The sequence below is a fragment of the Cavia porcellus genome, unplaced genomic scaffold (genome assembly GCF_034190915.1).
Source record: "Cavia porcellus strain 051 isolate PalLab524CR breed Dunkin Hartley unplaced genomic scaffold, mCavPor4.1 scaffold_1, whole genome shotgun sequence".
Classification (NCBI taxonomy): domain Eukaryota; kingdom Metazoa; phylum Chordata; class Mammalia; order Rodentia; family Caviidae; genus Cavia; species Cavia porcellus.
The window spans coordinates 95,853,245-95,997,423 of record NW_026947484.1 but is presented as its reverse complement, the minus strand read 5'-3'; the positions used below and the strand labels follow the sequence as shown (position 1 = coordinate 95,997,423).

The 144,179-nt window shown below is 36.8% G+C and overlaps 5 protein-coding genes and 1 pseudogene across 5 annotated transcripts; 3 read left to right on the top strand and 3 right to left on the bottom strand.

The window, feature by feature from the left end:
- Positions 1-29,258: 29,258 nt before the first annotated feature.
- LOC134476596 (interferon alpha-21-like) lies at positions 29,259-124,586 on the bottom strand (annotated as a pseudogene).
- LOC100725261 (interferon alpha-4) lies at positions 38,785-40,713 on the bottom strand. Its single transcript, XM_063251938.1, has one exon. It carries the CDS (start codon positions 39,778-39,780, stop codon positions 39,094-39,096), a length of 687 nt encoding a protein of 228 aa, XP_063108008.1. The 5' UTR covers positions 39,781-40,713; the 3' UTR covers positions 38,785-39,093.
- LOC134476594 (interferon alpha-4-like) lies at positions 66,533-80,705 on the bottom strand. The gene has a single exon (XM_063251932.1). It carries the CDS (start codon positions 76,530-76,532, stop codon positions 75,969-75,971), a length of 564 nt encoding a protein of 187 aa, XP_063108002.1. The 5' UTR covers positions 76,533-80,705; the 3' UTR covers positions 66,533-75,968.
- Positions 103,622-104,185, top strand: LOC100722772 (interferon alpha-13-like). The gene has a single exon (XM_003478889.5). The coding sequence runs from the start codon at positions 103,622-103,624 to the stop codon at positions 104,183-104,185; it is 564 nt and encodes a 187-aa protein (XP_003478937.2).
- An 11,079-nt stretch (positions 124,587-135,665) lies between the features above and the next one.
- On the top strand, positions 135,666-136,229 carry LOC100734117 (interferon alpha-4-like). The gene has a single exon (XM_063246910.1). The coding sequence runs from the start codon at positions 135,666-135,668 to the stop codon at positions 136,227-136,229; it is 564 nt and encodes a 187-aa protein (XP_063102980.1).
- A 6,057-nt stretch (positions 136,230-142,286) lies between these two features.
- Positions 142,287-143,660, top strand: LOC100718817 (interferon alpha-17-like). The gene is made up of 2 exons (XM_003478931.3): positions 142,287-142,291; positions 142,983-143,660. The coding sequence occupies exons 1-2, from the start codon at positions 142,287-142,289 to the stop codon at positions 143,638-143,640; spliced, it is 663 nt and encodes a 220-aa protein (XP_003478979.3). The 3' UTR covers positions 143,641-143,660.
- The last annotated feature ends 519 nt before the right edge of the window (positions 143,661-144,179 follow it).

The window sequence follows — 144,179 nt, the reverse complement described above, 5'->3', positions numbered from 1 at the left end:
TTATTTCTGAGTTGTTAACAGTTCCTGTCTCATCTCCACCTTGACCTGTGCCTGAGGTGATTGCACTTCAACTCAGCTTCTGAGGTCATCATTGTCCAGAGCAAATGTGGGGCAAGTAAATCTTGCACATGATGTTTAAGAACATTAGCCTTAAGGAAAACAAACAAACAAAAAAAAAAACTGGTTTCAGAAATTTTAAGGTATCATGGAGACTTTTTTGATCAAGTTTTTTTTTTTTTTCTGGGCAGTATTTTATTGCTTTCTCAATTACTTTTATCTTAAGTTTACAACGAAATAACATATTAGCAGTGAAAACACGAAGGTCCTGAATCATTAATTTCAGGATTTGTCACTGAATCATTTTTCACTTCTGCTCTGAACATTCCTACAAAGCTATCACTGTGTTTGAGTGGACTGAAACAAGAGAAAATGATGGCAAATCTCACTCTGATAGAAAACAAAACAACAACAACAAAAAGAATTTAACTCCTCAGTTGAAAGACAGTGGATTTCCTTGTGTCCTGTTACTGACTTCCCACCTATTCCAGTGTCTTCTCTGGGTTAATTCTATCCATAAGCTGTGTTGCCCCCTCTTTTCCAGTCCATAACACTTCGTGTTACACTGATTTTCCTAGAAAGTTTAGGTCCCTTTATTATCTCTTGCCTTGTATATTTGATTTTGCTTTCTTGGATTTAAATTCCTCAAAGACAAGGGCCTGAAACTCTTACTTTTCAGGCATGTTTAATAAAGCACATCTACTAGCTGCTCAGCAGTTGTTAACATCAGTAGCTACAAAATCTAACTGAATGTGTGACTTCCATTTTGTCCTTGTGTCAAAAATACTTTATTTTCCAAGGTAAACATTTAAATAAAGAATACAAATAACTTAATTCATAACTTTATAAATTGTTTCCAACTCATGTCCTTCTAAATGCAGTGCATTTGTTGCCAGTCACTGAATGAAAATTCCTGAAGGCATTGTCCCGTCCCAAGGACACAGAATGGCAGATCTTCAATCTTGTAAGTAATCTGTAAGTCTGTTAATGATGGAAAAGGTCCTGATGAGTTCTGCCTGGACTACTGTCCAGGCACAAATGCTGTTCTCCTTGGCACTGAAGTACCTGCTGATCTTCCAGTAATAGCTCTTCAGACACAGAGTGGTCGTGGTGTCCCTCATGATCATGGTTTTGTCCTCCAGTCTTGCCTGCAGGATCATTAACTTCATATTATCTATCTGTTGGTGGAGTTCAAGAAGTAGGTTCTCCACAATGGTCTCATTCTACATAGTGGTGGGGATGTTTTTTTCTGAAAATACCCAAGATTTTCTTAAGCATCTCTTGGATGACAAGAGCAGCCTTCTCCTTCTGGAAATGCTGTGGTTGCTTGATCTCCTCTGGAAACTTGAAATAGATCCTGTCCTGGTGGCAATTTCCAGGCTTTCCTTTCACCTGCCTCAGAAGCTCCAGATAGACTAAACAGCTGATGCATTGTTGTGTGAGTTGAAGCAAGTTGTAACTTAAGGAAAGAGATGTGGTAAAAGCCAGCAAGAGAGTGACTTGGAGGATATACCTGCTGGTCATGATGAGAACCAGAAAGGTGTTGTCTGTTACCTGTATCATGGAGTAATGTCTCCAGTGTGAGTATCCTTCCTCCACGGGTGCAGTCTGTTTAAATGGGATGGTCTTCTCTGTTTCACAGGAATTTCCCACTTTCTGTTCTCCCTTTCAGTTTTCCTGAGTCATTTTTTACTATATTTGACCACTTTTGTAGCTCTGTTGCAGTAACAATCTGAGTACAGTTGCTATATATTGTTACATTTGTAACAATTTTTAAAACTTAAAATTTAAGCTTCTGTCTCATATAAGGTGTTGTTTGTTCGAGGATGTTGGTCCATTGCTCACTTGCAGTGCTTTACCTTCTTTCCATCTTTTTCCTTCCCCTCATCTGAACCCCTTTGATATTTCCAAGAGTTTCCCTTTTAGATTCATGTTATTTTGTCTTCATTTTATTTGTTTATTTATGTATGTTGTAGATTTCTCATTAAAGGAAATATGTGACAACATTTTAACCTCCTACTTGGTATAATATATGTGAGAAGAGATACAAATTGAAGATTTGTAAAGTTTACTTGTAGAGTTATATGGTAAAAGACAGAGAGAGAGGGAGACAGAGACAGAGACAGAGAGAAAGAGAGAAAGAGAGAGTCAGAGAGCGAGTGTCTGGGATTAAAGAATGGTCAACAAAGAACTTGAGAACCAAATAGCTCCCAAATGTCCAATAGATATTAACTGAGAATGCAGTCACAGAATTCCAGCAGACCATGGGTTGGTTTTTATGCATTGTGATGATACATTAGGTGGTTTGTTGATTGTAAAATTCTGAGAGTCCTTGGAATGCGAAATTGCTAAATCAACCAGCCAGTACTTTTTTTAGGCATTGAGAAGAAGCTGCTATGGATGGAATCAAATTTGAGCACCGCAGAAGTAATGGGCACAAGGAAAGATCATTTTAGGTCAGTGTTGGTGAAGCTATGGCACGCATGGTTTCTTTTTCTTTTAAGATAAAAGGTGTTAGGTTTATTCTAAAGTAAAACCTCAGTAGTCAGATTTAATTGCACTGTTAGTTCTTTGTGACAAATAAACGAGTTGTGCATTGTAGTTTGGGCCCTTGTCTGTAAAAAAAATTCACCATCACTGCTCTAGGGACTGAACAATTCATAAAAGAAGCTGCTCAGCATTTTCAAGTTTCACAAAAGCAAGAGAAAAAGGAAGTCTTAGAAAAGCCACTGTTACCACTTTATAGTTCTAAACATGTGAAAGACAGAAAAGTGTGAAATGTGATCTAATTCAAATTTAGTATTAGGTAAAAGAGTCTAAACTAATTTACATTCAAATCTGAAAATGTCTCAGGAATACATGTATACTACAGTACTGAAACATATTGTCACATAAAGATTTTTGAGATTCTAATAAATTATATAAAGTAATCTCAACTAGAATTCTATCACATCAAAAATGGAGTCACAGATGTGAGAAATTACCAGAAATGAAACAGAAAACTACATATTGGTAAATTCTACAGAGTCACAAGATAACCTGGCATTGGAGTAAATGCTTCAGCTCCAATAAAGTATTAGCAACTAGAATGAAACAATACATAAAATTATTATTATGTATTGACTAAGGTATATTTCAAGAGAGAGCAATCTATTTGATGTTAATGCCTTCATATGATGTTATATGGAGCTGATTATGAGGTAAAAAGACCAAACCTTAGAAAACATTACAGAATACTAAAAATAATGGTGAAGCAAAGGTGATCTTTTTTGGTCACAACTCTAATGTCAGAGGTATAATAGAAAATACTGATAAATATGAGTATGGCTGATAAATTAAATTTTAGTATGATGAAGATGTACACATCTCTAAGGTCAAAGACCAATCACAATGAGAGGGATGATTTTATTTCCTTTCAAATTGCTGTGAAAATTAATAATCATCCAATAAAAAAGTTCATACATAGAGCTCTCAGCTGGGGTGAGTCTGCTCCCCACCCAGAGGCTGTGTTAAGATCATTGCTCCTAGAGCTCAAGGACCCGCCCAGAACGCAGCCACACTAGACTCATTATGGGAGGTTTTGCAGCCTGAGTAGATTACCCCCACCAACCTTCTTCAATAAAGGGAGTGGAGAGCAGATGAAGTGAGTTTCTGGGCATTGGTCTTTGCCCAGGGAGGGCTTTAGCCCATCATCCAGAGTGGGTATGTGCCTTCCCAGCTACCTGGAACACTCAAGGTAGCACATGATGGCCTGAGCATCTGACTGGATCATGCTCAGCAACCTCCATTTAGTCCAGGAGCCTAGGACATATCAGACGATTTCTATCACATCCAGTGGAAGCCTTAGAAAAACACTTGAAACACAGAAATACAGGAAAATGACAAAACAAAAGACCAAAATGCAATCTCAACCCTCCAGCCCATCCCATGAAACCCTAGGAGCCATGTACATAGAAGAAAATGTATGCCATACACCTGAAATACCTGTAATAATAGCAACTGAAATAAAGGAGCAACTCCAGGAAGCTTTAAAGGAATTCAAATTAGAAACAATCTCCCAGGTAAAAGAAGAAATGATGAAAGAGATGGTAAACACATCTAAAGAAGACACAGTTAAAAAATTAGAGGAAGAAAACAAAAAGATAGAATCCCTGGATGAACAATTTAAGAAACAAACAGAATGCTGGAGGCAGATTCAAAGAGATATACAGGAAATCAAAAATTACATTGAAAGTTGTCAAAACCAACTCAATGAAAGGGAAGATAGAATTTCAGACCTCAAAGACAAGATTTCAGCTGGTGAACAGAAAAAGGAAAAATCTTTTTTAAAAAAACAAGGGATCACGAAATAACAATTCAACAGCTGCAAGATGATGAAAAGAAAAACAACATGCCATTAATAGGGATAAATGAAAATGAAAGAAACAGCACAAATGATATCAAAAGGCTATTCACAGAAGTCATAGCTGAAATTTCCAAACATGAGAATGGAAACTGACATTAGGATTAGTGAACCATGTAGAACTCCAAATAGCCATAACCAAAATAAAACTATACCCTGGCATATAATAATCACCATCCCAGAAATCCAACATAAGAATAGAATATTAAAACCTGTCAGAGAGAAAATACAGATCACCTAATAAGGAAAACCTATCAGAATTACAATAGACTTCTCAGCACAAACAGTGAAGTCAAGAAGAGTATGGAATGAAATATTTCAGTTCCTAAAGGAAAATGATTTTCAACCTACATTGATGTACTCTGATAAACTGTCCTTCAAAATGGAAGGAGACATAAGATGCTTCCATGACAAAGAACAGCCGAAGAACTTCATGATCACCAAGCCAACCCTGCAAAGAATACTGAAAGACAGTGTAGATACACTTAGGAAAAAAACCACTGAGCAAAGCAGACAAACAGAAAAGAAAGATAAAGGTGCAACAACAGAAAGATAACATGTCAGCAATAAATCAACCATTAATGTAACAGTTATAACCATTAATGTAAATGAACTCAATGCACCAATTAAATGCACCAATTAAAAGAAACAGACTGGAAGAATGGGTCAAGAAACGAAATCCAACCATATGCTGTCTACAAGAAACTCATCTAACCCAAAAGGATACTCACAGACTGAAAGTCAAGAGATGGAAAACAATATTTAATGGAACAGGAACCCCCCAAAAAAACGAGTATAGCCATTCTGTTTGCAGACAATGTGAACATCAAACCAAGAATGATCCAAAGAGATAAAGGAGGTCACTGCATACTAGTTAGGGGAAAACTTCAAGAGGAAGAGATAACAATCTTAAATATGTATGCACGAAATTTGGGAGCACCTAGCTATACAAAACAAATATTAACAAATGAAAAATCAAATAAGCAATAGTACAATTATAACGGGAGACCTTAACACACCATTGACACAAAGAGACAGAGCAACTAGAGAGAAGATCAGCCAAGAAATAACAGAACTGAATCACACCTGTGAACAAATGGACATAGTGGACGTATACAAAGTGTCCTACCCAACAACATCAGAATATACATTATTCTCAGCAGCACATGGAACACTGTCTAAAATAGACCATATATTAGCCCACAAAATATGCTAATGTAAATACAAAAGAAGAAATTATCCCATGCATGTTATCAGATCATAGCACCATGAAACTAGGAATTAATGACAAAAGAAACTGCAAAAACCACACAAACATGGAAATTGAATAATACATTCCCGAGGAATCAGTGGGTCACAGAGGAAATTAAAGAGGAAATTAAACAATATCTACAAGCAAAGAAAAATAGAAATACATCTTACTGGAACCTGTGGGACACAATGAAATCAGTCTTCAGAGGAAAATAAATTGTGGAGAATTTCCACATCAGGAAAACAGAATGAACACAGATAAACAACCTGATGCTACACCTCAAACATCTAGAAAACGAAGAGCAAGTCAAGCCCAAAGCCAAAAGAAGGGAGAAACTTTTGAAGATCAGAGCATAAATCAAGGCAATAGAGACTAAGAAAACAATCCAAAGGATCAGTGAATCAAAGAATTGGTTCTTTGACAGAATAAATAAAATTGATAAGCACCTAGCCAAACTTATTTTAAAAAGGACAGAAAAAACTCAATTCATGGAATAAGGAATGAAAAGCATGAAATCACTGTAGACCTTCTGGAAATACAGAAGATCATCAATACCTACTTTGAAAACCTTTACTGTCATAGATTTGATAACAGAAGAAATGGACATGCACTACCAAATCTGGATCTAAAAGATATAAAACTGCTGAATAACCCAGTTTTAATTAAAAAAATTGAAAATGTAATTAAATCCTTACCAACAAAGAAAACTCCAGTCTAGACTGATTAACTGTGGAATTTTACAAGAAATTTAAAAAGATTTAATGTTGACACTCCTCAAACTCTTCAATGATATTGAAAGAGAAATAATTGTCCCTAACTCATTCCTGGAGGCAAATATTACTTTAATCCCAAAACTTGAGAAAGACCCAACCAAAAAAGAGAAAGGTCAATCTCCCCAATGAATGGAGATGCAAAAATTGTCAATAAAGTTTTGGTAAACAATATAGCAAATGATCAAAAGATTATACACCATGACCAAGTGGGATTCATCCCAGGAATGTAGGAATTGGCTCTCCACATGCCGAAAACTAAAACTAGACCCATGCCTATCACCGTGTACTAAACTAAAGTCTAAATGAATCAAAGATCTCAATATTAGAAAAACTAAATCTATTGGAAGACAAAGTAGGTAGAAATTTAAAGACATATGGGTAGGCAGAGAATTCCTGAACAAACACTTCACAGAATCAATAACTGGGATCATGCCATATTTAAAAGTTTCTGCATGTCAAAAAAAAAATGTTCAACAGTCAAAAGAAAACCCGCAAATTGGGGAAAAATCTAGGTGATCTGTCCCTCAGACAAAGGACTTCTGTCTAGAACATATAAGAATTAAAAAAAAACACCAGATCCCTGAAATTCAAACACCGAATCCAAAAAAGGCCATCTGAGATGAATACACAGTTAGGTGAAGAAATACAAATGGCAAGTAAGTACATGAGAAAATGTTCAGCATCATTGGCCATTAGAGAAATACCAATAAAACCACACTGAGATTCAATCTCACTGCAGAAAGAATGGCCATGATCAAGAAAACTACCAACTACAAATTCTGGCGTGGCTGCGGGTCAAAAGGAAGTTTTCTGCACTGTTCGTGGGAGTGGAGACTGCTGTAACCACTGTGGAGATCAATCTGGAGATTTTTCAGAAAGCTGGCTTTCAAAGTCCCATTTGAGTTAGCTATTGCACTTCTGGGCATTTTCCAAAAAGAACTGAAAACATCATACCACAGTGATATAAGTGTATCCATGTTTATAGCAGCACAATTTGTAATAGCCAGATCTTGTAAACAACCTAAATTCTTATCAACTGAGTAATGGATAAAAAAGTGGTATTTTTATACAATGGAGTACTACTCAGCTATAAAGAATGATTACATTGGGATATTTATAATTAAATTATTACAAATCAATACCATAGTCGTAAGAGAAATAAATCAACTCACATGTGTAAATACTGTATAGTCTCTCTGGTGTAAGAAATAGTAAGAGTACATAAGATACAAAATACTCAGTAAATACAGTGAAAGGACAAGAATCTGCCTAAAGGGGAAAATTAATATCTCAGAGAAAGTGAGGAAAAAGAAAAAGGAAGGTAAAAAAATTCAAAAATTATATAAACACACTTGATAGTTAAGATCATTGTGTTACAAATTCTATAGTCTTGGAGGAAACGGTTAACATTCATTGGATTGGAACCATTGTGCATATTATTGTATGGTGATGTGAGGAACTCTTGTGGATCATCATGTAAAATAACAACCTTAGTTATGCTCCTACCACCTTGTTTTGGAGACTTATATTGTCAGCGTTTTGAGCCCTTTGCTATTGTTGTTATTTATTTGTCTTATTTGCTTTGTATTTTTCTCAGAATTTGTTTTGTTTTGTTTTTCCCTCTAATGCAGAAAGGATAGATATACATGTAGAGACTCATACATGTGTAGAACTTGTAAACAGTTTATGAGAACTTCTAAACAGTTTGTCTTTTTTGTTTCGTATTTTTCTAGGTATTTGTTTTGTTTTTCCCTCTAATGCAGAAAAGATAGGTGTACATGTAAAGGCTCATACATGTATGTAACTTCTAAATAGTTTATGAACTTCTATACAGTTTGATTATATAATGCACGATGAAATTAACAGCTACTATGTAGAAAACTATGGTATCCAGTGCTGATTTCGTACTGTCATGCTGTGAAATCCAGTAATACTATTATTCTTTGTTTAGAGTGATTTTAGTCTGTTTAGTATTGTTTATTTCAATACTATTGTTTATTTCAACATACAGGAGGAGATAGACAGCTATTTTGAAGAGAACTAGAGACATTATGGCAGCCATTGTTAATTTCCCTATTGTCTGGTTTTGAAGGCCTACAATGCCTTCATCAATCTGTTCTGATTAGTTTAATACTATTTTGATGTACATGAATTCATTGTGTGTGAATATATGGACAACTGTTTAGAAGAAAACAAGAGACAGTATGATAGCCAATGGCGATCTCTTGTCTTGGTTTGAAATTTGTGTTACTTACATTGTTTTCTTCTGATCTGCTTTGTTTTCTTTTGTTGTGCTTGGTTTTACCCTATTTAAAATAAAATGTCAGAAAATATACATCTTTCTCCTTGTGTTTTTGGTGCTGAAAATACGTATATTGAACAAATACAAATATATTGATTATATATTTTTAATGTTATTAAAATGTAACAATGTTAAAAAAATAAGCATTTACAGAATGTTTATCCATTGACATTATAATACACATTTTTCTCAGCTGCACATGGGACATTCTCTAAAATAGACAATATACAAGCCTATAGACATGCATAAATAAATGCAATTATCTCGTATATATTATCCTACCATAATGCAATAAAATTGAAAATTAATGAATGGCAACAGAAAGTCGAAAAACTTCATACCCTTATGGACAATCCATAGATGACAGATAAAATTAAAGAAAATAATATATGTGATCAAATGAAAATAAACAGAAAACACTGGATACTACAAAACATAATGAAAGCAGTCCTATGTGGGAAATGGAACAAGCAGAAATAATCTAATACTGCATCTGAACTTGTGGAAAATAAAGAGCAATTCAAGCCCAAAAAATCATAGAAAGGAGGAAATCATATAGATTTGTGCAGAAATTAATATAATTATGTAGATCTGTGTACTACCAATTTCAAGAATCTTTACTCTCACAGAATTGGAAATACAGAAGAAATGAGGAGATTCCTAGAAATGTATCATTTACTAAAACAATAAAGAAGATACAAAAATTTTGAAAAACCAATATCATTTAGGAATTTGAAAACAATTAAAAGCTAGCCGACAGAGAAAAGTCCAGCTTCTGATGGATTTAAAGCTAAAATCTCCAAAAAATTTATAGAAGATTTAATACTAGTACACCTCAAACTCATTAATGAAATTGAAAGGGAAGAAGTTCTCCCCTTTCTGGAGGCAGGTATTGCTCTGATCCCAAAACAAAAGGAAGACAAAACAAATCACAAAACAGAACAACAGGCCAACCTCTCTAATGAATTTAGATGCAAATATGCTGAGCAAAATAGCAAACGAATGCTTCTAATCATCAAAAAAGAGTATACATGTTGACCAAATGTGATTCATCCCAGAAATGCAGGGATGATTCAGCATATCCAAATCTATAAATGTATCATACCATATCAGTGGAGTCAAAGGAAAGATCATACGATCATATAAGTAGATGCAGAAAAAGATTTTGATAAAGTACAACATTCAGTCGTGATAAAATCCTAGAGAAAATCTGAATAGATGATCTCAACTTTACTCTGATAAAAGCCTTCTTTGATAAACTAACAGCCAACATCAAACTAAATGGACAAAAATATTCACCTTAAAATCAGGAATAATGTAAGGATGTCCACTATCATCATTCCTTTTCAATATGGTTGTGGAGACGTTAGCGATAACGATTGGAAAAGAGAGAGAGATAACAAGAATAAGGATAGGAAAGTCAGAAGTTAAATTATCACTCTTTGAAAGTGATATGATACTCTACATAGAAAACTACCTAAAACACCATCACATGACTATTAGATCTAATAAGTAAATTCATCAGTATAGCTGGAGGTAAAGTCAACATTCAAAACTCTATAGCATTGTTGTACACAAACAACAAAGTCACTGAGAGAAATTAGAGAAACAACACTTTTCACAATAGCATCCCAAAAATGAAATACTAAGGAATCAATTTAACAAAAGGTGTAATATATTATCTTTTGAAAATTATAGTATTCTGGAAAAGGAGCTTGAAGAAGATGTCAGAAAATGGAAAACTATCCCTTGCTTATTGATAGGAAGAACTAGCATTTTGTAAATGGCCATATTGCTAAAATTGGTATACAGATTTAATGCAGTCCTGATAAAAAATATCATTAACACGCCTCACAGATCTAGAGAAAATGTTCATAAAATTCATTTGGAAATAGATGAGACCTATAATAGGCTGAGGTTATAGATCAGTGGCATAGTGCCTGCCTGGCCATCACAAATTTTGAAGTTTGATTCCTGGTTATAAAAAAAAGCCACCCCCAATAAAATGGCAACTCAGGACACATGACAATCCCTGACTTGAAATTATACTAAAAATTTCTGTGATAGAATCAGTATGGTACTGGCAAATACAGTCTTGAGAATCAATGTAACTGATTAGGAGAGGCAGCTTAAACAACAAGGACACTCAGCTATATCTCTGACCTAGTGGCCAAAAGTTCTCTGGAAGAAACGTAGCCTCTTTAGCAAATGATGCTGGAAAAATCAGTATTCAACATGCCAGAGATTAGACTCATGTCTATTACCTTGCACCCAATTATAGTCAAGATGATTCCAAGATCTAATTAAAATAGAAACATAAACTCTACTAGATGATAATGTAGGCACAAGTCTTGAAGAAACAGTAGTAGTTCATGAGCAAAATGCAAAAAAGCATTATCAACTGGGATCTCATCTTATTAAAAACTTTGTACATTGGAGGAGAAAAAATTTTAGCTAACTGTCCCTCATTAAAAGAAGCTGTAGATGGAATATAAAAACTGAAAAATAATGAGGCCTCCCAAATTGAAGACCCAATCCAAAAACTGGCATCTGAGTTCAATACGCACTTCTAAAATGAAGAAATATGTGAAATATGTGAAAAAATGTTCAACATTACTGGCCATTGTAGAAATGCAAATTAAAAGAACACTGAGATTCCTTCTCACTCCAGAGGGAATGTCTGTCATGAAGAAATCAATTAAGAACACGTTTGGGGGCTATGGGGCCAAAGAATTCTTCTCCAGTGTTGGTGGGAATGTAGGCTGCTCAACCACAGTGGAAGTCAGTTTGGAGATTTATCAAAAAACTAGGATCAGAAGTTCCATTCAATTCAGATCTTCCTTTTTGGCATTTTCACAGAAGAATTGAAAGGATCATACCATTGCAATATGTATGTGTACCCATATATAAAAATGCATAACTTGTAATAGCTAAATCTTGGAAACAACCCAAATACCCATCTATTGTGGAGTAGATAAAAAAAGATTTGTTATTTCTATACAATGGATTATTACTATAAAAATGGGTAAAGTCGATGCTTTTATAGGTAAATGGATGCATTTTGAGACTATACTCATAAGTGAAACAAATAAGACTCCCGTGTGTAAACATCATATTGTTTCCCTAGTATAATAAAGTGAAAGAATAAATAAGATTCAAAATGTGCAATATGTGTTGTGAAACTGAAATGGAAAGAAACTTCTCAAAGACAAAGAGAAACTCAGATGGAGGAAATGAGGAAAGAAGGGAAAAGATTATATGTATATGTATATGTATATGTATATGTATATGTATATGTATATGTATATATACATGCATGCACACACACATATCCAGAGTAGATAATTATCCTATGAATCTGTTAGTTCATTAAAAATAATAGTGCTTTCATTGTTTGATCATTCTCACATGATTGTATCTTGTGTCATGTGTCATTAAAATGACAACATGCAATGTTTTAGCCATTGATAATCTGTTATTTTGTTTTGAAATAATGTATCATTATTCTTTTGTTTAAAAATTAACATATGTTGTTTTCTCTCTCTCTCTCTCTCTCTCTATATATATATATATATATATATATTCTTTTTGTCTTCATTTGTAAAGGTTACCTCAATTTGTAATCTCTTGTTAGATAAATTTGTTAATTTTTTCACTTGTCTGTCTTTTATTATAATACTGTTCCCTATGAGCCATATAACTGGTGTGGAAATGATACTTTTCCCCATTCTGTATAGAAAGCCAACCAGGACTCTTCCAGTCTGCACTCTCTCCCACCTTTGCAATGCCTCAGCACCACCTACTGTGTCACATCAGGACCCCTACTGTGAGATTCCCAAAGTGACACTCTCAGTTACAGGTGTCAGTTTGCCCTGGCCTGGATTTACTTTTCATTTTGGATACCAGGCAGTTCTCTGGCAAATCTGTGTTATTCTCACAATCACTGATAATGGTTGTAATGCAATTGTTTATTTAAAACCAGCTGGATGAAGGTATATTTAGAGAAATAGTAGAAAGTTTACTTCTGCATGTCTGTGGCAGTGTTTCCAGAAGAAACTGACATTTGAGTCAATGAACTGAAGGGAGATCAACATTTTGCAACACATCCAGTCATCTGCAGTCCCAGATAAAACAAGGAAGGCAAACAAAAGGCAATTTTATTCTCCCTGATGAAGCTCGGAGACATTTCCTCTATGTTAGTTAAAGATAGGTTTAACAGCCCCTGCATGCATGTTACTGCCATCGGAAAGCTTCGTTTTTGCAGGCAGCCAGTGCCCACTGGAAAAATCAGAAAAACACCCCTGTTTGCCTGCTGTCATCAGGGTGGTCCTAATGTAGACATGCAGGTTAGAAAAGAAACAGCCCCACCAACAAACCTCTTGGCCATTGGTGAAGGAAGCCTCAGTGTAGTTTCATGGGTTGGGCAAATCCCACCCTATACCCTGATACCCGCCTTTAGAGAAAGCCATGTGCCTGACCCATTCCCCTACACAGTGGAGAGGCAGCCAATGTGGCAATTTCCTGGGACCCCAGAACTGGCTTGTTGGGAGGAACTCAGGAAAATATGACAACAAAGGAATAAAAGCCAATCTCAGACATCCAATCTACACAAAAGTCTGGGAGGTGTAGACATGGAAGAAAATGAAAGTCACACACATGTTATCTCCCAGAGGATAGCAACTGAAGTAAAGAAACAACTTCATGAAACTATAAATTAGTCAGATCAGAAATAATATCTCAGGCAAATGAAATCACAATCAATGAAAGAACTGTTGAGTGTATTTTTAAAAAACTTAGATTATCAAAAGGAGCATAGGAAAATGATGGAAACCTTTAATGAACAATATAGGAAACAATTAAAATGTATGAAACTGATTCAAAGAGCTATGCAGGAAATTCAAAAGTCAATATCAAGATTCCGGGAAGATGCCAGAACAATAAGTAGCAGAGTAAACAGACTCTTTGAGAGGTACAGTCCAGGTGCTCAAATATAGTATTGTGGGGAAGACAAGAAGGAAAGAAAAGGGTACCCTGTCAAACTAATGTATTAGAAGCAATGATCCTGTGATTAACTGGAAGAAAAATGAAAAAAGAGTCACAGACCACAATGGAACAATGTATAATGGGATGTATTATGGTCACCACAGTTGATTTCCTGTTATCTTGTTTTGAAGAACTGTAATGCTTTTATTATTTTGTTCTGATTAGCTTTATTCTTTTTTTTTTAATTGTGTGACGGTATGGACAGCTATTTAGAAGAAAATGAGAGACATTATCGTAGCCATTGTTGATTTCCTGTTGTTTTGAAGTCTTGTATCATTTGCATATTCTGTTCTGATTTGCTTTATTTTGCTTCATTTTATTCTCCTTAAAATAAAAAAGAGATAGGTTAATAAACCTTTATTACTATAATTATTTCATTTTATACCACAGTTGGAAATGCAGAAGTGCAGAGTCCTTTGCTCTTTGGAGTCTAAGACCTGTCCTACAGGTCTCAAATTACAATGGGAATGAGTTTCTCTGGTTCTAAGACCTCCCATGCATCACAAGAGCTTCTGCTTGTAGATGGTCCCATGTCTTGTGAAATTTCTCAGCCACAATAGTCATGTGAACTAATTTACTTACTGTATTCTCTGCTCTTATCTCTACATTCTGTTATCTATTTTATTATTTAGGTCTCATTGTAGCACTTGAAACACATAGAACTGCATGAGAATCATCTTTATCACCTCTACTAATACATGTGTTTGTCATATCATCCATTTTTTCCCTGTGAGCTTCCAGTTTCTGAAGCAGTTTCTGGCTTTTTAAAGTGAAACAGCCCAAAGCAATGCTCTCTACGTTCTTAGAACTCACAATTAAACTGAGTTTTACTTCATCATCAGGGATTTCATCATGGACTGGGTAGTGCAAATATAGCGAAGAGAATGATGTAACAGATAAAAAGGAAACTAAATGTAAGCTGTTAAACCGACTTTGTCGAAGTGGTAATGATTTCTCTCTGTTCTGACAGCCTTGCAGAGGGGAATGCTGAGAGGATTGTATCCCATCTTCACAGGCCAGAGGGTTTTCCTAGTTGTCTGGAAGTTACTTAATGTTATTGTCCTGAAAACCTTGAACTCTATGCATATAGGAAGTGAAATCCCATGATGTAAGATATGCTTTTGCAGTCAGATGGTGTGTTTACAAAGTAGCAGTGGTTCTTTCTAGAATGTTGGATATTCCCGCATCCTGATTGGTGTAATAATGCAGTCAATGGCTATTTCTGCCTGTTCCTTGTGAAAAATCAAGCTAATACTAGAAAGTTCCTTGGCCAGTTCTCTGGGAATAGCCTCAGTTTTGCTGCTCACACAACTAGACTATTAGAAAATAATCTGTAATCGGATTCAATTATAAAGGCTAAAACATAAGAAGCCCTATAATTAAAGAAATTAGTCATCATCATCATTTGATATGAAATATGATAATCATTTTAAATCTTAAAACAAGAACATTGTCTACAATCTACTTCTCTTTTTTGTGTTCAGGTATCAAAAATAACATTGTAATCCTTCAATTCTAGTCTAGTAGGAAAATTCAAGGTCTAGAGAATTTTTCTGTCATTTTTTAACCATTCTGAAGGAAAAAAATTGAGCTTATTCCAACCATTATTTTTACTTATTGCTTATTTTTATAAAATGCAAATTATGCCAAATCTTTCATTTAACTGTTTCTTCCAATGATCTTCACACATCTATCCCTTCTTCCATTGTGAATTTCATCAAAATATTTTGCTTTTTTTGCTCATTTCTGAAGTGCTAGTCCCACATGCAAATTTCTCTTGATTGTACTTCCTGCTCTGAGACTCTACCTCTGGAAATATAGCATTATTTGGTCTATCCAGAGAGCCTTTCTATTTTATTGGAATTTTAGGATGAGCTTTTGAATTCTACAAAGCTGAATAATGGTATTTGAATTGGGAATGTATACAATGTGGATCATATTGAGAGTTATTAAACAGTATTAAATTTTCAAAAGTAGAGCAGAGCAAAACAAACTGTCATGCACTTAGTTATCCACCTACTGTTAATTAATAACATGTCAGCATTGTTAACTGGTGGGTTATACTGTGTCTTATACAAATATCTGCATATCAGCACTGGCATGAAGCAGGACTAGGGAGAGAAAAGGCTTACCCTGTTTCCAGAAAATTCACAAGCAAAACCAAACCAAGGGAAACTGAAAGGAAGACTGTACTGAGGACATAAGAAGGCAGCATTTAATCTTTACACAAGCAGACTGTTGGATCTTCATGCTAGTGGACTGTTGCAGGGATAATTTCTCAAGAACAACAGACATGAATTTAGAAAGAGTTTAGTTTATATTGAATTTAGAAGTAGAAGGCTCAAAGCAAGTCACTAAATGTTACATAATTAGTTAGGTACATTGAGTCATATATTGACAGGCATGATAGTCTTGAAATTATTTATCATAATATAAAAACACTCTGGGAAGAAGAGGAGCAGGCTTTTACAGGATAAGCATAGTTTAGGGAATCACCAAAATATAGAAATATTTGGGAAGAGGACCCTTACAGAGTGAGCATAGTTAAGGGAATTACCATAATATAGGAACATTCTGGGGAGGGGTCCTTAAATTAGCCCAGGGTCCCTTAAGGTGTAGTCTATTACTCTGACTCAGTGCTCATCAGAGGCATGCAGCTGGGCTGTAGACACCATCAAAGTCATTTGAATTCAGCAGAAAAAGCAGAAGTGTAACTTGGCCAGAGACCTCTAATTGATCATGAAATATCTGTAAGTTTGCATCTTATAACTGTGTTTCTACATTATAATTGTGCCCCAACAATCCATCAAGAGCATTAGCTCAAGTCTTTTCTCCCATTATATATGAATTTCTCTGTATGGATTATTTAGAATCTTTCTTATGGCTGTTGGCCAACTCCCAGTGGAGTCCCTAGCACTTCCTCATTGTTAGGAAGGGAAAACCTGTCCTGCAAGAAATACAGAGAGCAAGTGGGACCTTTGCATCTGAGAGAGGAGTCACTAGACCCAATTTATAAAGTGATTCAGCTTTTTAGCAGCACATTGGGTGCCCTCCTATGATTTATTCAAACACTAGCAGGCCTAAGGTGGTGTGAGGAACCTCCCACTGCCCTGAACTTTGGCTCTGAAGGCAAAGTGGGGCCCTCAGCCTAGGCCTGGAAGAGCACTAGATTCTGTGGGAAGAATGGAACAGATCCCTGTGGGTAGAGAGATGTTGAGCAGTGCCCTTGTTGGTGGCTTCTGGGACAGGTATTAGGGAAGAAAGCTCTTGGAAGGAACATAAAGAGGTCCTGTCACTCCAGTCAATTAAGGTAATGGGATCCACAGAGCCTGGCAGAGGAAAGGCTTGGAGTACAGCCTGCTACCAAGACAGGTTTTTGCAGGGCTCTACAGCAAATCTCTCCTCAAAATCAGCTTGTGACATCAGCATAGAGGAAGCTCTGGATGAAGGCTCTAACATCTCTGTAGAGGTTTTCATTTTTAATTCTGTTTTTATTTTGGTTATTGTGATTATTGCATTCTTGCTTCTTAGTTAGATTTGTTTTTTTCCCTTGTTTTCTTTCTTTGTCTTTTTTTTGTATTTTCCTGGTTATTGCTTCTTTATTTGGTATTTTTACCAGTGTAGTTGAAGTTCAAGATTTTCTCTTTTGCCCAGCTCCCTGTCAGTTTATTGTCTCCCAATTTTTGATTCCTTCACTCTTTATTATTTGTTTTCTTTTCTTTCTCGTTGTCTCAGTTAGTTTCCCCTCCTCCTTGTTACCTATGTTATGGCATTTTTGTAACAAGGAATTGTATAACTGCATTAGAGAATAAGAACTAATACTAGTATATATGAAGCAGTATCATTTAAGTGTATGTTAGGATAATCCTTAACATAGTTGGACTTAGAGGAAACAAACAATACTGCCTAGAAATATGTGAACAGGTTCTGACAATCGGACAGCCTCCCTCCATTTCTAAATATATTTCCATTCATCTGAATACCTCTATCTGCCTACATATTTTCTGGAAGCCCTTCAGTGCAAGCCCTTTACCTGTGCTATAACTATAATTCCAACAGAGTCCAGCCTCTTTGAACCTATTGACATGTCTTAACTCTCTTTCTTCTCAGTAATGCTCTTGTTTTCTTTTTTCCCTTTCTTGCCTATTTCCTACCCTCCGTTTATCTCAGATGAGCCATAGATAGCAGTACGATATAATATGTAAGGGGTATTGGCAAAGGGTTTAATTCTCAAACCAACTTTAATAGTTATGATTAATGTGTGCTTGAAGCTGAAGATGCTCTTGTAAGCATTAGAAATGTTCTCTTTACAATGCAGGTGACAGTCTAATCCACATCAGTTGAATAGGTTGATTATTTTAACAATAACACTGAATAAATAAAGCCAAGAACAAACGTTGAAAAGTAGAACTTAGCCAATAAGATGCTCATATGTGCTATAAACACTACACTCTACCATATGGTATTAAGAAGATTAAGCTATGAGTAATTGGACTTAGACTTTTGAGAATGGAATTTTAAAAATTCGTTTAATGGAAGCACAGCAAACATCTTAACAAATATTGTAAAAGAACACAACATTACATGTAAGTGGGACTTACTGAATTTTAAATTCATACAATGAAAAAATGAAATTCCCAAGGTAAATCATTCTGAATGTCATATGCCTAACAAGAAGACCAACTTAACAAGCTATCAGAAAAAGAAAATAATGAACTTTTTAAGTAAATCCATTAGGATTATGGAAAATTTATCAAAACAAACTTTAAGTCTGAGGAGATTGTGGAGTGAAATGTTCCCAGCCCTAAAACAGCACTTCTTCCAAGTCCAACTAATATCTCCTACAGATTTACCTTTCAAAAGTGATGGGGACATGAGGATATTGCATGACTGTGAAAACTATATGAGAGAACTCCCGAGATCTGGCCATGCTGGGAGTCAAGCAGCTTATTCACTCGCCCCTCTTGGTAAGTTCCTGTGGCACGGGCCAGGAGGAGAACCATAACTCCTGATATCCAGCCATGGTGGGACTCAGGCCACTTATTTACCACCCCCTCTTGATAAGTGCCTGCAGTGTGGGCCTGGAGGAGAACCATTACCTGTGAGCCTACTGCCACAAGGGCTGGAAAACAAGCACCCTTCCTCAGCCCTTCCCCTCCGCCCATAGCTACTGAGGATAGATGTCTCAGCATCTCTTGAGAGAATGACCATATGCAGTATAGCAAATATGGGGGATTTCCTTCTATCTTCTGTTTGAAGGCATAGGTTGTTTTCACTGTTTTGTTATGCTTCTTTTGCTCTATTCAGTATTCTCAGTTGGTTTTATAATGTTCTATTTTTGATTTTATTTTGCTATACCTGATTTAATGGACCATTATTGTGAAGGTATAGTGATATATCATAGTAAATATTGCTACTATACCAATATCCTACTGTGAAATCCTATACCAACTTCACTGCATTGTCTCGATTGGCTTTGTTCTGTCTTGTGCTGTTGCAGTTTTACCACTTTCAAAATGAAATTAAAAACAAACAAACAAACCATATGAGATAAAAAAACACCAAACCAGCACTCCAAATACTATTCCAGAATCCCCTAAATTGAGACAGTAAGCCAACATAGGGCAAAAGTCAAATGAATTAATGAGACAGAGTAACTTGTTAACAAAAAGAGAATCTAAAGAAGTGAACATTGCAAATGGAATGCCATCACTGGAATAACTGAGTGCTTGCAGTGATGACTCAATCATGATTGCCTCAGATCTTCAATTAAAAAACTCCAATTGGGAGACTGGATCAAAGACCACAAGACAATGGTGTATTGCATTTAAGAGACTTGTTTAATTTAGAAACAAATTCATAGACTAAAATCAAAGAGTTGGAAAACAATGTTCCATGAACCATAACTCCTATAACAATTTTATTCAGACAGTGAAACTTCAAGCTAAAACTAATCAAAGTGGAAAAGAAGGACACTGCATGTTACTTAATGGGAAACCAAGTTGGAAAACGTAACAGAGTAAACATATGTGTAGCCAACATCACTGCACCAAACTTCTTAAAACAAACACTCCTGATCGAAAGCAATCAGAAAAAAAATCAGTGTCCTATCAGGGTACTTAGGTAAATATGTTCTGGAATCCAATGATAAAGCCCGTGCAATATCAGAACCTATGAAGTAGTACTTAGAGGAAAATTTATTGCTATAATAGCTATTTTTAAAACAAACTAATCAACATGAAATAAACTAATAATCTACCACTGCAGACTAAAAGACAAGAAGAGTCCAAAGTAAAGTAGGTGCCAGGAAAGCAGCTATAAAATTGGAGTAGACATTAACAAGATCAAGAGGAAAACTAATGCAAAGAATTAATGAGATGAGCTGGTTCTTTCAAAGAATGAATTAAGTAGATTAACATTTAGCTAAGCTTACCCAAAGAAGGAAAGAAAACACTCATTTCATTGCACTTAGCACAGTCAGACTCACAACAGATATTGCTGAAGGCCAGAAGGTCATTAATAAGGATTATGAAAATTGCATTCCAGAGACTTCCAGAAGAACATGGCAGATAGATAGCAGCAGCTTTGGAGGCTCTCTGAGATACCCTACTTAAAATCCAAGAATGGTGCGGTATGAGGAGTCCTAAGCAAGGGGAGACACACCCTGCCGACCCAGGAATGAACTAACCTAAGAGAAACCAACTGGAAATCCAATCCTGGTGCTATAATAGGAACAAATAAAATCTCAGCGCAGAACCTAGAACCTGTGCTACTGGAAGCCGCAATTAGAATTTCCTGCTGCCGTTGATGTGTCCAAAACTGCAGGACAGGGAGAGAGATGTGTGAAGGCTCTGAGAGCGGGAATCGGCAAACAGAGTTGGGAGCAGGACTAGCAGGGAGCCCTAGATTGACTTGCAGTGAGTGAGCGGAATGGGGACCCTTTCATAGAGTAGGAGGCTCCAGGAAAGGACATACTGGGACTGGGCAGATTTGCTGGAACAGGACGCTGCAGTGACATTAGTTGCATATTCCCCTCTCAAGCAGGATTGGTGGGGAGTGCCTGGCCTGCTTGATGCCACTGACTAAGACCCAGTAGGCTACCCCAAACCAGGTCCCAGCACCTGGAACTGCACCCTAGCAGTGAAGCCTTCAGTAGATTGACCTGGAGGGGCGGGTTCAGCAAAGGCTGCTCATGTCTGTGTCTCCCTAGTACACTGCAGTGGGCGGGAACACCTAGCCAGCACAATTCAAACAAACTGTAACCGAAAAAGAGAAAAAAATTGGGCCTCCTACATTCACTTTTATAGAAGGAACAAAAAGTATGGGAAGAGGAAGCAAAAAGAAAGTGTCCTCAGTCCCCAATCCTGAGAACACTGATCCAGGAAAGGGAAATGCAAAGGAAGACAGAAAATATGCAATATCAGACACAGTACCAATAGACATAAAGGAATATCTCCAGAGCCTCATAGACAAGTTTAAAAATGAAGTACTTAACTAAATAAAGCAAGATATAAGTAGAAGAGTTAGAGAAATGCTAAGCACCGCCCAAGAAAAAACAGATGGTAGAATGGAAGAACAGAAAAAAAAGGGAGAATTGTTTGATGGAGAAAATAGAGAAAACATAGAATACGTGAAGCAGGTTCAAAGAGATTACCAGGAAACTAAAAACTCTATCGAAAGCTGGCATAACAGCTTGAAAGAAACTAAGGATAGATTATGTGAATGGGAAGGCAGATTTGTAATATGGCAGCATGAAATGAAAAACTTCTTAAAAATAACAAGAAAACAAATAGCAATAATACAAAGGCTAGAAGATGATAAGAGGATCTATAACTTAAGAATTAAGAACATAAAAGAAGAAGTAGGGACACAAACAAATGGACTGCAAAAGCTATTCACAGAAGTAATCCAAGAGAATTTCCCTAATTTAGCAAAAGGTAAAGATACTCAGATGTATGAGGCATACAAGACCCCAGCCACTTACAATGAGAACTATGGGAGTAATAAAACCCAAAATGTGTAATTGTCATTGTACAAAAGAAGGGAAAAGAAAGTGCTCTAAAGAATATAATGGCATATATATTTAAGAGCATAAGATAGATAACAATATTACTGAGTTTTGTTGGATCATTGAACAAAACTGTTTCCAGTCTCACTGTTTGAAAGTCCCCTCTATATGCTTTAATTTTGTAACTTGAACAACTATTTCTAAGATAACAATATGTAATCTATTAACTAGTGATTTCCTATTGTTTATTTTTTTCTGAAATTCTGTATAACTTGTACCTTTTTTTCAATAAAAAAGTTGCATTCCAACAAATTGGACAATGGCAAAGAAATCTGTGGTTTCCTAAACACATCTGAGTTATTAAAATTGAAACAGGAATACATAAATAGTCTGAACAGTCCAATAAGAGACACTGAAGTGGAGAGAGTAATACAAACCCCACCAATTAAGAAGAGCACACTCCTTGAAAGATTCACCACTGAATTGTCTAAGATGTCTTCCAAGAGGATAGAACAATAGTCATCCTCAAACTGATCAATGAAACTGAAAGGAAAGGAGTACTTCCAAATTCATGTATGGATGCTATCATTAACTCTGACGCCAAAACTAGAGAATAATCCAACTAACAAGAAAACTACAAGCAGTCTCATTAAAGAATAAAGAAAAAAATATTCCCAACAAGATACTGGCACATAGAATGCAACTAATGATCAAAAAGATAAGGCATCATGACCATGTGGCTCTCACCCCTAAAGGGCAAGGATGACTCAGGGTATGCAAACCAATAAATGCAATTGAGCCCATAAACAGAAGCAAGGAATCAAATAACATAATCATGTCCTTCAGTGTGCAAAATTTTTGAGAAAACTCTTAATTCATAATTTTAAAAATTGTGAAAAAATCATTATAGAACGACCTTCCTCAAGCTGATGAAAGACTTTTATGACAAGAATTTGGATCTCATCTTATTAAAATTTTTTCGCTTCAAAAGAAATCACCTACAAAGTGAGAAGAAAACCCAGAGAATGGCAAAGAATCTTAGCCAGTAGTTCCTCAGAAAAAAAGACATATCTAAAATACAGAAAAAACTGAAAAACATCAAGGCCTCCCAATTCAAAGACCCATTCAAAATGGGCATCTGGTGAACACACGCTTCTCAAATGAAGATATACAAATGGCAAATAAATACATGAAGAAATGTTTACCATCAATGGACATTTGAGAAATGCAGTTTAACACAGCATTAAGATTTCATCTCATTGCAGAAAGAATGGCTACCATCAAGAAATCAACTGATAACAAATATTGGCAAAACTGTGGGTACTGTTGGTGGGAATGTAGACTGGTGCAGCCACTGTGGAAATCAGTATGAAGATTGCTCAAAAAACTTTGATTGGAAGTCCTATTCAATCCAGCTATTTCTCTCCTGGGTATTTTCCCAGAAAAATTAAAAATATCATGTCACAGCAATATATGTACACCCATTTATAGCAGCACAAAATTTGTAATAGCTAAATATTGGAAGCAATCAAAATGCCTATCCACCACAGAATGGATGAAAAAGGTGTTATTTTACTACAGTGGAATATTACTCAGCCATAAAAAAGATGACCTTGAGGTTTTGTAGGTAAATGGAGTCAACTTCAGACTACACACTTAAGTAAAATAAATCATACTCACATTTATAAATACCATATTGTCTTCTAGTGTAAAAAATAAATAATAGTAGTAAACCCAAAGAATAATACAATCCAAAGTGTACAATAGATATTGTAGTAATGAAAGTGAAACTACTCAAAAGGAAAGAACAACTTGTAGGAATACATATATGATTATATGTTTAAGTTTGCAAGATAAATAATCATACTAATTCTGTTAGTTCATAAAAACGAATAGTTTGTGCTGTCATTGCTTGTCTATTCATTTTTATGCTTTGATTTTGTGACTTGTGCAATTACTTCTAGTATAACAATGTGTAATATATAAACTAGTGTTCATTTCTTCCTATTATTTTTTGAAATTCTGTATCCTACCCTTTTTTCTCTTTTGCTTTCTTAAAAAAATTTTAAAAAGGCATTTATAACAAACTGCCTGTCAGGATCATATCAAATATGGAAAAGCTATAAAGACTTTTTATGATAAAGAATAATAGAAGGATATTTACTATCACCATTCATCTTCAAAATAATATTCAAAACATTGCCCAGGACAATCAGGAAAGAGAAACAAAAAAAAGAAATATGTACAGGAAAAGAAGAATTCATCTTCTCCTTATTTGAGGAAGACATGGCCCATCACATAGAAATTCCAAAACAATTTCACCAAAAGACTCCTAAAATTAATCAAATTCAGCAATGCAGCAAGGTGCAGATTCTTTGTCCAAGCTTTGTGTCATTCCTGTACACCAAAGAGGAACACTGTGGGAAAGAAATTAGGAAAATAATACCATTCACAACAGCATCAAGAAAAATGAAATACTTAGTAATTAAGCTAGTCAGACTAGTGAAAAAACGTGCAAGAAAAGCTATATGGATATACAAGGAGATGAAAAAAAACACCAGAAATTTGAAAGACATTCCCTCATCCTGGATAGGCAGCACCAATGTTGCCCAAATGTCTATACTACCATAACTAAAATATGGATTTAATGCAGTCCCATCAATATGCCAGCAACAACACCCATGGAACTAGAGAAAAGAATGCTACAATTCATATGGAACCAAAAGAGACTCAGAAGGGCACAATCAATTCTGGGCAACAAGAACAAAGCAAGAGGCATCCCAACCTAGATTTCAGATTCTCTTACAAAGCTATAGTGATTAAAAACAGCATGGAAATGGCATAGTCACAGACAGGTGATGCAGTGGAAAAGAACAGAGGCTGCTGAAACCAGCCCAGAAATATTCTGCAACCTGATCTTTGACTAAGGGGCCAAGAACTTACCTTGGAAGAAAAGTAGCCTTTTTAAAAATCCAAATGGTGTTGAGAAAGCTGATTCTCCTAGACTTGGCATCCTGGCCCCTCCTCACTCTTTTGCTCCCTGACCCTGAGGTGAGCAGTTTTGTTCCCCCACTCTCTCCTGCCATAATGTGCTTCATCATCACAGGCACAAAAGCAGTGGGGACAATCCACTATGGACTGCATCCATGAAACCTGTCTTGTAGGTAGAGTATCATGTCATCTGAAAATAATGATAATTTAATTTCTTCCTTTCCTGTGTTTATTCCTTTTATTTCTTTCTCTTGTCTAATTGCTCTAGCTAAAATTTATAGTAGTGTTTTGAATAAGAGTGGAAACAGGGGACATCCTTGTCTTGTTCCTGATTTTAGAGTTAAAATGTTCAGTTTTTGTACATTTAGTATGATGTTGGCTGTTGGTTTTTCATAGATGGCTTTTATCAGATTAAGATCCCATTTTATGTAGTGTTTTTATCGTGAATGGATGCTGGACTTTGCCAAAAGCTTTTGCTGTATCTATTGAGATGATCATATGTTTTTTGTCCTGGTTCTGTTAATAGGATGCATTACATTATGGATTTTTCTATGTTGAACCATCCCTGCATCCCTGGGATGAATCTCACTTGATCGTGATAAAATCTCTTTGCCATTTTGCTGCAGTCTGTTTGCCAGTATTTTATTAAAGATTTTTACATCAATGTTTATTACAGAGTTTGGCCTGTAATTCTCTTTCTTAATTGGATCCTTCTCTGGTTTTGGAATTATAGTAATGCTTGCTTCTAGGAATGGATCTTGAAGTATTGCTTCCCTTTCAATTTCATTAAAGAGTTTGAAAAATAGTGGTGTTAAATTTTTGCTAAATTTCCTGTAGAATTCAGCAGTGAATCCATGAGGACTTGAGCTTTTCTCTGTTGATAGGTTTTAATTACATCTTTAATTTCATGTATTGATATGGGGTTATTTAGAATTTTTATATCTTCTTGATTCAGCTTTGGTAATTCAAATGTACCTAGGAATCTGTCCATTTCTTCTGTGTTTTCCATCTTATTAAAATACAAGTAGGTATAGATACTTTTCTGCATTTCTACAGTGTCTGTTGTAAGTTTACACTTTTCATTCTTAATTGCATGGATTTGAGTTTTCTTTCCTTTTTGGGATAAGGTTGGCCAAGGATTTGTCAATTTCATTTAATCTTTCAAAGAACCAAATTTTCAATTCATTGATTCTTTGTATTCTTTTTTTTAGTCTCCAATGTGTTAATTTCTGCTCTCATTCTTATAAATCTGCCCTTTTTACAAGCTTTTGGTAAGCCTGCTTTTCTTTTTCTAAAATTTGAGGTTCAAATTAAGTTGTTTATATGTGCTTTCTGTTTTCCTGATATGATGATTTCTTGCTATAAATTTCCTTAAGACTGTTTTCATTGTGTCCCACAAGTTCCAGTATGTAGTATCATCATTATCATAGAACTGAAAAAGAGTTTAATTTTTTCTTTACTCTCATCTATCACCCATTCATTGTTCATTAGAGTGCTATTTAATTTCCATGTGTTGATGAAGTTCTTATGGTTTCCTTTGGCATGGATTTCCAATTTCATTGCCCTGTGGCCTGATAGTATGCATGAGATAATTTCAGTTCCTTTACATTTAACTAAGCATACTTTATGAGCCAGTATATGTTCTGTTTTGGAGAATGTTCCGTGTGTAGCTAAAGAGTATGTGTATTTTTTATGTTGTTTTCTGGAACACTGTGTAGACATTGACTAAGTCCATTTGCTCAAAGTTTTGATTTATTTCTAATTTTTCATTATTAATTTTGTGACTAGTTGATCTGTCTTTTTGTAACAGTGAGGTATTAAGTTCTCTGAATACAGTTTTATTAAGGCTTACTTGATTTTTCATGCCCAGGATTGATTACTTTATATAACTGGATACACTAATATTTGTTGCATATATATTTATGATTGTTAGCTCTTCCTATTAGACAATTCCCTTTGCCAGAATGTAGTGACCTTCTTTATCTCTCTTAATCAGTCTTGGCTTGAAATTCACATAATCTGCAAATAGAATAGCAACCCCTGCTTTACTCTGAATGTCTGTTGCATGGAGTATTGTTTTCCATCCTTAGACTTTCTTTTTGGATTAAATGTATTTCTTGTAGATAGCATGTTGTTGGATCCGGCTTCTTGATCCATGCTGACAGTCTGTGTCTTTTGACTGGTGCATCGAGACCTTTAATATTGATGGTTCAAACTGGTATGAACGGATTAATTGCTCTCATGTTATTTTCCTACTATTGGCCCCCTCCCATCTGTTTCTTTTTTTCCCTTCCCTCTCATTGTTTGCCTTCCCTGGTGGATTCATTCTTTTGGGGTTCATGGAATTGTAGTCTTTATTATCTCTTTCTAGAATGTCCTTCAGAACATTTTGGAGTACAGGTTTGGTGCTCATAAATTTCGTCAGCTGTTCTTTGTCATGGAAGTATCTTATTTCTCCATCAATTTTGAAAGATAGTTTTGTGAATACATCAAGCTGGGTTGAATGTTGTTTTCCTTTAAAACTTGCAGTACTTCACTCCACACTCTCCTAGACTTGACAATTTGTGCTGAGAAGTCAGGTCTAATGCTGATGGGTTTTCCTTTATGAGTGATTTTTTTCTTTTCCCTAAGAGCTTCTAAACTTCTATTCTTGTATTGAATTTCTAGAATCTTGACTATGATATACCTGGCTGCAGAATTGTTTTGATCATTGGTAATTGAAGTTCTGTATGCCTCACTTATTTATATTTTTCTCTACCAGGAAAATATTCTGTCACAATGTTTGTGAACATATTTTTAAAGTCATTTGTTGTATATCCTGCTTGTTCATTGACTCCAAGTAACTTTAAGTTATTCTTTTTTCTCATCTAGTAGCTTCTGGGTGGATTTCTCATGTTCCCTTGCTAGTTTTGAGAAATCTTTCATTTCCTGGTCACTAACTGCAAGCCTGTCTTCAGTATCTGAGTTTCTGTCCTCACATTGGCCTAATTTGCTTTGAACACTTCCAGTGGAGTTTTTATTCTCCTGAATATCTGCTTGAATTGGCTTTATTGACTCCATTTGTTGGCTATGTTACACTTCCATAATATGCTTAATGTCATGTATTTTTTGTCTGTGTCTCCTCTAACATAACTAAACACGGTATGTATTTTGATAATCTCTGTAGTTATTTGTGAGATTATTTCTGATTTTATTTTTTCTGGAGCATCATTCAATTGTTTTGTTACCACTTTTGGGAGACCTGGTAGGGGTTTTCAGATTTTCCAGCCTCACTGCTCCCTGGGTTTGCTATTGATGAACTAAATGTCTGAGGTTATGTTTTGTTTAAATGTCTTCTCACATCTTTCCAAAAGAATGCAAAACAATTGCGTATAATATATAAATGTGTAACATATCAATTCTGTCCCAAGGGTTAAGAGTCAAGATGGATTAAAGAGAAAATGGAAAAGTGGGAAAAGAAAAAGATTACAAGTAGCTTGGAGCATAAAGATGGATCCTACCAACTTGGGAACACTGATGCAGAAGACTGAAGTAAAAGAGAGCTGGGAGAAATACAAGGTAGAACAAAACAAAACCACACCCACAAGGAGGTTAAGAACCATTTTCATGCTCAAAAAAACAAAGAGAAAAAGTGGTAAAAACAAAATAAAAAGAACAGACAAGAAAAGAAAAATAACAAAAAAAGAAAACAAAAAAATAGTCCACTTCCAGGATTCTTAGTGGAGCCTGTGGAGACAGCATCACAAATCCTGTTACTTTATCCCCACAATCCGGGAGTTACGTTAAGGGGAGTAGGCCTGAAATTTAGCAGGCCTGCCCACAGACCAGACTGATTGGGCTGACCACGTTCCTACCATTTTCCACAGTTCTCCACCCAGCCAGAATCTGGGCTTCACTCTGGGCTTATCTGGCCCAACTCCAAAATAGATCCCAGCCAAAGGGCTCTTCTTCCTTCAGGAGGACCAAGTCCCTGGTACTCAACAACATCCAGCAAAGTTCTCCACGTCCACTGCTCCCCTCTGCCACCAAATCTTTCCACAGAGGCCTGAGTGCTTGCCAGTTGCCACAACAACCACGCGTCCCCAGGTTCCAACAGCTGCCCTCAAGCACTGAGTCTGGCTCCTGGCAAAGCTGCCACCAGCTACTCCCGTCTTCATTGAAGTTTTCCTTTTCACTGTCTCTGTGAGCTTCAATTCAGACTTCGGATCTTCTATGTCCAGGGGACCAATTTTCTTCTTTCTTATCTTCTTCACGATGGTATACACCCAATTCTAGATGGTGTTTCTCAAGAGGTTATTTGTTACTTGCAAGTCTGCCATCTGGAGTATCTTTTAAAGAACAAACACATATAAGAAGTGTTCATATGACACAAATCAAATGGAAAAAGCAAACTGACAAATTGAGTAAATATAAAGAACATGCTTTATTATATTAACTGCAGATTAAAAGTCTGCATATTTTATCAATAGTAAACACAAAATGTCTTATAGTTAAATCTTAAATACACCAATAAATAAATACTTTTATGTTTGAAAAATGAGATGGAAGAAATCCTGAAAACATTGGACAAATAAAGCATGTTATAAATAGAGCCTAAATGTGAATCTTGGAAATGATAGAATCGTGAAAGTGTGATGCAATGGATGCAAATAGTTTCCATATTAAACGAGGACTCATTCCTTAGTCCTGCATCTTTCTCAACAGTTTTTGTGACAAAGAGAAGGATCTGAAGAATTCTGCTCTGATCACCTCCCAGGCACAAGGGCTGTAGCTCTTCTCCTTCAGGTAGACAGCGATCCCTTGGAAGTATTTCTTCACAGCCCTTCTGGAGTCCTTATGCAACAGGGAAGGGTCTTCCAGCCAGTCTCCTCGGTCAGGCAGGCCTTCAGGTCATTCATCTGATCACGGAGGACAGCGCAGAAGGTTCTAAGGAGACTCTGGTTCCAGGCAGCATATGAGTTCTGGGATGAGAAGAGGTTGAGGGTCTGCATGGTCATCTCATGAAGGACAGAGAGAGCCTGAGCTTTCTGGACCTGCTTGCCATCAAAGTCCAACAGGGCCAAGCCAAAGTCCTGTCTGTGCTTCAGGCAAGAGAAAGTGAAGGTTCTCCTCATTTGTCCCAGAAGACTCCAGGCTGTTGTGTTCCCCTGCATATAGGTCAGAGGCAGGGTGCAAGCCAGAGAGCACGATGCCATGATAGTCAGCAAAGCCAGGGCCACCAATCCAGTCAATGGCCAGGCCATGGGATCCTACTGATGCTGCTTGGCTGTTTGAGATGGATGTGTGATCCTGAACCTTTGCCTGTGGGTTCTCTGAAGACCTGGTGTGCTCAGATGACTTAAATAGGGAACACACCAGCTTCATTTTCTGAACGTCCTTCCTTCATATTTTACTTCTGGTTTCCTGTTCCTTTTTGCTTTCTCTCCTGGAGTTTTCAGTAAAGTTTGTCACCACTTTGCTTTCATCACTACCTTCACTGCACATGCCATATGCACTTTCGTAGATAATGGTTTCTTAAATGAATTTCTGATTACAATTCAAAGGCACAGGTATGCAATATTTATGGACTGAATTTGTGTTTTTAAACATAAAATGTGAAAAGCTTTTAATTAAACATAGCATTAAAATGGCTATAGAAAAATTTTAAGCTGAAAATTGTATAGTAGCAGAATTTAGCAATCCTATATTTTGGAATCATCCTTTATTTCCAACGTCATATGAATACATAAAGCTTTTGTATTTGTATGAAGTGGTATACTACTCTGCCATGTTGAAGGATATAAACTTGAGTTATATGTGAATAACTGAGTTGAACTTCTGTCCTCATGTTAACTGAAATAAGACCCACGGAATTATGAGTTGTATTTCTTTCAAAAATGGGAAATGAAAGACACATAACAGAAAGTAAAGCGTCACTGTGCATGTTTCAGTTATGTCTGCCTTCATATATCAGCAAGTTGTGTTAGATCAGAAAATTAGGTTCAAGTCACCATCAAAATTTTGATTTACAACTCAAATGCCAGGCACTTACATGGTCCTACACAAAGACTCACTATTCCTGAAAAGCCTATGTAAGCCTAGGAAATAGCAGTTGAGCCCAGATGTAGGTGAAAGCCAGATTCCTGATGTTCTTATGGAAGACGTATCTCCTTCCAAAGAAGAACGACTTTCCATTCCATCCTCTCTTCCTGAAATCCATGATGTCACCTTGAATGGTGTGTATAGCATGAAATTAGGCATACTGTACAACTTCTTTGTAAGTACACCAGGAAGGTGATTGGTGTTTCTGATAAATTATGCATAGTATGTAACCCTTTTTATAATGAAAAGTTTAGTTCAGCTGTTCTTTTTTAGGGTTGAAATGTATAACACGTATTTCTATTATTTATTCTGGAAAATGTACTCTTGGCTTAAAACTAATTTAAAGTATAATCAGCTCTTGAGAACAATTGAGTTTGTTAAACTATGGTCCACTTAGGGACTTCTTCATTTACATTTTAGAAATTGTTTATTGTTACAGTTTGGACAAATGTAATGATTTTAGTAATGATACAGAATTGGTATCTGTATATGAAATATTTTGATTCCTTTTTCCCAATCATTTATCTTTTCTTCAACACCTCTTCCCTTTCCTATTTACAAATTTTTCCATATGATCTTTTTGTAATCATTTATTTCCTTTTCCCTTCCTTCCTTTCTGCCTTTCCCCACCTCTGTTGCTCTCTTCCTTTTGTAAAATATCTTCTGTTTCACACTATCTATCTTGTATTTCGATCATTACTTAATTTTTCAGTTTATCTAGGGGACAATGCAGCGACTATACACACAAGTCTGATCTATTTTATTAACAGTAGATTGTCAAGTTGTATCTATTTACTTAGAAATGTCTCAGTTTTTCTTGCTTTAGTAGTTTCTATTGTATTTTTTTTAAAAAACCCTGCACAACTTGTTTATTTGTTCCTCAGTTGATGAACCCTGGTTTGTTTCCAAGATTTAGCTATTACAAACTGTGGTTCTGTATACTTCAGTGTGCATATATCACTGTGATATAGGAGAAGCTCAGAAGGCAAACAGCTGACTTAAATGGAACCTGTAATCCTAGTTTTTTGAGGTGTCTCCATACTGATTTCCACAGTAGTTGTACCAGTCTACACTCTCATCAATGTAGAGACTGGTTCCCTTTTCCCATATCCCCTCCAGTACTGGTTGATTTCTTGATGAAACTCAGATTATCTGGAGTAAAATTTTATGACAGCATAATATTATTTGCAGCTGTAATATCCAGTTATGTTGAACATTTTTCTTATATTTGTTTGTGATTTGAATTTCATCATCTGACAGGTGTGTATTCCTCACAGTTGTCCATTTTTGAAGTGGGTCTTTAATTTCGGGTGGTTCTAATTTCTTTTAATTCTTTATATGTTATAGATATAAGTCCTTTGAAGAAAAACTGGTTGAAAAAGTTTTCCACTGTATGGCTTGTTGTCTTTTCATTCCATTGGTGATTTCCTTTCATAGATGAAGTCTTTTATTATAACAATATCCCAATTATTGATTTTTTGTAATATTTCCTGTGTGATCAGTGTTCTGTTCATGATATCTTTCCTATAACTATTTCTCGAAGAGGCCTTCCTATTCTCTCTTCCAGGAAGTTAGTATTTCCATTTTAATATTTAGTGCTTTGATCCATTTCAGTTCTACTTGAGTGCATGATGTTGGAGCTGGACCTAGTTCAGGTCTTTGACATCTGAAAGCCAGTTTTTCTGGCACTATTGATTAACGAGACTATCTTTATTCATTGACCATATTTGGCTCCTTTGTTAAATATAACATGTCTCAGTGTGTTTGGAGTTTTTTATACATCTTATGATGAGTACAACTGATGATCAGGGCCCTTTCTTTCGTTTTTTTCATTTTCTTTACCAACATCCCGTAGTTTTTACCATGGTAGTTTTGTAGCATAATTTCAAGTAAGGACTTGTAATTCTCCCTTCCTTGTCTTTACTGTCTAGAATTGTTTTTGCTATTCTAGGTCTCTTCTGGTTGCAAATCAATTTTCAAAATGTTTTATCTAGTTCTGTGGGGGATGCTAATGGTACTTGGAATAGGATTCCATTAAAGCTGTACAAAAAATTTGAGACTATAGTTATTTTTATAATGTTGGTTCTTCCTATTGTTGATCAAGAGCTATCTTTCCCTTTTTTTTATATTTTAATGGATATTTCCTTAGAGTTGTGTTTCTAAGGCAATTGTAGTGCCTCAGAGTGTTCATATTCCAACTAATTTATTTAGAAAAATAGGAGTTAAAGCATCCCCAAGGAGAATCCATGTTTGCAACAATGTTTTTCATATTGATTTGGATCCATCTTACGGTAGGATTCAAATACCTGAATGATGTACATATACCCCATTATCCTGTGTATCATGCAATAGCACAGATGTAGGCTTACACTTTCTTTTTCATAGAGAGCAAAAATTATTTCTTTTTGCATTGCAGTGACTGTGGATGAATAGAAAACCAAAGTGTGTGCTAATGTGTAAAGCATAATGAAAGTAGGAAAAGAATGTCCTCCTGGGGGAATTAGAGACAAATATAACTTAGTCTCTTGTGCCCAAGAAGAAGGAGAGCAAAGTTTAGGCAAAAGCATAGGCAGAGGTTTGACGCATTGAAGATAAACGTAACCAGATCCCTTGGTTGAAAGGTAAGTGATGATTCCCTGATCCGGATGTGGTAATTATGTTTGGTGCATTCTGTCATCACAGAGAGGCAAGGAAGACATATCAACCAACTCAAAATTGGATATGCAGAAGCGCAAATTTGTCAGAGCACAACATTCTCTCTGGATAATAAGCAGTATTCGTTCCATCAAGGTTTCACCTGGAAGATAATTAAAATCAGAGCATCAATATTCCTATTGTCATATCAGAGAAGAAGCAAATAAAATGATTGTTTCAAAAGACACTTACCCCCGCTTAGTTCATTTCAGTTGAACCAGTGATATTAGTAAAATGCATAAATCATTAAATTTTGAAATGTTTTTTGTAAGTCAAATATTGCTCTTATCACTCAGAAAATCAATCGTCATGGAACTTCTCGAACGCTGCTCTCATTTTTCATATATATGAAAAACCTGCCCTGTGCCAAGATTATTTACACCAGTAGAAACATCATTGAAGACAAAAGAAAGCAAGAGATCCCCCTCTTATTCCCATTTCCAGCAGGAAACGTGAAAGCACAGGTAACTCATGAACTGTGGAGCCACAGTCGACTCAGTTGTGAGAAAAAAGTAACACTCTGATTCCCTAAATTTTATCTGTTCTCTAGGCATATTTTGGCCATGAGAATCAGTGCTGCCTCTAGACTTACCTGTATTTTCTAGTAAGTATCTTCCAGCCTGTGAAATGCCAAATATTTTCTCTTCAGCTCTCTTGACTCTCATTGACTCCAAGTTCATTTGCTTAATTTAGACAGATTATCTCATATCTTGTCCAATATATGCATCCTCCTTCTTACTTAGTTTGTTTTATTCAGAGTGTATCTTCCTAATATTGAATATATTTGTTAAATACTGTGTGCCCTCTGGTTTCATGTCTTAAGATATGAACTAGGTTCTGGGGATTTAATTCAGCAGTGTAAGCAACTCACTGGCCGTGTGAGGTCTGTGTTTGATCACCAGTGCCAAAAAAATAAATAAAACTCTAAAACATGAACTAAATGTGAATGAAATTAAGGAACTGAGGCTCAGAGCTCACACATCTGGCAAGCCTCACTGAATGAATGAGTGGTAAGGAAATGGAAGTGTTGCTTGAGAAATAAGGTGAGTCCAGCAAATTACATGAGAGTGACTCTGAAGACCAACATTTTGGGCAGCTGCCTACTCAGCTGCTCAGTGCCCCTTATTTGTAGGAAGCTGTTTAACTGCTGTACTGATTATACTGATATATATTTAGCTTTGGTTTCAAATACTGGACAGTATCACAACAGAGGCAGAGAAGAGGGATTGGAAGAAAAAGTATTTGTTGTGGTGGAAGATAGTTTTGCCAAAAGAATCTTGCAATGGAACATTTGTGTGCTTTTTCTGAAAATGATAGCTTCAGGATCATCCTTGGAAGGCATGGATTCTTCTTAACTGCACAGAAATGGTGAGCAAACACATCATTGCTTTATGTATATTCATTCATATGGGATTGCAGGCTCCATTTCCATTTAAATTTCAGAATTTAACATAGAATACTTAGTGTACCAGTTCACACTGAAACATCAATGAATTGTGAAGCGCTAGTCCAATGGTTTGCTTAAAAAAATTCCTCATTCTTTTTCATGCATGGCCTTTAAAAACTGGTCAGATTCCCTTTTAGAATACCTCTCCAGAATTTATATGATACCTCTAAATGGAGGAATTATGTCACTCAATATGTATATGTTAGTTAATTCCCTGTCATCTTAGGAGGTCAATCAACATTTACTTTGTTTGTTCGTAGTGGAGATATAATGCATGGCTTTTGACCTGGCTACATCTTCAGCCGTCAATTTGTTTTTTGTTTTTTTTTTTTGTTTTTTTTTGTTTTTTTTAGAGAGTGGATCTTGCTAAATTGCTAAATTGCCTGTGCTGGACTTGGTTGCCCAATTCTTCTGCATCAGCTCTCCAGAGTACTCGGATTAGCAATACATGAAAAAAACAACCTCTTTAGAAATGAAAGATTCATTCTTCTGTTTTGTATCAGTGTTTCTCATGCTCCTGCTGGAAGTCACATGACCATGCTTTCTTCATTTCTTCTTGTGTTAAGGACAGAACTTTAATTTTATATTGTACTCCATGGCCTTCTCTCTGTCCTCACTGTATTTGTGACCGTGGGACCTGAAAAGAGTGAAATATGTCCAGCATGTAAATTGTGGAGTTAGACTTTGGGAAAGAATTCTTTTCATAAAAATCAGCACCAAAATAAATTGATTACTTTTTCCTATTAAAAATAGTATTAGTATACATAGTGCACAAATGTCAGGTAGTCTCACACCCACAAGTCACCAATATGGAATTCCATTTAAAAAGTTTGAAAGTCAGCATTATATGAAAATATAGCTAGACTAATTATTTATGGATAGAAGTGAGTTTTTTGGCTGTCTTGTGTGCCCAAGAAAATACTCACATGGGGTTCACTGTAATATTCTCTTTGCAACTGAGCAAATTAGAGTCAAGCACAAGGATGAAATAACCTACAGAATAAAAAGTTTTGTCAGCTACAACTCGAGGAGGATTAATGTGAAGCATATATAAAGAGCTAAAAAATTAGACTCTCAAAATAAAAGACAAATATCAAAAAATATAGAGTGGGACTCCTCTCAGAAGAAGAACCACAAGTACGCATTACATTTATTTAAAAGATGGTCATCATCACTGGCCACTAACAAATGCAAATTAAACCTGCTCTGAGATTCTTACTCCATATAGAATCACTGTCTTCAAGAAAGCAAATAATATGAAATGCTGGTGAGAGTGTGTTGAAAAGGGAACACTTCTACACAGTTGTGATCAATGTAAAGAAGTATACCACAGAAACCATTTCATGGTTTTCTCAAAAAATGTAAAATAGAAATTCCAGTGGAGCCAGATTACCCATGTTTACGGTAGCACAGTTCACAACAGCTCAGTCCTAGAAGTGATCTATATGTCCATCAACACTTAAGTGGAATGGATAATGAAAATGTAGGCATTAAATAAACTCAATGGAATACTGCTTTGCTATAAAGACGGATTGATTTAATTTCATTTTAGGAAAACGTGTGCACTTTTTCTTTTTTGGAGGAGGTGTTCAGGCAGGTCTCTATGTACTTCAGGCTGAATTTGAGTCCACTATAGCTCATGCTTGCATTGAATTTGAGGCAGTCTTCCTGATGTAGCCTCCCTATTTCTGAGATTACGGGCTTGCACCACTATTATGATTCAGAAAATGGATGCACCTTGAATCATAAAGTTAAGAGAAATGAATCAGAGACAAAAGCTGAAGTATTTGATGCTTTCTTCTATATGAGATAATAAACGTGTTAATCAGTAAAACAGTCAAATAAAAGAAGATGATAGAAATAGGTAGAGACCTTTTGTAAATGAAATGGGACTGACCATAAATGGAAAAGGTGGGTGTGTGGGCATGCAAAATATAGAAATAGAAGTGAGGTGTGTCATGTACATGTACCAACTATCCACAATGAATATATTAATTGTGAACCACAAACATGAACTAACAATAAAGGTGATTTTTCTAACAATATGGCCTCTATGTTGCTGAAGCTTTAAAGATGTCATTTTTGTTTGACACACAAGTAGCAAACATGAAATAAAAACCCAGTCCTTACTGAGATATTGGGTTAGTTGCCTGTGTCCAAAATGAGAAATGACCCAGAGAGTGACAATCAGCTTTTCCTCCAGGCCCAAATAAATTCAGCTCACCTGAGCCAAGGCCTGTGCAAAAGCAGCATAGCTTTTCCCAGGGCATCAATTGTTTATCAGGCTATTGAGACCTGTCCTCAACCCCTCCGAGCTGGAATTGCTTGTTTCCTATGGAATCACAGCAAGTGGGGTCATGATGGTCCTTTAGTGGAGTTTCTTGGAGTTTCCTTTCTAAAACAAGAAATGAGCTTTTTGTTTCATTTATTAAAGACAAGCATCATCATTATTATGATTAAAGATCACAGGAGACATAATAGTGATGCCATTTTGCTTTAAATACCCTATTCATGGTGCAGAGTACTTATTCGTTATTTATGCAGGTGTTTCTTGTGAGCACTAATCTTCAGGAATGGTCCTAATTATTAAATATGCATAAACAGTGAATAATGGATACAGTACAAGTAAAAGAAAAGAATCCACCATTGTTCACTCTTCAGTGAACTAAGATTTAAAAAAAATTCACAATGTTCTTTCCTATTATAAATTCCCACTTTCCAATATGCACATCACTGACATAAGTCCTCTTCAAAAGTCTCTTTATCAGTTACTGTGAACATACTCAGACCCTGTCCATGGCCTTCTGTTCATGTATTGTTTTTACACTGTTTGTTCTCAATGGAGCCTACATCATGATCAGAATTTAAGATCAGTTATAAGTGGTTGTTGTATTGCACACCTGTTCTCCAGTGCAGACAGACTTCACTTAAGGTTCATGTTTTGTTACTGTGATTAGGTCATAAAATGAACCGGTCATGAAATGGGAAATCATATATATGTGACATGTATATTACAATATTTAGAAATGGCCAAAGGAAACTTTAACTCGATGATTTTCCTTTTATTACATCATTGTTGCATCCTATCCTATATTGTAGAATAATGTAAAATCACAGTATTATGCTGCATAGCATGAGCAGAAATTTCACTACAACAGTACTGTATAAAACGGTACACAGTACAAAAATGGACACTGAGTGCCATAAACAAGATGTATAAAATGATAAAAAGTAAATGAAAAGTTTTAAATCTGAAGAGTTATTACAATGTTTGGTCATTAAGACAGGAATGTGTGTGCTGAGGAATCTGAACCGGAGGACAGCTGTGAGATAAGGTCAGCCTGGGCTGCATAGTGAGTTCAAAGGAAGCCTGAAATGCAGACTGAGACACTATCTTAGACAACATACAAATAAACAGATTACTTAGTTGCACCACCTCCATTGATAAGGTTTCTTGTGCTTGTGACTCATTGGTGTGTAGTGGAACATTTCTCAGTCTCTGCAAAGTCTAAGGTGGCTTCATTGTCACCCATGTTGGGTGAGCTGAATTAGATAGCAGCCCAGAGGATAATGTTTCCTTAAACCTTGAGTCCTATGGCAATAAGTATTTAGGACTATCTTCCAAGCTTTGATAAATGGTCACATTAAGAGCTAAAGTATCCCTTAAAGAATAAACATACAGATGGTGTTTTTCTATGTTACACTGCATGGGAAAAGAAAAATGACAAATTGAGTAATACAAACACAACATGTTTTATTAAAGTAACAGCATGCAGATGTTTAATGTAAAAAGATAATTAATCTCATAAATAAATAAATAAATCTTAAAGGAGATGAATAAATAGATGCTCTATCCTTCCCAGGTCATTTGGAAGAACATCTCCAGGACCAGATGAACACAGTGTTGCCCAGTACTCCTGAAAACTTTGGACAAATAAAGCATGTTATGGAGAGAAATTAAATGAGAGTCTTCAAATGGTAGAACTGTGAAAGTGTGATAAGGTTAATGACAACCATTTCCGTGTTAAACCCAGACTCATTCTTTAGTCTTGCATCTTTCTTGCCAGTTTTTCTGATGCAGAGAAGGATCTGACAATTTCTGCTCTGACCACCTCCCAGGCACAAGGGCTATAGCTCTTCTCCTTCAGGTAGACAGTGATCCTGTGGAAGTATTTCCGCACAGTCAGTCTGGAGTCCTCATGCATCACGAGAGGCTCTTCCAGCCCCACCTTCTGGGTCAGGCAGGCCTGCAGGTCACTCAGCTGTTGATGGAGGCCAGTGCAAAAGGTGTCCAGCAGGCTCTGGTTCCAGGCAGCAGATGAGTCCTCTGATCTGAAGAGGTTGAAGGTCTGCCTGGTCATCTCATGGAAGAGAGAGAGGACCTGAGCCTTCTGGACCTGCTTGCCATCAAAGTTCAGCTGGGCCAATCCAAAGTCCTGTCTGTGCTTCAGGCAGGAGAAAGTGGAAATTCTCTTCATTTGTTCCAGGAGAAGCAGGGCCCTTGCATTCCTCTGGCTGTGGGTCTGTGGCAGGGTGCACGCCAGAGAGCCTGATGCCATGATGGTGAGCACCAGCAGGGCCACCAGTCCAGACAATGGCCAGGCCATGGGTAATCCTGCTGATGCTGCTGGGCTGTGTGAAATGGATGTGTGATCCTGAACCTTTGCCTGTGGGTTCTCTGAAGACCTGGTGTGTTCAGATGACTTAAATAGGGAACTCACCAGCTTCATTTTCTGAATGCTCTTCCTTTATTTTCTACTTCTGTTTTCCTGTTCCTTTTTGCTTTCTGTACTGGGATTTTGAGTGAAGTTTCTCACCCACTTCGTTTTCATCATTGCCTTCACCGCACATGATGTATACAGTTAGATTGGGGGTGTTTTCCTAAATTAAGTTCTAATTAAAATCCATTGACCTGGATATAACTTATAAGATATCATCTCTGTGTGATATGTATATGTATATCAATAGTGTGCAATATATTTAAGTAGTGGATTCATACCTTTGAGATACACTTAATAAGACCATGACACCATTTTATTTAAGAACAATATTATGGTTGAATAAACAGAAATTTAGGCTGAAAGTGAAATTTAAAAGCTATCACAGCTTGATTCATGATACCTAAATCATGGTAGTACTCTATAAGTTCAGTGGATGAATGAGTAAGCCAGGGTGCTATTTTCATGCCACAGGGCACTACTGTGCTATAAAGTAAAATTAGACAGAAGAGGTTTCTGGGAAAGTGGATGAACTTGAGTCCTAATGTCACATGAAATAAATCAAACACACAAGTTGAATATTGTAATTTCCCTTACATGAGAAGAAGAGATTATAGATAATAAAACATAAAAGATGTAGGAGCTAGGAAAATAGATGTTACTTAAAGGTAAGGGGACCAAGAGGTGGGGAAGGTTAAGGAGAGGAAAGTGATGGAAAAACGAATCAAGTGCTAGGGATTTCGCTCAGTAGCACAGGCACTGCTTGGTAAGTGCAAGGTCATGAATTCCTATCTTCCATACCAAAAAAAGAAGAAGAAGAAGAATGAAAGAATTTAAGATATATGATGTACATGTGTCATCTGTCTCAAGCGTGTAAATATATACTGCAAACATTCCATAAAAGTAACATGATATCTCCTTATTTATAATTAACAACTTCAAAAATGTAACCTACTTTTACTATAATAATTTTACTATAATTTATGTCATGACTTTTCTTATAAAAATACACATGTTCTTATACTTTAGTTATTCTGGTTCATGTATATAATTCTATAAATTACAATGAATCACATTATATTCCTATTTTTCAAAATGTAAAAGTTACATTACTATAGTTAAATTTTTAAGTATCTTTCAAAATTGCTAAAATATTTAAATATAATGTATATATTTAACTTACAATATTAGTATGAAATACTTTAATTTTGTTTAATATGAGGAAATAAACCTTCAACTTGTTTAGATGATGGACTCTCATTTAGATATAGTAAATACTGTTTCTTCTCTAAACTGAATGTAACACGTGATGTGTCCATTATGGTTCATAGAAGTAAATACAGAATACATTTTCTCTTTCCTTCACATAATCCAGAACATATTCAACCCAAAACGTATTCAGACTTGATCCTCAGGGAAAGATCAAATCTGAAGTGCACTGAGAATCAAATACAAAAAAGCAGTGGCTGCCCAATAGTTAGAGAAGCAGAACTCAGGTATAAAATGGAGACAAAAATCTAACCAAACTCATTCATGGTCCAGAGAATTGCAGCAGCTACTTTGAGTATCTTTCATGCAACAATGTCTGTGTTTTTTAAATTATATGCAAATCTATGCAAAATGAGTTCTAAGGAATTTTATTAACTTATTGCATTTGTAGGACTACAGTGCATTGTAATACCTCAAGGTGTCATAGTCTGACTAATGAGTTTAGACACACATGGGAGTTATATCGTCCCCAAGAAAATATGTGTTTTACAATGTTGTTCATACTGATTTGGATTAGATTGATCTTTTCAAAATTTGCATTAGGACTTAAATAACTCAATGATGTAGGTATAATAAAGTAAATAGGCTATTTCACTATCATTTGTATCAAGAAACAGAAGAGATAGTAACACTTCCTTTTTTCATAGAAAGTAACAGTTGTTTCTTTTTTTAATGTGCTGACTGTTGACAAATAGAAAACAAAATTGTGTGTTAAAGTCAAAAAAATAATGAGTGGGAAAGGAATATCCTGCTGGGGGATTTAATGACAAATGCAACTTAATCCTTCATACCCAACAAGATGGAGAACAAGTTTTGGTTGAAAGCATAGGAAGATGTTTGAAGCAAAGCAGATATATGTAGCAAGAACTTGTGGCTCAATGATCAGTGATTATTCCCTGTTGCTTGTTATAAGTCAGACACTAATCTTAGCACTTAGTCAATCAATTCTCATTTGTTCCTGAGAACAGGAACCTAGGATTTCATACCTAGTGAAAGCCTATCCTGTGCCCTGACCTAGTACTAGGCCAATGGAGACATCAGTGACTAAGGCACACACTGAGCAGTTCCACTCTTATTCCCATTTACAACAGGAACCATGAAAGCACAGGGAGCCCAGGAACTATGCAGTCACTGTTGACTCCAACATGAGAGAAAATACCAGTCTGAATCTTCAACTGTCACCTGCTATCTGGGGATATTTCTGAACAGAAGAACCAGAGCTGCCTCTGGACTGATCTGTATGTTCCAGTAAGTTGACTCCTTCTGGTGAAATGGCAGCTTCTTTCTCTTCAGATCTCCTCATTGTCCTTGTCTGAAAAGTGCTATTTGGTTAAGTCAGACATGGTGCTTAGTAAACTTGTTCATTCCATGGACATGTCTTGTTGTCTAGTTTTTGTCTTCTTCAGAGTATATGTTCATTAATTTGAATATATTTGTTAAAATTTTGTGCACCCTAGCTATAAGTCTGAGGACATGAGCTGAAGATAAATGAAATAAGGAACTAAATAGAATGGAATGAGAAAGCTATGGCTCAGATTTCACAGCTCTAAAGTTTCTCTGCATAGATTAGTACCATGAAAACTGTAGGATACCTGGAGAATTGAAGAGTGGAGCATGTTGCAAGATGACTCAGTTGAGAAACCCTGTGGCTTCCCATCTAGTCAGTTACTTGGTACCTTTTATTTATAGGGAAATAGCCTTGGCTTCTGTTTTAATTATACGAAGTTCCCTTAAGTATTTGGTCTCAAATACTGTGCAGTGTCACAATAGATGTAAAGAAGAGGGCTTGGGATCAAAAGAGTATTTTTGCAGATGTAGAAAAAATTTCACAAAAACAGCGTAGAACTGAAGCTAGTGTGCCTTTGACTTGTGCTTTTTTCAATGGATCTTCACTAATGTAATTACAGTGAATTATCTTTTGGAGCTTTTTGGATCTCCTCATACAAAAATGCTGAATAATGACTTGATACTTTTATGTATGTCAACTGAGAGGGCTTTAAATTCTCTATTTTCATTGGATGCCTGAAATTTGCCCTTCAAAATTACACCCTTATTAAGCTTGAAATCCAAATGCATTTTGAGTCCCTGGTTCAATGCTTTTTGCCAGAGACTTTTCCCAATGTTCTTTTTTCATTGTTGTATTCTCTTGTCTAACCTTTCGTAGGTCAGAAATATAGGTTTTATTAACTGAGCCATTGCCTTTTTAGCCTTCATATCTATAATTTACATGACTCCTTTAAGCAGTGAAATCATCTTATCAAATGGATGTAGGGTTGTTCAACCTCTATCACTTTAGGACCTGTGGTATATATAGATATAGACATAGACATAGACATAGATATAGATATAGATATAGATATAGATATAGATATGGATATAGATATGGATATAGATATAGATATTTTCCATTTTACAGGTAGTGTGGATTGAACCAAGGCCTTTTACATTGAGAATAGGCACAGCCCTTTTTTACTTTTTATGCTGAGACAGAGCATCACTAACTATTTATGAATAATTGGTACCCAGACTGGATTCAATCTCCCACAATGCTAGGATCATACCAGTCAACACTTATGAGAGGAAAACTGATTGTTATTTCTAGAGAAATAACATCACTACATACTAAACATATGAATTGATATGGAATAGCTGTATGGATGGTTTTTTATTCATCAAAGTTCTTTAATGAGTTTATTGCAAGATTATATTGAAGGTTTACAAAAGAGAACAATTAGTTGAGTTGGAGAACTGTTTCATCAGATTTCAATTTGTGTCAATTAGAGTATTAGTGAGAAACCAAGGACTGGGTAGTAATCAAAGACTCATTTGCTTCTATTGTGACAGTGATCTTCAAGAATGGGCAAAAAGTGCTGTATCCATGCTTTCCTTATTTCCTCACATGTTAAGGACAGAATTTTAATTTCTTAATGTGGCCCAAGTCCTTCTCTCTATACTGTTAATATATATTCATGATGCTTTAACTGAAAATAGCAAAACATGTCTTATATGTAAAATTGCCTTTTGACTTTGGTAGAAAATTATTTTCATAAAATGAATTCTAAATTAAATTCAGTTGTTTTTCCTGTTAAAAGTATCATTAGTACATTGTTGTACTAATGAAGGATGGTGTTATTGAAAGAACTTGTCATTGCTTCACCCAGTTACAATTTCTCTTCCATTTTGTTGGGCATTAAGTATCAGATGAGAATACATGTGGACTAATTAAGTATGGAAGGAAGTGATTTTTTTTTTTTTTTTTGCCTAGAGTGTAAGGCCATGAAAACACATGGCCTTCTGATTCACTAGAGCTTTCCCCCCTGTAAGCGAAGTGCCATAGGCACCTTTGCAGTCATATGTGGAAGATGTCAAGGCCAAAACATTGACATCACTTACATACAGGAGTCACCACATGAGTGTATGCTGAAGAACCACTGATGTGAACAGGAATTCATGCACTGAGCTCTAATGTAGAAGAAACAAACACTGGCACTGCGTTCTAATCACTAGAGGTTTTATAATCTATCAATTTGATGACAGATATGTTTTAAAAGTGTCCTAATAATATTTCTTACAAAAATATCAGACTCTAGAACTTCTGATATTCCTATAGAATTTCTAATGAAACATCAGAAACTATAACATGATTGGTAGAAAACAAAGGACGTATTTTCTACATAGGTGTTCATTCATAATGAATAATGCCCAGTATATGGTGCAAACAATGTCATGTTTGGATTTCAGATATATTTTAGCTGCAACAAAACCTGAGCTGAGTTTGCCTTTGGGACTCTGAAAAATTAGAGCAGGGCTAGAGACAAAAATAGAGCTTGCTTCTTCACTTGCTACCTTTTCCCAGGGAAGTGCTAAGAGAGAAGCAGTGAGGAATGTCTTCCCTGTCTATCTCCCAAGGTGAGGAACTGTATTCCTTTTTTGTTTAGGGCACAGATGATTCCTTTCAAATTTTTCAGGAAAGCAAATCCCAAGGATAGAGAAACCAAGTTTCTGCCTGTGTCATCTTTAGGTGTTCCTGCATCTGAGCTAGGTTCCTGAAGTGTAGTTCACATACAGCCTCAACCTCAACAGCAAGCTTGTCCTGGCAGATGAGATGGGAGATATGCTGCCTTAGTTGGCTGGTGTCTTGTTGAGTTTCAGGAAAGTATCTCCATTTTTCCAAGGTGAGCAGAAACCCGTTGTGCCCTTTAGGCATTTCTGAGACGGATCACTAGCAGCTCCATAGGAGCAGACCTGCTTCCCTGGCTTCCAGGCCCCAGGGCAGGCTCCAGGGAAGTGAGCAGGTAGGGCTGTAGCAGGGCCTCCTTCCCTGCTGCCCTCAGGAGACAGCTGTAGTCCTCTGAGCGCTCCGAGCTTCAGCGGGAGGCCGGGAGGGGGCGCGCGGGGACCGCCGCAGGAGGCAGCGGCCTGGGTGGGGGAGGGCGGAGCTGTGGGTCCCGAGGGAAGTGGGAAGCTGCGCGGCTGAGTCGTGGTTCCCCCGGGTGCTGTCCCCCGCGAGGCTGCTGCGTGGTTCCTCCCTCAGGTTCGGAGCTGAAGCAGTGAGTCTGAGGAACCGGGCGTCCGGAGCGGCCCGGCAGCGGCTCAGCCACAGCACCGCTGGTCTGGGCCCGGGCGGCGTTTCCAGACCTCTCTGTGAGGAGGCGCGATTCTGGCCCGGAGCCCTTTCCCGAGGGCGCGGGGCTCCGGGAGCGCGGGCTGCGGCGTGGAGGGCGCGTGTGGCGCCCGGGCTGTGGTGGCGGCCTGAAAGGGCCTTGAGGGACGGAAAGGGGGCGGCGAGGGCGAGGAAGAGGACGCCAGGGGGCTTTGGAGCTCAGAGCTGTGAGGATGAGAAACGTGACAGGACCGCCCCCAGCTTCTCAAGACTCAGGCGCCTCCTCAGACAAGGTTACTGGGCTTAGAGGGTCGAGGCTTCCTTCAGGGACCTGGGCTCAGGGATGCAGAAGCCAGGGTGAGGCTCAGGGCTGCAGAGAGAAGGCTTAGGGCAGAGAGAAGTGCCCAGGGTCTTCACAGGCGCCCAGCCATGTGTGCTGTGAAAGTGTGTTCAGCGCGAAGGTGAACATAGTCCTTTTTATGATCCTGATTTTGTTTCAGTTTTTAACTCTCCTTTTACTTGGACAGTATACAGTTTCTCCGGATATGCGTTTTTCATGTTGTATTTTCAGATCTTCTGAGTGCCTGTGGTCGTGTACTGAGGGAGAGATTCATAGATCCAGTTCCCTATTTTCCTACTGTAAGGGAAGTGTGACCTTTTTATTAGTTTGGTTATTTTTAGGTACATATGCGTTTGAAATATTCTTAGTTCTAGGAAGATTGTAGGGTTAATACAAAAGCCTCATAATGTCCATCTGTACAACAAAAGTAATGTATTTTCAGACTCCTAAATGCAAGGAGTGTTAAAATGACAGGAATAAGTTATTCTGCCTAGCGTTACTGAGAATCCTTATATTATCAATAGTAATGTTTTCAGGATGGGTGAAAGAGTTACCTGTTTTAGCTCCCCAAAAGAAGAACAAAGGAGAAATTGATACGTTAAATATAATGATGTTCATTACCTCAGTTGCCTTCAACTGCAGGAGACATGTATGTGAATATAGAAAAACCAGGCACCCAGCAAATAACCAATGGCATTTCTAGATCACTCTCCTTTTTATTTCTGAGTCGTTAACAGTTCCTATCTCATCTCGACCTTGACCTGTGCCTGAGGTGATTGCACTTCAACTCAGCTTCTGAGCTCATCATTGTCCAGAGCAAATGTGGGGCAAGTAAATCTTGCACATGATGGTTAATAACATTAGCCTTAAAAAAAAAAAAAAAAAAACTGGTTTCAGAAATTTTAAAGTATCATGGAGACTTTTTTGATCAAAGTTTATTTTTTTCTGGGCAGTATTTTATTGCTTTCTCAATTACTTTTATCTTAAGTTTACAACGATATAACATATTAGTGAAAACAAAAAGGTCCTGAATCATTAATTTCAGGATTTGTCACTGAATCATTTTTCACTTCTGCTCTGAACATTCCTAGAAAGCTATCACTGTGTTTGAGTGGACTGAAACAGGAGAAAATGATGGCAAATCATTTCAGGAGAAAATGATGGCAAAATGATAGAAAACAAAACAACAACAACAAAAAGAATTTAACTCCTCAGTTGAAAGACAGTGGATTTCCTTGTGTCCTGTTACTGACCTCCCACCTATTCCAGTGCCTTCTCTGGGTTAATTCTATCCATAAGCTGTGTTGCCCCCTCCTTTGCAGTCCATAACACTTTGTGTTACACTGATTTTCCTAGAAAGTTTAAGTCCCTTTATTATCTCTTGCCTTGTATATTTGATGTTGCTTTCTGGGATTTAAATTCCTCAAAGACAAGGGCCTGAAACTCTTACTTTTCAGGCATGTTTAATAAAGCACATCTACTAGCTGCTCAGCAATTGTTAACATCAGTAGCTACATAAATCTAATTGAATGTGAGACTTCCATTTTGTCCTTGTGTCAAAAATACTTTATTTTCCAAGGTAAACATTTAAATAAAGAATACAAATAACTTAATTCACAACTTTATAAATTGTTTCCAACTCATGTCCTTCTAAATGCAGTGCATTTGTTGCCAGTCACTGAATGAAAATTCCTGAAGGCATTGTCCCGTCCCAAGGACACAGAATGGCAGATCTTCGATCTTGTAAGTAATCTGTAAGTCTGTTAATGATGGAAAAGGTCCTGATGAGTTCTGCCTGGACTACTGTCCAGGCACAAATGCTGTTCTCCTTGGCACTGAAGTACCTGCTGATCTTCCATTAATAGCTCTTCAGACACAGAGTGGTCGTGGTGTCCCTCATGATCATGGTTTTGTCCTCCAGTCTTGCCTGCAAGATCATTAACTTCATATTATCTATCTGTTGGTGGAGTTCAAGAAGTAGGTTCTCCACAATGGTCTCATTCCACATAGTGGTGGGGTTGTTTTTTTCTGAAAATACGAAGATTTTCTTAAGCATCTCTTGGATGACAAGAGCAGCCTTCTCCTACTGGAAATGCTGTGGTTGCTTGATCTCTTCTGCAAACTTGAAATTGATCCTGTCCTGGTGGCAATTTTCAGGCTTTCCTTTCACCTGCCTCAGAAGCTCCAGATAGACCAAACCGCTGATGCATTGTTGTTGCTTGAGTTGAAGCAAGTTGTAACTTAAGGAAAGAGATGTGGTGAAAGCCAGCGGGAGAGTGACTTGGAGGATATAGTTGCTGGTCATGATGAGAACCAGAAAGGTGTTGTCTGTTACCTGTATCATGGAGTAATGTTTCCAGTGTGAGTATCCTTCCTCCATGGGTGCAGTCTGTTTAAATGGGATGGTCTTCTCTGTTTCATACGAATTTCCCACTTTCTGTTCTCCCTTTCAGTTTTCCTGAGTCATTTTTTACTACATTTGACCACTTTTGTAGCTCTGTTGCAGTAACAATCTGAGTACAGTTGCTATATATTGTTACATTTGTAACAATTTTTAAAACTTAAAATTTAAGCTTCTGTCTCATATAAGGTATTGTTTGTTCGAGGATGTTGGTCCATTGCTCACTTGCAGTGCTTTACCTTCTTTCCATCTTTTTCCTTCCCCTCATCTGAACCCCTTTGATTTTTCCCAGAGTTTCCCTTTTAGATTCATGTTATTTTGTCTTCATTTTATTTGTTTATTTATGTATGTTTTAGATTTCTCATTAAAGGAAATATGTGACAAAATTTTAACCTCCTACTTGGTATAATATATGTGAGAGAAGAGATACACAAATTGAAGATTTGTAAAGTTTACTTGTAGAGTTATATGGTAAAAGACAGAGAGAGACAGGGACAGACAGAGACAGAGAGAGAGAGAGAAAGAGAGAGTCAGAGAGCAAGTGTCTGGGATTAAAGAATGGACAACAAAGAACTTGAGAACCAAATAGCTCCCAAATGTCCAAGAGATATTAACTGAGAACGCAGTCACAGAATTCCAGCAGACCATGGGTAGGTTTTTATGCATTGTGATGATACATTAGGTGGTTTGTTGATTGTAAAATTCTGAAGGTCCTTGGATTGTGAAATTGCTAAATCAACCAGCCAGTACTTTTTTTAGGCATTGAGAAGAAGCTGCTGTGGATGGAATCAAATTTGAGCACCGCAGAAGTAATGGGCACAAGGAAAGATCATTTTAGGTCAGTGTTGGTGAAGCTATGGCACGCATGGTTTCTTTTTCTTTTAAGATAAAAGGTGTTAGGTTTATTCTAAAGTAAAACCTCAGTAGTCAGCTTTAATTGCACTGTTGGTTCTTGGTGACAAATAAACGAGTTGTGCATTGTAGTTTGGGCCCTTGTCTGTAAAAAAAAATTCACTATCACTGCTCTAGGGACTGAACAATTCATAAAAGAAGCTGCTCAGCATTTTCAAGTTTCACAAAAGCAAGAGAAAAAGGAAGTCTTAGAAAAGCCACTGTTACCACTCTGTAGTTCTAAACATGTGAAAGACAGAAAAGTGTGAAATGTGATCTAACTCAAATTTAGTATTAGGTAAAAGAGTCCTAAACTAATTTACATTCAAATCTGAAAATGTCTCAGGAATACATGTATACTACAGTACTGTAACATATTGTCACATAAAGATTTTTGAGATTCTAATCAATTATATAAAGTAATCTCAACTAGAATTCTATCACACCAGAAATGGATTCACAGATGTGAGAAATTACCAGAAATGAAACAGAAAACTACATATTGGTAAATTCTACAGAGTCACAAGACAACCTGCCATTGGAGTAAATGCTTCAGTTCCAATAAAGTATTAGCAACTAGAATGAAACAATACATAAAATTACTATTATGTATTGACTAAGGTATATTTCAAGAGAGAGCAATCTATTCGATGTTAATGGGTTCATATGATGTTATATGGAGCTGATTATGAGGTAAAAAGACCAAACCTTAGAAAACATTACAGAATACTAAAAATAATGGTGAAGCAAAGGTGATCTATTTGGTCACAACTCTAATGTCAGAGGTATAATAGAAAATACTGATAAATGTGAGTATGGATGATAAATTAAATTTTAGTATGATGAAGATGTACACATCTCTAAGGTCAAAGACCAGTCACAATGAGGGATGATTTTATTTCCTTTCAAATTGCTGTGAAAATTAATAATCATCCAATAAAATTCATACATGGAGCTCTCAGCTGGGATGAGTCTGCTCCCCACCCAGAGCCAGGGAGGCTGTGTTAAGATCATTGTTCCTAGAGCTCAAGCACCCGCCCAGAACCCAGCCACACTAGACTCATTTTGGGAGGTTTTGCAGCCTGAGTAGATTACTTCCACCAACCTTCTTCAATAAAGGGAGTGGAGAGCAGATGAAGTGAGTTTCTGGGCATTGGTCTTTGCCCAGGGAGGGCTTTAGACCATCATCCACAGTGGATATGTGCATGCTCAGCTAGCACAGGATGGCCTGAGCGTCTCACTGGACCATGCTCAGCAACCTCCATTTAGTCCAGGAGCCTAGGGCATAGCAGACGATTTCCAACACATCCAGTGGAAGCCTTAGAAAAACACTGGAAACACAGAAATATAGGAAAATGACAAAATAAAAGACCAAAATGCAATCTCCCTCCAGCCCATCCCATGAAACCCTAGGAGCCATGTACATAGAAGAAAATGTAATACACCTGAAATACCTGTAATAATAGCAACTGAAATAAAGAAGCAACTCCAGGAAGCTATAAAGGATTTCAAATTAGAAACAATCTCCCAGGTAAAAGAAGAAATGATGAAAGTAATGAAAGAGATGGTAAACACATATAAGAAGGCACAGTTTAAAAATTAGAGGAAGAAAACAAAAAGATAGTAACCATGGATGAACAATTTAAGAGACAAACAGAATGCTGGAATCAGATTCAAAGAGATATACAGGAAATCAAAAATTACATTGAAAGTTGTCAAAACCAACTCAATGAAAGGGAAGATAGAATTTCAGACCTCGAAGACAAGATTTCAGCTGGTGAACAGAAAAAGGAAAGATCTTTTTAAAATCAAGGAATCAGGAAATAACAATTCAACAGCTGCAAGATGATGAAAAGAAAAACAACATGCCATTAATAGGGATAAATGAAAATGAAGGAAACAGCACAAATGATATCAAAAGCCTATTCACAGAAGTCATAGCTGAAATTTCCAAACACAAGAATGGAAACCCACATTAGGATAGTGAAGCATATAGAACTCCACATAGCCATAACCAAAATAAAACTATACCCTGGCATATAATAATCACCATCCCAGAAATCCAACATAAGAATAGAATATTAAAACTTGTCAGAGAGAAAACACAGATCACCTAAGAAGGAAAGCCTATCAGAATTACAATAGACTTCTCAGCACAAACAATGAAGTCAAAAAGAACATGGAGTGAAATATTTCAGATCCTAAAGGAAAATGATTTCCAACCTACACTGAGGTACCCTGATAAACTGTCCTTCAAAATGGAAGGAGATATAAGATGCTTCCATTACAAAGAACAGCTGAAGAACTTCATGATCACCACACCAACCCTGCAAAGTATACTGAAAGACAGTGTAGATACACTTAGGAAAAAACCACTAAGCAAAGAAGACAAACAGAACAGAAAGATAAAGCTGCAATAGCAGAAAGATAACATGTCAGCAATAAACCAACCATTAACGTGACAGTTATAACCATTAATGTAAATGAACTCAATGCACCAATTAAATGCACCAATTAAAAGAAACAGACTGGAAGAATGGATCAAGAAACGAAATGCAACCATATGCTGTCTACAAGAAACTCATCTAACCCAAAAGGATACTCACAGACTGAAAGTCAAGGGATGGAAAACAATATTTCATGGAACAGGAACCCAAAAAAAAGCAGGTATAGCCATTCTGTTTGCAGACAATGTGAACATCACCAAGAATGATCCAAAGAGATAAAGGAGGTCACTGCATACTAGTTAAGGGAAAACTTCAAGAGGAAGAGATAACAATCTTAAATATGTATGCACGAAATTTGGGAGCACCTAGCTATACAAAACAAATATTAACAAATGAAAAATCAAATAAGCAATAGTACAATTATAACGGGAGACCTTAACACACCATTGACACAAAGAGACAGAGCAACTAGAGAGAAAATCAGCCAACAAATAACAGAACTGAATCACACCTGTGAACAAATGGACTTGGTGGACGTATACAAAGTCTCCCACCCAACAATCAGAATATACATTTTGGACTTCCGGGAGAACATGCTGGACAGATAGCAGCAGCTATGGAGGTTCTCTGAAAGAACCAGCTTGGAATTCAGGAATGGTGCGGAGTAAGGAGTCATGAGCAGGTGGAGATGTGCCCTGCTGACCCAAGAACGAACTGGGCTGAGAACAACCAATTTTGAGTGCAATCCTGGTGCTATAACAGGAACAAAAAAGCCTCCGTGTGGAAGCTGCAGCCCGTGGCATTTGAAGCCGCGATTTGGGTTCCCGCCACGTGTTGACTGTGTCTACATCAGCTCGGCAGGGAGAGAGAGGCGCGGAAGCTCTGAGAACAGGAATCGGCAAACGGAGTTGAAAAGAGGACGGGCGGGGAGCTGTACATTGACTTGCGGTGAGGTGAGTGAGAGAAACTGACACTCTTCCCAGGGTTTGGGAGACTCCAACAGAGGACATTCTAGGACTGGGCAGACTTGCGGGAGCAGGGCGCTGCGGCGACTTCAGCCACGTATCCCCCTCTCAAGCGGGATTGGTGAGAAGTGCCTAGCCTACGTGACGCTGCCGACTGAGACCCACTGGGCTAGCACAACCCAGATCCCACAGCCTGAGGGTGACCTGGAGGGGCGGGCCCCGCATAGGCTGCCTGATCTGCAACTTCCTGGTGTGCTGCGGTGGGCAGGAACACCTAGCCTGCGCAATTCAATCAGACTGTGGCTGACAGGAAATGAAGTTGGGCCTCCTATATATGCCTGCATATATAAGGAACAAAGAATATGGGAAGAGGGAGCGAAAAGAAAGACCCTTTGGCCCCCAATCCTGAGAAACAGGCAATAGCGGACACCACACCAATAGATATAAAGCGCCATCTAGAGAGCCTCATAGATCAGTTCAGGAATGAAGTTATTAATGACCTGAAGCTAGAAATAAGCAGAATAGTTAGAGAAATGCTAAGCACCACCCAAGAAAAAACAGATGGTGGAATGGAAGATCAGAAAAAGAGGGGAGAATTGTTTGATGGAAAAGATGGAGAAAGCATAGAATACATAAAGCAGGTTCAGAGAGACTACCAGGAAACTAAAAACTCTATCGAAAACTGGCATAACAGCTTGAAAGAAACTAAGGACAGACTATCTGAACTGGAGGGCAGATTTGTAATATGGGAGAATGAAATGAAAAACTTCTTAAAAGTAACAAAGAAACAAACAGCAATAATACAAAGACTAGAAGATGATAAGAGGATCCATAACTTAAGAAGAACATAAAAGAAGAAGTAGGGACACAAACAAATGAACTACAAAAGCTACTCACAGAAATAATCCAGGAGAATTTTCCTAATTTAGCAAAAGGTAAAGATACTCAGTTGTATGAAGCATACAGGACCCCAGCCACCTACAACCCAAACAGAGCTACACCCAGGCATATAATAATTAAAATTCCAGAAATTCAATATAAGAACAGAATATTAAAAGCTGTCAGAGACAAGAAACAGACCACTTACAAGGGAACACCCATCAGAATTACAGCAGATTTCTCTGCACAAACCATCAAATCACGAAGAGTGTGGGGGGGAATAATTCAAGCTTTGAAAGATAATAATCTCCAGCCAAGATTGATATATCCTGCACAACTATCCCTGGAAATTGATGGAAAAACAAGGTGCTTCCAGGATAAAGAAGAACTAGGGGAATATGCAACCACCCATTCAACTCTACAGAGAATACTACAGGATATTCTAAAAAAGAAAAATACAAAGAATCCAGAAATAGTGGCAGAGAGGCCACAATGAATGGAGCAGAAAACAAAATGAAGAAGACAGACTGACAACTAATGACAGAAAAAGAGCTTAACAGAAATGAGGCAGAGAAGATTGGATAATAGGAACAGCTATTTTGGAGAAAATGACGTCTTAATAGGTAATACTGATTTAGTATCATCTTGTTTTGAAGTCTCATCAAGCTTTTGTTCTTCTGTCTCCATTGGCTAAACAGGTTGTATCTTACTGGATTTTATTATGTATGACAGTATAAGCAAAAACCTTTAAAGACAAGGAGATTATAAAGAAACCATTGTTCATTTTCTGTTGGTTGATTCTTAATACCCTGTAATGCTGTCATTCTCTTAAATGGTTTTACATTGTTTTGATATATTTGATGCTACAGTATAGAAAGTTATACTCAAAGATTTCAAGGAAAGAGACAATATGGTAACTACTTTTATGTCAGGATTATCTTGTGGTGAAACACCATTCTGCTTAAATGGTTATGTTTTGATCTGCGCTGTTTTGCTGTTATGCCCTCTTTTATCTCAATCTCCATTTCATTATTTACTTTTTTATTTTTATCCTTTTAATTAAGGGAAAAATAAATAAAAAATAGCAGGATATATTATAGTAACCCACTTTGACTTTCCATTATCTTGATTTGAAACCCTGTATTGCTCTCACCATCTTGTTTTTGACTGGTGTCCGCCTTTACTCTTTTGCTTGATAGTACCAGGTTCGAAAGTTTAAGCAACAGCTGTGAAGATAGACTCATTATAACGCCCATTCTCGTTGACTATTATCTACTTTTGAGGGCCTATAATGTCTCCAATGTTTTGGTTTTGTCAGTTTTGTTCTTTACTGTTTTGTTCAATTTTATTATAACTGATGATATAGGCAACTCTATTAGAGATAGCGGGAAGCATTATGGTAACCATTGTTGATCACCTTGTATTACGTTTTTACATTATCTATTATGTCCACCCTTTTGATTTGATTGACTCTGTTCTGTTATGTCACATTTGGTTCTACTCCCTTCCAAAAAAGTAATAAGAACTGTGGGAGCAACAAAACCCAAAATGGGTAATTGTCATTGTACAAAAGAGAGGAAAGGAAAGTGCTTTAAACGATATAACTGCATGTATATATAAGTGTATAAGATAGATAATGATATCACTGAGTTTTGTTGAATCATTGAACAGAACTGTTTGCAGTCTCACTGTTGGAATGTCCACCTTACAAGCTTTAATTTTGTGACTTGAACAATTATTTCTAAGATGACAATATGTAATCCATTAACTAGTGATTTCCTACTGTTTATTTTTTTCTGTAAATCTGTATAACTTGTACCCTTTCTCTGCTTTTTTTTCTCCTTAAATAAAATTTTTTAAAAAACAGAATATACATTTTTCTCAGCAGCACACGGAACACTTTCTAAAATAGACCATATATTAGCCCACAAAATATGCTTATGTAAATACAAAAGAAGAAATTATCCCATGCATGTTGTCAGATCATAGCACCATGAAACTAGGAGTTAATGACAAAAGAAACTGCAAAAACCACACAAACATATGGAAATTGAATAATATACTCCTGAGGAATCAGTGGGTCACAGAGGAAATGAAAGAGGAAATTAAACAATATCTACAAGCAAACAAAAATAGAAATACATCTTACTGGAACCTGTGGGACACAATGAAATCAGTCTTCAGAGGAAAATAAATTGTGGAGAATTTCCACATCAGGAAAACAGAATGAACACAGATAAACAACCTGATGCTACACCTCAAACATCTAGAAAAAGAAGAGCAAGACAAGCCCAAAGCCAACAGAAGGGAGAAACTTATAAAGATCAGAGCATAAATCAAGGCAATAGAGACTAAGAAAATAATCCAAAGGATCAGTGAATCAAAGAATTGGTTCTTTGACAGAATAAATAAAATTGATAAGCACCTAGCCAAACTTATTTTAAAAAGGACAGAAAAAACTCAATTCATGGAATAAGGAATGAAAAGCATGAAATCACTGTAGACCTTCTGGAAATACAGAAGATCATCAATACCTACTTTGAAAACCTTTACTGTCATAGATTTGATAACAGAAGAAGTGGACATGCACTACCAAATCTGGATCTAAAAGATATAAAACTGCTGAATAACCCAGTTTCAATTAACGAAATTGAAAATGTAATTAAATCCTTACCAACAAAGAAAACACCAGTCTAGACTGATTAACTGTGGAATTTTACAAGAAATTTAAAAAGATTTAATGTTGACACTCCTCAAACTCTTCAATGAAATTGAAAGAGAAGCAATTGTCCGTAACTCATTCCTGGAGGCAAATATTACTTTAATCCCAAAACTTGAGGAAGGCCCAACCTAAAAAGAGAAAGGTCAATCTCCCCAATGAATGGAGATGCAAAAATTCTCAATAAAGTTTTGGTAAACAATACAGCAAATGATCAAAAGATTATACACCATGACCACGTGGGATTCATCCCAGGAATGTAGGAATTGGCTCTCCACATGCCGAAAACTAAAACTAGACCCGTGCCTATCACCGCGTACTAAACTAAAGTCTAAGTGAATCAAAGATCTCAATATTAGAAAAACTAAATCTATTGGAAGACAAAGTAGGTAGAAATTTAAAGACATGTGGGTTAGGCAGAGAATTCCTGAACAAACACATCACAGAATCAATAACTGGGATCATGCCATATTTAAAAGTTTCTGCATGTCAAAAAAATGTTCAACAGTCAAACAAAACCCACAAATTGGGGAAAAATCTAGATGATCTGTCCCTCAGACAAAGGACATCTGTCTAGAACATATAAGAATTAAAAAAACACCAGATCCCTGAAATTCAAACACCCAGTCCAAAAAAGGCCATCTGAGATGAATACACAGTTAGGTGAAGAAATACAAATGGCAAGTAAGTACATGAGAAAATGTTCAGCATCATTGGTCATTAGAGAAATACCAATAAAACCACACTGAGATTCAATCTTACTGCAGAAAGAATGGCCATGATCAAGAATGCTACCAACTACAAATTCTGGCATGGCTGTGGGTCAAAAGGAAGTTTTCTGCACTGTTCGTGGGAGTGGAGACTGCTGTAACCACTGTGGAGATCAGTCTGGAGACTTTTCAGACAGCTGGCTTTCAAAGTCCCTTTGAGTTAGCTATTGCACTTCTGGGCATATTCCCAAAAGAACTGAAAACATCATACTACAGTGATATAAGTGCATCCATGTTTATAGCAGCACAATTTGTAATAGCCAGATCTTGTAAACAACCTAAATTCTTATCAACTGAGTAATGGATAAAAAAGTGGTATTTTTATACAATGGAGTACTACTCAGCTATAAAGAATGATTACATTGGGATATTTATAATTAAATTATTACAAATCAATACCATAGTCGTAAGAGAAATAAATCAACTCACATGTGTAAATACTGTATAGTCTCTCTAGTGTAAGAAATGGTAAGAGTACATAAGATACAAAATACTCAGTAAATACAGTGAAAGGACAAGAATCTGCCTAAAGGGGAAAAATAATATCTCAGAGAAAGTGAGGAAAAAGAAAAAGGAAGCTAAAAAAAAATCAAAAACTATATAAACACACTTAAGATAGTTAAGATCATTGTGTTAAAAATTCTGTAGTCTTGGAGGAAACCGTTAAGATTCATTGGATTGGAACCATTGTGCATATTATTGTATGGTGATGTGAGGAACTCTTGTGGATCATCATGTAAAATAACAACCTTAGTTATGCTCCTACCACCTTGTTTTGGAGACTTATATTGTCAGTGGTTTGAGCCCTTTGCTATTTTTATTTATTTGTCTTATTTGCTTTGTGTTTTTCTCAGAATTTGTTTTGTTTTGTTTTTCCCTCTAATGCAGAAAGGATAGATATACATGTAGAGACTCATACATGTGTAGAACTTGTAAACAGTTTATGAGAACTTCTAAACAGTTTGTCTTTTTTGTTTCGTATTTTTCTAGGTATTTGTTTTGTTTCTCCATTTAATGCAGAAAGGATGGATATACATGTAGAAGCTCATACATGTATGTAACTTCTAAACAGTTTATGAACTTCTAAACAGTTTGATTATATAATGCACGATGAAATTAACAGCTACTATGTAGAAAAAGAGACACTATGGTATCCAGTGCTGATTTCGTACTGTCATGCTGTGAAATCCAGTAATACTATTATTCTTTGTTTAGAGTGATTTTAGTCTGTTTGGTATTGTTTATTTCAATACTATTGTTTATTTCAACATACAGGAAGAGATAGACAAAAATTTTGAAGAGAACAAGAGACATTATGGCAGCCATTGTTAATTTCCCTATTGTCTGGTTTTGAAGGTCTACAATGCCTTCATCAATCTGTTCTGATCAGTTTAATACTGTTTTGATGTACATGAATTCATTGTGTGTGAATATATGAACAACTGTTTAGAAGAAAACAAGAGACAGTATTATAGCCAATGGCGATCTCTTGTCTTGTTTTGAAATTTGTGTTACATTGTTTTCTTCTGATGTGCTTTGTTTTCTTTTGTTGTGCTTGGTTTTACCCTCCTTAAAATAAAATGTTAGAAAACATACATCTTTCTCCTTGTATTTTTGGTGCTGAAACTATGTATATTGAAGAAATACAAATACATTGATTATATATTTTTAATGTTATTAAAATGTAACAATGTTCAAAAAATAAGCATTTACAGAATGTTTATCCATTGACATTCTAATAGAAATTTTTCTCAGCTGCACTTGGGACATTCTCTAAAATAGACAATATACAAGCCTATAGAACATGCATAAATAAATGCAATTATCTCATATATATTATCCTACCATAATGCAATGAAATTGAAAATTAATGAATGACAACACAAAGTCGAAAAACTTCATACCCTTATGAACAATCCATAAGTGACAGATGAAATTAAAGAAAATAATATATGTGATCAAATGAAAATGAGCAGAAAACACTGGATACTACAGAACATAATGAAAGCAGTCCTATGTGGGAAATATATAACAGCAAGTTCTCACATCAGGAAAATGGAACAAGCACAAATAATCTAATACTACATTTGAACTTGTGGAAAATAAAGAGCAATTCAAGCCCCAAAATCATAGATAGGAGGAAATCATATAGATTCGTGCAGAAATTAATATAATTATGTATTATTAGTATATATAATTATGTAGATCTGTGCACTACCAATTTCAAGAATCTTTACTCTCACAGAATTGGAAATACAGAAGAAATGAGATTCCTAGAAATGTATCATTTACTAAAACAATAAAGAAGATACAAAAATTTTAAAAACCAATATCGTTTTGGAATTTGAAAACAATTAAAAGCTAATCGACAGAGAAAAGTCCAGCTTCTGATGGATTTAAAGCTAAAATCTCCAAAAAAATTTATAGAAGATTTAATACTAGGAAACCTCAAACTCATTAATGAAATTGAAAGGGAAGAAGTTCTCTTCTTTCTGGAGGCAGGTATTGCTCTGATCCCAAAACCAGAGGAAGACCCAATCACAAAACAGAACAACAGGCCAATCTCTCTAATGAATTTAGATGCAAATATGCTTAGCAAAATAGCAAACAGAATGCTTCTAATCATCAAAAAAGAGTATACACGTTGACCAAATGTGATTCATCCCAGAAATGCAGGGATGATTCAGCATATGCAAATCTATAAATGTATCATACTATATCAATGGAGTCAAAGGAAAGATCATACGATCATATAAGTAGATGCAGAAAAAGATTTTGATAAAGTACAACATTTAGTCATGATAAAATCCTAGAGAAAATCTGAATAGATGATCTCAACTTTACTCTGATAAAAGCCCTCTTTGACAAGCTAACAGCCAACATCAAACTAAATGGACAAAAATATTCACCTTAAAATCAGGAATAATGTAAGGATGTCCACTATCATCATTCCTTTTAAATATGGTTGTGGAGACGTTAGCGATAACGATTGGAAAAGCGAAATAACAAGAATAAGGATAGGAAAGTCAGAAGTTAAATTATCACTCTTTGAAAGTGATATGATACTCTACATAGAAAACCACCTAAAACACCATCACATGACTACTACAGCTAATAAGCAAATTTTTCAGTGTAGCTGGATACCAAGTCAACATTCATAACTCTGTAGCATTGTTGTACACAAACAACAAACTCACTGTGAGAAATTAGAGAAACAGCACTTTCACAATAGCATCCAAAAGTGAAATAGTTAGGAATCAATCTAACAAAAAGTGTAAAATATTTATATATTGAAAATTAGAATATTCTGGAAGAGGAGCTTGAAGCGAATGTCAGGAAATGGAAACATACCATTGCTTATTGATATGAAGAACTAACATTTTGTAAATGGCCATCCTGCCAAAATTGGTACATAGATTTAATGCAATCCTGATCGAAAATTTTAACTTGCCTCACAGATCTAGAGAAAATGTTCATAAAATTCATTTGGAAATAGATGAGACCTATAATAGTGCTGGAGATATAGCTCTGTGCCACCATTCCTGCCTGCGAATCACAAGGTTCTGAGTTTGATTCCTCTTCCAAAAAAAAAAAAAAAAATCAAACTGCCAAAAAACCAGCAACAAAAACAACTCAGGACACATGACAATCCCTGACTTGAAATTATACTAAAATTTCTGTGATTGAATCAGTATGGTACTAGCAAAAACAGTCCTGAAGGTCAATGGAACTGAATAGGAGATGCAGCTGAAACAAGGACCCTCAGCTGTCTCTGACGTAGTGGCCAAAGGTTCTCTGGAAGAGTGGTAGCCTCTTTAGTAAATGATGCTGGAAAAGTCAGTATTTGACATGCCAGAGATTAGATCCATGTCTATTACCATGCACTCAACTATAGTCAAAATGAATCCAAGATCTCAATATTTAAATAGGAACACAAAGCCTACCAGATGGTGATGTACGCAGGAGTCTTGAAGAAATAGTAATAGTTCATGAGCAAAGTGCAAATGATGCAGGAAGTACTTTAAAGAATCGTCAGCTGGGATCTCTTTAAAAACTTTGTACACTGGAGGAGAAAAAGTATTAGCTATCTGTCCCTCATAAAAAAAAAAAGTTAACTGAACAATAATGAGGCCTCCCGAATTGATGACCCAATCCAAGAAATGGCATCTGAGTTCAATACGCACTTCTAAAATGAAGAAATATGTAAAAACACATACAACATTACTGGTCATTATAGAAATGCAAATTAAAAGAACACTGAGATTCCATCTCACTCCAGAAGGAATGTCTGTCATGGAGAAATCAATTAAGAACAAGTTTGGGGGCTATCTCTAGTGTTGGTGGGAATGTAGGCTGCTCAACCACAGTGGAATTCAGTGTGGAGAATCATCAACAAACTAGGATTGGAAGTCCCACTCAATCCAGATCTTTCTCTTCTTGGCATTTTCACAGAAGAGTTGAAAACATCATACCACTGTAATATATGTGTACCCATGTATATAAACGCATAATTTGTAATAGCTAAATCTTGGAAACGACCCAAATGCCCATCTATTGTGGAATGGATAAAAAAAAAAAAAGATGTGCTATTTCTATACAATGGAGTATTACTATAAAAATGGAGAAACTCAATGTTTTATAGGTAAATGGATGCATTTTGAGACCATACTAATAAGTGAAATAAGATTCCCATGTGTAAACATCATATTGTTTTCCTAATGTAATAAACTGAAATAATAAATAAGATTCAAAATATACAGTATATGTTGTGAAACTGAAATGAAAAACTGCTGAAAGACAAACTGCAATGTGTGAATTGAGGAAAGAGAAGAAAAGATTATATGTATATGTATATGTATATGTATATGTATATGTATATGTATATATATGTATATGTATATATACTCACATGCACACACACACACACATATCCAGAGTAGATAATTATACTACTAATCTCTGTTAGTTCATCAAAAAGAATAGTGCTTTCATTGTTTGATCATTCTCACATGCTTGTATCTTGTAATGTGAGTAACTACTTTTAAAGTGACAACATGCAATGTATTAACCATTATTAATCTGTTATTTTGTTTTGAAATAATATATTATTATTATTTTGTTTAAAAATTAACATATAGTTTTCTCTCTCTCTCTCTTCATATATATATATATATATATATATATATATATATGTATAGTTTTCTTTTTTTCTTCATTTGTAATGGCTACCAAAACTTGTAATCTTTTGTTACCTTTTGTTAGATACATTTGTTACTATTTTCACTTGTGATCTGTCTTTCATTATAATAGTGTTACGCATGAGCCCTATAACTGTTGTGGAAAGACACTTTTCTCCATTCTGTATATAGAGCCAAAGAGGAGTCTTCCAGTCTATACTCTCTCCCACATTTGCAATGCTGCCAGCCCTGGGTTGCTGCCCAACCAGCACCATCCACTGTGTCTCTTCAGGACCCTGACTGTGAGATTCCCAAAGTGTCCCTCTCAGTTTCAGCTGTCAGTTTGCCCTGAGCCTGGATTTAGTTTCCATATTGGATACTAAACAGTTCTTTGGCAAATCTGTGTAATTCTTACAATCACATATAAGGGTTGTGATGGCAGTTGTTTATTTCAAATCAGCTGGATGAAGGTATACCTATAGAAATAGTAGAAAGGTTGTTTCTGCATGTCTGTGGCAGTGTTTCCAAAAGAGACTGACACTAATATCAGTGCACTGAAGGGAGATCAACATTTCCAACACACCCAGTCATCTGCAATCCCAGATAAAACAAAAAAGGCAAAGAAAAGGCAATTTTATCCTCCCTGATGGAGCTGGGAGACATGTCCTCTGTGTTAGTTAAAGATAGGTTTAATAGCCTATGCATGCCTGCTACTGCCATCGGAAAGCTTCCTTTTTTGGGCAGCCAGGGCAGGAGGGAGATGCAGCCAGACCTGTCACTGTCATGCCCACCATCACCAATTGAAAGTTTACCTCTGTTGGGGAAACAGTGTGGGCAGGGACAAAGAGTCAGATAAGTCCCATGTGGCTGCAAGCCACCCTTAGAGAACCTTCCTTCCTTCAGGCAGCCAGTGCCCACCGGGAAAATCACATAAAAACTACCGTGTTTGCCTGCTGTCATCAGGGGCATCCCAGTGTAGACATGCAGGTTGAGAAATGAAGCAGCGCCACCACCACTACCACCACCCACAATTGGTGAAGCTTTAGTGTAGTTGCATGAGTTGGGCAAATCCCACCTTATACCCTGATACCCAGGCTTCATGAAAGTCGTGTGCCTGACCCATTTCCCTACACAGTATAGAGGCAGCCAATGTGGCAAGTGTCTGGGACCACAGAATTGGCTTGTTGGGAGAAACTCAGGAAAATGTGAATACAAAGGAGCAAAAGGCAATCTCAGACATCCAACCTACACAGAAGTCTGGGAAGTGTAGACATGAAAGAAAATGAAAATCACACACATGTTATCTCCTAGAGGATAGCAACTGAAGTAAAGAAACAACTTCATGAGACTGTAAAGTAATCAGATTACAAATAATTTCTCAGACAAAGGAAATCACAATCATAATGAAAGAACTGTTGAGAATAATTTTTTTAAAAAAATAGGAGCACTGGAAAATGATGGAAACCTTTAATGAACAATATGGGAATCAATTGCAATGTATGAAACAGATTCAAAGAGCTATGCAGGAAATTCAAAGGTCAATATCAGGTTTCTGGGAAGATGCAAAAACTATAAGCAGAGTAAACAGCCTCTTTGAGAGGTACACTCCAGGTGCTGAAATTTAGTATTGTGGGTAAGACAAAAAGGAAGAAAAAGGGAAGCAGGTTCAAAGAGAATACCAAGAAACTAAAAAGTCTATGGAAAACTGGCATAACAGCTTGAAAGAAACTAAGGACAGATTATCTGAACTGGAGGGCAGATTTGTAATATGGGAGCATGAAGTGAAAAACTTCTTAAAAATAACAAAGAAACAAACAGCAATAATACAAAGACTAGAAGATGATAAGAGGGTCTATAACTTAAGAATTAAGAACATAAAAGAAGAAGTAGAGGGGCTGGGGATTTAGCTCAGCGGCATAAGTGCCTGCCTTGTAAGCAGGCAGTCGTGAGTTCGATCCCTGGTACCGATAAAAAGGAAAAAGACAAAAAAAAAAAAAAAAAAAAAAAAAAGAAGAAGAAGTAGGGACACAAACAAATGAACTACAAAAGTTACTCACAGAAATAATCCAGGAGAATTTTCCTAATTTAGCAAAAGGTAAAGATACTCAGTTGTATGAAGCATACAGGACCCCAGCCACCTACAACCCAAACAGAGCAACATCCAGGCATATAATAATTAAAATTCCAGAAATCCAATACAAGAACAGAATACTAAAAGCCGTCAGAGACAAGAAACAGATCACTTACAAGGGAATACCCATCAGAATTACAGCAGACTTCTTCACACAAACCATCAAATCACGAAGAGCGTGCGGGGGAAATAATTCAAGCTTTGAAAAATAATAATCTCCAGCCAAGATTGATATATCCTGCACAACTATCCCTGAAAATTGATGGAAAAACAAGATGCTTCCAGGATAAAGAGGAACTAGGGGAATATGCAACCACCACTTCAACTCTACAGAAAATACTGCAAGACATTCTAAAAAAGAAAAATACAAAGAATCCAGAAGTAGCAGCAGAGAGGCCACAATGAATGGAGCAGAAAACAAAATGAAGAAGACAAACTGACAACTAATGACAGAAAAAGAGCTCAACAGAAATGAGGCAGAGAAGATTGGATAATAGGAACAGCTATTTTGGAGAAAATGACGTCTTAAGAGGTAATACTGATTTAGTACCATCTTGTTTTGAAGTCTCATCAAGCTTTTGTTCTGTCTCCATTGGTCTAAACAGGTGGTATCTTATTGGATTTTATTATATATGATAGTATAAGCAAAACCTTTTATAGACAAGGAGATTATACAGAAACTCTTGTTTATTTTCTGTTAGTTGATTCTAAATACCCTGTAATACTGTCATTCTCTTAAATGGTTTTACATTGTTTTGATATATTTGATGCTACAGTATACGAAGTTATACTCAAAGATTTCAAGGAAAGAGACAATATGGTAACTACTTTTATGTCAGGATAATCTTGTGGTGAAACACTATTTTGCTTAAATGGTTATGTTTTGATCTGTGCTGTTTTGCTGTTATGCCCTCTTTTATCTCAATCTCCATTTTATTATTTACTTTTTTATCCTTTTAATTAAGGGAAAAATAAATTTAAAAATAGCAGGATATATTACCGTAACCCACTTTGACTTTCCATTATCTTGATTTAAAGCCCTGTATTGCTCTCACCATCTTGTTTTGACTGATGTTCCTCTATTCTGTTTTGCTTGATAGTACCAGGTTCGAAAGTTTAGGCAACAGCTGTGAAGATAGTGGGATTCATTATGATGCCCATTCTGGTTGACTATTATCTACTTTTGAAGACCTGTAATGTCTCCAATGTTTTGGTTTTGTTGGTTTTGTTCTTTACTGTTTTGTTCAATTTTATTATAACTAATGATATAGGCAGTTCTATTAGAGATAGCGGGAGGCATTATGGTAACCATTGTTGATCACCTAGTATTATGCTTTTACATTATCTATTACGTCCATCCTTTTGATTTGACTGACTGTTCTGTTATGTCACATTTGGTTCTACTCTCTTCCAGAAAAGTAATAAGAACTGTGGGAGCAACAAAACCCAAAGTGTATAATTGTCATTGTACAAAAGAGAGGAAAAGAAAGTACTCTAAATGATATAACTGCATGTATATTTAAGTGTATTAGATAGATAATGATATTACTGAGTTTTGTTGGATCATTGAACAGAACTGTTTGCAGTCTCACTGTTGGAATGTCCACTTTATAAGCTTTAATTTTGTAACTTGAACAATTGTTTCTGAGATGACAAAATGTAATCCATTAACTAGTGGTTTCCTACTGTTTATTTTTTTCTGTAAATCTGTATAACTTGTACCCTTTCTCTGCTTTTTTTTCTTTTTCTCCTTAAATAAAATTAAAAAATAAAATAAAATAAAATCTGGATTTCATGCAGTCCCATCAATATGCCATTAACAACACACACGGAACTAGTGAAAAGAATGCTAAAATTCATATGGAACTAAAAGAGACTCAGAAGGGCACAATCAATTCTGGCAACAAGAACAAAGCAGGAGGCATCCCAGTCCTAGATTTCAGATTCTGTTACAAAGCTACAGTGATTAAAAACAGCATGGAAATGGCATAGTCACAGACATGTCATGCAGCGGAAAAGAACTGAGGATGCCGAAACCAGCCCAGAAATATTCTGCTACCTGATCTTTGACTAAGGGGCCAAGAACTTACCTTGGAAGAAAAATACCTTTTTTTTTTTTAAATCTAAAAGGTGCTAAGAAAGCTGTTTCTCCTCAAGCAAAATATTGGTGCTAGCTCCATTTTTCACACTGTATTATAGTAAAATCAAAGTTAATCAAAATCAAAGTGTTAAAAGAGAAACACTTAACTTGCTGGAAGTCAAAGTAAGTAAAACTCTTGAAGACATAGGTGTGGACAAAGACTTTGTGAATAGAAACATAGTTGCACAAGCAATAGCTTCAAGAAGGAAGAAATGTGATTATATCAAATTCACTTCTGCTCTGCTAAGAAAATAAGCAAGGAAAAAGAAACATCTTTCACAAATGGAAAAATAATTGCCAGCTACACCTCAGGCAGAAGATTAACACCAATATAATCACTCAAAAATCAAACCTTTCAAAATAGAAGACCTAGTCCAAAAATGTGCAACTGTTATGATTAGACTCTTCTACAAAGAGAAAGTCCAAATGGCCAGTAACTACATTGGAAAGTTCAAAATCTTGGCCATTTCAGAAACGCAAATTAAAACAACACAGGGATTCAATATTCAGAAAGAATGGGTACATGTAGGAAATTAGATAATAAGAATGTTAATGAAGCTGTGTAGAACGAGGAACCCTGTATTATTATTGTTGTTGTTGTTGTTGTTATTTTTATTATTTTGATACTGAGGATGGAAGTCATGACCTTGAGCCTGCAAGGCAGTTGCTTTGCTGCTGAACTGTGTACCAAGCCTTCCCTTCTGCATTTTTCATAGCAATGTAAACTAGTACCACCACTGTGAAAATCCGTGTGAAGATCTCTCAAAATGAGAAATAGAAATCTTATTCCACCCCTCTGTTTTCCTACTAGCTATTTTCTCAATTGAGTTAAAAGATATCGTATATCAGCGAAGCATATATATGCTCGTTTATTGCAGCAAAATTTACAAAGCTAGATTTTGGAAATAGCTATTTTCCCCAAAAGATAATGGATAAAGAAAATGTATTATTCATACACAATATAGTACTTCTCTGCTACAAAGGATCCATTTGAGTTATTTGTGGGAAAAATGGACACATCTTGAATCTATAACACTGGCCGAAGAAAATCAGACACACAGTGAAGTACTGTTTAATATCTGCTTTATAAGAAGACAAAATATGAGTCTATAATAAAAGAATAAATTAATAAAAAATAGATTTTTTTTTATCAGTAGGACTGGGCGCACAAACTGAAGGAGAGGGCTTGGAGGGGAAGAGGTTTAAATAAAATGAAGATGTGTCATGTACATGTACCAGCCTCCGGCAATGTTTGTATTCATTAGTTTATTTAAACATATGCTAAAAAAATATCGATTTACATATCAGCTTGGATTCTATGTTCTCTGTGTCCATTATTGTTAAATAATATTTTTGTTTAGCAAACATATACCACATCTGAAATAAAACCAAGATACTGCTATAGCCGTGCATGTACACTAACATAGAAGTCCCACAGAGTCACATGGAAGTTCTGCACTGTCCAGAATGAACCTGGCCCACCTGAACCAAGGCCCTGTGCACAGGAATCCCAGCTGAGTCCACAGCACCAAAGGCGGTCGAGGCATTAAGATCGTCCCCCAGGGCCTTCAGATACAGAAGTGCTTTTCATATGGAATCACAGCAAATAGGGCTCACAGTGGCCCTTTGATGACCTAAGGATCTAAAAAGGCCTTGATTCACAATATACCAGCCCAGTATGAACTTGAACCCTAGGCAATCCTCATGAGTGCTGAGAGTGCAGGCATGTGCCACCATGTCAAGCTTAAGAAATGAACTTTTTGGTTTAACTTCTTTTTGTTTGCTTTATTAATGACTCCACTGTCACTATCATTATAGTGAACTTTCACATGCTGAGACAGATTGCTCTTTATCCCATTCATGGTGAAGATTTCTAATTTTTTACTCATGTACATGTGTTTTGCTGCCTCTAATTGAGTGTGTGTGTGTGTGTGTGTGTGTGTGTGTGTGTGTGTGTGTTCTCACCATGAAGTTCAGGCTGACCTTGAATTCACTATGCAGCCCACACTGGTCTGGAACACACCAACAATCCTCCTTCCTCAACCTGGCATTATTGAGTTATAACACTACATCCAGATCATTGGGAGCTCTACTCTTTAGGAAGGGAACCAATGTTTAAATATACATAAACATTGTAGAATGCACAGACTGCAAGGAGAGATAATTCATATGTTTAAAATCTTTTCTTCAGTCAATTGAGATAAAAAATTTGTTTCAAAAAATTCATTCCTTTGAGAAATTTGGACCTTCCAATATGCACATGATTTATTTGTATTTTAGAAAGCTCTTCCACAAGTCAGACCCTGTTGCTTTTGGACTGTTTATTTTTAAAGCAGCCTGCATCTGAAGAGAATTCAAGATAACTTGAGTTGCCCTGTCTTCATGAATAGAATCTCCTATGTTTTGTACATCATGAGTGTTCAGAGCGAGATGGTTTCAGTGTGAGCCTCGTTGGGGGCACTTTATTTGTCTGTACCCCTCTAGGAAATCTCTGTGTTCTCAGCATTTACTGCAATCGATTACTGCTTATGGAGAGAATCTTAAGGACTCAGCATGCAGATTTCAGATCTTGTGATGTGAAAGGAGACGTAGCTCAATATAAACCATTTCCTAAGACTGCCATGATTCTGGCAGACACTTTAATCATCTCTGTCCTCTTTCCATGATCTCCAGTTGACTCCTCTATCTTAATCATGTTCTAGACCAGCCACTTGTGTATTTTCAGGAAGGAGAGTGTGTGCCTGGTGTTGTCTCTCGTATTAGTAACCATCAGAACACAAAAATCTCTAAACAAAGGAACATTAAGGAGGTCCCTTTGAATGGGGTGTTAGGTGGAGGGAGAGATGTAGTGGGCAGTTTCAATTCATGCCTTACATGACTCCAAAAATTCCTTCCCTTAGCAGATTGATTTCCTTAAAAACCCTTTTATCACCATTCCTTTATCTTTCTACTCTAAGACTCTTTTACCTTTGTTTTCTGTATGACTCTTCACTTGCTGTTTTAGATCCTGATGAATCCAGCTCCTGGTTTAAATTTTTCTCTCCAAACCCTTTCTGTATGAGCACCTGTATTGCTGAGACTGTAGTCACCATGCAAAAATTTCCAGCAGCTTCCTTTTTCTGAATGAAGGTCATGGGTTCGAAGAACAGTGGATATTTAGATGTCTGATTTTTTTCATTTTTATATCTTAACATATTTCAACATCCATATGTTCCTGAGAAGGTTTTATTGGCTTTCCCTTTGTTTCACTGTGGCAGTTCATATATCTGATAGTATCTATGATTATTCTTTTTAGGTTGTTTATCTATAAAAGTCGGTGAGCTATGATTTTATTTTATTGTTTTTTGAAGTGATGTGGATCAAACTCAGAGCCTCACACATACTGCATGAGCACTCTTCAACTGCACTTTGGTCCCAGGTCATGAGAGCATAAGTTACTCCTTTTATTTTGAGTTTGACAGTGATGGGCAAATGGATTCCTTCTTCCATACTTTCATAAGGTTGTACATTGAAGTTTGGAGTATCTTTTTTCTTTTTATTCATTTAAAAAAATTAAGACCAAGTACATTTATGAGAAAAGAAGAAAGTAAGGAAATATCCTCATATCATTCATTAGAAATTGAATCTAAGAGACAGAATAAAACCAAAAATGATTAGAAGGAAATAATAAAGATCCGAAAACACAATCCTTTATCAAAATGCCAACATCATTTTTCCTAAAAATTATTATTTTAATTCTTTCGTTTCTGTAGAAATAGAAAAGATTCATAATAGTCTAATCAACTTTGATAAAGGAACAAAATTAGAGCTCCAACCCTCCCTAATCCCATGACTTACCACAAAATTATACCCATCGTAACAAAATGGCATTGCTATCAAGATAGACAAACCACCAAAGAACCCATATGAAGTCCCAAAATTGATACCCACATAATGGACAATTGCTTTCTGGCAAAGATGCACAACAATTAAATAGAGAAAGGATGCACAACAATTAAATAAACATACTGGAACATTTGCATATTTACATGCAAAAAGAAACTCCAAACCTTGTATCACATAAAAAATTTTCAAAACATTCAAAAGTCAACTCAAAATGGTCCACTATCAGTTAGGTAAAGTAAAGGCAGGTGTGGCCTGAGTCATTGCTTTGGATGAAGTCATTCTCTCTGGGACAAAATCCATGTTTTATTTTTTATTTTAGCTTGTCACCCTAATGAAACAATATGAGGTTATATATGAAAGACATATTTATTTCACTAATAAGTATGTCCTCAAGGTGCATGCATTTAGCTATAACATTGTCCAGTTTATTATTCTTTATGGCTGAGTAGTACTCTCTGAATATAAATACAACATCTTTCTTATCCATTCCTCAGTCAATGGACATTTAAGTTATTTCCAAGATCCGGCTATTAAACACTATTCTGCTATAAACATGGGTGCCCATATATCATTGCAGTATGATGTTTTTAATTCTTTTGGAAAGATATCGAGAAGGGGAATAGCTGGGTCAAATGGGACCTCCAACCTAGTTTTTTGAGAAATCTCCACACTGACTTTCACAGTAATTGCACCCCAGAGTACATTCCCACCAACAATGGAGAAGAGTTCTTTTTTGCCACAACCTCTCCATCATTTGTAATTGGTTCATTTCTTAGTACTAGACATTTTTTCTGAGGTGAGGTAAAGTTTCAGTGTTGTTCTAATTCTCGAAAGCAACTGTCAAATGACTAGTGCTGTTGAATGCTTTTTTCACATATTTATTTGCTGTTGTACTTTATCATCTGCTACGTGTATGTTCTTCTCAGATGCCCGTTTTTGGATTGGGTTTTTAAATCTGTGAGGACTAATGTTTTTGTTTATATATTTTCAATTGTAATCCTTTATCTGAGTAACACTTGGCAAACATTTTTTCCCACATTGTGGGCTGTCTCTTCACTCTGTTGGTGGTTTCTCTTGCTGTGCAAAAGCTTTTTAGTAGACAAAGATCCCATTTGCTGATTCTTTGTAGTTAGCCCTGTGCAATCTGGATTTTATTCATAAAGTCTTTGCCTATACCAATGTTTTCAGTAGTTTTACTTATTCTATCTCCCAACATATCTAACATTTGTAATAATATTAAGATCTTTAATCCATTCTGATTTAGCTTAGTACTGGTGAAAGATATGGGTCCGGGTTAAATCTTCAGCATGTGAAAACCAGTTCTTCCAACATCATTTATTAAAGCGACTATGTTTCTTTTGGAGAATGTGTTTGGCACCACTGTCAAAGATAAAGTAGCTTAGTGTGTCTACAGTTATTTCTGCATCTTCTAATCGGTTCCATTGATCTTCATGTCTGTTTTTTTTCTCCAGTAGCACACATTTTTTTAAAACTCACACTAGCTTTGTAGTATAATTTCAAGTCAGGAATTGAGATGCCCCTGGCTTCACTTTATTGCCAACAATCACCTTTGCTATTCTTGATCTCTTCTTATTTCAGATGAATTTTAGGATTGTTTTTTCTAATTCTGTAAGATTGCATTGAATCTGTATAACAGTGTTGGAAATATGACCAATTTCACTATACATGTTCTTCCTACCCAAGAGCATGGGATATCTTTCTATTTTCTAATATCTTCATCAACCTCCTTTTCCAGAGTACTATAGTTTTCAACTTGGAGGTATTTTACATCTTTCATTTGATTAATTCCTAGCTATTTCAATTTTTTGTTTGCTATTGTAAAATGTATTGTTTCCCTGATTTCTCTCTGAGTACATTTGCTATTTGTGTACCAGAAGGCTATTGATTTTTAAATGTGGACTTTGTAACCAGCTACCTTACTAAGTTTGCTGATTGAATCTAGAAGTTTATTGGTGGAGTTTTTGGGGTCTTCGAGGTAGAGTAACTTGTCATCTGAAAATAATGATAATTTAACTTCTTCCTTTCCTATCTTTATTCTGTTTCTTTATCTCTCTTGTCTAATTGCTCTGCCTAAAGTTTTCAGGACTGTGTTGTTTAAGAGTAGAAACAGTGGACATCCTTGTCTGGTTCCTCATTTTAGAGTTAAAATGTTCAGGTTTTGTACATTTAATAAGATGTTGCCTGTTGATTTTTTATAGATGGGTTTTATCAGATTGAGATAAAGACCATCTATACCAATTTTATGTAGGGTTTTTATCATGAATGGATGCTGGACTTTGCCAAAAGCTTATTCTGTATCTATTGAGATGATCATGTGATTTTTGTCCTTGGCTCTGTTAATATGATGTATTACATTTATGGAGTTTACTATGTTGAACCATGCCTGAATCCCTGGGATGAACTCCACTTGATCATGGTACACTCTTTTTTGCCATTTTGCTGCAGTCTGTTTGCCAGTACCTTATTAAGGATTTTTCCATCAATGTTCATTAGAGAGATTGACCTGTATTTCTCTTTCTTCATTGGGTCCTTCTCTGGTTTTGGAATTAGAGTAATGCTTGTTTCTAAAAATGGATCTGGGAGTATTACTTTTCTTTCAATTTCATTTAAGAATTTGAAAAGTAGTGGTGTTAAGTTTTCATTAAATTTCCTGTAAAGTTCAGCAGTGAATCTGTGAGGACTTAGGTTTTTCTTTGTTAACATGATTTTAATTACATCTTTAGTTTCATGTATTGATAATTGGGTTATGTAGAATTCTTGTCACTTCTGGATTCAGTTTAGGTAATTCATATGTGTCTCGGAATTTTTCATTAATTAATTTTTCATTATTAATTTTTTGTCTTGTTGATCTGCCTTTTTGTAAGAGTGAGGTATTAAGGTCTCCCAAGACATTTGTAATAAGGCTTACTCGATTTTTCATGCCCAGTAATGATTGTTTTATATAACTAGATGCATTAATATTAGTTGTATATATATTAATGATTGCTATGTCTTCCTCTTGGACACTTCCCTTTACCAGAATGTAGTGACCTTCTTTATCTCTCTTAATCAGTCTTGGCTTGAAATTCACATGACCTGCAAATAGAATAGCAACCCCTGTTTTTTCCGAATGTCTTTTGCATGGAGTATTGTTTTCCATCCTTAGACATTCTTTTTGGGGTAAATGTATTTCTTGTAGATAGCATGTTATTGGATCTCAGTTTCTTGATCCATTCTGCCAGTCTGTGTCTTTTGATTGGTGAATTGAGACTTTTAATATTGATGGTTAAAACTGATATGTATAGATTTATTGTTGTCATGTTACTTTCCTGCTATTGCCCCCCTCACATCTTTTTTTCCCTTTCCCTGTAATCGTTTGCTTTTCCTGGTGAATTCCTTCTTTTAGTGTTCGTGGAAATGACGTCTTTGTTATCTCACTCTAGAATGTCCTTCAGAACATTTTGGAGTGCAGGTTTGGTTGTCATATATTTTTGTCAGCTATTCTTTGTCATGGAAGTATCTTATTTCTGGATCAATTTTGAAAGATAGTTTTGTGGGATACATCAATCTGGGTTGAAAGTTGTTTTCCTTTAGAACTTGCAGTACTTTACTCCAAGCTCTCCTAGACTTGACAGTTTGTACTGAGAAGTCAGCTGTAATCCTGATGTGTTCTCCTTTATAGGTGACTTTTTTCTTTTCCCTAACAGCTTTTCAAATTCTTTTCTTGTATTGAGTTTCTGGAATCGTGACTATGACATGCCTGAATGCAGAATTGTTTTGATAATTGGTAATTGAAGTTCTCTATGCCTCACTTATTTGTATTTTTCTCTACCAGGAAAGTTTTCTGTCACAATGTCTGTGAACATATTTTTAATGTCATTTGTGGTATATCCTGCTTGTTCACTGACTCCAATTAATCTTAAATTATTCTGTTTGTCTCATCTAGTAGTTGCTGGATTGATTTTTCATGTTCCTTTTCTAGTTTTGAGAGAGTATTTTTGGTTTCATTTTTTCCAGAGCCTTATCCAATTGCTTTGTTACCATTTTGCAGAGACCTGGTGTGGGTTTTCAAATTTTCCAGCCTCACTCTTTCCTTGGTTTGCTTTAGTGAACTAAATCTCTGAGGTTATGTCTTGTTTAAGTGTCTTCTCATATCTTTTCAACAGAATGCACAACAATTGTATTCAGTATATCAATGTGTAATTATGTCAATTCTGTCTCAAGTGTTAAGATTCAAAATAGATTAAAGAGAACACAGAAAAGTGGGAAAGAAAAAGATTACAAGTAGCTTGGATTACAAGCATAAAAATGGATCCCACCAACTTGGAGACATCGATGCAGAAGACTGATGAAAAAGAGAGCTGGAAGAAATAAAAGGTAGAACAGAACAAAAACCAGACCTACAAGGAGATTAAGAACCACACTCATGCTTAAAAAAAAAAAAAGAAAGGAAAATGATGGAAGTGAAAGAGTGATTAAAAAATAAATAAATCAAACAAGAAAAGAAGAAAAGAAAAACAACAACAAAACAAAACAAAAACATTGTCCACTTTCAGGATTCTCTCTGGATTCACTAGTAGACTGTGGAGACAGCATCCCAAACCCTGTTACTTCACCTCCACAATCCAGGTTTTGCTTTGAGGACAGAAGCAGAGAACTTTAGCAGCCCTGTCCTGAGACCAGACTGATTTGGCTCACCATCATCCTAGCATTTTTGCACAGTTCTGTGCCCAGCTAAAATCTGCTGGAGGAAGCTATCAATAGTTTTCATTCTGGACTTATCTGGCCCAGCTCCAAAATGACTGCCAACCAATGGTCTCTTCCACAGGAGGACCAATTCCTTGGCACTCAACAGCATCCAGCAATGTTCTCCATGTCCACTGCTCCCCTCTGCCATCAAACCTTTCCACAGAGGCCTGAGGGCTTGCCAGCTGCCACTACCACCACATGTCCCCAGGTTCCAACAGCTGCTCTCAAGCAGTGAGTCTGGCTGATGGCGAAGCCGCCACCAGATACTGCCTTCTTCATTGAAGTTTTCCTTTTCACTGTCTCTGAGCTTCAATTCAAAATTCAGACTCTTCTATGTCCAGGGTACCAATTTTCTTCTTTCTTGTGTTCTTCACGATGGTGTACCCCCAATTCTAGATGGTGTCTCTCAAGGGGCTATTTGTTGCTTACTACTCTGCCATCTGGAGTATCTTTTAAAGGACAAACACATATACGAAGGGTTCATATGACACAAATCCAATGGAAAAAGCAAACTGACAAATTGAGCAAATGTAAAGAACATGTTTTATTAACTGTAATTTAGAAGTCTGCATATTTTATGCATAGTAAACACAAAATGTCTTATAGTTAAATAAATCTTAAATACACCAATAAATAAATACTTTTATGTTTGAAAAATGAGCTGGAAGAAAAACATATAGAGATGATCACAATGTTGCCCAGGACTCCTGATAAAAATGGACAAACAAAGCAGGTTATGAATAGAGCCTAAATGGGAATCTTGGAAATGATAGAATCGTGAAAGTGTCATGCAATCGATGTAAATGATTTTCTTGTTAAACCAGGACTCATTCCTTAGTGCTGCATCTTTCTCAACAGTTCTTCTGATGAAGAGAAGCATCTGACGATTTCTGCTCTGACCACCTCCCAGGCACAAGGACTGTAGCTCTTCTCCTTCAGGTAGACAGCGATCCTGTGGAAGTATTTCCTCACAGCCAGTCTGGAGTCCTCATGCAACAGGGAAGGCTCTTCCAGCCCCGTGTCCTGGGTCAAGCAGGCCTGCAGGTCATTCAACTGTTGATGGAGGCCAGTGCAGAAGGTGTCAAGGAGACTCTGGTTCCAGGCAGCTGATGAGTCTTCTGATGTGAAGATGTTGAAGGTCTGCCTGGCCATCTCATGGAGGACCGAGAAGGCCTGAGCCTCCTGGACCTGCTTGCCATCGAAGTTCAGCTGAGCCAATCCAAAGTCCTGTCTGTGCTTCAGGCAGGAGAAAGTGGAAATTCTCTTCATTTGTTCCAGGAGAAGCAGGGCCCTGGCATTCCTCTGGCTGTGGGTCTGTGGCAGGGTGCAGGCCAGAGAGCATGATGCCATGATGGTGAGCACCAGCAGGGCCACCAATCCAGTCAATGGCCAGGCCATGGGATCCTGCTGATGCTGCTTGGCTGTTTGAGATGGATGTGTGATCCTGAACCTTTGCCTGTGGGTTCTCTGAAGACTCTGGTGTGTTCAGACGATTTAAATAGAGAACATACCAGCTTCATTTTCTAAATGTCTTTCCTTTATTTTCTACTTCTGTTTTCCTGTTTCTTTTTGTTTTCTCTACTGGAGTTTTCAGTAAAGTTTCTCACCACTTTGCTTTCATCACTTCCTTCACTCCACAGGCCATATGCACTTTCATAGATTATGGTTTCCTAAATGAATTTCTGATTACAATTCAAAGGCACTGTTATGTAATATTTATGGACTGAATTTGTGTTTTTACATATAAAAATGTGAATTTTTTAATTAAACAAAATTAAGATGACTATATAAAAATTTTAAGCTGAAAATTGTATAGTAGCAGAATTTATCATCCCTATATCATGGAAGCAACCTTTATTTCCAACAACTTATGAATACATGAAGCTTATGTATTTGCATGCAGTGGATTGCTACTCTGTCATGATGAAAGATATAAACTTGAGTTTTATGTGAATAATTGAGTGACCTTGTGTCCTCATGTTAACTGAAATAAGACCCATGGAATTATAAGTTGTATTTTTTTCAAAAATGAGAAATAAAAGACACATAATAGGAAGTAAGGAGTCACAGTGGATGTTTCAGTTATGTCTGCCTTCATATATCAGCAAGTTGATTTAGATCCGAATGTTAGTTTCAAGTCATCATCCAAGTTTTGAGTTACAATCCGAATGCCAGGCACTTATGTGCTGCTAAACAGGACTTGCTATTCTTGAAAAGCCTATGTAAGCATAGGTAAACATCAATTGAGCCCAGATGCAGGTGAAAGCCCAATTCCTGATGTTCTTATGGAAAAGAAATCTCCTTCCAAAGAAGAACCACTTTCCATTCCTTCGCTTTTTCCTGAAAACCATGACGTCACCTTGAATGGTGTGTATAGTATGAAATTAGGCACACTGTATAATTTCTTTGTGAGTACACCAGGAAGATTATTGGTGTTTATGATAAATTATATATAGTATATAACCCTTGTTACAATGAAAAATTTAGTTAAGGTTTTTTTAGCTTTGGAGTGTATAACAGGTTTTTTCATTAATTTTTATGGAAAATGTAGTCTTGACTTAAAACCAGTTTGAAATATAACCAGCTCTTGTGAACAACTGAGTTTGTAAAACAAGGGCCCACTTAGGGACTTCTTTTACCTTTTAGAAATTGTTTATTGTGACATTTTGGATAAACATAATGCTCTTACTAATGATGCAGACTTTGTACCTGTGTATGAAATATTTTGATTCCTTTTTCCCAATCGCTTCTGTTTTCTTCAACACCTCTTCCTTTTTCATTTTACAAATTTTTTCCATGTTATCTTTTTGTAATCTTTTTTTTCCTTTTCCCTTCCTTTCTTTCTGCCTTTCCCCACCTTAGTTGCTCTCTTCCTTTTGGAGAATTTCTTCCGTTTTACAGTATCTATTGTGGATTTCAATCATTATTTACTTTTCCAGTTTATCTAGAGGACAATGCAGTGATTACACACATGAGTCTGATCTATTTTACTTCAAATATATTCTCAAGCTGCATCTATTTACTTAGAAATGGCTCATTTTTCTTGCTTTAGTAGTACTCCATTGTATTAAAAAACAAAACCCTGCACATCTTGTTTATTTGTTCCTCAGTTGATGAACCCTGATTTGTCTCCAAGATTTTGCTACTACAATCTGTGATGCTGTACACTTGGGTGTGCATATATCAATGTGGTCTAGGGAGAAACCCAAAAGTTAAATAGCTGGATCAAATGGAACCTGTAGTCCTAGTTTTATGAGGATTCTCCATACTGATTTCCACAGTAGTTGTACCAGTCTATACTCTCCTCAGTGAAGTAGCATGGTCCTTTTTTTCCCATACCTCTCCAATATTGATTGATTTCTTGATGATACTCACACTATCTGGAGTAAAATTGTGTGACAGCATAATATTATTTGTATCTCTGTACTATCCAATGATGTTGGAACATTTTTCATGTATTTATTTGTGATTTGAATTTCTTCATCTGACAAGTTTATATTCCTCACAGGTGTCCATTTTTGAACTGGGTCTTTAGTTTTGGGTGGTTCTAATTCCTTTTAATTCTTTATATGTTATGGATATAATTCCTTTGAAGAACAACTGGTTGAGATTTTTTCCCACTGTGTGGTGTTGTCTTTTCATTCCACTGTTGATTTCCTTTGATATGTGAAGTCTTTTTATTAGAATGATAACCCAATTATTGAATTTTGTATTGTTTCCTGTGTGATTAATGTTCTGTTCATGAAATCTTTACCTATACCCATGTCTTGAAGAGTCCTGTCTATACTCTCTTCCAGAAGATTTAGTATTTTCATTTTAATATTTAGAACTTTGATCCATTTCAATTTTACTCGAGTGCATGGTGTTGGACTTGGACCTGGTCTTTGACATTTGGAAAGCCAGTTTTTCTAGGACTATTGATTAACGAGACTATCTTTTATTCATTTATGTCTTGATATCTTTTCCAGAAATCTGAAATTTGTATCCTTTGTCATTAGCATAGTAATTTGTCAGAAATGTGAGAAACTTCCCATTTCTCCATATTTTCAGAACATGTTCTTTAAATTATTTTCATTCCAGATTGTTTTAGAGGTTGCATTTGTGTCTGGTTTTGATTTGCATTTCTTACTGACTAATGGTGTCAGTAGATTTTTAAGTGCTTGCTGTCCTGTGTCCTTTTATGTACCTTCTTTGGACAAATGCTTTTCTGATGGTTATTGAGTTTTACCAGTTCTTTAAATGTTTTGGATACTAGACCATTCTGTATCTGTGCTTTATGTACAGTCTGTCTCTTCTATAACTTGAGTTTTTATTGTCCTCATAGTAATCTTGATCCTGAAAATGTTTAATTGTGATGATGCCCAATGTATGTATTTTGTCCTTTTTTTGGTTATGGTTTTGATGTCACACATAAGGATGAATGATTAATACAAAGTTAAAATATTTATTTGCCTGTATTAAGCCTGTATTACTGTGTTTTGTGGTATATTTTGAAGTTAAGAAGAATACAGTGCCTCATGTTTCTTTTTATTTTTCGATTGTTTTTTCTATCCAGACACCCTTTCAATTTTATTGGAATTTTAGGATGAGCTTTTCCATTCTACAAACCTGAATAATGATATTTAAATTGGGAATGTGTACATTCTGTAGACTGATAGAATTTTGGCGTGGCTGAAAAGATAAGAAGTATGAAATAAAAGCGACTTTAATTTTAAGAATGTGGGGAGAGACCCCCTGACCCTCTGCGGTGTCGCATTCTCTCGGGTCTGGCATTCTCTCCGCCAGACACGTGGTGTGGGGGCATACATGTAGCTTAGGTTTGGGGTGGTGCCTAAGGGGCATTACTGATGCACTGGCAGCCCATTGGTATTCATTTGGTGCCACAGTTCAATTGCCTAGGGACAAGAAAGTTGAACTCAAGATAGAGTTCCTTGGTTCTGCCTTCCAGCCTCCCAAGGGCTACAGTGTCCTATCTGGGGCAAAATCCTTTCATAGATCATATTGAGAATTATTAAACAGTGTGAAATTCTCAAAATCAGAGCGGAGCAAAACAAACTGTCCTGCACTCAGTTATCGACCTACTATTAATTAATAGCATGTCAGCTATTAATTAACTTTGTTAATTGTGGGGTTATGCTTGTGTCTTATACAAATATTTGTATATCCTCACTGGAGGCAGGACTAGGGAGAGAAAAGCCTTACCCTGTTTCCAGAAAATTCACAGGCCAAAACAAACCAAAGGAAACTGAAAGGAAGACTGTACTGAGAAGATAAGAAAGTAGCGTTTAATCTTTACACAAGCAGACTGTTGGAACTTCATACCAGTAGACTGTTGCAGGGATAATTCCTCAAAAGCAACAGACATGAATATAGGAAGAGTTTAGTTTATATGGAATTTAGAAATGGGAGACTCAAAGCAAGCCATCAATTTTACATAATTAGTTAGGTACATTGAGTCATATATTGACAGGCAGTATAGTCTTGAAACAAAAGAATTGTTTATCAAAATATAGAAACACTCTGGGAGGAAGAAGAGCAGATCTTTACAGGATAAGCATAGTTTAGGGAACCACCATAGTATAGAAATATTTGGGAAGAGGACCCTTAGAGAGTGAGCATAGTTAAGGGAATTACCATAATATAGGAACATTCTGGGGAGGGGTCCTTGAATTAGCCCAGGGTGCCTTAAGGTGTAGTCTATTACTTTGACTCAGTGCTCATCAGAGGCATGCAGCTGGGCTGTGGACACCATCAAGGTCATTTGAATTCAGCAGAAACAGCAGAAGTGTAACTTGGCCAGAGACCTCTAATTGCTCATGAAATATCTGTGTTTGCATCTTATGGTTGTGTTTCTACATTATAATTGTGCCCCAACAATCCATCAAGAGGAATAGCTCAAGTCTCCCATTTCTCCCATTAAATATGAATTTCTCTGTATGGATTATTTAGAATCTTTCTTATGGCTGTTGGCCAACTCCCAGCAAGTACTCACTGTTAAGAAGGGAAAACCTGTCCTGCAAGAAATACAAAGAGCAAGTGGGACCTGTGCATCTGAGAGAGGAGCCACTAGATCCAATTCAGAAAGTGATTCAGCTTTTTAGGAGCACACTAGGCGCAGTCCTATGATTGATCCAAATACTAGGCAAGCCTAAGGCTGTATGAGGAGCCTCTCATACAGCCTTCACTGCCCTGAACTTTGGCCTGAAGGCAAAGTGAGGCCCTCAGCCTAGATTCTGTGGGAGGAATGAAACAGACCCCTTTGGGTAGAGAGATCGTGAACAGTGCCCTGGCTGGTGGCTTCTGGTACAGGTATTAGGGAAGAAAATTCTGGGAAGTACCATAAAGAGGTCCTATCACTCCAGTCAATTAAGGTAATAGGATCCCCAGAGCCTGGCAGAGGAAAGGCTTGGAACATAGCCTGCTACCAAGACAGGTTTTTGCAGGGCTCTATAGCAATTCTTTCCTCAAAATCAGCTTGTGACATCAGCATAGAGGAAGCTCTGGATAAGGCTTTGACATCTCCTTGGAGGTTTTCATTTTTAATTTATTTATTGCTACAATAGCTATTTTTAAAACAAACTAATCAAAATGAAATAAACTAATAATCTACCACTGCAGACTAAAAGACAAGAACAGTCCAAAGAAATGTAGGAGCCATTAAAGCAGTTATAAAATTGGAGTAGATATTAACAAAATCAAGAGAAAAACTAATGCAAAGAATTAATGAGATGAACTGGTTCTTTCAAAGAATGAATTAAATTGATAAACATTTAGCTAAGCTGACTCAAAGAAGGAAAAAAAAACCACTCATTTCATTGCACTTAGAAAGCACAGTAAGAATCACAACAGATATTGCTGAAGACCAGAAGATCATTAATAAGGACTATGAAAATTGTATTCCAATAAATTGGAGCATGGCAAAAAAGTTTGTGGTTTCCTAAACACATTTGAGTTATTAAAACTGAAGCAGGAATACATCAATAGTCTGAACAGTCCAATAAGAGACACTGAAGTGGAGAGAGTAATACAAACCCCACAAATTAAGAAGACGACACTCCTTGAAAGATTCACCATTCAATTGTATAAGTTGTCTTCCAAGGGGATAGAACACTAGTCATCCTCAAAATGATCAATGAAACTGAAAAGAATATAGCTCTTCCAAACTTATATATGGACACTATCATTAACTCTGATGCCAAAATTAGAGAATAACCCAACTAACAAGTAAACTATAAGCAATCTCATTAAAGAATAAAGAAAAAATATCCTCAACAAAATAGTGGCACATAGAATGCAACTAATCAAAAAATAAGGTATCCTGACCATGTGGCTCTCACCCCAAAAGGGCAAGGATGACTCAGTGTATGCAAACCAATAAATGCAATTGAGCACATAAACAGAAACAAGGAATCAAATGACAAGACCATATCCTTCAGTGTACAAAATTTTTGAGAAAAATCTTCATTCATAATTTAAATTTCTGAAAAATTATTATAGAATGACCTTCCTGAAGCTGATAAAAGAGTTTTATAGCAAGAAGTGTGATCTCATCTTTTTTTTTTTTTGTCTTTTTCATTATTTTATCGGTACCAGGGATCAAACTCACGACTGCCTGCTTTCAAGGTAGGTGCTTAGGCCACTGAGCTAAATCCCCAGCACCGTGGGATCTCATCTTATTTAAGGTTTTTCATTTCAAATGAAATCACCAACAAAGTGAGAAGAAAATCTAGAGAATGGGAAAGAATTTTAGTCAGTAGTTCCTCAGACAAAAGACTTATATTTAGAACATACAAAATATTGAAAAACATCAAGGCCCCCCAATTCAAAGACCCACTCCAGAAATGGGCATTTAGATGAATACGCATTTCTCAGATGAAGGTATACAAATCACAAATAAATACATGAAGAAATGTTTACCATCACTGGCCATTTGAGAAATGGAAGTTAACATGGCATTAAGATTTCATCTCACTGCAGAAAAAATGACTACCATCAAGAAGTGAACTGATAACAAATATTGGCAGGACTGTGGGGACTGTTGGGAATGTAGACTGGTGCAGCCACTGTGGAAATCAGTATGAAGATTGCTCAAAAAACTTTGACTGGAAGTCCCATTCAATCCAGCTATTTCTCTCATGAGTATTTAATCAGAAAAATTGAAAATGTCATGTCACAGTGATATACGTACACCCATGTACATAGAAGCACCAAATTTGTAATAGCTAAATATTGGAATCAATCAAAATGCCCATCCACCACAGAATGGATGAAAAAGGTGAGGTATTTTAGTACAATGGAATATTGCTCAGCCATAAAAAGATGACCTGGAGGCTTTTCTAGGTAAATGGAGGCAACTTGAGACTACAAACATAAGTGAAATAAATCAGTCACATTTCTAAATATCGTATTGTCTTCTAGTATAAAAAAATAAATAGTAGTAAACTGAAAGAGTAATATGATCCAAAGTGTACAACAGATATTGTAGTAATGAAAGTGAAATTGCTCAAACAGAAAGACAACTTGTAGGTATACACATATGATTGTATATTTAAGTGTGCAAGTTAAATATCCATACTACTTATTCTGTTAGTTCATAAGAATGAATAGTTTGTGCTGTCATTGCTTGTCTGTTCATTTTTATGTTTAGATTTTGTGACTTGTGCAACTACTTCTAGTATAACAATGTGTAACATGTGAATTAGTGTTGATTTCTTCTTGTTATTTTTTGAAATTCTGTATTCTACTCTTTTTTCTCTTTTCCTTTCTTAAAAAAAAATTTTAACTGCCTGTCAACATCGTATCAAATATGGAAAAGCTATAAAGACTGTTTTTAAGGTAAGGAATAAGAGAAGGATATTTACTATCACTATTCATCTTCAAAATAATATTCAAAACATTGCCCAGGACAATCAGGAAGGAGAAACAAAAAAAGAAATATGTACAGGAAAAGAAGAATTCATCTTCTCCTTATTTGAGGAAGACAAGGTCCATTACATAGAACTTCTAAAACAATCCCACCAGAACACTAGACTTAATCAAATTCAGCAATGCAGCAGAGTGCAGATTCTTTGTCCAAGCTTTGTATCATTCCTGAACACCAAAGAGGAACACTGTGGGAAAGAAATTAGGAAAATAATACCATTCACAATAGCATCAAGAATAATGAAATACTTAGGAATTAAGCTAATCAGAGAAGTGAAAAACGTGCAATAAAAGCAATACGGATATACAAGGAGACAAAAAACATCAGAAAGTTGAAAGATATTCCCTGTTCCTGGATAGGCAGCACCAACGTTGTCCAAATGACTGTAATACCATAATTTAAATATGGATTTAATGTAGTCCCATCAATATGCCAGCAACAACATCCATGGAACTAGAAAAAAGAATGCTAAAATTCATATGGAACCAAAAGAGACTCAGAAGGGCACAGTAAATTTTGGGCAACAAGAACAAAGCAGGAGGCATCCCAGTCCTAGATTTCAGATTCTGTTACAAAGCTACAGTGATTAAAAACAGAATGGAAATGGAATAGTGGCAGACAGGTGATGTAGTGGAAAAGAATAGAGGATGCAGAAACCAGCCCAGAAATATTCTGCTACCTGATCTTTGACTAAGGGGTCAAGAACTTACCCTGGAAGAAAAATAGCTTTTTTTTTTTAATCTAAATGTTGCTGAGAAAGCTGTTTTCCACTCAAGCAAAATATTGGTGCTAGCTCCATTTTTCACACTGTATTACAGTAAAATCAAAGTTAACCAAAAATCAAAGTGTTAAAAGAGAAACACTTAACCTGCTGGAACTTGAGGTAAGTAAAACTCTTGAGACATAGGTGTGGACAAAGACTTTGTGAATAGAAACATAGTTGCACAAGCAATAGCTTCAAGAAGGAAGAAATGTGATTATATCAAATTCACTTCTGCTCTGCTAAGAAAATAAGTAACAAAAGAGAAACATTCTCCACAATAAGAAAAATTATAACCAGCTACTCCTCAGGCAGAAGATTAACATCAGTATAATCACTCAAAAATCAAACCTTTCAAACTAGAAGACCCCGTCCAAATATGTGCAACTGTTATGATTAGACTCTTCTGCAAAGTGGAAGTCCAAATGGCCAGTAACTACATTGGAAAGTTCGGTATCACTGGCCATATCAGAAATGCAAATTAAAACAACACAGGGATTCAATCTTCAGAAATAATGAGTACTTGTAGGAAATTAGATAAGAAATGTTAATGAAGCTGTGTAGAAAGAGGAGCCCGTATTATTATTACTATTATTACTATTATTATTATTATTTTGACACTTATGGAACTCATGACCTTGAACCTGCCAAGCAGTTGCTTTGTTGCTGAACTCTTTACTAGCCCCTTCCTTCTGCATTTTTCAAAGCAGTGTAAACTAGTACCACTGTGAAAATCTGTGTAAAGATCTCTGAAAATGAGAAATAGAAATCTTGTTCCACCAGTCTGTTTTCCTACTAGCTATTTCTCAAATATGTTAAAAGATATCGTATATCAGTGAAGCATGAATATGCATTTTTATTGCAGCACAATTTACGAAGTTAGATTTTGGAAATAGCTGTTTTCCCCAAAAGATAATGGATAAATAAAATGTAGTGTTCATACACAATAAAGTACTTCTCTGCTACAAAGGATCCATTTGAGTTATTTGTGGGAAAAATGGACACATGTTGAATCTATAACACTGACCAAAGACAGTCAGACACACAGTGAAATACTGTGTGATATATGCTTTATAAGAAGACCAAAATTAAGTAATGAGTCAAATATTAAGAAATAGATATAGATTTTTTTATCAGTAGGAATGGGTCCACAAATTGAAAGAGAGGACCTGGAGGGCAAGAGATATAAATAAAATGAAGATGTTTCATACATATACCAGCCTCCCACAATGATATGAAGTTGGATTCTATGTTCTCTGTGTCCATTACTGTTATACAACATTTTGATTTAACAAACATATACCACATCTGAAATAAAACCAAGATACTGCTATATCTCTGCATGTACAGTAACACAATAGTCCCATCAAGTCACATGGAACTTCTGCACTGTCCAGAATGAAGCTGGCCCACCTGAACCAAGGCCCTGTGCACAGGAATCCCAGCTGAGTCCACGGCACCAAAGGCTTTCTAGGCATTAAGATAGTGCCCCAGAGCCTTCAGAGCCAGAAGTGCTTTTCATATGGAATCACAGCAAATAGGGCTCACAGTAGCCCTTTGATGACCTAAGGATCTAAACTGGCCTTGATTCACAATATACCATCCCAGTATGAACTTGAACCCCAGGCAACCCTCATGAGTGCTGGGACTGCAGGCATGTGCCACATGTCAAGCCCAAGAAATGAGCTTTTTGTTTTAACTTCTTTTGTTTACCTTATTTACAAATCTACTATCACTATCATTATAGTGAATTCTAACATGCTGAGATAGAATGGTCCTTTATCCCATTCATGCCGAAGAATTCTAATTTTTACTTATGTACATGTGTTTTGCTGGCTCTAATTTTATGTCTCTGTGTGTGTGTGGGGGGGTGTGTTCTCACCATGTAGTTCACCTGACTTTGAATTCACTATGCAGCCCACACTGGCCCAGCACTCACCAACAATCCTCCTGCCTCAGCCTGGGATTATTGAGGTGTAACACTATATCCAGATCATTGTGAGCCCTACTTTTTAGGAAGGGGACCAAGGTTTAAATATTCCTAAATATTTCAGAATGTACAGATTGCAAGGAGAGAGAATTGATGTGCTAAAGTCTTTTCTCCAGTCAATTAAGATAAAAAATTTCTTCCAGAAAATTTATTCCCTTGAGAAATTTGGACCTTCTCATATGCACGATTAATTTGTGTTTTACAAAGGCTCTTTTACGTAGTCAGACCCTGTTGCTTTTGGACTGTTTATCTTTAAAGCATCCTGCTTCTGAAGAGAATTCAAAAAACTTGAGTTGCCTTGTCTTCATGAATAGTATCTCCTGTGCTTGTGCATCATGAGTGTTCAGGGTGAGATGCTTTCAGTGTCAACCTTGTTGGGGCACTTTTCTTGTCTCTACCCTTCTATAAACATAGTGGAACTCTGTAAACATACTGGAACATTTGCATATTCACATGCAAAAAACCCCCAAACCTTGTATGAAATCAAAATTTTCTCAAAAGGTTCAAAAGTCAACTCAAAATGGTTCACTATCAGTTAAAGTAAAGGCAGGTATGGCCTGAGTCATTGCTTTGGCTGAAGTCACTCTCTCTGGGACAAAGTATGTTTTTTTTTTTTCTTTTAGCTTGTCACACTAATGAAACAATATGATGTTTATACATGAAAGATATTTATTTGACTAATAAGTATGTCCTCAAGGTGCATGCATTTACCTATAAAATTGTCCAGCTTATTATTCTTTATGGCTGAGTAGTACTCCACTGAATAGAAATACCAGGTCCTTCTTATCCATTCCTCAGTCAATGGGTATTTATGTTGTTTCCAAGATCGGGCTACTATAAACTATACTGCTATAAACATGGGTGCACATATACCACTACAGTATGAAGTTTTTAATTCTTTTGGAAAGATATCGAGAAGGGGAATAGCTGGGTCAAATGGGGTCTCCAACCTAGTTTTTTGAGGAATCTCCACACTGACTTCCACAGTGGTTGCACCCTAGAGTGTATTACCACCATCAAGGGAGAAGAGTTCTTTTTTCCTCCCAGCCTCTTTAGGATTTGTAATTGGTGGATTTCTTAGTGTTAGCCATTCTTTCTGAGGGGAGGTGCAGTTTCAGTGTTCTTTTAATTTTCATCTCTCGAATGACTGGTGCTATTGAAATTTTTTTCACGTATTTATTTGCTATTTGTACTTCTTCCTCTGTGAAGTGTGTGTTCATCTCAGATGCCCATTTTTGGATTGGATCTTTAAATCTGGGAAGACTGATGTTTTTCTTTATATATTTTCAGTTGTAATCCTTTATCTGAGTAACACTAGGCAAACATTTTCTCCCACAATGTGGGTTGTCTCTTAACTCTGTTGGTAGTTTCTCTTGCTGTGCAAAAGCTTTTTAGTATGACAAGCCCATTTGCTGATTATTTGCAATAAGTGCTGTGCAATCTGAATTTTATTCATAAAGTCCCGCTTGTACCAATGTCTTCAAGAGTTTTACCTACTCTATCTTCCAGCAGACCTAACATTTCTGTTTTTGTATTAAAATCTTTAATCCATTCTGATTTTAGCTTAGTATCTGGTGAAAGATATGAGTCCAGTTTTAATCTTCAGCATGTGGAAAGCCAGTTTTTCCAACACCATTTGCTAAAGAGACTATATTTCTTTCGAGAATGTGTTTGGCACCTTTGTCAAATACAAAGTAGCTTTGTGTATTTGCAATTATTTTTGTGTCTTCTAATCTATTCGATTGATCTTCATAAGTTTTTTTTCCAGTACTACAGTTTTTTTTTTTTTTAACACACTAGCTTTATAGTATAATTTCAAGTCAGGAATCGATATGCCCGTATCTTCACCTTATTGCCAACAATGTCCTTTGCTATTCTAGATCTCTTCAGATTCTACATGAAGTTTAGCATTGTTTTCTGTAAGATATGCTACTGGAATTTTGATTGGGATTGCATTGAATCTGTATAACAGTTTTGGAAGTATGACCAATTTCACTATACATGTTCTTCCTACCCAAGAGCATGGTATATCTTTCTAATTTCTAATATCTTCTTCAATCTTATTTTTCAGAGTACTATAGTTTTCAACTTGAAGGTATTTTAAATCTTTCATTTGATGAATTCCTAGCTATTTCAATTTTTTGTATGCTATTGTAAAGGGTAATGTTTCCCTATTTCTCTCTGAGTGCATTTGCTATTTGTGTACTAGAAGGCTATTGATTTTTGAATTTGGACTTTGTAACCAGCTACATTACTAAATTTGCTGGTTGAATCTAGCAATTCATTGGTGTAGTGTTTGGGTTTTCTAGGTAGAGTATTATGTCATCTGAAAATAATGACAATTTATCTTCTTCCTTTCCTATTTTTATGCCTTTGATATCTCCCTCTTGTCTAATTGCTCTGGCTAAAATGATGTATTACATTTATGGATTTTTGTATGTTGAACCATCCCCGCAACCCTGGGATGAATCTCACTTGATCGTCGTACAATCTTTTTGACATTTTGCTGCAGTCTGATTGCCAGTATCTTAGTAAGGATTTTACATCAATGTTCATTAGTGAGTTTGGCCTGTAATTCTCCTACTTAATTGGGTCCTTCTCTGTTTTTGGAATTAGAGTAATGCTTGCTTCTAGAAATGGATCTGAGAGTATTGCTTCCCTTTCAATTTCATTAAAGAGTTTGAAAAGTAGTGGTGTTACGTTTTCGCTAAATTTCCTGTAGAATTAAGCAGTGAATCCATGAGGACCTGCGATGGGCCAGGTCCTTTGATTTCATTTATTGATATTGGGTTATTCAAAGTTTTTATATCTTCTTGATTCAGCTTTAGTAATTCATATGTTTCTAGGAATCTGTCCATTTCTTTTGTATTTTCCATCTTATTAAAATACAATATTTCAAAGTAGGTATAGATGCTTTTCTGGATTTCTGCAGTGTCTCTTGTAAGTTTACACTGTTCATTTGTAATTGCATGGATTTGAGTCTTCTTTCCTTTTCTGGATAAGGTTTGTCAATTTTATTTAATTTTTTCAATAACCAAATCTTCAATTCATTGATCCTTTGAATTCGTTTTTTAGTCTCCAATGTGTTAATTTCTGCTCTGATACTTATAATTTTCTCCCTTTACTGGCTTTTGGTTAGCCTGCTTTTCTTTTTCTAAAAATTGAGGTTCAACATTAAGTTGTTTATATGTGCTTTCCTTTTCCTGATATGATTTAGTGCTATAGATCTCCCTCTTAAGACTGCTTTCATTTTTTCCCCACAAGTTCCAGTATGTAGTATTGTCATTATCATTCAACTGAAAAACTGTTTAATTTCTTCTTTAAACCTATCTGTCACCCATTGATTGTTCATTAGAGTGCTATTTAATTTCCATGTGTTGATGAAGTTCTTGTTGTTTCTTTGTCATGGATTTCCAATTTCATTGCACTGTGGGCTGATAGTATGTGTGGGATAATTTCAGTTCATTTACATTTAACTAAGGATATTCTATGAGCCAGTATATGTTCTATTTTGGGGAATGTCCCTTGTGCAGCTCAAAATTATGTATATTTTGATGTTGTTTGCTGGAACACTCTGTAGATATCTACTAAGTCCATCTGTTCAAAGTTTTGATTTAGTTCTAATTTTTTAATATTAAATGTTTTGTCTAGTTGCTCTGTCTTTTTATAAGAGTGAGGTATTAAGGTCTTCCAATACAATTGTATTAAGGCTTACTTGATTTTTCGTGCCCAGGAATGTTGTTTTATATAGCTAGATGCAGTATATTTTTTCCATATATCTTTAGGATTGTTACATCTCCCTCTTTGACAATTCCCTTCACCAGAATGTACTGACCTTCTTTATCTCTCTTACTCAGTCTTGGCTTGAAAGTCACATGATCTGCAAATAGAATAGCAACCCCTACTTTTTTCTGAATGTCTGTTGCATGGAGTATTGTTTTCTATCCTTAGACTTTCATTTTGGATCACATGTATATATTGTAGTTAGCATGTTATTGCATCTTGCTTCTTGATCCATTCTGCCAGTCTGTGTCTTTTGACTGGTGCACTGAGCACTTTAACTTTGATGGTTAAAACTGATATTTATAGATTTATTTTTGTCATGTTGTTTTCCTACTATTGGCGCCCTCCCACCTTTTTCTTTTTTTCCCTTCCCTCTAGTTGTTTGCCTTCTCTGGTGGATTTCTTCTTTTGGGGTCCACGGAATTGTAGTCCTTTTTATCTCTTTCTAGAATGTCCTTTAGAACATTTTTGAATGCTGGTTTGGCGGTCATAAATTTCATGAGCTGTTCTTTGTCATGGAAGTATCTTATTTCAGGATCAATTTTGTAACATAATTTTGTGCATATGTTAATCTGGGTTGAAAGTTGTTTTCCTTTAAAACTTGCAGTACTCCATTCCAAGCTCTCCTAGACTTGACAGTTTGTGATTAGAAGTCAGCTGTAATGGTGATGAATTTTCCTTTATAAGTGAGTTTTTCTTTTCCCTAACAGCTTTTAAAATTCTATTCTTGTATTGAATTTCTAGAATGTTGACTATGATATGCCTGGATGCAGAACTGTTTTGATCATTGATAATGCAGTTCTGTATGTCTCACTTATTTGTATTTTTCTCTACCAGGAAAGTTTTCTGTCACAATGTCTGTGAACATATTTTAAATGCCATTTGTGGTATATCCTGCTTGGCCATTGACTGCAAATAATGTTAAATTATTCCTCTTTTTCTCATCTAGTGGCTGCTGGGTTGATTTCTCACATTCTCTGGCTAGTTTTGAGGAATCTTTCTTTTCCTGGTCACTAACTGCAAGCCTGTCATCAATATTTGACATTCTGTGCTCACATTCGCCTAATTTGCTTTGAATACTTTCAGGAGAGTTTTTATTCTCCTAGATATCTGCTTGAATTGGCTTTATGGTTTCCATTTCTTTCCTATCTTACCTCTCATAATTTGCTTAATTTCATATATTTTTTTTTTGTCTGTGTTTCCTCTAACATCGCTAAGCAATTTTGGTAATCTCTGTATTTATTTGAGAGATTATTTCTGAGTTCATTTTTTCCGGAGCATCATTCAATTGCTTTGTTATCACTTTTTGGCGACTGGTGGGGGTTTTCAGATTTTCCAGCCTCACTGCTCCCTGGGTTTGCTTTTGGTGAACTAAATGTCTGAGGTTATGTCTTGTTTAAATGTCTTATGATATCTTTCCAAAAGAATGCAAAATAATTGTGTACAATATATAAATGTGTAATAAATCAATTCTGTCCCAAGGCTTAAGATTCAAGATGGATTAAAGAAATTGGAAAAGTGGGAAAACAAAAAGATTACAAGCAGTTTGCATCCCACCAACTTGGGGACACTTATGCAGAAGACTGAAGTAAATAAGAGAGCTGGAAGATAAAAGAGAGAACACAACAAAACCACACCCACCAGGAGGTTAAGAACCACACTCTAGCTCAAAAAAAAAAAAAAAAAAAGAATAAAAGAGAAAGAATGATAAAAAAAAACTAACTAAAACAAACAAATAAGAAAAGAAAAATAACAACAAAACAAAACCAAAAAATAGTCCAATTCCAGGATTCTTAGTGGAGCCTATGGAGACAGCATCCAAAATCCTGTTACTTAATCCCCACAATCAAGGAGTTACTTTAAGGGAAATAGAGAACTTTAGCAAGCCTGCCCTCAGACCAGACTGATTGGGCTGACCACGGTCCTAGCATTTTCCATAGTTCTGTACCCAGCTACAATCTGCTGGAGAAAGCAATCAATATTCTTCATTCTGGGCTTATCTGGCCCAACTCCAAAATGGCTGCCAGCCAGTGGCTTCTTCCTTCAGGAGGACCAAGTCTGTGGCACTCAATATCATTCAGCAAAGTTTTCCAAGTCCACTGCTCCCCTTTGCCACCAAAACTTTCCACAGAGGACTGAGTGTTTGCCAGTTGCCAGTACGACCATGCGTCCCCAGGTTCCAACAGCTGCCTTCAAGCAGTGAGTCTGGCTCCTGGCAAAGCTGCCACCAGCTAATGCCTTCTTCATTGAAGTTTTCCTTTTCACTGTCTCTGTGAGCTTCAATTCAGACTTCAGACTCTTCTATGTCCAGGAGACCGATTTTCTTCTTTCTTGTCTTCTTCAGGATGGTGAATGTCCAATTCTAGATGGTGTCTCTCAAGAGGCTATTTGTTGCTTGCTACTCTGCCATCTGGAGTATCGTTTAAAGAACAAACACATATAGGAAGTGTTCATATGACACAAATCAAGTGGAAAAAGCAAACAGACAAATTGAACAAATGCAAAGAACATGTTTTATTATATTAACTGCAAGTTAGAAGTCTGCATATTTTATGCATAGTAAACACAAAATGTCTTATAGTTAAATAAATCTTAAATACACCAATAAATAAATACTTTTATGTTTGAAAAAGGAGCCGGAAAAAAAACTCGATGTAGAGATGATAACAATGTTGCCCAGTACTCCTGAAAACATTGGACAAATACAGCACGTTATGAATACTGCTTAAATGAGAATCTTGGAAATGACAGAATCGTCAAAGTGTGATGCAACAGATGCCAATAGTTTCCATATTAAACGAGGACTCATTCCTCAGTCCTGCATCTTTCTCAACAGTTCTTTTGAGGAAGAGAAGGATCTGAAGAATTCTGCTCTGACCACCTCCCAGGCACAAGGGCTGTAGCTCTTCTCCTTCAGGTAGTCAGTGATCCCTCGGAAGTATTTCTTCACAGCATTTCTGGAGTCCTCATGCAACAGGGAAGGGTATTCCAGCCCTGTCTCCTTGGTCAGGCAGGCCTTCAGGTCATTCATCTGATCACGGAGGGCATCGCAGAAGGTTCTACGGAGACTCTGGTTCCAGGCAGCATGTGAGTTGTGTGATGAGAAGAGGATTAGGGTCTGCGTGGTCATCTCATGAAGGACAGAGAGAGCCTGAATTTTCTGGACCTGCTTGCCATCAAAGTCCAACAGGGCCAAGCCAAAGTCCTGTCTGTGCTTCAGGCAGGAGAAAGCGAAGGTTCTCCTCATTTGTTCCAGAAGACTCAAGGCTGTTGTGTTCCCCTGCATATAGGTCAGAGGCAGGGTGCAGGCCAGAGAGCAGGATGCCATGATGGTCAGCACAGGCAGGGCCATCAATCCAGTCAATGGCCAGGCCATGGGATCCTGCTGATGCTGCTTGGCTGTTTGAGATGGATGTGTGATCCTGAACCTTTGCCTGTGGGTTCTCTGAAGACCTGATGTGCTCAGACGACTTAAATAGGGAACGTAGCAGCTTCATTTTCTGAACGTCCTTCCTTTATTTTCTACTTCTGGTTTCCTGTTCCTTTTTGCTTTCTCTACTGGAGTTTTCAGTAAAGTTTGTCACCACTTTGCTTTCATCACTACCTTCACTCTGTACTCTCGTAGATATTGGTTTCGTAAATGAATTTCTGATTACAATTCAAAGGCACGGGTATGCAATATTTATGGAGTTAATTTGTGTTTTTACACTTAAAAAGTGAAAAGTTTTTAATTAAACATAGCATTAAGATGGTTATAGAAAAATTTTAAGCTGAAAATTGTATAATGCAATATTTACTGTTGGTATATCTTGAAAGCTTCCTTTATTTCCAACAACATATGAATGTATAAAGCTTATGTATTTGCACACTGTGGAGTGCTACTCTGCCATGATGAAAGATATAAACTTGAGTTATATGTGAATAATTGAGAGACCTGTGTCCTCATGTTAACTGAAATAAGACCCATGAAATTATACGTTGTATTTTTTTCAAGAATGAGAAATAAAAGACACATAATAGGAAGTTATGTGTCACAGTGGATGTTTCAGTTATGTCTGCCTTCATATATCAGCAGGTTGGGTTAGATCCAAAGCTTAGGTTCAAGTCACCATCAAAATTTTGATTTACAACCCAAATGTCAGGCACTTACGTCGTGCTAAACAAAAACTCACTATTCCTGAAAAGCCTCTTTAAGCCTAGGAAACATCCGTTGAGCCCAGATGTAGGTGAAAGCCAGATTCCTGATGTTCTTATGGAAGATGAATCTCCTTCCAAAGAAGAACCACTTTCCATTCCATCTCTTCTTCTTGAAAACCATGTCACCTTGAATGGTGTGTATAGCATGAAATTAGGCATATTCTTTGTAAGTACACGAGGAAGGTGACTGGTATTTCTGATAAATCATGCATAGTGTATAACCCGTTTTATAATGAAAAGTTTAGTTAAGGTGTTCCTAGTTAGGGTTGGAGTGTATAACAGGTATTTCTATTATTTCTTGTGGAAAATGTCTTGGCTTAAATCTAATTTGAAATATAATCAGCTCTTGAAAACAACTTAGTTTGTAAAATAAGGGTCCACTTAGGGACTTCTTCTTTTACAATTTTAGGAATTGTTCATTGTTACATTTTGGACAAATGTAATGATTTTAGTAATGATACAAAATTTCCTTTGGTGATTTCTAAATATTGTAATATACATGTCACATACATATAATTTCCCATTTCATGACCAGTTCATTTTATGACCTAGTCACAGTAACAAAACATGATCCATAAGTGAAGTCTGTTTGCACTGGAGTACACGTGTGCAATATCACGACCACTTCTAACTGATCTTAAATTCTGATCATGACGCAGGCTCCATAAAGAACAAACAGTGTAAAAACAATACATGAACAGAAGGCCATGGACAGGGTCTGAGTATGTTCACAGTAATTGAGAAGGAGACTTTTGAAGAGGACTTATATCAGTAATGTGCATATTGGAAGGTGGCAATTTCGAATAGGAAAGAACACTGAATTTTTTAATCTTAGTTCACTGAAGAGTGAACAATGGTGGATTCTTTTCTTTCACTTGCCCTGTATCCATTATTCACTGTTTATGCATATTTAATAATTAGGACCATTCCTGAAGACTAGCACTCACAAGAAGCACCTGTATAAGTAATGAATAAGTACTCTGCACCATGAATAGGGTAGTTAAAGCAAAATGGCATCACTATTATATCTCCTGTGATCTTTCATCATAATAATGATGACGATGGTCTTTAATAAATGAAACAAAAAGCTCATTTCTTGTTTTAGAAAGGAAACTCCAAGAAAGTCCACTAAAGGACCGTCATGACCCCACTTACTGTGATTCCATAGGAAACAAGCAATTCCAGCTCGGAGGGGTTGAGGACGGGTCTCAATAGCCTGATAACCATTGATGCCCTGGAAAAAGCTATGCTGCTTTTGCACAGGCCTTGGCTCAGGTGAGCTGAATTGATTTGGGCCTGGAGGAAAAGCTGACTGTCACTCTCTGGGTCATTTCTCATTTTGGACACAGGCAACTAAACCAATATCTCAGTAAGGACTGGGTTTTTATTTCATGTTTGCTACTTGTGTGTCAAACAAAAATGACATCTTTAAAGCTTCAGCAACATAGAGGCCATATTGTTAGAAGATCATCTTTATTGTTAGTTCATGTTTGTGGTACATAATTAATATATTCATTGTGGATAGTTGGTACATGTACATGACACACTTCACTTCTATTTCTATGTTTGCTTGCCTACACACCCAGCTTTTCCATTCATGATCGTCTCCTTTCATTTTAAAAATATCTCTACCCATTTCTATCATCATCTTTTATTTGACTGTTTTACTGATCAACACCTTGGCTATCTCATACAGAAGAAAGCATGAAATAATTAAGCTTTGTCTCTGATTCTTTTCTCTTAACATTATGATTCAAAGTCCATCCATTTTCTGAGACATAATAGTGGTGCAAGCATGTAATCTCAGAAGTGGGGAAGCTAAATCAAGAACATTACCACAAGTTCAATGCCAGCATGAGCTATAGTGGACTCAAATTCAGCCTGAAGAACATAGAGACCCTGCCTGAACACCTCCTCCAGAAAAGAAAAAGTGCACAAGTTTTCCTAAAATGAAATCAAATCAATCCGTCTTTATAGAAAAGCAATATTCCATTGAGTTTAATGCCTACATCTTCATTATCCATCCCATTTAAGTATTGATGGACATATAGATCACTTCTAGAAATGAGCTGTTGTGAACTGTGCTACTGTAAGCATGGGTATTCTGGGTCCCCTGGAATTTTATTTTACATTTTTCAAGGAAACCATGAAATGGTTTCTGTGGTATACTACTTTACATTGGTAACAACTGTGTAGAAGTGTTCTCTTTTCCACACAGCCTAACCAGCATTTCATATTATTTGATTTCTTGAAGACAGTGATTCTATATGGATTAAGATGGAATCTCAGAGAAGGTTTAATTTGCATTTGTTAGTGGCTAATGATGATGACCATCTTGTAAATAAATGTAATGCATACTTGTGGTTCTTCTTCTGAGAGGAGTCCCATTCTACATTTTTTGATATTTGTCTTTTATTTTGAGAGTCTAATTTTTTAGCCCTTTATATATGCTTCACATTAATCCTCTTCGAGTTGTATTGGGCAAAACTGTTTATTCTACAAGTTATTTCATCATTGTGCTTGAATCTCATTTGCTCAGTTGCAAACAGAAAATTACACTGAGCCCCATGTGAGTGTTCTCAGGGACACAGAAGACAGCCAAAAAACTCACTTCTATCCATAAATAATTAGCCCAGCTATATTCTCATATAATGCTGATTTTCAAACTTTTTAAAAGGAATTGTATATTGGTGACTTGTGGGTGTGAGACTACCTTTCATTTGTGTACTAATGCTGTTTTTAAAAGGAAAAAGTAAGAAATTTATTTTGGTGCTCATTTTATGAAAAGAATTCTGTCCCAAAGTCTAACTCCACAATTTACATGCTGGATGTATTTCACTCTTTTCAGGTCCCACAGTCACAAATACAGTGAGGACAGAGAGAAGGCCATGGAGTACAATATAAAATTAAAGTTCTGTCCTTAACGCAAGAAGAAATGAAGAAAGCATGATCATGTTACTTCCAGCAGAACCATGAGTAACACTGATACAAAACAGAAGAATGAATCTTTCATTACTAAAGAGGTCCTTTTGTTCATGTACTGTTATTCTGGTACTCTGGAGGGGTGAGGCAAGAGAAGTGGGCAAGCAAGTCCAGCACAGAAAACTTAGCAATTTAGCAAGACACACTCTCTAAACAAAAGCAAATTGAGGGCTGAAGATGTAGCCTAGTGAAAAGACCACACATTATTTCTCCACTACAATCAAACGAAGTAAATATTGATTGACCTCCTGAGATGACAGGGAATCAACTAATATATACCTATTGAGAGACATAATTCCTCCATTTAGAGGTATCATATAAATTCTGGAGAGGTATTCTAAAAGGGAAATTGGCCACTTTTTAAAGGCCATGTATGAAGAAGAATGAGGAATTTTTCAGGCAAACCTTTGAACCAGTGCTTCACAATTAATTGGTGTTTCAGTGTGAATGGGTACACTAAGTATTATATGTCAAATTTTGAAATTCAAATGGAAATGGAGCCTACAATCCCATATGAATGGATACACACAAAGCAATGAAATGGTTTTTCACCATTTCTGTGCATTTAATGAGAATCCATGCCTTCAAAGGATGATCCTGAAGCTATCATTTTCAGAAAGAACACACAAGGCTCCATTTCAATACTCTTTTTGGCAAAACTATCTTCCACCACAACAAAAATACTGTTTGTTCCAATCCCTCTTCTCTGCCTCTGTCATGATACTGCCCAGTATTTGAAACCAATGCTAAATATATATCACTATAATCAATACAGCAGTTAAATGGTTTCCTACAAATAAGGGGCACTGAGAAGCTGAGTAGGCAGCTGCCCAGAATGTTGGTCTTCAGAGTCACTCTCATGTAATGTGCTGGAATCACCTTATTTCTCAAGCAACACTTCCATTTCCTTACCACTCATCCATTCAGTGAGGCTTGCCAGATGTTTGAGCTCTGAACCTCAGTTCCTTGATTTCATTCACATTTAGTTCATGTTTTACAGTTTTATTTATTTATTTTTTTGGCACTGGGGATCAAACACAGACCTCACACTTGCCAGTGAATTGCTTACACTGCTGAATTAAGTCCCCAGAACCTAGTTCATATCTTAAGACATGAAACCAGAGGGCACACAGTGTTTAAAAAATATATTCAATATTAGGAAGATACACTCTGAATAAAACAAACTAGGTAAGAATTCGTATGCATATATTGGACAAGATATGAGATAATCTGTCTAAATTAAGCAAATGAACTTGGAGTTAATGAGAGTCAAGAGAGCTGAAGAGAAAATATCTGGTATTCCACAGGCAGGAAGATACTTACTAGAAAATACAGATCAGTCTAAAGGCAGCTCTGATACTCCTGGCCAAAAATATCCCTAGAGAACAGATAAGAATTAGGGACTCAGAGTGGCATTTTTCTCACAATGGAGTTGAAAGTGGCTCCACAGTTCATGAGTTACCCGTGCTTTCATGTTTCCTGTTGGAAATGGGAATAAGAGGGGGATCTCTTGCTTTCTTTTGTCTTCACTGATGTTGCTACCCGCGTAAACAATCTGGGCACAAGGCAGGTTTTTCCCATTTATGAAAAATGAGAGCAGCATTCAAGAAGTTCCATGATGATTGATTTTCTAAGTGGTAAGAGCAATATTTGACTTACAAGAAACATTTACATAATTTAATGACTTATGCCTTTTACTAATATTACCGTTTTAACTGAAATGAACTAAGCAGAGGTAAGTGTCTTTTGAAACAATCATTTTATTTGCTTCTTCCCTGATATGACAATAGGAATATTGATGCTCTGAGTTTAATTATCTTCCAGGTGAAACCTTGATGGAACGAACACTGCTTATTGTCCAGAGACAATGTTGTGCTCTGACAAATTTCTGCTTCTGTGTATCAAATTTTGAGTTGGTTGATGTGTCTTCCTTGCCTCTCTGTGATGACAGAATGCACCAAACATAAATACCACTTCCGGACCAGGGAATCATCACTTACCTTTCAACCAAGGGATCTTGCTATGTTTATCTTCAATGCGTCAAACCTCTTCCTATACTTTTGCCTAAAATTTGTTCTCCTTCTTCGTGGGCACAAGAGACTAAGTTATATTTATCTCTAATTCCCCCAGGAGGACATTCTTTTCCTACTTTCATTATGCTTTACACATTAGCACACACTTTGGTTTTCTATTCATCCACAGTCACTGCAATGCAAAAACAAATAATTTTTGCTTTCTATGAAAAAGAAAATGTGAGCAGACATCTGTTCTGTTGCACAATACACAGGATAATCATGTATATGTACATCATTCGGGTATTTGAATCCTAGTGTGTGATGGAACCAAATCAATATGAAAAACTTTGTTTGAAACATGGATTCTCTTTGGGGATGCTATAACTCCTATTTCTCTAAATTAATTAGTTGGACTATGAACACGCCGAGGTACTACAATTGCCCTAGAAACACAACGCTAAGGAAATATTATCCCTTAAAACATCAGAAAAGGGAAAGATAGCTCTTGATCAACAATAGGAAGAACCAACATCATAAAAATAACTATAGTCTCAAATTTTTTGTACAGCTTTAATGGAATCCTATTCCAAGTACCATTAGCATACCCACAGGAACAGAGAAAACATTTTGAAAATTCAGTTGGAACCAGAAGAGACCTAGAATAGCAAAAACAATTCTGGACAGCAAAGGCAAGGAAGGGAGAATTACAAGTCCTGACTTGAAATTGTACTACAAAACTACCATGATAAAAACTACAGGATGTTGGTAAAGAAAAAGAGAAAGAAAGAAAGAAAGAAAGAAAGAAAGAAAGAAAGAAAGAAAGAAAGAAAAGAAAGAAAAGAAAGAAAGAGAGAAAGACCCCTGATCATCAGTTGAACTGATCAGAAGATGTATAAATGACTCCAAACACGCTCTGACATGTTATCTTTGACAAAGGAGCCAAATATGGTCAATGAATAAAGATAGTTGTCTTAGTTCCTTTTTACTCGTTACAGAGACAAATTACCTGAAATCCAAAGTTGGGAAAGGAAAGTTTGATTTCTTACACACTTTGGAGGTTTCAGTCCACACTTAGTTGGCTCCAAGGCAACCGGGCATGGCTGGTCCGCAGTTCATGGCGGTTGCAAACAACAATCAGGAACCAGCAAAGAGCAAGACACACCTTCTTCCTGCCATTACATCACATCCTGGCTACACCCCTATGTGTGTGTGTGGGGGAGGGCTGACACCATCAATCCAAGCACTAGAAAATGAAGCATCAAAAATGCACAATCCAAACTTATGGAGCCTGGGCCCACAGACATAATCCATGACAATAGTCTCATTAATCAATAGTGCTAGAAAACCTGGCTTTCAAATGTCAAAGACTAAAACTAGGTCCAGTTCCAACACCATGCACTCAAGTAAAACTGAAATGGATCAAAGCTCTAATTTTTAAAATGGGAATACTAAATGTGCTGGAAGAGACCATAGGCGCAACTTTCAAGACATAGTTACAGGCAAAGATTTCATGAACAGAACACTGGTCACACAGGAAATAATACAAAAAAATCAATAATTGGGATATCATTATAATAAAAGACTTCACATATCAAAGGAAATCACCAATGGAATGAAAAGACAACAAGCCACACAGTGGAAAAAATTTTCAACCAGTTGTTCTTCAAAAGACATATATCTGTAACATATAAAGAATTAAAAGAAATTAGAACCACCCAAAATTAAAGACCCACTTCAAAAATGGACACCTGTCAGGAATAACACTTGTCAGATGAAGAAATTCAAATCACAAACAAATATATGAAAAACGTTCAACATGACTGGATATTACAGAGATGCAAATAATATTATACTGTCATAAAATTGTACTGCACATAATGTGAGTATCGTCAAGAAATGAACCAGTACTGGAGGGGATGTAGGAAAAGGGAAGCATGCTCCAAATTGATGAGAGTGTAGACTGGTACAACTACTGTGGAAACTAGTATGGAGACTCCTCAAAAAACTAGGATTACAGGTTCCATTTAAGTCAGCTATTTGCCTTCTGAGCTTCTCCTATACCACAGTGATATATGCACACCCAAGTATATAGCACCACAGTTTGTAATAGCTAAATCTTGGAAACAAAACCAGGGTTCATCAACTAAGGAACAAATTAACAAGTTGTGCAGGGTTTTTAAAAAATACAACAGAATCTACTAAAGCAAGAAAAAAATTGAGCCATTTCTAAGTAAACAGACACAACTTGACAACATACTCTTAAGAAAAATAGATCAGATTCGTGTGTGTAATCACTGCATTGTCCTATAGATAAACTGAAAAAGTAAATAATGATCGAAATACACAACAGATATTGTGAAACAGAAGAAAATTTCCAGAAGGAAGAGACCAACTGATGTGGGGAAAGGCAGAAAGGAAGGAAGGGAAAAGGAAAAAATGATTACAAAAAGATCATATAGAAAAAATTTGTAAATAGGAAAGGGAAGAGGTGTTGAAGAAAAGATAAGGGATTGGGAAAAAGGAATCAAAATATTTAATATACAGGTATAAATTTTGTATCATTACTAAAATCATTACATTTGTCCAAAATGTAACAATGAACAATTCCTAAAATTGTAAAAGAAGAAGTCCCTAAGTGGACCCTTATTTTACAAACTAAGTTGTTTTCAAGAGCTGATTATATTTCAAATTAGATTTAAGCCAAGACATTTTCCACAAGAAATAATAGAAATACCTGTTATACACTCCAACCCTAACTAGGAACACCTTAACTAAACTTTTCATTATAAAACGGGTTATACACTATGCATGATTTATCAGAAATACCAGTCACCTTCCTCGTGTACTTACAAAGAATATGCCTAATTTCATGCTATACACACCATTCAAGGTGACATGGTTTTCAAGAAGAAGAGATGGAATGGAAAGTGGTTCTTCTTTGGAAGGAGATTCATCTTTCATAAGAACATCAGGAATCTGGCTTTCACCTACATCTGGGCTCAACGGATGTTTCCTAGGCTTAAAGAGGCTTTTCAGGAATAGTGAGTTTTTGTTTAGCACGACGTAAGTGCCTGACATTTGGGTTGTAAATCAAAATTTTGATGGTGACTTGAACCTAAGCTTTGGATCTAACCCAACCTGCTGATATATGAAGGCAGACATAACTGAAACATCCACTGTGACACATAACTTCCTATTATGTGTCTTTTATTTCTCATTCTTGAAAAAAATACAACGTATAATTTCATGGGTCTTATTTCAGTTAACATGAGGACACAGGTCTCTCAATTATTCACATATAACTCAAGTTTATATCTTTCATCATGGCAGAGTAGCACTCCACAGTGTGCAAATACATAAGCTTTATACATTCATATGTTGTTGGAAATAAAGGAAGCTTTCAAGATATACCAACAGTAAATATTGCATTATACAATTTTCAGCTTAAAATTTTTCTATAACCATCTTAATGCTATGTTTAATTAAAAACTTTTCACTTTTTAAGTGTAAAAACACAAATTAACTCCATAAATATTGCATACCCGTGCCTTTGAATTGTAATCAGAAATTCATTTACGAAACCAATATCTACGAGAGTACAGAGTGAAGGTAGTGATGAAAGCAAAGTGGTGACAAACTTTACTGAAAACTCCAGTAGAGAAAGCAAAAAGGAACAGGAAACCAGAAGTAGAAAATAAAGGAAGGACGTTCAGAAAATGAAGCTGCTACGTTCCCTATTTAAGTCGTCTGAGCACATCAGGTCTTCAGAGAACCCACAGGCAAAGGTTCAGGATCACACATCCATCTCAAACAGCCAAGCAGCATCAGCAGGATCCCATGGCCTGGCCATTGACTGGATTGATGGCCCTGCCTGTGCTGACCATCATGGCATCCTGCTCTCTGGCCTGCACCCTGCCTCTGACCTATATGCAGGGGAACACAACAGCCTTGAGTCTTCTGGAACAAATGAGGAGAACCTTCGCTTTCTCCTGCCTGAAGCACAGACAGGACTTTGGCTTGGCCCTGTTGGACTTTGATGGCAAGCAGGTCCAGAAAATTCAGGCTCTCTCTGTCCTTCATGAGATGACCACGCAGACCCTAATCCTCTTCTCATCACACAACTCACATGCTGCCTGGAACCAGAGTCTCCGTAGAACCTTCTGCGATGCCCTCCGTGATCAGATGAATGACCTGAAGGCCTGCCTGACCAAGGAGACAGGGCTGGAAAACCCTTCCCTGTGGCATGAGGACTCCAGAAATGCTGTGAAGAAATACTTCCATGGGATCACTGACTACCTGAAGGAGAAGAGCTACAGCCCTTGTGCCTGGGAGGTGGTCAGAGCAGAATTCTTCAGATCCTTCTCTTCCTCAGAAGAACTGTTGAGAAAGATGCAGGACTGAGGAATGAGTCCTCGTTTAATATGGAAACTATTGGCATCTGTTGCATCACACTTTGACGATTCTGTCATTTCCAAGATTCTCATTTAAGCAGTATTCATAACGTGCTGTATTTGTCCAATGTTTTCAGGAGTACTGGGCAACATTGTTATCATCTCTACATGGAGTATTTTTTCCAGCTCCTTTTTCAAACATAAAAGTATTTATTTATTGGTGTATTTAAGATTTATTTAACTATAAGACATTTTGTGTTTACTATGCATAAAATATGCAGACTTCTAACTTGCAGTTAATATAATAAAACATGTTCTTTGCATTTGTTCAATTTGCTTTTTCCACTTGATTTGTGTCATGTGAACACCTCCTATATGTGTTTGTTCTTTAAACGATACTTCAGATGGCAGAGTAGCAAGCAACAAATAGCCTCTTGAGAGACACCATCTAGAATTGGACATTCACCATCCTGAAGAAGACAAGAAATAAGAAAATCGGTCCCCTGGACATAGAAGAGTCTGAAGTCTGAATTGAAGCTCACAGAGACAGTGAAAAGGAAAACTTCAATGAAGAAGGCATTAGCTGGTGGCAGCTTTGCCAGGAGTCAGACTCACTGCTTGAAGGCAGCTGTTGGAACCTGGGGACACATGGTGGTACTGGCAACTGGCAAACACTCAGGCCTCTGTGGAAAGTTTTGGTAGCAAAGGGGAGCAGTGGACTTGGAAAACTTTGCTGAATGATATTGAGTGCCACGGACTTGGTCCTCCTGAAGGAAGAAGCCACTGGCTGGCAGCCATTTTGGAGTTGGGCCAGATAAGCCCAGAATGAAGAATATTGATTGCTTTCTCCAGCAGATTGTAGCTGGGTACAGAACTATGGAAAATGCTAGGACCGTGGTCAGCCCAATCAGTCTAGTCTGAGGGCAGGCTTGCTAAAGTTCTCTATTTCCCTTAAAGTAACTCCTTGATTGTGGGGATTAAGTAACAGGATTTTGGATGCTGTCTCCATAGGCTCCACTAAGAATCCTGGAATTGGACTATTTTTTGGTTTTGTTTTGTTGTTATTTTTCTTTTCTTATTTGTTTGTTTTAGTTAGTTTTTTTTTATCATTCTTTCTCTTTTATTCTTTTTTTTTTTTTTTGAGCTAGAGTGTGGTTCTTAACCTCCTCGTGGGTGTGGTTTTGTTGTGTTCTACCTTTTACCTTTTATCAGCTCTGTTATTTACTTCAGTCTTCTGCATAAGTGTCCCCAAGTTGGTGGGATGCAAACTGCTTGTAATCTTTTTGTTTTCCCACTTCACCAATTTCTTTAATCCATCTTGACTCTTAAGCCTTGGGACAGAATTGATTTATTACACATTTATATATTGTACACAATTATTTTGCATTCTTTTGGAAAGATATCATAAGACATTTAAACAAGACATAACCTCAGACATTTAGTTCACCAAAAGCAAACCCAGGGAACAGTGAGGCTGGAAAATCTGAAAACCCCCACCAGGTCGCCAAAAAGTGATAACAAAGCAATTGAATGATGCTCCGGAAAAAATGAACTCAGAAATAATCTCTCAAATAAATACAGAGATTACCAAAATTGTTTAGCGATGTTAGAGGAAACACAGACAAAAAAAAATATATGAAATTAAGCAAATTATGAGAGGTAAGATAGGAAAGAAATGGAAACCATAAAGCCAATTCAAGCAGATATCTAGGAGAATAAAAACTCTCAAAGTATTCAAAGCAAATTAGGCGAATGTGAGCACAGAATGTCAAATATTGATGACAGGCTTGCAGTTAGTGACCAGGAAAAGAAAGATTCCTCAAAACTAGCCAGAGAATGTGAGAAATCAACCCAGCAGCCACTAGATGAGAAAAAGAGGAATAATTTAACATTATTTGCAGTCAATGGCCAAGCAGGATATACCACAAATGACATTTAAAATATGTTCACAGACATTGTGACAGAAAACTTTCCTGGTAGAGAAAAATACAAATAAGTGAGACATACAGAACTGCATTATCAATGATCAAAACAGTTCTGCATCCAGGCATATCATAGTCAATATTCTAGAAATTCAATACAAGAATAGAATTTTAAAAGCTGTTAGGGAAAAGAAAAACTCACTTATAAAGGAAAATTCTTCACCATTACAGCTGACTTCTGATCACAAACTGTCAAGTCTAGGAGAGCTTGGAATGGAGTACTGCAAGTTTTAAAGGAAAACAACTTTCAACCCAGATTAACATATGCACAAAATTATGTTACAAAATTGATCCTGAAATAAGATACTTCCATGACAAAGAACAGCTCAGGAAATTTATGACCGCCAAACCAGCACTCAAAAATGTTCTAAAGGACATTCTAGAAAGAGATAAAAAGGACTACAATTCCATGGACCCCAAAAGAAGAAATCCACCAGAGAAGGCAAACAACTAGAGGGAAGGGAAAAAAAGAAAAAGGTGGGAGGGCGCCAATAGTAGGAAAACAACATGACAAAAATAAATCTATAAATATCAGTTTTAACCATCAAAGTTAAAGGGCTCATTGCACCAGTCAAAAGACACAGACTGGCAGAATGAATCAAGAAGCAAGATGCAATAACATGCTAACTACAATATATACATGTAATCCAAAATGAAAGTCTAAGGATGGAAAACAATACTCCATGCAACAGACATTCAGAAAAAAGCAGCGGTTGTTATTCTATTTGCAGATCATGTGACTTTCAAGCCAAGACTGAGTAAGAGAGAAAAAGAAGGTCAGTACATTCTGGTGAAGGGAATTGTCAAAGAGGGAGATGTAACAATCATAAAGATATATGGAAAAAATATTACTGCATCTAGCTATATAAAAAAAAACATTCCTAGGCACGAACAATCAAGTAAGCCTTAATACAATTGTATTGGGAGACCTTAATACCTCACTCTTATAAAAAGACAGAGCAACTAGACAAAAACAATTAATATTGAAAAAATTAGAACTAAATCAAAACTTTGAGCAGATGGACTTAGTAGATGTCTACAGAGTGTTCCAGCAAACAACATCAAAATATACATAATTTTGAGCTGCACAAGGGACATTCCCCAAAATAGAACATATGCTGGCTCATAGAATATCCTTAGTTAAATGTAAAGGAACTGAAATTATCCCACACATACTATCAGCCCACAGTGCAATGAAATTGGAAATCCATGACAAAGAAACAACAAGAACTTCATCAACACATGGAAATTAAATAGCACTCTAATGAACAATCAATGGGTAACAGATGAGTTTAAAGAAGAAATTAAACAGTTTTTCAGTTGAATGATAATGACAATACTACATACTGGAACTTGTGGGAAAAAAAATGAAAGCAGTCTTAAGAGGGAGATCTATAGCACTAAATCATATCAGGAAAAGGAAAGCACATATAAACAACTTAATGTTGAACCTCAATTTTTAGAAAAAGAAAAGCAGGCTAACCAAAAGCCAGTAAAGGGAGAAAATTATAAGTATCAGAGCAGAAATTAACACATTGGAGACTAAAAAAAGAATTCAAAGGATCAACGAATTGAAAATTTGGTTATTGAAAAAAATTAAATAAAATTGACAAACCTTATCCAGAAAAGGAAAGAAGACTCAAATCCATGCAATTACAAATGAACAGTGTAAACTTACAAGAGACACTGCAGAAATCCAGAAAAGCATCTATACCTACTTTGAAATATTGTATTTTAATAAGATGGAAAATACAGAAGAAATGGACAGATTCCTAGAAACATATGAATTACTAAAGCTGAATCAAAAAGACATAAAAATTTTGAATAACCCAATATCAATAAATGAAATTAAAGATGTAATTAAAAACCTATCAACAAAGAAAAGCCCAGGTCCTCGTGGATTCACTGCTTAATTCTACAGGAAATTTAGCGAAAACGTAACACCACTACTTTTCAAACTCATTAATGAAATTGAAAGGGAAGCAATACTCTCAGATCCATTTCTAGAAGCAAGCATTCCTCTAATTCCAAAAACAGAGAAGGACCCAATTAAGAAGGAGAATTACAGGCCAAACTCACTAATGAACATTGATGTAAAATCCTTACTAAGATACTGGCAATCAGACTACAGCAAAATGTCAAAAAATTGTACCACGATCAAGTGAGATTCATCCCAGGGTTGAAGGGATGGTTCAACATACAAAAATCCATAAATGTAATACATCATTTTAGCCAGAGCAATTAGACAAGAGGGAGACATCAAAGGAATAAAAAAAGGAAAGGAAGAAGTTAAATTATCATTATTTTCAGATGACATAATACTCTACCTAGAAGACCCAAACACTACACCAATGAATTGCTAGATTCAACCAGCAAATTTAGTAATGTAGCTGGTTACAAAGTCCAAATTCAAAAATCAATAGCCTTCTAGTACACAAATAGCAAATGCACTCAGAGAGAAATAGGGAAACATTACCCTTTACAATAGCATAAAAAAATTGAAATAGCTAAGAATTCATCAAATGAAAGATTTAAAATACCTTCAAGTTGAAAACTATAGTACTCTGAAAAATAAAATTGAAGTAGATATTATAAATTAGAAAGATATACCATGCTCTTGGATAGGAAGAACATGTATAGTGAAATTGGTTATACTTCCAAAACTGTTATACAGATTCAATGCAATCCCAATCAAAATTCCAGTAGCATATCTTACAGAAAACAATGCTAAACTTCATCTAGGATCTGAAGAGATCTAGAATAGCAAAGGACATTGTTGGCAATGAGGTGAAGATACGGGCATATCGATTCCTGACTTGAAATTATACTATAAAGCTAGTGTGTTAAAAAAAAAAAAAACTGTAGTACTGGAAAAAAAAACTTATGAAGATCAATCGAATAGATTAGAAGACACAAAAATAACTGCAAATACACAAAGCTACTTTGTATTTGACAAAGGTGCCAAACACATTCTCGAAAGAAATATAGTCTCTTTAGCAAATGGTGTCGGAAAAACTGGCTTTCCACATGCTGAAGATTAAAACTGGACTCATGCACGCCTGGCCATCGGTGTGCAGAGGAGGAGCTGGGCAGATCTGGGGTGCCTGCATCGGCCTCTCCGTGTGTCTGGAGGACTGTGGATATCTCGGCCCAGACTGTTTGGGTCCCTCCAGGCTTCCAGGTGCAGTGAAGGGGAGAGGTGGGTTTGAGGCCTCTACATCTGCCTCCACATCCCGGTTGCACTTGGAGAACTGCTGAGCTCCCGACGGGTGGGTGGGCCCACACTATCCCCCGAGCCCAGCCTGTTTTGCTGCCGCGCCTAGCCATCAGTGTGCAGAGGAAGAGCTGGGCGGATCTGGGGTGCCTGCATCGGCCTCTTCGTGTGTCTGAAGGATTGTGGATATCTCTGCAAGCAGGGAGGGATCACAGGTTCCTGAGGCACCGCGGCCTGTGACGAGTACCCTAACCCAGCTGCGATTGAAGAGCTGTGGAGCTTCCAAGGGGCAGGTGGGCGCACAGTGTCCCTGAGGCCCAGCTTGTCTGGAACTGCGGAGTTCTGAGCAGGCAGAGGAGGGCCATTGGTTCTGCAGGCCCAATGGCTTGGGGTAGCGTGGTGCCAGAGTCTCAGTAGCTGCAAACATAGAAGGGGATTTTCAACGGACCCTGAGGAAGCTTTCAAATAACACTTGAAAAACAGAAATATAGGAAAATGACAAAATAAAAGACCAAATTACAACCTCAAACCTCCAGCCCATCTCAAAAAACCCTAGGAGCAATGTATATAGAAGAAAATAAATCCCATCCATCTCATATATCGGACACAATAGCTACTGAAATTGACAAGCAAATCCAGGAAGCTTTAAAGAAATTCAAACTCGAAATAATCTCCCAGATAAAAGAAGGAATGATAAAAGAAATGAAAGAGATTCTAAATATATCTAAAGAAAACACAGATAAAAAATTGGAGTAACTGAACAAAAAGATAGAATCCCTAGACGAGCAATATAAGAAACAAACAGAATACATAATGCAGAAGCACAGAGATATACAGGAAATAAAAAACTCCACTGAAAGCTATAAAAACCGCCTTAATGAAATTGAAGATAGAATTTCAGACCTTGAAGACAGGATTGCAGCTGGTGAACAGGAAAGGAAAGATCGTTTAAAAATAACAAGGAATCAGGAAACAACAATTCAACAACTGCAAGATGATGCAAAGAAGAATAACATAAGAAGGATAGGGATTAATGAAAAAGAAGGAGACAACATAAAGGATGTCAAGAGGATATTTAGAGAAGTAATAGCTGAAAATTTCCCAAGCATGAGATCAGAAACTGACATCAGGATCAGTGAAGCATATAGAACTCCAAATAGTCATAACCAAAATAAAACTACACCCAGACATATAATAATCACCATCCCAGAAATCCAACACAAGAATAGATTATTAAAAGCTGTCAGAGAGAAAAGACAGATCACTTACAAAGGAAAACCTATCAGTATCACAGCAGACTTCTCTTCACAAACAATAAAGTCAAGAAGAGCATGGAGTGAGGTATTCCAGATCCTAAAGCAAAATGATTTCCAACCTAGACTGATATATCCTGCAAACTATCATTCAAAATAGATGGTGAAATATGATACTTCCATGACAAAGAACAGCTGAAGAACTTCATGAACACCTAACCAACCCTGCAAAAAATATTGAAAGACAGTTTAGATACACAAAGGAAAAAACCACTAAGCAAAGCAAATAATGAAACAGAACAGAAAGATAAAGATGCAACAGCAGAGAGATAACATTCCTACAATTAACCAGCATTTAACAGTAATAACCATTAATGTAAATGGTCTCAATGCACCAATCAAAAGAAACAGACTAGCAGAATGGATCAAGAAACAAAATCCAACCATATGCTGTTTACAGGAAACCCATCTAACCCAGAAGGATACTCACAGACTGAAAGTCAAAGGATGGAAAACAATTCTTCATGCAGCAGGAATCCAAAAAAAGGCAGGAGTAGCCATTCTGTTTGCAGACAACGTGAACTTTAAACCAACAATGACCATAAAGGACAAAGAAGGTCACTACATACTCATAAGGGGAAAACTCCAAGAGGAAGAAATAACTATCTTAAATATATACGCACCAAACTCCAGAGCACCCAGTTATATAAAACAATTATTAACAGAAATGAAAACTCAAATTATCAGTAACACAATTGTAACAGGAGACCTTAATACGCCATTGACACCAAGGGACAGATCAACCAGACAGAAAATGAGCAAAGAAATAACAGAACTCAATCACACCTGTGAACAAATGGGTTTGATAGACATATACAGAATGTTCCACCCAACAACATCAGAATACATCTCCTCAGCAGTACATGGATCATTTTCTAAAATAGACCATATATTAGCTCACAGAACATATTTAAACAAATGCAAAAGAGTTGAAATTATCCCTTGCATGTTATCAGATCATAGCGCCCTGAAATTAGAAATTAATGATAAAAGATACTGCAAAAATCCCACAAACACATGGAAACTGAATAACACACTCTTGAGTAATCAGTGGGTCACAGAAGAAATTAAAGAAGAAATTAAACAATACCTAAAAGAAAATAAAAATGCAGATACAACTTACCGGAATCTGTGGGATGCAATGAAAGCCGTCCTGAGAGGAAAATTTATTGCACTGAGTTCCCACATCAGGAAAACAGAACGAATACAAATAAATAACTTGATGCTACACCTCAAACAGCTAGAAAAAGAAGAGCAAGTCAAACCCAAAGCCAAAAGAAGAGAGGAAATTATAAAAATCAGAGCAGAAATCAATGCAATAGAGACTAAGAAAACAATCCAAAGAATCAACGAATCAAAGAGTTGGTTCTTTGAAAGAATAAATAAAATCGATAAGCCCCTAGCCAACCTTATTTACAAAAGGGAAGAAAAAGCTCAAATTCATGCAATAAGAAATGAAAAAGGAGAAATCACTACAGACCCAATAGAAATACAGAAGATCATCAACAACTATTTCGAAAACCTCTACTCTCAAAAGTTTGATAACACAGAATAAATAGACAGATTCTTAGAAGCATATGAAGTACCAAAGCTAGATTAAGAGGATGTAAAACTGTTGAATAACCCAATCTCTGTTAATGAAATTGAAAATGTAATTAAGTCCTTACCCATCAAGAAGAGCCCAGGCCCAGATGGATTCACTGCAGAATTCTACAAGAAATACAAAGAAGACCTAGTGCCGACACTCCTCAAACTATTCAATGAAATTCAAAGGGAAGCAATCCTTCCTAAGTCATTCCTGGAAGCAAATATTACTCTAGTACCAAAACCTGAGAAAGACCCAACTAAAAAAGAGAACTATAGACCGATCTCCCTAGTGAACACAGATGCAAAAATCCTCAATAAAATATTGGCAAATAGGATGCAGCAAATCATCAAGAAGATTATACACCAAGACCAAGTGGGATTCATCCCAGGAATGCAAGGATGGTTCAACATACGCACATCAATAAATGTAATCCGCCATATCAATAAAGCCCAAAATAAGAATCGCATGTTCATTTCTATAGATGCAGAAAAAGCCTTCAATAAGGTCCAACATCTATTTATGATAAGAACTTTACAGAAAATTGGAGTAGATGGTCTTTACCTCAATATAATAAAGGCCATTTATGACAAACCAACAGCCAGCATCATACTAAATGGCCAAAAATTGAAAGCCTTTACTTTAAAATCGGGCACAAGACAAGGATGTCCTTTATCACCACTCCTATTTAATATAGTACTGGAAGTACTAGCCAGAGCAATTAGGCAAGAAAGAGAAATAAAAGGGGTAAAGACAGGAAAAGAAGAAGTTAAATTATCATTGTTTGCAGATGACAGGATACTCTACATAGAAGACCCCCTAAACTCCATTGAAAGACTCTTAGATACAATAAATAAATTCAGTAATGTGGCTGGATACAAAATTAATACTCAGAAATCAATAGCATTCCTATACACCAACAACAAAATCACAGAGAGGGAAATAAGAGAAACTGGACTATTCACACTAGCAAGCAAAAAAATGAAATATTTAGGAATTACTCTTACGAAAGAAGTGAAAGACTTATACAGTGAAAATTATAATACACTGAAAAAGGAAATTGAAGATGATCTCAGAAAATGCAAAGACATCCCTTGCTCATGGATAGGAAGAACAAACATTGTGAAGATGGCCATTCTCCCGAAACTATTATACAGATTCAATGCAATCCCGATAGAAATACCATCAACATACCTTATAGATCTAAAGAAATCACTCCTAAATTTCATCTGGAACCGGAAGAGACCTAGAATCGCAAAGGCAATTCTAAGCAGCAAAGACAAAGCAGGAGGCATCACAATCCCTGACTTGAAGTTATACTACAAAGCAACAGTAGTAAAATCAACATGGTATTGGAATCAAAACAGAGCCAAAGATCAATGGAATAGGTTAGAAGATACAACCACAACTACAAACACACTCAACCACCTTATCTTTGATAAAGGACCCAAGCAGGTTCACTGGACCAACAACAGTCTCTTTAATAAATGGTGCTGGAAAAACTGGCTCTCCATTTGCCGAAAACTAAAGCTAGACCCATGTCTATCACCATGTACTAAATTAAAATCTAAATGGGTCAAAGATCTGAATATTAAAACAGAAACACTAAATCTATTGGAAGACAAATTGGGTAGAAACCTTGGAGACATAGGAGTAGGTAAAGAATTCATGAACAGGACTCAAACCGCACAGGAAATACTTCCCAGAATCAATAACTGGGACCACTTCTTATTAAAAAGTTTCTGCATGTCAAAAGAAATCTCCAGCATAGTGAAGAGAAAACCCACAAACTGGGAAAAGATTTTAGTGAACTCTCTCTCAGACAAGGGACTCTTGTCTAAAACATATAAAGAATTAAAAAAACTCAGACCTCCAAAATTCAAAGATCCAATCCAAAAATGGGTATCTGAGATGAATACGCAATTCTCAGATGAAGAAATGCAAATGACAAATAAATACATGAAAAAATGCTCATCATCATTGGTCACTACAGAAATGCAAAAACCACACTGAGATACCATCTCACTCCTGAAAGAATGGCCAGGATCAAGAAAACCAACAACAAATGCTAGAGAGGCTGTGGGGAAAAAGGAACTCTCCTGCACTGTTGGTGGGAGTGTAGACTGGTACAGCCTTTGTGGAGGTCTGTCTGGAGATTTCTCAAAAACTTGGGATTGGAAATCCCATTTATTCCAGCTATTCCACTTCTAGGCATATTCCCAGAAGAACTGAAAGCATCACACCACAGTGATATGTGTGAACCTATGTTTATAGCAGCACAATTTGTAATTGCCAGATCTTGGAAACAACCCAAGTGTCCATCAACTGAGGAATGGATAAAAAAGTTGTGGTATTTCTATACAATGGAGTATTATTCCGCTATAAAGAAGGATCACATTGAGATATTTATCAATAAATGGGCGCAGCTTGAGACCATACTCATAAGTGAAATAAATCAATTTCGCATGTGTGAATACCAAATAGTTTCCCTAATGTAAGTAATGATTCAAATATATAAAAATATGTGGTAATCATGATTCCCCATTATGTGGCCTTGAAGCCTTATAAAGTTTTCACTCATTAATTAGAAAGGCTTTATTCTGGGCTTCTTGATATGGAAATATTTGAAGCTATAGTATATGAAGTTTTAGCCAAATATTTCAAGGAAAAAGACAGACACTATGGTAACTACTATTAAGTCGGGTTATTTGGTGGTGAAGCACTAGGTTGCTGAAACAGTCATGCTTTGACCTCTATTGTTATATTGTTATGTCCTGTTTTATCTCAATCTCTCCCTTATTCTTTAAAAAAATTATTTAGTTATTTCTTATGTTTGTTTTAATTAAGGGGAAAAATTTAAAAAAATTAGGATATATAATAGTAACTCTTTTTGATTTCCTATTAACTTGTTTTGAAGTCCTGTAATACTCCCACGATCTTGTTTTGACTGATTAGACTCTGTTCCATTCTGTATGATAGTATCAAGTTTGAGGGTATAGGCAACTACTTTGAAGGCAATAAGATTCACTAAGATGCCCATTCTGGTTTGACTATTGTCTCTTTGGAAGTCCTGTAATGTTTACAATGCCTAAGTTTTATTGGTCTTGTTCTCTACTGTTTTGTCCAACTTTATATCTAATGAGATAGACAATTCTTTTTAAGGAAACAAGAGACAATGTTGATAAACCATTGTTGATAACCTTGTACTCTGTTCTACATCATGTGCTATGTCTATCCTTGGTTTTGACTGACAGCTTTGTTTTGCCATATTTGACTGTATACTCTCCCCCCAAAAAAAGTAATAAGAACTAAGGAGTAATAAAATCCAAAATGTGTAAATTTTGTTGTAAAAAAGACAGGGGAAAAAAAAGAGCTCTAACGGATATAACAGCAAGTGTGTTTAGGGGTGTTAAATAGCTGACTATATTAATGTTTTTGGATCATTGAACACAGCTGTTTGCAGTCTCTCTGTTTGAATGTCTACTTTGTATTCTTTGATACTGTGATTTGAGCAACTATTTCCAAGATGATAATATGTAATCTATTAACAGGTGATTTCTTACTGTTATGTTTTTTTTTGTAGTTCTGTATTACGTGTACCCTTACACCGCTTTGTTTTGTTTTGTGTTTTTCTCTTTTTCCTCTTAAATAAAATTTAAAAAAAACTGGACTCATATCTTTCACCAAATACTAAGCTAAAATCAGAATGGATTAAAGATTTTAATACAAAAACAGAAATGTTACGTCTGCTGGAAGATAGAGTAGGTAAAACTCTTGAAGACATTGTTACAAGCAGGGACTTTATGAATAAAATCCAGGTTGCACAGGACTTACTGCAAATAATCAGCAAATGGGATCTTGTCATACTAAAAAGCTTTTGCACAGCAAGAGAAACTCCCAACAGAGTTAAGAGACAACCCACATTGTGGGAGAAAATGTTTGCCAAGTGTTACTCAGATAAAGGATTACAACTGAAAATATATAAAGAAAAACATTAGTCCTCCCAGATTTAGAAACAATCCAAAAATGGGCATCTGAGATGAACACACACTTCACAGAGGAGGAAGTACAAATAGCAAATAAATATGTGAAAAAAATTTCAATAGCACCAGTCATTCGAGAGATGAAAATTTAAAGAACACTGAAACTGCACCTCCCCTCAGAAAGAATGGCTAACACTAAGAAATCCACCAATTACAAATCCTAAAGAGGTTGTGAGGAAAAAAGAACTTTTCTCCCTTGATGGTGGGAATGCACTCTAGGGTGCAACCACTGTGGAAGTCAGTGTGGAGATTCCTCAAAAAACTAGGTTGGAGACCCCATTTGACCCAGCTATTCCCCTTCTCGATATCTTTCCAAAAGAATTAAAAACTTCATACTGTAGTGGTATATGTGCACCCATGTTTATAGCAGTATAGTTTATAGTAGCCCGATCTTGGAAACAACATAAATGCCCATTGACTGAGGAATGCATAAGAAGGACCTGGTATTTCTATTCAGTGGAGTACTACTCAGCCATAAAGAATAATAAGCTGGACAATTTTATAGGTAAATGCATGCACCTTGAGGACATACTTATTAGTCAAATGAATATCTTTCATGTATAAACATCATATTGTTTCATTAGTGTGACAAGCTAAAAGAAAAAAAAACATACTTTGTTCCAGAGAGAGTGACTTCAGCCAAAGCAATGACTCAAGCCATACCTGCCTTTACTTTAACTGACAGTGAACCATTTTGAGTTGACTTTTGAACCTTTTGAGAATATTTTGATTTCATACAAGGTTTGGGGGTATTTTGCATGTGAATATGCAAATGTTCCAGTATGTTTACAGAGTTCCACTATGTTTATAGAAGGGTAGAGACAAGAAAAGTGCCCCAACAAGGTTGACACTGAAAGCATCTCACCCTGAACACTCATGATGCACGAAGCACAGGAGATACTTTTCATGAAGACAAGGCAACTCAAGTTATTTTGAATTCTCCTCAGAAGCAGGATGCTTTAAAGATAAACAGTCCAAAAGCAACAGGGTCTGACTACGTAAAAGAGCCTTTGTAAAACACAAATTAATCGTGCATATGAGAAGGTCCAAATTTCTCAAGGGAATAAATTTTCTGGAAGAAATTTTTTATCTTAATTGACTGGAGAAAAGATTTTAGCACATCAATTCTCTCTCCTTGCAATCTGTACATTCTGAAATATTTAGGAATATTTAAACCTTGGTCCCCTTCCTAAAAAGTAGGGCTCACAATGATCTGGATATAGTGTTACACCTCAATAATCCCAGGCTGAGGCAGGAGGATTGTTGGTGAGTTCCGGGCCAGTGTGGGCTGCATAGTGAATTCAAGGTCAGCCTGAACTACATGGTGAGAACACACCCCCCCACACACACACAAAGACATACAATTAGAGCCAGCAAAACACACATACATAAGTAAAAATTAGAATTCTTCGGCATGAATAGGATAAAGGACCATTCTGTCTCAGCATGTTAGCGTTCACTATAATGATAGTGATAGTAGATTTGTTAATAAGGTAAACAAAAGAAGTTAAAACAAAAAGCTCATTTCTTGGGCTTGACATGGTGGCACATGCCTGCAGTCCCAGCACTCATGAGTGTTGCTTGGGGTTCAAGTTCATACTGGGCTGGTATATTGTGAATCAAGTCCAGTTTAGATCCTTAGGTCATCAAAGGGCCACTGTGAGCCCTATTTGCTGTGATTCTATATGAAAAGCACTTCTGGCTCTGAAGGCTCTGGGGTACTATCTTAATGCCTAGAAAGGCTTTGGTGCTGTAGACTCAGCTGGGATTCCTGTGCACAGGGCCTTGGTTCAGGTGGGCCAGGTTCATTCTGGACAGTGCAGAAGTTCTATGTGACTCGATGGCACTATTGTGTTACTGTACATGCAAAGATATAGCAGTATCTTGGTTTTATTTCAGATGTGGTATATGTTTGCTAAACCAAAATGTTGTATAACATTAATGGACACAGAGAACATAGAATCCAACTTCATATGTAAACTGACATTTTTGTTAGCATACGTTTAAATATACTCATGAATACACTCATTGTGGGAGGCTGGTATATGTATGAAACATCTTCATTTTATTTATATCTCTTGCCCTCCAGGTCCTCTCCTTCAATTTGTGGACCCATTCCTACTGATAAAAAATCTATATTTATTTCTTAATATTTGACTCACTACTTAATTTTGGTCTTCTTATAAAGCATATATCACACAGTATTTCACTGTGTGTCTGACTGTCTTTGGTCAGTGTTATAGATTCAACATGTGTCCATTTTTCCCACAAATAACTCAAATGGATCCTTTGTAGCAGAGAAGTACTTTACTGTGTATGAACACTACATTTTATTTATCCATTATCTTTTGGGGAAAATAGCTATTTCCAAAATCTAACTTCGTAAATTGTGCTGTAATAAAAATGCATATTCATGCTTCACTGATATACGATATCTTTTAACATATTTGAGAAATAGCTAGTAGGAAAACAGACTGGTGGAACAAGATTTCTATTTCTCATTTTCAGAGATCTTCACACAGATTTTCACAGTGGTACTAGTTTACACTGCTTTGAAACATGCAGAAGGAAGGGGCTAGTAAAGAGTTCAGCAGCAAAACAACTGCTTGGCAGGTTCAAGGTCATGAGTTCCAAAAGTGTCAAAATAATAATAATAATAGTAATAATAATAATAATAATAATACGGGCTCCTCTTTCTACACAGCTTCATTAACATTTCTTATTATCTAATTTCCTACAAGTACTCATTATTTCTAAAGATTGAATCCCTGTGTTGTTTTAATTTGCATTTCTGATATGGCCAGTGATACCGAACTTTCCAATGTAGTTACTGGCCATTTGGACTTCCACTTTGCAGAAGAGTCTAATCATAACAGTTGCACATATTTGGACGGGGTCTTCTATTTTGAATGGTTTGATTTTTGAGTGATTATACTGATGTTAATCTTCTGCCTGAGGAGTAGCTGGTTATTATTTTTCTTAATGTGGAGAATGTTTCTTTTTTGTTACTTATTTTCTTAGCAGAGCAGAAGTGAATTTGATATAATCACATTTCTTCCTTCTTGAAGCTACTGCTTGTACAACTATGTTTCTATTCACAAAGTCTTTGTCCACACGTAGGTCTTCAAGAGTTTTACTTACTTCACCTTCCAGCAGGTTAAGTGTTTCTCTTTTAACACTTTGATTTTTGGTTAACTTTGATTTTACTGTAATACAGTGTAAAAAATGGAGCTAGCACCAATATTTTGCTTGAGTGGAAAACATCTCTCTCAGCAACATTTAGATTTAAAAAAAAAAAAAAAAAGCTATTTTTCTTCCAGGGTAAGTTCTTGACCCCTTAGTCAAAGATCAGGTAGAAGAATATTTCTGGGCTGGTTTCTGCATCCTCTATTCTTTTCCACTATATCATCTGTCTGTCACTATTCCATTTCCATTCTGTTTTTAATCACTGTAGCTTTGTAACAGAATCTGAAATCTAGGACTGGGATGCCTCCTGCTTTGTTCTTGTTGCCCAAAATTTACTGTGCCCTTCTGAGTCTCTTTTGGTTCCATATGAATTTTAGCATTCTTTTTTCTAGTTCCATGGATGTTGTTGATGGCATATTGATGGGACTACATTAAATCCATATTTAAATTATGGTAGTACAGTCCTTTGGACAACATTGGTGCTGCCTATCCAGGACCAGGGAATGTTTTTCAACTTTCTGATGTTTTTTGTCTCCTTGTATATCCGTATTGCATTTATTGCATGTTTTTCACTTCTCTAATTAGCTTAATTCCTAAGTATTTCATTATTCTTGATGCTATTGTGAATGGTATTATTTTCCTAATTTCTTTCCCACAGTGTTCCTCTTTGGTGTTCAGGAATGATACAAAGCTTGGACAAAGAATCTGCACTCTGCTGCATTGCGGAATTTGATTAAGTCTAGGAGTGTTCTGGTGGGATTCTTTTGGAAGTTCTATGTAATGGACCTTGTCTTCCTCAAATAAGGAGAAGATGAATTCTTCTTTTCCTGTACATATTTCTTTTTTTGTTTCTCTTTCCTGATTGCCCTGGCAATGTTTTGAATATTATTTTGAAGATGAATAGTGATAGTAAATATCCTTCTCTTATTCCTTACCTTAAAAACAGTCTTTATAGCTTTTCCATATTTGATATGATGTTGACAGGCAGTTAAAATTTTTTTTAAGAAAGGAAAAGAGAAAAGAGTAGAATACAGAATTTCAAAAAATAACAAGAAGAAATCAACACTAATTCACATGTTACACATTGTTATACTAGAAGTAGTTGCACAAGTCACAAAATCTAAGCATAAAAATGAACAGACAAGAAATGACAGCACAAACTATTCCTTTTTATGAACTAACAGAATTAGTAGTACATTTATTTATCTTGCACACTTAAACATACAATCATATGTGTATACCTACAAGTTGTCTTTCTGTTTGAGCAATTTCACTTTCATTACTACAATATCCGTTGTACACTTTGGATCATATTACTCTTTCAGTTTACTACTATTTATTTTTTACACTAGAAGACAATACGATATTTAGAAATGTGAGCCTGATTTATTTCACTCATGTTTGTAGTCTCAAGTTGCCTCCATTTACCTAGAAAAGCCTCCAGGTCATCTTTTTATGGCTGAGCAATATTCCATTGTACTAAATTACCTCACCTTTTTCATCCATTCTGTGGTGGATGGGCATTTTGATTGACTCCAATATTTAGCTGTCACAAATTTGGTGCTTCTATGTATATGGGTGTACGTATATCACTGTGACATGACATTTTCAATTTTTCTGATTAAATACCCATGAGAGAAATAGCTGGATTGAATGGGACTTCCAATCAAAGTTTTTTGAGCAATCTTCATACTGATTGCCACAGTGGCTGCAACAGTCTACATTTCCAACAGTCCCCCACAGTGCTGCCAATATTTGTTATCAGTTGACTTCTTGATGGTAGTCATTCTTTCTGCAGTGAGATGAAATCTTAATTCCATGTTAACTTGCATTTCTCAAATGGCCAGTGATGGTAAACATTTCTTCATGTATTTTTTTTGTGATTTGTATACCTTCATCTGAGAAATGCATATTCATCTAAATGCCCATTTCTGGAGTGGGTCTTTGAATTGGGGGGGCCTTGATGTTTTTCAATATTTTGTATGTTCTAAATATAAGTCTTTTGTCTGAGGAACTACTGACTAAAATTCTTTCCCATTCTCTGGGTTTTCTTCTCACTTTGTTGGTGATTTCATTTGAAGTGAAAAACCTTTAATAAGATGAGATCCCATGGGACTGGGGATTTAGCTCAGTGGCATAAGCACCTGCCTTGAAAGCAGGCAGTCATGAGTTTGATCCCTGGTACCGATAAAATAAAGAAAAAGACAAAAAAAAAAAAAAAAGAAGAAGAGATCTCACTTCTTGCCATAAAACTTTTTATCAGCTTCAGGAAGGTCATTCTATAATAATTTTTCAGAAATTTAAATTATGAATGAAGATTTTTCTCAAAAATTTTGTACACTGAAAGATATGGTCTTGTCATTTGATTCCTTGTTTCTGTTTATGTGCTCAATTGCATATATCAGTTTGCATTAACTGAGTCATCCTTGCCCTTTTGGGGTGAGAGCCACATGGTCAGGATACCTTATTTTTTGATTAGTTGCATTCTATGTGCCACTATTTTGTTGAGGATATTTTTTCTTTATTCTTTAATGAGATTGCTTATAGTTTACTTGTTAGTTGGGTTATTCTCTAATTTTGGCATCAGAGTTAATGATAGTGTCCATATATAAGTTTGGAAGAGCTACATTCTTTTCAGTTTCATTGATCATTTTGAGGATGACTAGTGTTCTATCCCCTTGGAAGACAACTTATACAATTGAATGGTGAATCTTTCAAGGAGTGTCGTCTTCTTAATTTGTGGGGTTTGTATTACTCTCTCCACTTCAGTGTCTCTTATTGGACTGTTCAGACTATTGATGTATTCCTGCTTCAGTTTTAATAACTCAAATGTGTTTAGGAAACCACAAACTTTTTTGCCATGCTCCAATTTATTGGAATACAATTTTCATAGTCCTTATTAATGATCTTCTGGTCTTCAGCAATATCTGTTGTGATTCTTACTATGCTTTCTAAGTGCAATGAAATGAGTGGTTTTTTTTTTCCTTCTTTGAGTCAGCTTAGCTAAATGTTTACAATTTAATTCATTCTTTGAAAGAACCAGTTCATCTCATTAATTCTTTGCATTAGTTTTTCTCTTGATTTTGTTAATATCTACTCCAATTTTATAACTGCTTTAATGGTACCTACATTTCTTTGGACTGTTCTTGTCTTTTAGTCTGCAGTGGTAGATTATTAGTTTATTTCATTTTGATTAGTTTGTTTTAAAAATAGCTATTGTAGCAATAAATAAATTAAAAATGAAAACCTCCAAGGAGATGTCAAAGCCTTATCCAGAGCTTCCTCTATGCTGATGTGACAAGCTGATTTTGAGGAAAGAATTGCTATAGAGCCCTGTCTTGGTAGCAGGCTATGTTCCAAGCCTTTCCTCTGCCAAGCTTTGTGGATCCTATTACCTTAATTGACTGGAGTGATAGGACCTCTTTATGTTACTTCCCAGAGCTTTCTTCCCTAATACCTGTACCAGAAGCCACCAGCCAGGGCACTGTTCAGGATCTCTCTACCCAAAGGGGTCTGTTTCATTCCTCCCACAGAATCTAGGCTGAGGGCCTCACTTTGTCTTCAGGCCAAAGTTCAGGGCAGTGAAGGCTGTATGAGAGGCTCCTCATACAGCCTTAGGCCTGCCTAGTATTTGGATAAATCATAGGACTGCGCCTAGTGTGCTCCTAAAAAGCTGAATCACTTTCTGAATTGGATCTAGTGGCTCCTCTCTCAGATGCACAGGTCCCACTTGCTCTTTGTATTTCTTGCAGGACAGGTTTTCCCTTCTTAACAGTGAGTACTTGCTGGGAGTTGGCCAACAGCCATAAGAAAGATTCTAAATAATCCATACAGAGAAATTCGTATTTAATGGGAGAAATGGGAGACCTGAGCTACTCCTCTTGATGGATTGTTGGGGCACAATTATAATGTAGAAACACAACCATAAGATGCAAACACAGATATTTCATGAGCAATTAGAGGTCTCTGGCCAAGTTACACTTCTGCTGTTTCTGCTGAATTCAAATGACCTTGATGGTGTCCACAGCCCAGCTGCATGCCTCTGATGAGCACTGAGTCAAAGTAATAGACTACACCTTAAGGCACCCTGGGCTAATTCAAGGACCCCTCCCCAGAATGTTCCTATATTATGGTAATTCCCTTAAATATGCTCACTCTGTAAGGTCCTCTTCCCAAATATTTCTATATTATGGTGATCCCTAAACTATGCTTATCCTGTAAAGATCTGCTCTTCTTCCTCCCAGAGTATATTTTGATAAACAATTCTTTTGTTTCAAGACTATACTGCCTGTCAGTATAGGAAAACAGGGAACTGCATCTATGAATCACTGGCTCAGTACAGGACCACAGGCAATCAGAAGACCTGAAAATACAACATGAAAAACGCATATCCGGAGAAACTGTATACTGTCCAAGTGAAAGGAGAGTTAAAAACTGAAACAAAATCAGAATCATAAAAAGGACTATGTTCACCCTCGCACAGAACACACTTTCACAGCACATGTGGCTGGGCGCCTGTGAAGACCCTGGGCACAGGGCCCTAAGCCTTCTCTCTGCAGCCCTCAGCCTCACCCTGGCTTCTGCAGCCCTGAGCCCCGGTCCCTGAAGGAAGCCTCGCCCCTCCAAGCCCAGTAACCTTGTCTGAGGAGGTGCCTGAGTCCAGAGAAGCTGAGGGCGGTCCTGTCAGTTCTCTCATCCTCACAGCGCTGTGCCCCAAAGACCTCTGAAGTTGTCTTCCTCGACCTCCCGCCCCCTGCCGCCTTTGCAGCCCCTTTCCCGCTGCCACTCGGGCGCCCCGCGCGCCCTCCACGCCGCAGCCCGCGCTCCCGGAGCCCCGCGCCCTCGGGAAAGCGCTCCGGGCCAGAAATGGCGCCTCCTCACAGAGAGGTCCAGAGAAGTCCCTAGGCCCAGCCCAGCCAGTGCTGCGGCCCAGCCGCTGCCGGGCCACTCCTGATGCCCGGTTCCTCTGACTCACTGCTTCAGCTCCGAACCTGATAGAGGAGACGCGCAGGGACCTCGCGGGCGGCAGCACCTGCGGGAATCGCGGCTCAGCCGCACAGCTTCCCACTTCCCTCGGGGACCACAGCTCTGCCCTCCCCCACCCAGGCCGCTGCCTCCTGCGGAGGTGCCCGCGCGCCCCCTCACGGCCCCCCGCTGAAGCGCGGAGTGCTCTGAGGCAAACAGCTGTCTCCTGACCCCTACCTGGAGCCTGCCCTGGGGCCTGAAGCTCCTATGGAGCTGCTAGTGATCCGCCTCAGAAATGCCTAAGAGGGCACAACGGGTTTCTACTCTCCTTGGAAAAAAGGAGACATTTTCCTTGCACTCAACAACACACCAGCCAACTAAGCCAGCGTATCTCCCATTTCATCTGCCAGGACAAGCTTCCTGCTGAGGTTGAGGTGGTCTGTGAACTACACTTCGGGAACCTAGCTCAGATGCGGGACCACCTAAAGATGACACAGGCAGAAACTCGGTTTCTCTATCCTTGGGATTTGCTTTCCTGAAAAATTTGAAAGGAATCATCTGTGCCCTAAACAAAAAAGGAACACAGTTCCTCACCTTGGGAGATTGACAGGGTAGACATTCCTCACTGCTTCTCTGTCCTTAGCACTTCCCTGGGAAAAGTTAGCAAGTGAAGAAGCAAGCTCTATTTTTGTCTCTAGCCCTGCTCTAACTTTCCAGAGTCCCAAAGGCAAACTCAGCTCAGGTTTTGTTGCAGCTGAAATATATCTGAAATCCAAACATGACATTGTTTGTACCTTATACTGGGCATTATTCATTATGAATAAACACCAATGTAGAATATATGTCCTTCGTTTTCTACCAATAATGTTACAGTTTCTGATGTTTCATTAGAAATTCTATAGGAGTATCGGAAGTTTCTAGAGTCTGATATTTTTGTAAGAAATATTATTAGGACACTGTTAAATCACATCTGTCATCAAATTGATAGATTATAAAACCTCTAGTGATTAGAACGCAGTGCCAGTGTCTGTTTCTTCTACATTAGAGCTCAGTGCAGGAATTCCTGTTCACATCAGTGGTTCTTCAGCTTACACTCACGTGGTCACTCCTGGATGTAAGTGATGTCTATGTTTTGTCCTTGACATCTTCCACATATGACTACAAAGGTGTGTATGGCACTTCGCTTACAGGGGGGAACGCTCTAATGAATCAGAAGGATGTGTTTTCATGGCCTTACGCTCTAGGCAAAAAAAATCACTTCCTTCCATACTTAATTAGTCCATATGTATTCTCATCTGATACTTAAGGGCCAACAAAATGGAACAGAAATTGTAACTGGGTGAAGCAATGACAAGTTCTTTCAATAACACCATCCTTCATTAGTACAACAATGTACTAATGATACTTTTAACAGGAAAAACAACTGAATTTAATTTAGAATTCATTTTATGAAAATAATTTTCTACCAAAGTCAAAATGCAATTTTACATATAAGACATGTTTTGCTATTTTCAGTTAAAGCATCATGAATATATATTAACAGTATAGAGAGAACGACTTGGGCCACATTAAGAAATTAAAATTCTGTCCTTAACATGTGAGGAAATAAGGAAAGCATGGATACAGCACTTTTGCCCATTCTGGAAGATCACTGTCACAATAGAAGCGAATGAATCTTTGATTACTACCCAGTTCTTTGTTTCTCCCTTATATTCTAATTGACACAAATTGAAATCTGATGAAACAGTTCTCCAACTGAACTAATTGTTCTCTTTTGTAAATCTTCAATATAATCTTGCAATAAACTCGTTAAAGAACTTCGATGAATAAAAAAGCATCTATACATCTATTCCATATCAATTCACATGTTTCGTGTGCAATGATGTTATTTCTCTAGAAATAACAATCAGTTTTCCTCTCATAAGTGTTGACTGGTATGATCCTAGCATTGTGGGAGTTTGAATCCAGTCTGGCTACCAATTATTCATAAACAACCAATGATGCTCACTCTCAGCATAAAAACTAAACAAAGGGCTGTGCCTATTCTCAATGAAAAGAGCCTAGGTTCAAACCACACTACCAAGAACATGGAAAATATACATATATATATATATATATGTATATATATAGATATAGATATATAGATATAGATCTCTCTCTCTCTCTCTCTCTCTCTATATATATATATATATATATATATATATATAGCACAGCTCCTAAAGTGATAGAGGTTGAACAACCCTACATCCATTTCATGATGATTTCACTGCTTAAAGAAGTCACATAAATTATAGATATGAAGGCTAAAAAGGAAATGGGTCAGTTAATAAAACCTATATTTCTGAGTTACGAAAGGTTAGACAAGAGAATACAACAATGAAAAAAGAACATTGGGAAGAGTCTCTGGCATAAAGCATTGAACCAGGGACTCAAAATACATTTGGATTTCAAGCTTAATAAGGCTGTAATTTTGAAGGTCAAATTTCAGGCATCCAATAAAAATAGAGAATTTAAAGCCCTCTCAGTTGACATACATAAAAGTATCAAGTTATTATTCAGCATTTTTGTATGAGGAGATCCAAAAAGCTCCAAAAGATAATTCACTGTGATTACATTAGTGAAGATCCATTGAAAAAAAACAAAAGTCAAAGGCACACTGGCTTCAGTTCTATGCTGTTTTTGTGAAATTGTTTTCTACTTCTGCAAAAATACTCTTTTCATCCCAATACCTCTTCTCTACATCTATTGTGACACTGCACAGAATTTGAGACCAAATACTTAAGGGAACTTAGTATAATTCAAACAGAAGCCAAGGCTATTTCCCTATAAATAAAAGGTACCAAGTAACGGACTAGATAGGACATGCTCCATGATAGGATTATTTCCAAGAGTTGAAAAATATTTCCAAAAGATGAGAAGTATAAAACAAAAAGCGGCCTTTTCTGAGAACATGGAGAGAGATGACTGGCACCCTCCCACTGCTGGCATCCGGCGATCTCTCTGGTGGACACGTGGCATGGGGGTCAGTAGCCTCGGTTTGGGGTGGAGCCTAAGGGGGGCTTTAGGGATGCACAGGTAGCCCATTGATCCTAGGTTTGGCACCATAGGTAAATTCCCAGGGGTGGGAAGATGGTGTCACAGGTAAATTCTTAGAGGTGGGGGAGATAGGAGCTTCCTGGTTCCAGTTGAGGCTTTCCTGGCTACAGAGTCCTGTCTGGGCCAAAACCCTTCCATATTCCATCTTATGATTATTATTATGAAAAAGGGCAAAGATTTCTCTCTTTAACTACTTCCTGCTGGCAGAGGGCACTGTACTGGAGCCTAGGGAAGTCGACAGGATGAAGGTTGTTGCCCAGGTAGAAGCTGGTACCAGGTGTTTTAGCCAGGACAACTTCACTGGTGAATGCACGTATGTTAGACTGGAAAAACAAAAAGACAAGATTTTATGAGGAGACATGGCACTGTCATATTTAAGGACCCATGTGAGGTAGAGGGAAAGGTGCCTTTGACTTAGACATGGTTCCACGGTAAGGCAGAATTCTGAAAATTAAGTGTGAGGTTAGGAGAAAAGATGTTATGAGTGGTGATTACTCCCCCATCTGAAAGCATAAAAGTTAAGAAGGTAGGTGTATAAAACTTGTCTCCGGTCCAGGAGTTGAACTGGAAAAAATAGGGAGAGCAGGGAAGGTGGTGGCTATACCAGTATGGGGGGGGGTAAGGGCTTAGGCTTTCAGGGATGTCACGTTTAACCAGACAGCTGAGGGCAGAAAGAACTGCGACTGTTATCATATAGAACATTATGAAGATTATCTTATGCATGATGTGGGAGTCATTAGGAAAGACTGTCAAGAGTCCTGCTGTAAAAACGATCATTAATAGAATATAAGGAATTAGGAACCAAAGTGGATAACAAAACATGACTTAGCCTGTTAACTGTGGCTGCAAGGCCTTCATGAAACGGAGACAGGTGGGCAACAGAAGATGAGATGACCACTCAGAATGGTCAGATTTAGGGCTGGAAGGGCACCTCTTAGCTTGAGTGATGTGAAACCAGGATGGGAGTCCAGCAACTTTGACTGCTGTTGAGGTTACCAAGAATATCAGGTATGGGTCACTGTAACCTAGTTGTAGTCCTTGGAATGATTTGATGTAACAGAACTTTAGCGATTATATCAGCAGTTTCCCTGGTTGTGAGAAAGGCTTTTATGTATCCTGAAAAAGTATAAACAAAATGAGAAGACAAAATGTATCTGTCAGTCTTGACCAGGGTTGTTTGACAAACTGGTGAATAAGAAAGGAAGGGGGTGGTCTTATATCACTGAGGAGATGTTTACTAGTAATAACAGGTGGAAGCTGTTGAGGCCTCAGTGTGTCTAAGTTAGCCTGCATATTTAGGACTGGGACCTGTATGAAATAGGCCCTGTTTGTAAATGGCAGAGGTTGAGGACTTAATATAGCAACCTGAAAACTCAGGAAGAACTCTGTATATATGGCCTCTATGTCCACAAATATAGAGAATGTCTTACCTGAGAGTTTAAGTGGAACTTGGACTCTGAGACGGACATCCACAAAGGGGGCTGCTGGCCCTGAGCCCCCTCAGTCTTCAGCAGCAATTTTTGTCAGCAATGAATCTGGCAATGTTGACATTTCCTGTGAGGGCTAGAAGTTAGGATGGCTTACCCACTCTCTGGTGGCTAGGACAGTCCAGTAGCCCTGGAGTAAGGTCTCAAAGAACATCAAGATGGGGCATTTTCTTGCCCAATGTCTTCTGCTGCATTTGAGCGTGGTCCATGGGAGAGGACATGCAGCTCTACCTTGTGCAGGTTTACCTGCCTCAGAACTCCAAGTGTCAAAAGTGTTAAAAATATGAAAAACCATATTAAGATCTCTCTAAGGTTTGAAGGTCAAGTTTTGCCTTTTTGTTTGGGATTTGGACTACAGTAGAATTAAGTAAGTATGTAGGAGTTTAATATTGGCATTTGAGATCAGAGAGTAGGCTTTATCTGTATGGCACATTGCTTTTTTTTCTAGAGTGCCATGTGGAATTAACAAAAAAGGCATTAGTCTGTCTAAAAAGGCTTTAATGGAAACATTTTGCAGTAAAGGTTTAGCAATCTTATGAATAAATCTATCAAAACTGATCTAATACTGTCAAATTTTGAACACATTTACTTTTTAAAGTTGTTATTTGCAGTAGTATGAACCAAGACAAATAAAATAAAACTTTTAAGTAAACCCCTGTCTTGGAATAGAGCTAGTGGTTTTCAGCAAAAAGGAATTTATAACCTTAGTTGTTAAACAGGAGATCGGTGACAACACAGTATAATACAGTCAATAAGTTTAACATATAACATTACTGGTGGTCTACAGCAAAAGGAATTGATAAATATCTCTTAATTTTAGTCATTAAAACAAGAGATTAGTCAAGGCTTTGATTGATAAACAAGGCTGGTAAAATTATCAGGTGGCCAGTAACCTTGATTAAATGGTTTGAGAATTGTAATTAAAAAAATAGCCTCTCTTGAGCGGAGCTGAATTGTAAAAAAAGCATGCCTGAGCAGAGCCACTGAGCTGCTGTTTTGTGGCACACTGGCAGAGCACACCCAGTGTGGGGGTGGGGCAAGCGTCGGGACGTAGCCTGCAGGGCTGGGCTGGGACTGCCCCTGGAAATGTGTAAGGCGGCAGCAAGGATGGTGCAATGGGGCAGGGCTGGGAGGTGGCCCCATGCAGCACATGAAGCTGGAACTGCTTGCGGGACGCAAGGATTAGAAAGCTGATTTAGGAACACAGCTGGGTTTTTATTAGCTTCCTGGACCTGTTTTAAAAGTTTGTTATAGTTTCTATGTTTGTCCTGCTCTGGCACAGCTATAGGCCCAGGGTCATTATCAGCAGTGCTTACCTTATGTCTGTGATCAGCTTCTTCTCAAGCTGCTTGCTACAGCTGATTCCATTCTTGTGAGTTGAATGGAATCACATAAATATCCTTAAAATGTAAATCATAACAATTAGCAATAAATTCAAATTGCCTGATATAATTCTGTGGGTCAACAGAGAAGCTACCTAATTTATGGGTAATCTGAGATAGATCAGAAAGGGAAAAAAGCACATGGATGTTAACAAGTCCCTTGGGGCCAGCTTGCTCCCAAAGTGATAGCAGAGCTTGAGGAGAAGATTCCGGAGCAGAGGGAAATTGGGCAGCCATCCATCCGGGAGACGTGTGTGAGCAATCATCTGTAGAGTGGCTACAGAGCTGCTGCTGGTCACCCTGGGAAACACAGGCAGATGGCGTCTCACTGGGTGCCTTGCAGAGAGAGGGTTGCTGTCCGCAGCACAATGAAGCGTCATGCGCATTGCAACAGGGCGGCTGTTGCAGTTCACAAGAGGAGCCACAAGGGGGCGCCCATTGACAGTGAGGCCTGTGCAAACATGGTGGCACCCAGCCACGTGGTGGAGGGTTGTAACATGGTTCCAGCGCAAGCTGGAACAATCACATGGCTTGCAGGAAGGGCACAATGACCGAGATCGGGTATGGTGGGCGGGCGGCAAGAATGCTGTAGAGGTCAGAGAATTATCAGGAGAAAGAGTCGGAGACTTTGAGGAAGTGCTAACAGAGTGATTAGAATTGCTGGGAGAGTTATGGGTCCCGGAAGGCAGAGGGGAAGAGGATCACACAGTGGGAGATAACTGCGACACAGAGGGATTAGAGCTGCTGGGAGAATTATGGGTCCTGGGAGACGGAGGGGAAGATGATCCCACAGTGAGAGATAATGGCGAGGAACCATTTTGGGGGTAGGGAAGTGTTGGCCAGGAAAACACCAGAGGGGAGGACAGAAAAGTTTGCTGTGCAGTAGAGTTAGCTGAAAGTATCTGAGCGGGAGCACAAGACTTAATGAGAGATGGGCGTGTTCTTAGAATAAGGAAGGCCTGAACATAAGGGAGTTCTAATAACTTGTCGCTGGCCTGACAGAAATCATACAAGTTTCGGAGAATGCAGGGGTCAAATGTTCCTTCCTTGGGCCAACGATTGCCAATAAGCGGGTAGGTTGGCCAGACCTCCTGGCAGTAAAAAGTTAATTGTTTGGTATAGTACTTTTAATTTTTAGAGTACGTAAATGGGAAATTAGGCATTATAAAGGCATCTTTTGGGAATTAGAAAATACGTTTCCCATGACTGATTCAGGCAAGAAATAAGCTGTGGTCCAGAACAAGCTGTCACTTGTTTGTGGCACCACATGGTGGCTAAGGTTCCAAAAACTCGTATATTCCAGTCGTCACTGAGAGATTTACAAGTGGAGCCCACGTAGGGTCAGTAACAGTTTTGCCCATGAAAGCGTGAGGCTTTAAGGGAAGTGAGGGCCTTTCAGTGTGGGCAGCCCAAAAATCTCTGCTTTGGGCTATCCGAACCCAAAGAACATGAGAGATTTTATAGAGTGTGGACACAGGTTTGCACAGAAAGAACCCTGCCCTGGGCTGTCCTAAGGACAAGAAAATACACAGACCCATGCGAATGAGGGGAACAGTTGACTGGGCTGCCCAGTGCCAAAAGTTCCCCAGAGAGTGCTCACCTGAAATCAATCCGGTCAATGGTGAGTGTAGGCAGCTGGCAACAAGGACGTCTTAGGAGAGGAAAAAGCACGGAATTAATCCAGGATGTTATCTGGCTTGTGAATCGGCTGGGGACTCCACTGGATTGTCCCAGGAGTCAGTTGCCTGCCTATCGAGTCACAGAACCAAATGATAGGATTATTTCGAAAACATGAAAAATATTTCCAGAAGATGAGAAGTATAGAACAAAAAGTGGCCTTTATTCTGAGAACACAGGAGAGAGATGATTGGTACCCCCCCACAGCTGGCGTCCGTGGATCTCTCCGGCGGACACATGGTGTGGGGGTATGTAAGTAGCCTCAGTTTGGGGTGGAACCTAAGGCGGGCTCTAGGGATGCACGAGGAGCCCATTGGTCCTAGGTTTGGCACCACAGGTAAATTCCCAGGGGCAGGAAGATGGCATGACAGGTAAATTCCTAGGGGCGGGAGAAATAGGAGCTTCCTGGTTCCAGTTGAGGCTTTCCTGGCTACAGAGTCCTGTCTGGGCCAAAATCCTTTCACTCTACTCTTCAATTCTCCAGGTATCCTACAATTTTCATGGCACTAATTTATGCAGAGAAACTTTGGAGCTGTGAAATCTGAGCTATAGTTTTCTCATTCCATTGTATTTAGTTCCTTACTTCATTTTTCTTCAGCTCACGTCATCAGACTCATAACTAGGGTGCACAAAATTTTACCAAATATATTCAAATTAATGAACGTATATTCTGAAGAAGACAAAAACTAGACAACAAGACATGTCCATGGAATGAACAAGGTTACTAAGCACCATGTGTGACTTAACCAAAAAGCACTTTTCAGACAAGGACAGTGAAAAGATCTGAAGAGACAGAAGCTGACATTTGACAAGAAGGAGTCAACTTACTGGAACATACAGATCAGTCCAGAAGCAGCTCTGGTTTTTATATTCAGAAATATCCCAAAAAGAGCAGGTGACAGTTGAAGATTCAGACTGGTATTTTTATCTCATGGTGGAGTCAACAGTGACTGCATATCTCCTGGGCTCCCTGTGCTTTCATGGTTCCTCCTATATACTGGAATAAGAGTGGAACTGCTCGGTGTGTGCCTTAGTCACTGATGTCTCATTGGCTTAATGGTCTGGGCACAGGATAGGCTTTCACTAGGTATGAAATGCTAGGTTCCTGTTCTCAGGAATAAATGAGAATTGATTGACTAAGTGCTAAGATTAGTGTCTGAATAAACAAGCAATAGGGAATAATCACTGATCTTTGAGCCAGAACTTCTGGCCACATTTATCTGATTTGCTTCAAACATGCTTGAACATGCATGCCTATGCTTTCAAAAAAACTTGTTCTCCATCTTGCTGGGTATGAAGGATTAAGCTGCATTTGTCATTAATTCCTACCATAGGATATTCCTTTCCTACTCTCTTTATTTTTTTGACTTTGACACACAATTTTGTTTCCTACTTATCAACAGACAGCCCATTAAAAAAAGAAACAACTGTTACTTTCTACGAAAAAGAAAGTGTGAATATCTCTTCTGTTTCATGATACAAAACAAAATGAATTATCCTATTTACTTTTGTATACCTACATCATTGAGTTATTTGAACCCTAATGCAAATTTTGAAAAGATCAGTCTGACCCAAATCAATACGAACAACATTGTCATACATGTATTTTCTTGGGGATGGTATAACTCCCATGTGTGTCAAAATTCATTAGTCAGACTATAAACAACCTGAGGTATTACAATGCACGCAATCCTACAAATGCAATTCTTAAGTTAAAACAATTCCTTAGAACTTATTTTGGGTAGAGTTGCATATAATTTGAAAGATACAGATATTGTTGCATGAAAGATACTCAAAGTACCTGCTGGAGTTCTCTGGACCATAAATGAGTTTGGTTAGATTTTTCTCTCCATTTTATACTTGAGTTCTGCTTCTCTAACTATTGGGCAGCCACTGATTTTTTGTATTGATTCTCAGTGCACTTCAGATTTGCTCTTCCACTGAGGATCAAGTCTTAATATGTTCTGGGTTATGTGAAGGAAAGAGAAAATGTATTTCGTATTTACTTCTGTGATCCGTAATGGACACATCAAGAGTTATGTTCAGTTTAGAGAAGAAACAGTATTTACTATATCTAAATGAGAGTCTGTCTCCTAAACTAGTTGAGGAGTATTTCCTCATATTAAACAAAACTAAAGTATTTTATGTATTTATACATATGTATAAATAAATACGTATGTATTTAAAGTATTTTAAGTATTTATAATGGAAGTTAAATATATATTATATTTAAGTATTTTAGCAGTTTTGAAAGATACTTAAAAATTTCACTATAGTAATTTAACTTTTACATTTTGAAAAATAGGTACGTAATATGATTCATTGTAATTTATAGAAGTACATATATGAACCAGAATAACTAAAGCATAAGAACATGTATTCTATTATATAAGAAAAAATCAGAAGACATACATTATAGAAAAATTATTATAGTAAAAGTAACTTACATTTTTGAAGTTGTTAATTATCAATAAGCAAATATCATTTTACTTTTCTTTTTATAGGCATGTTTGCAGTATATATTTACATGCTTGAGAAAAATGACACATGTATCATATATCTTAAATTCTTTCCTTCTTTTTTTTTTTTTTTTTTTTTTTTTTGCTATGGAAGATGGGAATTCATGACATTGCACATACCAAGCAGTGCCTGCACTACTGAGCGAAATCCCTAGCACTTGTTCCGTTTTTCCATCACTTTTCTCTCCTTAACTTTCCCCACCTCTTGGCCCCCTTACCTTTAAGTAACATCTATTTTCCTAGCTCTTACATCTTTTATGTTTTATCACTATAATCTCTTCTTCTCATGTAAGGGAAACCCTACAATATTCACCTTGTGTGTTTGATTCATTTTACGTGACATCAGGGTCTCAAGTTCATTCACTTTCCCAGAAACCTCTTCTGTCTAATTTTTCTTTACAGCAGAGTAGTGCCCTGTGGCATGTAAACAGCACCCTGGCTTACTCATTCATCCAATGAACTTATAGAGTACTACTGCGATTTAGGTATCATGAATCAAGCAGTGATAGCTTTTAAATTTCACTTTCAGCCTAAATTTCTGTTTATTCAACCGTAATATTGTTCTCAAATAAAATAATTTCATGGTCTTATTATGTGCATTTCAGAGATATGAATCCACTACATATATTGTACACTATTGATATATATATATATATATATACATATACACATATATATATACGTATACATATACATAAATATAGTACATAGAGATGATATCCTATAAGTCATATCCATGTCAATGGATTTTAATGAGAACTTAATTTAGGAAAACAACCCCAATCTAACTGTATACATCATGTGCAGTGAAGGCAATGATGAAAACGAAGTGGGTGAGAAACTTCACTCAAAAATCCCAGTACAAAAAGCAAAAAGGAACAGGAAAACAGAAGTAGAAAATAAAGGAAGAGTATTCAGAAAGTGAAGCTGATGAGTTCCCTATTTAAGTCGTCTGAACACACCAAGTATTCAGAGAACCTACAGGCAAAGGTTCAGGACCGCACAGCCACCTCATAGCCCAGCAGCATCACCAGGATCCTTATGGCCTGGCCATTGTCTGGATTGGTGGCCCTGCTGGTGCTCACCATCATGGCATCAGGCTCTCTGGCCTGCACCCTGCCTCAGACTCACAGCCAGAGAAATGCCAGGGCCCTGATTATCCTGGAACAAATGAAGAGAATTTCCACTTTCTCCTGCCTGAAGCACAGACAGGACTTTGGATTGGCCCTGCTGAACTTCGATGGCAAGCAGGTCCAGAAGGCTCAAGCCCTCTCTCTCTTCCATGAGATGACCAGGCAGACCTTCAACCTCTTCACATCAGAGGACTCATCTGCTGCCTGGAACCAGAGCCAGCTGGACACCTTCTGCACTGGCCTCCATCAACAGCTGAGTGACCTGCAGGCCTGCCTGACCCAGGAGGTGGGGCTGGAAGAGCCTCTCCTGATGCATGAGGACTCCAGATTGGATGTGAGGAAATACTTCCACAGGATCACTGTCTACCTGCAGGAGAAAGGTTACAGCCCTTGTGCCTGGGAGGTGGTCAGAGCAGAAATCGTCAGATCCTTCTCTGCATCAGAAAAACTGGCAAGAAAGATGCAAGACTAAAGAATGAGACTCAGTTTAACACGGAAATGGTTGTCATCCACCTTATCACACTTTCACAGGTCTACAACTTCAAGTCTCTCATTTAGTTTCTCTGCATAACATGCTTTATTTGTCCAAAGTTTTCAGGGCAACAGTGGGCAACACTGTGTTCATCTGTTCCTTGAGATGTTCTTCCAAATGACCTGGGAAGGATACAGCAGTACTTATTTATCTCCTTTAAGATTTATTTATTTATGACATTAATTATTTTTGTACACAAAACATATCATGCATACTGTTACTTTAATAAACATGTTGTGTTCTTTATATTACTCAATTTGTCATTTTTCATTTCCATGCATTGTAACATACGAAAACATCATCTGTTCGTTTATTCATTAAAGGATTCTTTGATAAAGGAACACATATCAAAGCTTGGAAGATCGTCCTAAATACTTATTGCTATAGAACTCAAGGTTTAAGGAAACATTATCCTTTGGACTACTATCTAATTCAGCTCAACCAACATGGGTGACAATGAAGCCACCCTAGACTTTGCAGAGACTGAGAGATGTTCAAGGACACAACGAGTCACAAAGCTCAAGAAAACTTATTTATGGAGGTGGTGCAACTCTGTAATTTGTTTCTTTGTATGTTGTCTATATGTCTATATGGAGTAAGATGGAATCTCCGAGCAGGTTTAATTTGCATTTGTTAGTGTCCAGTGATGATGACCATCTTTAAAAAAATGCAATGCGTACTTTTGGTACTTCTTCTGAGAGGAGTTTCTTTCTATATTTTTTGAAAGACTTTCATTTTGAGAGTCTAATTTTTAACCCTTTATATATGCTTCACATTAATGCTCCTCGAGTTGTAGCTGGCAAAACTATATTCTGTAGGTAATTTCATCATTGTGCTTGAATCTAATTTGCTCAATTGCAAACAGAAAATTACAGTGAACCCCATAAGAGTGTTTTCACGGGCATAGAACACATCCAAAAACTCCCTTACATCCATAAATAATTAGTCCAGCTGTATTCTCATATAATGCTGATTTTAAAACTTTTTCAAAGGAATTGCATATTGGTGACTTGTGGGTGTGAGACTACCTGACATTTGTGCACTATGTATACTAATACTATTTTTAATAGGAAAAAGTAATCAATTTATTTTGGTGCTCATTTTATGTAAAGAATTCTGTCCCAAAGTCTAACACCACAATTTACATGCTGCACATATTTCACTCTTTTCAGTTCCCACGATCACAAATACAGTGAGGACAAAGGTCATGGAGTACAGTATAAAATTAAAATTCTGTCCTTAACACAAGAAGGTATGCAGAAAGCATGATCATGTGACTTCCAGCAGGACCATGAGTAACACTGATACAAAACAGAAGAATGAATCTTTCATTTCTAAAGAGAGCCTTTATTTCATGAGCTGCTAATCCTAGTACTCTGGAGTGTTGAGGCAGGAGAACTGAGGAATCAAGTCCAGCACAGGCAATTTAGCAATTTAGCAAGATCCACTCTCTAAACAAAAACGAATTAAGGGCTGAAGATGTAGTCTAGTGAAAAGACCATGCATTATATCTCCACTACAAACAAATAAACAAAGTAAATGTTGATTGACCTCCTGAGACGACAGGGAATCAACTAACATACACCTATTGAGTGACATAATTCCTCCATTTAGAGGTATCATATAAATACTCGAGAGGTATTCTAAAAGGGAAATTGGCCAGTTTTTAAAGGCCATGTATGAAGAAGAATGAGGAATTTTCAGGCAAACCACTGGACCAGAGCTTCACAATTCATTGGTATTGCAGTGCGAACTGGTACGCTAAGTATTCTATGTCAAATTTTGAAATTCAAATGGAAATGGAGCCTGCAATCTCATATGAATGAATACACATAAAGAAATGAAATAATTGTTCACCATTTCTGTGCATTTAATGAGAATCCATGCCTTCAAAGGAAGATCCTGAAGCTATCATTTTGAAAAAGAACACACAAAGGCTCCATTTCAATGTTCTTTTTGGCAAAACTATCTTCCACCACAACAAAAATACTTTTTCTTCCAATGCCTCTTCTCTACCTCTGTCATGATTCACCCCAGTATTTGAAACCAATGCTAAATATATATCAGTATAATCAGTACAGCAGATAAATGGTTACATACAAATAAGGGGCACTGAGCAGCTGAGCAGGCAGCTGTCTAGAACTATCTTCTTCAGAATCACTCTTATGTAATGTGTTGGACTCACCTTATTTCTCAAGCAACACTTCCATTTCATTACCACTCATCCATTGAGTGATGCTTGCCAGATGTGTGAGCTCTGAGCCTCAGTTCCTTGATTACATTCACATTTAGTTCATGTGTTGGGATTTTATTTATTTATTCTTTGGGCACTGGGGATTGAACTCACAATCTCACACTACACTGCTGAGTTAAGTTCCCAGCCCATAGTTCATATCTTCAGGCATGAAACCAGAGGGCACACAGTGATTAGCAAATATATTCAGTATTAGGAAGATGCATTTTGAATAAAACAAACAAGTTAGGAAGTCGTATGAATAGATTGGACAAGGTTTTGAGATAATCTGTCTAAATGAAGCAAATGAACTTTGAGTCAATGAGAGTCAAGAGAGCTGGAAAGAAAGTCTGGCATTCCACAGGCAGGAAGACACTTACTAGATAATACTGATCATTTAGAGGCAGCTCTGATTCTCCTGGCCAAAAATATCCCTAGAGAATAGTTAAGGGTTAGTGACTCAGACTGGCAATTTTTTTCTCACAATGGAGTAAATAATGGCTGCACAGTTCATGTGTTAGCTGTGCTTTCGTGTTTCCTGTTGTAAATGAGAATAAGAGGGGGATCTTTTGCTGACTTCTATATTCACTGCTGTTTCCACTGGCGTAAATGCCAGGGACAGGGCAGGATTTTTACGTATATGAAAAATGAGAGCAGTGCTCAAGATGTTCCATCATGATTGATTTTCTAAGTGGTAAGAGCAGTATTTGACTTACAAGAAACATTTACAAAATTTAATGCTTTATGACTTTTACTAATATACGCATTTTAACTGAAATGAACTAAGTGGGGGTTAAGTGTACTTTGAAACAAACATTTTATTTGCTTCTTCCCTGACATGATAATAGGAATATTGATGCTCTGAATTTAATTATCTTCTAGGTGAAACCTTGACAAAACTAGAACTGCTTATTCCAGAGAGAACGTTATGCTCTGACAAATTTCTGCTTTTGTGTATCAAATTTTGAATTGGTTGATGTGTCTTCCTTGCCTCCTTGTGATGACAGAATGCACCAAACATAAACACCACTTCCGAACCAGTAAATCATCGTTTAGCTTTCAAGCAAGTGTTCTTCCACATTTATCTACATTGATTCGAACCTCTGCTTATGCTTTGCCCTAAATTTTGTTCTACTACTTCTTGGGCACAAGAGACTAAGTGACATTTGTCTCTAATCCTCCAGCAGGACATTCTTTTCCTACTTTCATTATGCTTTACACATTGGCACACATTTTTGTTTTTTATTCATCCACAGTCACTGCAATGCAAAAAGAAACAATTTTGCTTTCTATCGAAAATAAAACGTTAGCAGATAATCTGTTCTATTGCATGATACACAGGATAATCATGTAGATGTACATCATTCAGGTATTTGAATCCTAGTGCAAGATTGATCCAAATCAATATGAAAAACATTGTTGCAAACATGGATTCTCTTTGAGATGCTATAATACCCATTTATCTAAATTAATTAGTTGGACTATGAACACTCAGAGGTACTACAATGGCCCTAGAAACACAACTCTAAGGAAATATTATCCCTTAAAATATCAGAAAAGGAAAGGTTAGCTCTTGCCCACAATAGGAAGAACCAACAAGATAAAAATAGCTATAGTCTCAAAATATTTGTGCAGTTTCAAAATACCATTAGCATACATATTAGCATTTTTGTACAGATATTCCAAAAACCATTAACATACTTCAAAAAACTAGATAAAACATTTCTAAACTTGATTTGGAACCAGAAGAGACCTAGAATAGCAAAAACAATTCTGGACAGCAAAGGCAAGGAAAGGAGAATTACAAGTCCAGACTTGAAATTATACTACTGAACTACCATGATAAGAACTAATGCATGTTGGTAAACAAAAAGAAAGAAAGAGAAAGAAAGAAAGAGAGAGAGAGAGAGAGAAAAGAAAAGAAGAAAGAGTCCAGTTGAACTGATCAGAAGATGTATAAACAACTCCAAAAACATTCAGACATGTTATCTTTAACAAAGGAGCTAAATATGTTCACTGAATTTAGTCTTGTTACCAGATAGTGCTAGAAAAACTAGCTTTCCAAAATGTCAAATACTAGTACTAGGTCCAGCTCCAAATCATGCACTCAAGTAAAACTGAAATGGATCAAAGCTCTAAATATTAAAATGGAAATACTATATCTGCTGAAAGAGAGAATAGACAGGACTCTTTAAAACATAGGTACAGTCAAAGATTTCATGATCAGAACACTGACCACACAGCAAATAAAACAATTTTAAATAACTGAGATACCATTATAATGAACGACTTAACATATCAAAGAAAATCACCAATGGAATGAAAAGACAACAAGCCACACAGTGGAAAAAATTTTCAACCAGTTATTCTTCAAAGGACTTATATCTGTAACATTTAGAGAATTAAAAGAAATTAGAACCACACAAAATTAAAGACCCAGTTCAAAACTGGACACCTCTTAGGAATAACACCTGTCAGACGAAGAAATTCAAATCACAAACAAATACATGAAAAATGTTCAACATGACTGGATATTATAGAGATGCAATTAATATTATGCTGTCATACAATTTTCCCCCAGATAATGTGAGCATCAACAAGAAATCCACTAATATGTGGGGGAAGTGGGAAAAGGGAACGATGCTCCACATTGATGGGAGTATAGACTGGTACAACTACTGTGGAAATCAGCATGGAGACTTCTCAAAAAAATAGGATTACACGTTTCATTTGAGTCAGCTATTTGCTTTCTGAGCTTTTCCCTATGCCACAATGATATATACACACCCAAGTATACAGCATCACAGTTTGTAATAGCTAAATCTTGGAAACAAACCAGGGTTCAACAACTGAGGAACAAATAAACAAGTTGTGCAGGGTTTTTTTTCATACAACAGAAACTACTAATGCAAGAAAAGATTGAGTCATTTCTAAGTAAATAGATACAACTTGACAATATACTCAAGTAAAATAGATCAGACTTGTGTGTGTAATCACTGCATTGTCCCCTAGATAAACTGAAAAAGTAAATAATGATAGAAATACACAATAGATATTGTGAAACAGAAGAAATTTTCCAAAAGGAAGAGAGCAAATGAGGTGGGGAAAGGCAGATAGGAAGGAAGGGAAAAGGAAAAAAATGATCACAAAAAGATCATATTGAAAAAATTTGTAAGTAGGAAAGGGAAGAGGTGTTGAAGAAAAGATAAGGGGTGGGGAAAAAGGAATCAAAATATTTAATATACAGGTACCAATTCTGTATCATCACTAAAATTATTACATTTGTTCAAAATGTGACAATAATCAATTTCTAAAATGTAAAAGAAGTCCCTAAACGGACCCTTGTTTTACAAACTCAGTTGTTCTCAAGAGCTGATTATATTTCAAATTGTTTTAAGCCAAGACATTTTCCACAAGAAATAATATAAATACCTGTTATATACTCCAACCCTAACAAGAAACACTTTAAACTTTTCATTATAAAAAGGGTTATATACTATGCATAATTTATCAGAAACACCAATCTCCTTCCTGGTGTACTTACAAAGAAGTTGTACAATATGCCTAATTTCAATCTATACACACCATTCAAGGTGACATCATGGATTTCAGGAAGAAGGGATGGAATGGAAAGTGGTTCTTCTTTGGAAGGAGATTCCTCTTCCATAAGAACATCAGGAATCTGGCTTTCACCTACATCAGGGCTCAACTGATGTTTCCTAGGCTTACATAGGCTTTTCAGGAATAGTGAGTCTTTGTTTAGCATGACGTAAGTGCCTGACATTTGGGTTGTAAATCAAAATTTTGATGGTGACTTGAACCTAAGCTTTGGATCTAACCCAACCTACTGATATATGAAGGCAGACATAACTGAAACATCCACTGTGACACATAACTTCCTATTATGTGTCTTTTATTTCTCATTCTTGAAAAAAATACAACGTATAATTTCATGGGTCTTATTTCAGTTAACATGAGGACACAAGGTCAACTCAATTATTCACATATAACTCAAGTTTATATCTTTCATCATGGCAGAGTAGCACTCCACAGCATGCAAATACGTAAGCTTTATACATTCATATGTTGTTGTAAATAAAGGAAGCTTTCAAGATATATGAACAGTAAATATTGCATTATACAATTTTCAGCTTAAAATTTTTGTAGTCATCTCAATGCTATGTTTAATTGAAAATTTTCACATTTTTATGCATAAAAACACAAACTCAGTCCATAAATATTGCATACTTGTGCCTTTGAACTGTAATGAGAAATTCATTTAGGAAATCATAATCTACAAAAGTGCGTGTGGCATGTGGAGTGAAGGTAGTGATGAAAGCAAAGTGGCGAGAAACTTCACTGAAAACACCAGCAGAGAAAGTAAAAAGGAACAGGAAACCAGAAGTAGAAAATAAAACAAGGACGTTCAGAAAATGAAGCTGGTATGTTCCCTATTTAAGTCGTCTGAGCACGCCAGGTCTTCAGAGCACCCACAGGCAAAGATTCAGGATCACACATCCATCCCAAACAGCCAAGCAGCATCAGCAGGATCTCATGGCCTGGCCATTGACTGGATTGGTGGCCCTGGCTTTGCTGACAATCATGGCATCCTGCTCTCTGGCTTGCACCCTGCCTCTGATCTATATGCAGGGGAACACAACAGCCTTGAGTCTTCTGGGACAAATGAGGAGAACCTTCACTTTCTCCTGCCTGAAGCACAGACAGGACTTTGGCTTGGCCCAGTTGGAGGTTGACGGCAAGCAGGTCCAGAAAACTCATGCTATCTCTATCCTTCATGAGATGACCACCCGGACACTCAACCTCTTCTCATCCCAGAACTCATATGCTGCCTGGAACCACAGTCTCATTGAAACCTTCTGCACTATCCTCTGTGATCAGATGAATGACCTGAAGGCCTGCCTGACCGAGGAGACAGGGCTGGAAGACCCTTCCCTGTTGCATGAGGACTCCAGAATGGCTGTGAAGAAATACTTCCAAGGGATCGCTGTCTACCTGAAGGAGAAGAGCTACAGCCCTTGTGCCTGGGAGGTGGTCAGAGCAGAATTCTTCAGATCCTTCTCTTCATCAGAAAAACTGTTGAGAAAGATGCGGGACTAAGGAATGAGTCCTCGTTTAATATGGAAACTATTTGCATCGATTGCATCACACATTCATGATTCTATCATTTTCAAGATTCTGATTTAGGCTCTATTTATAACATGCCCTATGTGTCCAATGTTTTCAAGAGTACTGGGCAACATTGTGATCATCTCTATATGGAGTTTTTTTCCAGCTCATTTTTCAAACATAAAAGTATTTATTTATTGGTGTATTTAAGATTTATTTAACTATAAGACATTTTGTTTTTACTATATATAAAATATGCAGACTTATAAATTGTAGTTAATAAAACATCTTCTTTATATTTACTCAATTTTTCAGTTTGCTTTTTCCATTTGATTTTTGTCATATGAATACTTCATATATGTGTTTGTTCTTTAAAAGATACTCCAGATGGCAGAGTAGCAAGCAACATATAACCTCTTGAGAGACACCATCTAGAATTGGGCATACACTGTCATGAAGAAGACAAGAAAGAAGAAAATTGGTCCCCTGGACACAGAAGAGTCTGAGGTCTGAATTGAAGCTCACAGGGA

Coding starts and splice junctions, on each gene's coding strand:
- LOC100734117 (XM_063246910.1), top strand. CDS start 135,666: ATGGCCTGGCCATTGTCTGGATTGGTGGCCCTGCTGGTGCTCACCATC.
- LOC134476594 (XM_063251932.1), bottom strand. CDS start 76,532: ATGGCCTGGCCATTGACTGGATTGGTGGCCCTGCTGGTGCTCACCATC.
- LOC100722772 (XM_003478889.5), top strand. CDS start 103,622: ATGGCCTGGCCATTGACTGGATTGATGGCCCTGCCTGTGCTGACCATC.
- LOC100725261 (XM_063251938.1), bottom strand. CDS start 39,780: ATGAAGCTGGTGAGTTCCCTATTTAAGTCATCTGAACACACCAGGTCT.